Source organism: Lacerta agilis, chromosome 2, assembly GCF_009819535.1.
Source record: "Lacerta agilis isolate rLacAgi1 chromosome 2, rLacAgi1.pri, whole genome shotgun sequence".
NCBI lineage: Eukaryota > Metazoa > Chordata > Lepidosauria > Squamata > Lacertidae > Lacerta > Lacerta agilis.
In genome coordinates, this window is record NC_046313.1 from 39,672,999 (window position 1) to 39,799,388 (window position 126,390).

At 44.5% G+C, this 126,390-nt stretch overlaps 4 protein-coding genes across 8 annotated transcripts; 3 read left to right on the forward strand and 1 right to left on the reverse strand.

Annotated features, from left to right (window-relative positions):
- The first annotated feature begins 26,719 nt into the window (after positions 1 to 26,719).
- DNAJB1 (DnaJ heat shock protein family (Hsp40) member B1) lies at positions 26,720 to 31,264 on the forward strand. The gene is given in 11 exon segments (XM_033139674.1): positions 26,720 to 27,016; positions 28,986 to 29,020; positions 29,022 to 29,161; positions 29,163 to 29,240; positions 29,242 to 29,265; positions 29,267 to 29,312; positions 29,315 to 29,416; positions 29,418 to 29,499; positions 29,502 to 29,557; positions 30,201 to 30,361; positions 30,363 to 31,264. Coding segments are annotated over 11 exon segments (1,002 nt in total). The 5' UTR covers positions 26,720 to 26,805; the 3' UTR covers positions 30,430 to 31,264.
- Positions 31,265 to 36,652: 5,388 nt separating this feature from the next.
- On the forward strand, positions 36,653 to 66,047 carry GIPC1 (GIPC PDZ domain containing family member 1). Of its 3 annotated transcripts, XM_033139676.1 has the most exons (8): positions 36,823 to 36,991; positions 38,618 to 38,729; positions 44,469 to 44,804; positions 45,099 to 45,284; positions 49,108 to 49,288; positions 62,803 to 62,915; positions 64,833 to 64,914; positions 65,135 to 66,047. In XM_033139676.1, exons 3-8 carry the CDS (start codon positions 44,520 to 44,522, stop codon positions 65,284 to 65,286), a joined length of 999 nt encoding a protein of 332 aa, XP_032995567.1. In that variant the 5' UTR covers positions 36,823 to 36,991; positions 38,618 to 38,729; positions 44,469 to 44,519; the 3' UTR covers positions 65,287 to 66,047. The 3 variants fall into 3 exon arrangements, with proteins under 3 accessions (XP_032995568.1, XP_032995567.1, XP_032995566.1); XM_033139677.1 differs by lacking the exons at positions 36,823 to 36,991; positions 38,618 to 38,729 and adding an exon at positions 36,653 to 36,704; XM_033139675.1 differs by lacking the exon at positions 38,618 to 38,729 and having other exon boundaries at positions 36,824 to 36,991.
- A 35,568-nt stretch (positions 66,048 to 101,615) lies between these two features.
- Positions 101,616 to 112,066, forward strand: PTGER1 (prostaglandin E receptor 1). 3 transcript variants are annotated; one of them, XM_033139679.1, is made up of 3 exons: positions 101,616 to 101,903; positions 106,894 to 107,749; positions 108,575 to 112,066. In XM_033139679.1, exons 2-3 carry the CDS (start codon positions 106,922 to 106,924, stop codon positions 108,857 to 108,859), a joined length of 1,113 nt encoding a protein of 370 aa, XP_032995570.1. In that variant the 5' UTR covers positions 101,616 to 101,903; positions 106,894 to 106,921; the 3' UTR covers positions 108,860 to 112,066. The 3 variants fall into 3 exon arrangements, with proteins under 3 accessions (XP_032995570.1, XP_032995571.1, XP_032995573.1); XM_033139680.1 differs by having other exon boundaries at positions 101,616 to 101,862; XM_033139682.1 differs by lacking the exon at positions 101,616 to 101,903 and adding an exon at positions 106,371 to 106,829 and having other exon boundaries at positions 106,862 to 107,749.
- On the reverse strand, positions 110,870 to 125,696 carry LOC117041197 (transitional endoplasmic reticulum ATPase-like). The gene is given in 18 exon segments (XM_033139678.1): positions 110,870 to 111,641; positions 112,511 to 112,662; positions 112,898 to 113,056; positions 113,260 to 113,389; positions 114,947 to 115,125; positions 116,020 to 116,232; positions 116,397 to 116,519; positions 117,164 to 117,328; positions 118,174 to 118,286; positions 118,650 to 118,785; positions 120,203 to 120,336; positions 120,660 to 120,762; positions 121,608 to 121,739; positions 122,485 to 122,615; positions 123,519 to 123,545; positions 123,548 to 123,657; positions 124,116 to 124,288; positions 125,536 to 125,696. Coding segments are annotated over 17 exon segments (2,280 nt in total). The 5' UTR covers positions 124,283 to 124,288; positions 125,536 to 125,696; the 3' UTR covers positions 110,870 to 111,535.
- Positions 125,697 to 126,390: the final 694 nt, after the last annotated feature.

Here is a 126,390-nt window from a genome sequence, read left to right on the forward strand (position 1 = left end):
GGCTGAGCTGCGGAAAGCCTTGCATAGCCTTGCTGAACTAACTGGAACTCAGAGATCATAGAATTATAGAATTGTACAGTTGGAAGGGATCCTCAGGATTATCCAGTCCAGTCACTGCAATGCAAGACTCTCAACTGGCACTGCATAATACATGCGAGATGGACATCCAACCTCTGCTTTTAAAAACCCCAAGGAAGGAGAGTCCACCAGCTTCCAAAAGAGCCTGTTCCACTGTCCAACAGCTCTTACTGTCAGAAAGTTCTTCCTGATGTTTTGTCTTAATTTCCTTTCTGGTTACCTGAATACATTGGTTCAGATCCTTCCTCCAGAACAGGAGAGGAAGTTTTTGTTTGTTTTGTTTGTTTAGTCATTTATTCGTGTCCGACTCCTCGTGACCCCATGGACTAGAGCATGCCAGGCACTCCTGTCTTCCACTGCCTCCCGCAGTTTGGTCAGACTCATGTTGGTAGCTTCGAGAACACTGTCCAACCATCTTGTTCTCTGTTGTCCCCTTCTTGAGAGGAAAAGGGAGAAACAAACCACCATTCTGGCTGTTGCTCCCTCTGGGGGAAATGCAAGTGTTCATTAGAAATACCTTTACACAGCTGCTCCAAGTTTCCCTATTTTCCAGGGACAGTCCTGGATTTACAAAAGCCATCCCGGTTTCCGATTCAATCCCAGAATGTCCCATTTTTCCTTAGGATGTCCCTATTTTCATCAGAGAAATGTTGGAGGGTATGGAGTTATGTGACCCCTGAGCCAACAAGATAAGTAACTATACTATACAATCTTTAGAACACATTTGAAGGGAAAGTTTTTAAGTTTAATATTTTTTTTTTTTAAGATTTTATTATTTTCCAATAAAACACCAAAAAACAAAATTAAACAACAACACAAGGCATAAAAACAACAATAAAAACAATAACAATAACAATACCAATAAACATAAAAGGAAAAAAGAACATATACATACCTTAACCATTACCTATCTTTATACTTTCCTTGTTACTAACTTCTTAATTTGGGGACTTCCCCCGTTCCCTCCACTGTCTTCAAAGTCAAAACCATCTTAAAGGTAGCTTTATATCTTGTTCATTTAACAATTGCTCGAATTTTTGATGTACTTAACTTTACACAATCATGATCTTAATCAACTATAAATCTTATCTTAATGTCAAAACTTAACTCCTATTTAACAAATAAATCATTCATTCAAAAATTTTCTTTTGCCAGTTTTATCAAATATAACCCTATTAAAGCCTCTAATTTATCTCTGCTCAAATATTCAATTTTACTGATTTAACTAAATAGTCTTTAAATTTTTTCCACTCTCGTGACACCGTCTCCTCCCTCTGGTCCCGGATTCTGCCGGTCAGTTCTGCGAGTTCCATGTATTCCATCATCTTCATCTGCCATTCTTCCACCGTTGGTATCTCTTCTCCTTTCCATGTTATTGCCAATAATATTCTAGCTGCTGTTGTGGCATACATAAAAAACACTCTGTCCTGACTGGGTATCTCTTCGTTGGTCATGCTCAGAAGAAATGCCTCTGGTTTCTTACAAAAGGTAACTTTCATTACCTTCTTCAGCTCATTGTAAATCTTATCCCAGAAAGCATTTACCGCTGGGCACAGCCACCACATATGATAAAAGGTACCTTTCGCATGTTTACATTTCCAACATACATCTGACATTTTGGTATTCATCTTAGCTATCTTAACTGGTGTCAAGTACCATCTATAAACCATTTTCATTATGTTTTCTCTTAAACTATGACAAGCAGTAAATTTGATACCTTTTTGCCACAATCTCTCCCAATCATCCATCATGATATTATGTCCTATATCTTTCGCCCAATCTATCATTGATGATTTAACCAGTTCATCTTTCGTATGCCACTCTAGCAAAAGATTATACATTTTGGAAAGGTTCTTAAAGTTCGATTCTATCAGTTCTGTTTCCAGTTTTGATTTTTCTACTTGAAAACCAACTTTTTTGTCCATCTTAAATGTTTCAAATACCTGATGATAGTGCAGCCAGTCGGGGACCTGGCTTTTCACCTGATCATAGCTTTTTAGCTTAAAAGAGTCCCCTTCCTGCTGCAATATGTCCATATATCTTAACCAGTTTGCAGACATGTTCGGTCTCTTATAGGCCTTGGCCTCCACTGGAGAGATCCATCTAGGGGTCTTTCTCTCTAACAAGTCTTTATATCTAGTCCAGACCTGATACAAGGATTTTCTAACTATATGAGTCTTAAAAGTTCTGTGGATCTTAACCTTGTCGTACCAAAGGTATGCGTGCCACCCAAACATATTATCATGACCTTCCAAGTCCAACACATCGACATTCTCTAACTTAAACCAATCCTTTAGCCAGCAAAAGGCCGCTGCTTCAAAGTAAAGTCTTAAGTCCGGCAGGGCAAAGCCTCCTCTGTCTTTAGAGTCTGTTAAAATCTTAAATTTTATTCTTGGCTTTTTGCCCTGCCATATAAATTTCGATAGGTCCTTTTGCCATTTCTTAAAACAGTCTAGTTTATCCAAAATTGGTATGGCTTGGAATAAAAACAGCATCCTTGGTAGGACATTCATTTTGACCACTGCTATTCTTCCCATTAACGATAGTTTAAGTCTTGTCCAAATCTCCATGTCTTTTTTTATCTCCATCCACAATTTTTCATAGTTATCCTTATACAGGTTCAAGTTCTTATTTGTGAGATTGATACCTAGATATTTTACAGATTTGACAAAATTGAGGCCTGTGGCTTCTTGAATTCTTTGGATCTGTTCTGCACTCATATTTTTACCTAAAACTTTGGTTTTCTGCTTATTTAATTTGAAGCCAGCTACAAGTCCAAATTGTTCAATTAATTCCAAGGCTCTGGGGACACTGCTTTCTGGTTCTTGCAGGGATAGCATCAAATCGTCCGCGAAGGCGCGTAATTTGTATTCCTTCTCTCCCACTTTAATTCCTTTTGTCTGTTTGTCTTTCCGAATCATATTTAGAAGGACTTCCAGGACCGTAATGAAAAGTAAGGGGGAAATAGGGCACCCTTGTCTTGTTCCTTTCTCTACTTCAATCTCCTCCGATATCACACTGTTCACAATGACTTTTGCTCTTTGTTCTGTATAAATGGCCTTAATGCCATTTAAGAATTTTTCTCCAACTCCCATTTTTTCCAAATTCTTTTTCATAAATATCCAAGATACTTTATCAAAAGCTTTCTCTGCATCAACAAACAATAGTGCAGCATCTGTATTTATGTCTCTCTCCAGTTTTTCTAAAATGTCCACAATAATTCTCGTATTATTACTTATTTGTCTTCCTGGTAAGAAACCTGCTTGGTCTCTATGAATATGATCTTTCAGCACTCTTTTCAACCTTGTAGCCAGAACATTTGCAAAAATTTTGTAATCCACATTCAAGAGGGATATTGGACGGTAGTTTTTCATTAGAGTCTTATCCGTATCTGGTTTTAAAATCAGTGTGATAAAGGCTTCTTTCCACGTTTCTGGTGCCCTATTTCCTTCTAGTATTCCATTGCAAATTTCTCTTAACGGCTGTGATAGCCAGTCTTTCAATGTCTTATAATATTTTGCTGTTAATCCATCCGGTCCTGGAGCCTTCCCCAATTGCATGTTGTTTATTGCATCTTCTATTTCTTGTGTCGTTATTGGGTGGTTGAGAGTTGTTAATTTTTCCTCTGGGACCTTTTGCAATCCATTCTTTTCCAGAAATCGGTCTATCTCTGCTTCATCTATCTTCTCCTCCTTGTACAGTTGCTTATAGAATCTCTGAAAACACCATCTGATTTCCTCCGGTTTCTCTACATTTTTTCCATTTACTACCAATTTACTGATGACATTTGCCTTTTGTCTTTTCTTTAATTGCCAAGCTAGTAGTTTTCCACATTTATTTGCAGATTCAAATGTTCTTTGTTTCATCATTTTCACTTTCCATTCGATATCTTGATTCATAATATTCGCATATTGAGATTGCAAGTATTTAATTTCTTTTTGGATTTTGACACATCTGGGATGTCCTCTTAATTCTTTTTCCTTTCCTTTGATTAATTTCAACAATCTCTCCATTTCTACATTTTGTTGTTTCTTCTTTTTTGCCTTTTCACTAATGAGGAATCCTCTCATTACTGCTTTACTTGCATCCCAAGCAATCCTTTTCTCCACTTCTGAGTTCCAATTAATTTGAAAATATTCTTTCATCTTTTTCGCCGCTCTTTCTACTAGCTTGGTATCTCTCATCAATGCATCATCCATTCTCCACCTGAAAGAATCCTTGGAAATCATTTTTAGGTTTGCCTGCACCGGATTGTGGTCTGAAAGCGTTTTGGGACCGATTTCTGCTTTTTGTAGTTTTGGAGCCAATTCATTCGAGATCCAGATATAATCTATCCTCGACCATGACTGCTGCGATTCACTGAAGTACGTTGCCTCTGTTTCTGTGGGGTTTTTTAATCTCCAAGAATCCACCAAATTCAGATTGTCCACCATTTCAAAAAAAGTCTTTGGGAGTTTCCCATCATTTGTTAGTTTTGTTCTTTGAGATCTATCCATTAATGTGGAAACTGCCCCATTAAAGTCTCCTAGGCAAACTACCTTATAGTCCAAATAGTCCAGCAGCAAATCATGTATTTTTTTGTAAAAAATCGACTTTCCATCATTTGGTGCATAAAGTCCCAGAATCAAGAATTTTTCGCCTTGTACATTAATTTCAATTGCGATGTATCTCCCTTCTTCATCTTTAAATAGCTGTCTTGGGCTATATTTCTCCTTTGCATAAATCACTACTCCTCTCTTCTTGACCTTGTCCGATGATATGAACTCTTGGCCTAATTTTTTGTTCTGTAGTAGTCTTCTGTGGCGCCGGACTATGTGGGTTTCCTGTAAACATATTATGTCCAAATTCTTCTTTTCTATGCTGTAAAATACTCTGCGTCTCTTTGGTCTCTGGTTCAATCCCCGAACATTCCAAGTCATTAACTTGAGCGCCATTTCTTTGTTTATTCCTCTCCTCCAGTTGCCTCTCCTTTCTTTTCTTGTTCTGGGTCTTGGCTTGGTCCTGGTGATCCCGACGGTGGTGGGAATACCTCTGGAAACTTGTAGAGCTGTGCTGGGTCTAATGGGGTTCCTTTAAAGAATTCCAGATGCTTGTCCAAGAACTTTTGCTTTTCCGCCAGGGACCTTATTTTTATCTTTTTCCCTTCAAACGTAAATGCCAGGCCTTCTGGAAATTCCCAACTGAAGGAGATTTTTCTTCTTCTTAGCTCCGTCACCAGGTCGTTATAAGGAGCTCTTTTTTCCAAAAAAAATCTGGGGATATCCTTATAAAAAATTACTTTGTTCTGCTGTACCACCAGGTTGTTTCTGTAGTGTAAATCCAGAAAATAATCTCTGTCGTGTCTATCATGCAGCACAATCAAACAGTCACTGACTGTTTTAGTGCTTTTCTTTCCTCTGGAGCCTCTTGGTCCAAATCTGAAGGCCTTCACTATGCGTGCTGAGACGTTCACCTCTTCTAACTCCCAAAAAGTTGAAAATAGTTCCACAATATAGGCTTTTAGGTCTTCCCCCTCCAATTCTGGAAGACCCCTTATCCTTATGTTTCCTTCCCTCTGATGTAGTTGCAGAAAAGCGAGAGACTCTTCCACAGTTCTCTGCCGTGTTCCAATATTTTCTAGCTGCTCCAAATCTAAATTGTCCAATTTTTCCTCCACCTTTTTTATTTTTTCTCTGACCACTTTGATTTCCTCAGAGTCCTTTTTTAACGTAATCACCTCCTGCCCAATTTTATTAATTTCTTCTCTGTTCTTTCTTACATTTTCCTCAATTTGACCAATTGATTTTTCTAAAATCTGGGTAGAGGTTTTAATATCAGCCTTGATATCCACTTGGAGTTTTTCAATTGCAGAGTTGACTGTGGTATTCACTGATGCACCAATAGTGTTCACCGATTCTTGTGTTTGCTTCAACCCATCGGTGACACTTTTCAAACCTGCTGCAATTTCTGCAACACTTGCAACCAATTTCTCCATTTGTTCCTGCAGGGTTAAGGAAACAGAGCCTTTCCTTTTTTCAGAGCCAGTTCCTTTAGATCTAAGTTCCATTCCTTGTGGGCTCTGTAGCTGTAATCTCAAGGTCACTCCAGTTGCTGTAGTGACAATCTCAGACATTCACAGCAGAAGACCAACAGTCCCAAAAATAAACACCAGGTGGCCTGCAGCTAGCTTCTGAGAACAAAGAGGCTGCTGAGCCAGGAATCCACAACAGTCCAGTAATCCAACTTTTAGGCAAGAGTTCAGATTTTTCAAAAGTTATAAGTTCCTTAAAGCCAAGAAGAGTCTATTTTAAATAGCCCAAGTCAGTATCTGTTTCTCACTTGCAATGTAACCACCAAGTCTATAAAATAGCTTGTATCTGGCTGCAAAAGAGTCAAAGTATCTCCACTGGTAAACAGTCACTGTAACACTGGAACACCAACAAAGAAAAAATGGCAACAATATATCCCAGCCCGCTACTGACCCGGAATCCTAATCCAGAGGGTGAGGGGCTTCTTCTTTTGCCATATCAACTGTTTTTGGATCTTTAAACAAGCTTTAAACAACTTTTAAATCACTTTTAAAAAGTTTGGCAGAGTTCGCAAAACTTTCCCGTTAGCCGCGGCTTTGATCTTTTAGCGCTACCAAGCTCGCGCAAACAGTTCAAAGGGAACAGGCTTCCTTTTAAAGTTTCCTCTGCAAGCAGTGCTCTTTAAACTTGTAGAATAATCCAATATTTTAACTTACAGAGTTTCTTTGGAAGTTTCTATGTAGGAAGTGCCGGGTGCTCAAGTCTGGCGGGATCGCTGCTTTGATCCTCCGCAGGCAGTCGCTTCTTCAGTCCCGTGCTGGGGCTCCGCTCACCCGATTCTCCCCCTTACGAGGGTAAATCAGGAGCGGAGACAGCACGTCTGGGACCCACGAAGCCGTCGGTCCACGGGACGCTCTTCCCGTGGCTTTAAGGGACCCGTGGCGCAGGCACGGAAATCCCTATCGCCTAACGGAGGACGGAGCCATCGGACTCCCGTCCGCCATTGACTCGGCACCTAACCGGAAGTTTAAGTTTAATATTTTATTATCTTTTTATATATGTTGGAAGCTGCCTACAGTGGCTGGGGCAACCCAGTCAGATGGAAGGGGTATAATTATTATAACAATAATTAGTATTATTAAATAGGACGTCCCTATTTTAATTGGCAAAATGTTGGATGGCGTGCCTTTATGGCAGGCATAGGCAAACTCCGGCTTTCCAGATATTTTGAGACTACAATTCCCATCATCCCTGGCCACTGGTCCTGTTAGCTAGGGATGATGGGAATTGTAGTTCCAAAACATCTGGAGGGCCGGAGTTTGCCTATGCCTGCTTTATGGCCTACAAATTTATTGGCAGGCTAACATTATAGGCAGTATATTGTGAGAAGACCACTGAGCCAAAACTGACAATAAAAGTCTACTGGTGCAGTCTTTCTCTAGTCTCTAATAATAATAGGTTCTAAACTTAATCCCACAACAGTCAGATGGAATGTAAAAACAAAATCGAAAATTCTTTCTAGTAGCACCTTAGAGACCAACTGAGTTTGTTCCTGGTAGTTTCCTCTGGTTTAATGGCATAGCAAGGCCAAAAAAGAAGGGCCCTGCTACTGCCACCTAGTGGCTATAACATTACTACTTCTTAATTACAGTCCATCACAAATCCTGGTAAACCATAAAAGCTTCCACAATATTGCCAGCTCTGAACCTCAAAGAGTTCTGTTGCGAAGTACAATCCCTACAGCTGAAAACACAACACCCCATTCAACTTGCAAATAAATTCCTTCTCATCCCTGTACCACAGGCCGCAACATAATAACACATGATCAGCCGTCTCCTCCACTGCACATACTTCACAGGAATCAAGGCTGGTCTTCTCACTGTTAAACAAATTACGGTACTCTGAAGAATGCAGTGCCCTGTCAAACCATAAACAGACTAATCTGTCTCATCTGTTTGCTGACTAAAGATCCAGACGAAAAAAGTAAACCCTCCTACCAGCAGCATCTGTTTCAATGCCTTCAGCATTATGCTCCTGCTTAAACCAACACTTCTAGAAAAGACAAAGGTAATACATTATCCATTTATACATGTCCCCAAAGCATATTTGTCAGCCTGAACCTCAGTCTCATTATATATAATTCCCATGTGGACTGAAAGCCCAATAAAACCAGACCCACAGGCCTATTCATTGTAGTTAAAAATCATGGACAGCATGGCACATTTAACCTCCATACAAACAAACCAAAATGAATGCTCATTAAATAGCCAACTTCATCTAATTCCCCTGCAAAGAAACCAGAATGAAGGCTCAATAAGCAGATGTTCTGGAAGGGCCCTCTGTTTGCACAATGCAAGATGCAGTTATCTAGTACATTTTCATCATAAATACAACATGGTCGATAGTGTGGCAAGGAAGACAAATATGGGAAGGAAGCCTAATAGTCTCATAAAGTTGCTGAGACAAGACAACAGAAGTACAGCACAAGAAAAGAGAAGAAGAAAATTATTACAGATCTAAAGTCTCTGTGTAGTTAAGGAAGAGCCTCCCATTTATTTTAGCTCCTTCGCTTAATCCTCTTTCCTTAGCAAATGCCCTTCATATGTACTGTGCATACTGCAAGGCTATTTCAAGCACAGGTTCTATTAATATAGCCTCTGGAAAACAGTACAGGCAAATAAATAATTGGAGGAAATAACTTAAAAGGCCAACACTGTCTGAGGCTTCACTTTTCTATTTGTAATCTCCCCTCCCCTGAAAAAGTCATTATTTCCAGGACAGCATTTCAATTTAAAAGCAGTGCTTTTTTCTGGGGGTACGCAGAGGTACACACAGAGCCGTCTCATTCATAGGGGCAGGTGGCGCGGTGCACCAGGGCGCCAGGCCCCCCAGGGGCGCCCCCGCGAGCCCGCCGGCATACCGGGCGCCCCCTCACCAACCTGCCCCCGCCCCTATGGGGCGGGGGATGAGGGGCCTGGCACTGCAAGCCAGCCACCCTCCGGAGCCCCAGCTGGAGCGCTGGGAAGGGCGCGCAAAGCCCCGCGCTGCTCCAGCGCCACGTCCATCATCCCCCGAGGGGCGGCCAGCGCGGGAGGGAGGTGGGCGAGTGGGGGATGAGGGGCGTGGCGCTGCAAGCCGGCCACCCTCCGGAGCCCCAGCTGGAGTGCTGGGAAGGGCGCGCAAAGCTCCGCGCCACTCCAGCGCCACGCCCCTCATCCCCCGCTCGCCCGCCTCCCTCCCGCGCTGGCCGCCCCTCGGGGGATGATGGACGTGGCGCTGGAGCAGCGTGGGGCTTTGCGCGCCCTTCCCAGCGCTCCAGCTGGGGCGCCGGAGGGTGGCCGGCTTGCAGCGCCACGCCCCCATCCCCCGCTCGCCCACCCCCCCCCCGAGGGGCGGCCAGCACGGGAGGGAGGTGGGCGGAGAGGCGGCCCACCGGGGGCGCCGAGGGATCGTCGCGCCAGGGCGCACGATCCCTTTGAGACGGCCCTGGGTACACATACCCCTAAACATTTTGTGAATTTTGTACTTTTGTCCATTTATTGTATTTATTTTTCCCAATTTGAACTATAAAACGATGATTTTCTTAAATCAAAATGAGAGTACCCCTAAACATTTTTTTTTAGAAAAAAGCACTGATTAAATAATCTCCTTCAGATTAATAATTCAGCTAACATGTAGCAAACAGAGGTGCTTATGCCTAGATTTCCAGCATTGGGAGGGGATATGAAGAGCTATAGATCCTCAAATGGCTTTAAAAGGCTGCATTCACCCCCCGTATATCCTCCTGACGCTTTTAAATCACTATATTCCTCAGGCAGTGGAAACTTTACCTCACTCTGGCAGACAAATTCTGGAAGAAATGGTTGCAGTCCTAGATAGGCAGAGGGTAGCAGTGAAGAAGCATGCACATAGCTGCAGATATGTTGAAGGTTTCTTGTAACTGGTTGAACAGGCAAGCCGGATTTAAAATAGGAGAGCCCCTTTTGCCCCTTTCACCAAGTGACTAGCTGTCGCAAAGACTCCTGCGCTTGTTCTTCTCCCCTGCCCACCTGCATTATGGCTGTTTAAGACTGTGGCCTTGTCTGTGTTCAAGAAGACTCCTAAGGTTTTTTGAGCTTTGGGGGCAAAAGTCAACTGAAGTGGACAAAAGTGATGATCTTGCTCTGTAAATTAGAAAGAATTATATATCAGAAGATACAGGCATGCAGAAGGTCCCGGGGTGGAATTCAATGCAGCACTAAGTGGGATATACGTGTATGAAACAATATCTGATTATATGATGAGATCCCCCCCTGCACCCCAAAAACCTTTATTTGGGAACAAATTTGCGGGATGTGGGTGGAGGAGAGGAGAGAAAAGTTCCAGCCATTCCCAGTTAAAACGTTGTGCGATGGAACAGCGTCATTTTCACATCATTTACCGTATTTAAAGCACATGACTTCCCCCAAATAACCATGGGTACTGTAGTTTTCCCTTCACAGAACTACAGTTCCTATCATCTTTAACAAACTACAGTTCATAGGATTCTTTGCAGGAAGCCACATGCTTTAAATGTATGGTGTGGATGTGACATGTTGGAAACAATCTCTGCTGCAGACCTTGAAGAATTGCTGTTTATTACCGTAAGTAATAATGGGCTAGATGTTCTCCATGGTCTGATTCTGTAGCCCTTTTTCAGACCTTTCCATTAACCCATGTTTCCATGTTGCACCCAGGAGGTGAGGGAGGAAGGAGCCAATAAAGACATCGAGGTTTCAGAGAAAGAATTTATTCTGACTGCCTAGGACAGCAGAAGGCACCCGCGTGATAACTCACAGCGAACTGCGACTAATGAAAAGATACATACAGCTTTTATCCTCTTTCAGAGTCCTTCTCCCCAGGAATTCAGCCTCATGAGTTCATGCACATAATGTTCTACAACCTTGTTATTGGGAGATAATTAAAGCTTTTTACTCTTATCTCAAACTTTGGGTCAGCTAGCCCTTGGCTGGTTCTTGGTGCCTCTTGCCTTTCCCTCTAATTGGCAAGACCATCCAGCAAAGAATCTCCTTCACATCTCTTGCCAGCAATTCTTGTACCATCCACGGGAAGGGGCTCTCTGACCTGCTCTTCTTTCTTGATTAATGATATGCCAGTGGACAAAGGTATGCATCAACAGAACAAGTCTCACAAATAGAGCTTACAGAAAAAGCTAAACATTATATCAATAATAATATAAAAGGCTAGGAATGCTAAGCATCAAATAAAAGGACTTATAAAAGGGACTTGCATAGAGAAGAAGAAAGTCAATTAAAAGGACTTAAAAGGGACTTGCATAGAGAAGAAGGAAAGTCAATTAAAAGGACTTAAAAGGGACTTGCATAGAGAAGGAAAGTCAATTAGAAGGATTTAAAAGGGACTTGCATAGAGAAGAAGGAAAGTCAATTAAAAGGACTTAGTTGCATAGAGAAGAAGGTAAAAGGGGGGGACTTACATAGAAGAAGGTAAAAGGGGGGACTTACATAGAAGAAAGACGATCAAACTATCCAGGGGAGGCTTCCAGAACTCCAGTTATTCAGAGAAGGCTTTCAGTCTAAATACAGTGGTGCCCCGCTAGACGAAATAATTCGTTCTATGAGTTGTCTTCGTAGAGCGAATTTTTCGTCTAGCGAAGCGGCAATGCAGCGCGGAGGTTTTTGCGCCAAATTTTTTTTTTTTTCGTTTTGCGAGGCAGCCCCATTGACTTTTTCGTCTTGCGGGGCAGCCTTCCGCTAGCGAATGCCGTTCGTCTAGCGAGTTTTTCGTCTAGTGAGGCATTCGTCTAGCGGGGCACCACTGTATCAGTTAAAAAGACTGACTTTCAGCTCAGAAAACTGAGAACTCCAGAGAAAGTTGAAAAACTCTGGTTCAGAGAGGCTTTGAGTCACTATAAAAAAGACTGACTTTCAGTTCAGGAAACTGAAGGCTCCAGTACCACCCAGTGCAAGGGAGAGAAAGAGAGGCCCCCCTTAGCTGCTCATCTCTGGATTTACGATCCATCATTAAGGAATGAGGAATGCTGTTAACAGACCGAGAGACACACACAGTATATAAAGCTTAAGAAAGCTTGGTTACAAAAAGACTTAAAACTTATAAACTAGAGAATTAAAACTCTCCCTCTTCAATTCCATATAAAACAGCTTCATATTTTCACATGTGCTTCCGAGTAAACATGCATAGGATTGTGCTGTAAATCTGTTAGTGGTCATTTATCATGGCTGCTGAGTTTTCAACCCATATGTATATACAGCTATATTATCAGTCCACCTTAATTGTGGAGCAAATTATGCAAATTCATAGCTCAACAAATAAGTCTTCCACCTCACCTTAAGGTTTAGAGACATGAACACACCTGGGAGAATTTTCATTCCTTTTTCCTGCTGTGAAATATTTCCCCCTTTGCCAGTTTCAAGGCCTTGAGCTATGTGCAAAGTATGTTCTGGTGTCACTTTTGTCTGAACATGTTGAGTGACTAGAAGACACTTCTGTTGCACAATCTTTTGTAATACTATACTAACCTTAAACTGGTTTGTGCCTGATCAGCAGTTTGCCTGTAGAAGGGTGTTCACCCATGGAATTTAGCACTGTTGCCTAATACAAAATACATATTTTGTTGGCAAAATACAGGTGGATGTGATTAACTGTACACATTACATTACTTATACTTTCTCTTTGTTCGTCATATAGCTAAGAACTGGATTCACTCCTGCCTGAACTAAACACACACACAAACACACACACAAAATAATTTGAGAGGGAGAATAGGTTCATTTACATCCAAGGCCAGAGGCTTCTTTCACACAACGTATGGTACTGTTCAGACATTTAATAGCTTGAGAGGCTTGGTGCAGACTTATAGTTTTTTTGTGACCCCTTTAATCTTTTTAATGAATCATGCATTTAATTATTTGCCAAGGATGGTACCTTCTTACCACATTCTCCCACAAAATGAGGGTAAAAATATATTAATGAGTCATTGCCTAGGATCTCCTCCTGGCACAACCACACAGAAACTTGGCTCTAAACATGCCAGCACATTTGCTCATCAATGGAATCCACTGTGATTTTACACAATTCACTACTCAGCCGTTTCTTGTCTGTTACTAAATTGCAGAATTCTCTGCTAACAAAAGGCAGCGAAGACTATCATAGCTTCTGGCTGAGGTCAAAGCAGCAGAAATTCCATTACAGACACAAGCTACCCTATGAACTTCCATTTTGTATTAATCACATTTGCATCCCACCCTTCTCTGATGAAGTCAGGGAGGCATACATGGGAAGATATTCCACTTTTTCCTTACAAAAACCCTGTGAGCAACTTATGCTGGGAAATGTTGAGTGGCCCAGGATCACCATCCAATGAGGTTTTTTTTAGTTGTGCTCAAATTTGAACTCGGCTCTCCCAGTCCCAAGCAAGGATAACTTTGGGCCACCTTCCCTGCTCTGTTACTGTTGCCATCATACCTACTGCCTCCACAACCACTTCTCCACCCGGCCTGCTGCTTCCACCACTGGCAAAGAAGCAGTTTGGCATTGGCACCAACTTAAGGTGAGATATCACCAAAATTGCATGAGATCTTGCACGTGCCACAAGATATTGAGCCATTTTGGATACGATTTCAGCCAATACTGGTGCCACTTCTGCATTGGTGGTGGATGTGGAGTGCTGCTGCTTTGGGGGCTTCAGCTGCCTGAGGCAGCCGCCTCAGTCTACCTAATGGCTGAGTCGGCTCTGCTTTTGGCACTCCAGTAGTTGTTGGACTTCAGCTCTCATAAGTCCTAACCAGAATGGCCATTCATCAGGAAGGTGGGCATTCTAGTCCAGCAACATCTGGAGGACCAAGGTTCCCCATCCCAGCTCTGGCCACTGCATTACATCAGCTCCAGTGCTGCTGAGGTACCTAAATCTGTCTTCACACTGGAAGTGATGTCATTAAAGCTCCCTTATCTTGCAGACCATGATACCGAAGACAACCGCCATTCTATTCATTATACACTAGAAGCTTTCCTATAACTTCTTATCATCCCCCTAAAATGATGATTTCTCTGTAAATGCAGTACCAGTTAGTGGGTGGGGCTGTCCGAGATCTTGCGAGAGCCTCGTAGAGTCTAGCAAACAAGTCTGAGAACTTAAACACTCTTTCCACACCAGGAAAACCATGCACAAAAAGAACTCTCCATTTAATTGTGTAATTTGAACTGGCCAGCCTTCAACCGCACAAAGTTGAAACTGCACATATTAAACACTCTGTACTAAGTTGCTGGCCATTCATTGTTTGTAGTCGGGTTGCAAATGTATGCTCTCAGTTAACAATGTATACTAATAACGGGGGGGGCGGGGCTCTCAACCACAGGGGGGTCCTAATTCTGCACATGCCTATAACTCCACCATTGACACTTCTACCATACTTATAGCATAAGGAAGTCCTAGTTGCTGATGGTGATAAAAGATTCTACAAGACCTCCAAACTGAATAATCAGTGTTACTGCTACTAGTTGAAATGCTCCACCAGCTGTTCACATGACTGCCCTGGCTATTCAGGGCTCTACTGACATAAATTAAATATGTACAGTACAGTAATTTAGGTTGGAGACCTGCAACTAGTTGCCAGCACATGAATGCCAAAATATTAGCTGACACGGGCCACTAGGGCTTGTTGAATTTTTCAACATTCAAATTCCCAAAATGAGGGATGCTAAAAAGTTTGTAAGATGACTTGGGAATTCAAATTATATTTTGGTGAAATTAATATAATTTAGTTTTGCTTGGTAAGTAAAATGTGTGAAAAATTCATAGAAACAATGAAAAATGATTGCCAAGTATTCAGGAGTTATATGTTGTTGTTGTTGTTGTTGTTGTTATTTTATTATAGGAATTATAAGGTCTATATATATAATATAATAAATGTTCATAAATGTACAAGGCAAACACATAAATAAGTATATAAACACGTGGCTGAAATAGTACAGGAGAATAATCCTGAAGCCATTTGACTCTCCCAAATTGACCTCAAATATTTCTCTGCAAGGAGGAAGGAAATGGGAAAAGCTTTCCAATTGTCTTTGGACTGTAGGGCTTACACCTGCCTGTAAATACAGTCTGGCAATATCTGTTAAGCTGACGCACACTCAATAGTGCGTAATAGATTCAGGAACTAAGTACTTACCATCTCAAAGGAATGGCCAGGCTACCCAGAAAAGGCAAACAGATAAGGCATTATCAGGTATCCTGGCATACAGGAGTGAAGCAACACACTCCATCTTTCTGTGATGTATGTATAATGTTTTGAGGGGTTGTCTTGAGCTACAGGAGAGGCAATTTCAAATGTCTATACTGTATAAGAGCTTGGTCACCATTGTTCTGGGTTCCTCTCCTCCCTCCCTGCGTGGGGTGAGCTGGGGACCCTGTTGCAACAGTTTAATAAAGATCATGCTTACTAGCTGCTTTGCTTCTCAATATTCTCTGGTTGGCCTCTTTTATTTTCTCCTACTGGTAGAAAACCTACATAAGGACTCTATACGGGCTATTGGAGACCCCCTAAGGGACAAAGGAGCAGTTTTTTCTTATAACAGTATTATTATTATTATTTAGAATTACCTGCCATTTTCAGTAGGTAAAATTAAAATTATTTGAGTTACAGGTAGGTAGCCGTGTTGGTCTGCCATAGTCAAAACAAAATTAAAAATTAAAAAATCCTTCCAGTAGCACCTTAGAGACTAAAACTAAAGAGAACCCACCTTAGAGACCAACTAAGTTTGTTCTTGGTATGAGCTTTCGTGTGCATCTGAAGAAGTGTGTATCTGAAGAAGTGTGCATGCACACGAAAGCTCATACCAAAAACAAACTTAGTTGGTCTCTAAGGTGCTACTGGAAGGATTTTTTTATTTTTTTATTTTTTATTTTGTTAAAATTATTTGGTTTTCCAAAAGCAGTTTATGTGTATTTTCATCAAACATAGACTTACTAAGCCAGATGTAAATAATGACAGATTTGGATTCCTGACACGCAAAAAAACACTTTTTTAAGACCCCTCAGGGAAGAAATTTGCAAAAAAAAAAAAAAAAAAAAGTTTCACCCCCTAAAATGACACTCCCTAACGGATAGGTATGGCTAACAAGTCTGCATATTGCAAGTTTGTACATGCAATGCAGCCTTGGTTTTTAAATTAAATTACTAACCTAGTGAGCTGGACAATCCTTGTGTGCTTTCCCCTGCGTCACTCCCAGCACCACACCCAACTGACTCACTCCTAATAGGTTTTCAGTATTTAAACACTCCACTTTTAATCCTTCCTCTCAGCTCTCCGGCAGTCATCAACTCACGTATGAGGAAACCTGATTCACAAAGAGGCCAAGGGACTCCCCGAAGGTTAGATGGAGAGTAAAGAGCTCAGCACAAGCTTAGCAGTGCAATGACTCGAATTAAGACTCCAGCGCAGACACAACAAAGATTTCACGTTGACACACTTAACCTCCTTCCCTCCTAAAACTAAAGAGAACCCCCAAACCCTGTCCCATTAACTGAACACATTCCTAAAAATTAAATTTAAATCCAAAGCCAGAAGCAAAATCCTATTTAGAACAATCCAGACATCAACTCATGCCAGCAGTGCATGTCAGTACTGTGGGCTGGGAGCTACAGCTTGCCCAGTGCTCCTCCTCACTTCCTTTTTTGCTCCCTAGTTGTGCCATAGCCCTTGTTGGACCAATCCCAGCACCAGCAACCAGGGCTGGATTAACCATTAAAGAAAACAAGCATGTGCTTAGTGTATCAAGGGAAGGGGGGCATCACAGATATTTCCCATTGCTGGATTTTTAACATTAATGGTCACACATTGCTCAGCTGAGTGTTCATTCTCTCAGTTGAAGTATATTTTTAAAATCCCAACAGAACAACTATGCAACAAGGCAGGCCTGATGCCTTATCTCTATTAAGTATTGAAGCTGATGCGTTACGTAAGATTAGTTTTGAGGATCTGATCAAAGACTTTGCAATGAGAAAATGTAGGAGATTCCCCCCCCCAATATAAATACTGTAAAGTGGAAGGACAGTCATGCCTCGGAAGTAAATGCTCCAGTTTTCTAATGTTTTTCAGAAGCCGAACATCTGACATGGCTTCTGCTTGAGTGCAGGAAGCTCCTGTAACCAATCAGAACCCGTGCCCCGGTTGTCAAATATTTTGGAAGCCAAACGGGCTTCTGAAACAGATTGTGTTTGACAACCAAGGTTTGACTGTATTCTTAAAGTCCAAACAATAGCTTTCTAGTGTAATTTTTGTTGAAGGGCAGGTCTGGGGAACCTGCGGTCCTCAAAACGTTGTTGGATTCCAGCTGGCATCAGTTCCAGCAAGCATAGTCCATAGCTGTCAACTTTCCCCCTTTTTTAAGAGAAATTCCCTTATTCCGAATAGGATTCCTTGCAAGAAAAGGAAAAGTTGACATCTATGGCATAGTCAGGGATGTTGGGAGTTGTAATCCAGCAAGAACTTGATGGCCAAATGTTCCCCATCATCCCTGGCACAAGGTTTCCTAATGCAAGATTCCAACAAGGAATTGAGTAGCAAAAGTAACTCCCTTGAAGTTAGGATTGTAGCCACACTTAGTACCAGAACAATGTCCTTTGCCAGCTGTTTGAGCTACTGCTGTGTCAGATCTTCTGTGACATAAATAAAACCAGTCACACTTATAATAGGAGCTGCTTCAGACATACTGTACCTGAAAATCATGGTATTCTGCTAGTTAAGGAGTTTCCACAAGCCTTAAACCCATACACTGCCCCGCCTTTTTCCTGTAAAGAAAGTAGAGGGGGGGAAATCTACTTTAAATTTTAAACTAATCACAGTTCCTTGGTACATTTGAACTCAGGGAACTGTAGTATATTTAAACTACTGGAGAAGAAGCCAGAATCAAGATTGTTTTAGATCGTGGCTTATTCTCAAACCCTACTTAAAAATTTTAAAAAATGGACAAGTCTTTTTCTTCTTCCTCCTACCATATGCTAGTATGTGTGCCATCCTAACCATGGAACTGCAGGAACCAACAGTATTGGCTGAGGGAGACTCAAGGGTGGAGTTAACCACCTGTGGGTTACTAAACTCAGTCTCACCCTCTCGCACCTTGCTGAATGAGCTGGCAGCAGCTCCCTTCCTGTGACACATTTCATAAAGACTGAAATATCCTTCAGAAAGAGGCCAGCTAGTTCTACTTCTGCTAGGTAATATATGAGCACATCAAAGGCTGCTTTAGCAGGCCTCTTATCCATTAACACCCAGTAGCATCCAAACCAACTGTCTCAAAGTAGTAGAGGAAGAGATGAACTTGATTCCAATGGAGTCCAGAGTCCATTGGGACACTTGTCTTGTATTTTGCCCTTGCAAAGTTGATGTTTTTAAACAGAAATAGCCAGGGTGGGTGGGCCCAAGTCAGATCAGGCCCATGGCTTGGGGGGGGGAGCTATACTTCTATAGTCTCCTCTCCACCATGGTCCCAATTGGATTTCCATTCCATGTACACTACTCTGAATGGGAATGAAGCTCCTACTGATGCCAATGGTAGCTTTCAATAAGCATGATGGGCCATTTCAATCGGGAGCACAGCAGAGATGAAGGGTCCTGATTCAGCTCCGTTGCCACCCGCAGCACATTTATCTTTTTTAAGTCAACAACACAAGGAGAAAGAACACGACAAACACCACATGTAGTTTAGCCCTTATCTCTTCTTAATACTAGCTCCTTAGGACAATGTGAACAGGTCATAGCATGGAAATTAGTTACCGGTAGATCCCTGTCATTATTTATCATCATCCCTGTTATGAGTTGTGACTATTGTTACGACCATTTCCTTTAACTCCTGGCTGCTCTCTTAACTTCTCAGAGGACTCAGAGGTTGCAGAATCTCAGAGTCCTAGCAAAACTACTCTATCAGTTGTAGTGAAATCACTGTAATCACAAAATGTCTAGTTTGTTGCCGGATTTCACTGGTTTTTAAAAATAGCCTCCTTTTTTCTAGTCTAGTGATATTTTAAAAGCTTGTATTCCGTGAGCTGAAAGATCAGTTCAATTCTTTGTGCCTATGCCTACTCAGAACCCTTTTTCAAGTAAAATCTATACCCAAGGTTAGGTAATAAACGCTAGTTTTCATTTTTCATTGTTAATGGGAATTATGCAAATACTTTAATGAAAGTCTCAACAACTGATTCAGTGCTTCACTCAGAACAAAGGTTGCATAATTTGAATTGGCTAATGTTACACTGATCACAGGGTCAGAAATGTCACAAGTGAATGAACAGAAGATATGAAATGGAGAGATAAACTACAGTATTTAATTGTTCATCTCAAACCCTCTCCTGCTGCTTTTCTACCCCCACTCTGCAAATGCAAACACCCCCCCCCAAAGTGTTCCATGTTATTCAAAAAGATGATGCAGGGAAAGAAACCATGGAGTGTAATTCAACATTGAGGTTCACTAGGATATAAGGAAACAAAGAAGCTGCCTAGTGCAGCGCTCAGAAAAATAATACACTGTTTTTATAACAATAGGCGTTCCCAGACAACCTGATTATTGAGCATTCATTCTGATTTGTTTGCAGGTTGGCCGGGCAATGTTAGGTCAAAGCAAGTGTTGCTCCACAATTTCCACTGCATTTCCTCATAACTTTCATTATTGCAAGAACTTATAGTGAATTACAATTTTGCAACCTGAATTTGCAGGCATGTGATTAAATCCTACCCCAAAGTAGTGACCATCTGGAAGCACCTACTGCTTAGGGGATCACCACACTCGTTTGTATGCAGTATATTTAGGGGTGCAATAAAAACGAAGTAAAACAGAAATAACTCATTCATTCTTATGCAACAAACCAATTCCAATATTCAGCTGTGAGCTTACGCATTTTATATTTTGGACACCATGTGGTTTCTAACTAACTTATTGCATCAATGCAATGATTTACGCTTGGGCAACAGAACATTTCCCACTCCGCTCCCCTCTCTTCCCCCATGCATGCCACATGCCCTTCCCAAATCTTCTCTGAAGGGTTTGGAAAACCCCAAATAAGATTTGGGAGGGTGTTGGGAGGAGAGCAGGAGAACATTCCATTGCACATCAATCCTTGCTCCAACTGCACTTAGTTGGAGAAGCTTTTTAAGCAATTATGGGTGATATCCAAGAGAACATGGGAAGCAAACCAATGGAAGACTGGACAGACTCCAGAGTTCCCATAATCCAACTTAACATGTGAATCCTTACCTTTAATTGCTTAAAAGTAAAATGATGTATGTTGTGGTCCCTAGCGCTACTCTAAAAACACCTGTCATGTGCTTAATAAGAGAAAGGAGTTGCTCTGTGTTCCTTTTATCAGCCTTCTATCATGCTGAAGACCTTTTAGTTAGAAATTGTTTTTCCTTATACTGGCAGCAGCCAGAGTTGGTGACATAAACAGGGTACTTTTATGGTTGCCATGCCAAATAATGGCCAGTAAACCAAGCCAACCTACCACAACTATTATCTCTAAGCAATCCTAAACACTGGCAGTTTCCATTTAGCACACAAACGTGTACCTTCTGGATCCTACAGAGCAGTCATATTCCTCCTGAATGGACATCAAAATCATTTGCAAAGCTATTTTATGTCTAAATTTTATCTAATGAAATGCCGTAGAAATCTTAAGTGATGATGATTAGTCAAACTGTTTATACACTTGATTATCTTATCTTCTCTAGGTTCAAGTACCTGGGTTTAGAGTTAGCACATATTTCTTGAGGTGTCCATTCAAAGTGCCTTATGGAAACTCACAGGACTTCCTTGTTCTTTCTTCCTAACAATCAGTATTTAGTAATATACTGCCTCTGAACATGGAGGTCTGATTTAGCTATTATGTCTAAGCCCTGTGCTTAGAGATGTGAAGGCCCAGGGGGTCGGGAATGAAAAATTGTGTGTATGGTTGTTTTTATTGAATTCCGCCCCTCCCCCAGAACTTCAGATGTTGAGGGAGTCTCTGCAAATACAAGAGGCTCCCCACTTTATAAGTTAGTGCTCCCACTCAAGGAGGGGATCCAGAATGGCAATCGGGGGGGGGGTGTTCATTTTCACAGATCTCCTTGCGTGTTAACACTGTTGAAACACACCTGAAGTGGCTTCTGTGTTTAATCATTCTAGCTTTAATAACATTATCAACACTTTACCAAGACTACTGGATTTGTGACAACATGTCTCCCCTTATAATTCCTTTTTAAACAATAGGGAGTGTGCAAGTTTAAAAAAAAAAGAGGAAGAGAAAAAGATGGTGTGTACAGGGCAGCACATAACATCCAAAAAAGTATTAAAACATTATCAGCATCTGCAAGCATTAGCATATTCTAAGCAGATAATAAATGTTATCAGTGTAGTAAAGGTGTTAGCCTTTCTGTTGGTCTTAGACTGTAAGCCCACAGCCCACTTTGAAATATTGAAGGGGAGAACAGCAGATAAAATCTGCACTTTGATATTCTAAAATAATGAAATGATTAATATTTGATGTTTATATGATCTTACTCATTAACTACATATATACATTGTACAGGAGGCAGGACAACAGGGAAGCCTGGGAACAATCTAAGGTGATGATAAACAAGCATGATGTCAACCATACTCTGGGACCTCCTTGATGGGAAAAAGTAGAACTTAACACTTCCTACATCTTGTGGTCATGCCACCAAGGATGTATTTGGAGGAGGTTTAAGAGGAGACTCTGCTTTTTAAAACCCCATGGAGGTTCCCCACCCTGCTTTTGACAGATGTTCTTATCATTAAATTGAGTACTAAATGAGTTGTATATCTTGCATAACCTCCCATGCTTCAGGCGGGTTGTGAAGTGCGCTTGCAAATTCATCTGATTTTGTTCTGTGCCTGATTACGAAGATGGTTATGAACACAAATTTTTAAACAGTTGAAAAGCAGTTCCTAAGAAAATGGAGGAACACTTTTTTGATTCACACTCACACAGAAAAGAATGTTTTCTCCAAAATTCTGAGTTTTTCAGTACTGAAATTTTGATCACCCACTTCTTCTAGAGACACGTAGGTAGCCGTGTTGGTCTGCCATAGTCAAAACAAAATAAAAATTAAAAAAATTCCTTCCAGTAGCACCTTAGAGACCATGCGGATGATAACCGGCTCTACCTCTCTTTCAAATAAGAATCAGTGAAGGTCCTGTGTGAGTGCCTGGAGGCGGTTGGAGGATGGATGGCAGCTAACAGATTGAGGTTAAATCCTGACAAGACAGAAGTACTGTTTTGGGGGGACAGGGGGTGGGTGGGTGTGGGGAACTCCCTGGTCCTGAATGGGGTAACTGTGCCCCTGAAGGACCAGGTGCGCAGCCTGGGAGTCATTTTGGACTCACAGCTGTCCATGGAGGCGCAGGTTCATTCTGTGTCCAGGGCAGCTGTCTACCAGCTCCATCTGGTACGCAGGCTGAGACCCTACCTGCCCGCAGACTGTCTCGCCAGAGTGGTACATGCTCTAGTTATCTCCCGCTTGGACTACTGCAATGCGCTGTACATGGGGCTACCTTTGAAGGTGACCCGGAAACTGCAATTAATCCAGAATGCGGCAGCTAGACTGGTGACTGGGAGTGGCCCCGGGACCACATAACACATGAGAGATCTACATTGGCTCCCAGTACGTTTCCGAGCACAATTCAAAGTGCTGGTGCTGACCTTTAAAGCCCTAAACGGCCTCGGTCCTGTATACCTGAAGGAGCGTCTCCACCCCCATCATTCAGCCCGGACACTGAGATCCAGCGCCGAGGGCCTTCTGTTGGTTCCCTCACTGCGAGAAGCAAAGCTACAGGGAACCAGGCAGAGGGCCTTCTCGGTAGTGGCGCCCGCCCTGTGGAACGCCCTCCCATCAGAGTCAAGGGAATAAACAACTACCTGACATTCAGAAAATACCTGAAGGCAGCCCTGTTTAGGGAAGTTTTTAAACTGTGATATTTTAAATGTATTTTAATATTGATGGAAAGAGTGGCTGGGGAGACCCAGCCAGATGGGTGGGGTACAAATAATAAATTGTTGTGTTGTTGTTGTTGTTCTTGGTATGAGGTTTCATGTGCTTCTGAAGAAGTGTGCATGCACATGAAAGCTCATACCAAGAACAAACTTACTTGGTCTCTAAGGTGCTACTGGAAGGAATTTATTATTATTATTATTATTTCTTCTAGAGAGAATGCTTATCTGGAAGCAGAACATCCCAGAGGTAACATATGCTAATGCTTTCTTATCAGGCTTATGAGGGCTGTTACTCTCCAGTTAGAAGTTATTTCAATTTGCATTTATCTAACAACCACAAACCTGCAATTATCTCCTGAATTTCACATTGTAGGGAATTGCTAACACAACACTTTAAAATTACTGCATGCCTAACATAATGACCTACTGTCTGGTCTTTGTTGTAACTACCTTAATTCAGAATGAAGTCAGGGCGTGGGCCTGCATAAGAGTTCAAAGGGTTTCAGGAGCCGGCAAGTTCAAGACTAAGGTGCAATCCTATGCACTTACCTGGTAGTACCGGTAAGCCCCACTGAATATAGTGAGATTGACTTCTGAGGCAACACACAGGGGAGCAGTATTGTGGATTACATACCAGCTTCCTCTATTTTATGAACAAAAGTTATTCACTGAACCATAGAATGAAGAGCAGAAGCTGATAATCTGCCTCTTAAATTGATCATGCCTTTCCCTATCTACAAGTCTACTATATTTTGCTCTGGTCAGACCTCACCTGGAATACTGTGTCCAGTTCTGGGCACCACAGTTCAAGAAGGATACTGACAAGCTGGAACGTGTCCAAAAGAGGGCAACCAAAATGGTCAAAGGCCTGGAAACAATGCCTTATGAGGAACGGGTATGTTTAGCCTGGAGAAGAGAAGGTTAAGGGGTGATATGATAGCCATGTTCAAATATATACCGGTAAAAGGATGTCATATAGAGGAGGGTGAAAGGTTGTTTTCTGCTGCTCCAGAGAAGCGGACACGGGGCAATGGATTCAAACTACAAGAAAGAAGATTCCACCTAAACATTAGGAAGAACTTCCTGACAGTGAGAGCTGTTCGGCAGTGGAATTTGCTACCAAGGAGTGTGGTGAGTCTCCTTCTTTGGAGGTCTTTAAGCAGAGGCTTGACAGCCATCTGATGTGTTTCCTGCTTGGCAGGGGGTTGGACTGGAGGGCCCTTGTGGTCTCTTCCAACTCTATAATTCTATGATTCTGATTCTATAAGTCCAAATGGTATCAGTGTGCCATAGAATGCGCAGTGGTAGGAGAAAATGGATCTTATACATCTTTTAGAACAGAACAGGAAATCTTTTTAGAAGTTAACACTCACAATTCTGAAACTTATAACTGGGATTTTTTTAAAGACTAATGCACCATAGACTGAAGATTTGTTCTTTATAATCTAACAATAAAGAAAACTGTTCATGGGCCATCCAGTTATGTGTTCACAGCCTTTGTAGACCTAACTAATGCTTTTGATTCCATAAATAAGCTTCAACTTAGTATGCCTATTGATTGTTGTGGGTACTTCAAAGGTTCCACCAAAGAAAGCATTACATATCCCAACAAGTCAAAGTTACATTTTGGTCCCTTTATATTTGCTTATCAACAACATAATACAAGAGGTGCAATCTCCTGCCTTTTTCCTCTTGTTCAGATTCTGATACATACTAATGATTTAGATCTGTTGTCTGTTCACTGAACTGGTTTGAGGTCAATGCTAGTCAATTTCAACTCCTTTTGCAATAAGTAACACCACAGCACTATTTTAAAATGTGGTTTTTTGGGGGGGGGAATTCTAGGGAACGTAAGTGGACAATGGATACTGCTCCGCAAATAGCAGGAGATCCCTTTAAATGAAAAAATTCGTTGGAAACCCCATTTTGAAACTTTTACAACAAGCTATTTTTACAGTAGGGGATGAATTGGTGTAGCCTGCCCTTAATAATATTGAAAGGAAAGCAGTTTCCCTGAACTCTGGAGCAAGAGTAATACAACTCTGCTGGAATTACGCTGGAACAGGTTTTTAGAGAAGCTCTTAGCATTTCCTCAGGTACCTCAACAGCCCTACTGGCAGAAGAGACAGACATACGGTACCCTCTAATGAATCAAGGTTTAGTAGGAGTGTAATAATCTGGTATTGTTGTTGTTGTTGTTCAGTCGTGTCCGACTCTTCGTGACCCCATGGACCAGAGCACACCAGGCACACCTATCCTTCACTGCCTCTCGCAGTTTGGCCAAAGTCATGTTAGTAGCTTCGAGAACACTGTCCAACCATCTCATCCTCTGTCGTCCCCTTCTCCTTGTCTCCTTGTCAGGGTCTTTTCTAGGGAGTCTTCTCTTCTCATGAGGTGGCCAAAGTACTGGAGCCTCAACTTCAGGATCTGTCCTTCTAGTGAGCACTCAGGGCCGATTTCTTTAAGAATGGATAGGTTTGATGTTCTTGCAGTCCATGGGACTCTCAAGAGTCTCCTCCAGCACCATAATTCAAAAGCATCAATTCTTCGGCGATCAGCCTTCTTTATGGTCCGGCTCTCACTTCCGTACATTACTACTGGGAAAACCATAGCTTTAACTATACGGACCTTTGTCGGCAAGGTGATGTCTTTGCTTTTTAAGATGCTGTCTGGTATTAATGCAGCCTAAAAAACCACTAATTAAAAAAACGTTCGTATGAAACAGAAGAGACAAGGGAGTCGGGCACACATCCATCAGGGTAGAAGGAAGCAATATTCAGTTCTCATAGAATACAACAGCTGACCAGTGGTGTCCATTCTGGACTATGTGAGCAGATTACAAACTTCCACACATTAACAGACGGGAAGCCGCACAAGTTGCCTGCCCTGGAGTCTTTTAAAAAAGGCTAGAAAAATCTGTGAAATGGGAAGACGAACATTGCTGCCCCAGACACCTTAAGAAAGGGATCTGCAGGGCTGCATGTCCTAAACGGACCTTCACTTCAGTATCTAGGTGTGTTTAGATTACAGCCGCCCTCATTCCTGACCAATGGCCCCACGGTGACCGAGGGACGCATAATCCTGGCGTCCGACAATATGTTAAGGCCCACAGGTTCCCTCTCGCTCAATTAGTTATATGAGGGCCCTCTGCGGATTGGCTGGTTTAGATAACAACAAAACAGGGGCGTGGCTTGTGGGCGGAGTTTCTACTGGCAGGTGATGGCGCACCAGCGAGGGCGGGCCCTCGCCAGGATCGTTTTCATTGGACATCCTGTAGCTTCTCATCCCGATGCGGGAAACGCGTATCCCACAGCTTCGCCTGATTCGCCCGCGCCCGGCGAGCGGCCGCCGCCGCATCCAGAACACTGGAGAATGAGAGCCGTTGGTGTTGCAGAGAATGCTCTTCACCTCCGCAATTAAGGCCGGGAGCCGGGAGGGGGGTGAGATCTCAGCAACCGTTACTTTCCCCACCATGTGTGACGCAACCCCGTTGCCATTGGTGAAGCGTAAGGGGCTGTAGGCCGCGATTGGCGAGGGCAGAAGGGGTGGGCGGGTTTGGGGCGGAGAACGTTGTGGTAAGCTCTGGAAGATTCCTCCGCCCGCCATATAAATAGGGAGGGGGAAGCGGCTGCTGCCGAGCTATAGCCTGCGCAGCCGAGTGAGGAGAGGACTAATTGAGTAAGTGGCTGAGAGAGCGAGGGCATTCGGTGACTGGCGATGGGGAAGGACTATTACCGGATCTTGGGCCTGACCCGCGGGGCGAGTGAGGACGACATTAAGAAGGCGTATCGCAAGCAGGCGCTGCGCTATCACCCGGACAAGAACAAGGACCCGGGAGCCGAGGAGCGGTTCAAAGAGATCGCCGAGGCGTACGACGTGCTGAGCGACCCGAAGAAGCGCGAGATCTTCGACAAGTTCGGCGAGGAGGGTGCGTGCTTGGGGGAGCCGTGGAGGGAGAGGGTGCTTGGGAGGAAAGGGTAGAAGCGGGGCTCTCGGGACCGGAGCGAAATCTGCCCCCCCCCTGCACGTTCGCACGGCTCCGAAGTCCCGCAGTGAGATCGCAGCAGTTTGCTCTAGACCGGGGTTTCCGAGTGTCTTATGTATTGTATATACCGCCTCTTATCTGTTGTCTATTATTTTTATATGCGGGAAGAGAATGGGCGAGGAGGTGGAGGGGATCTGCTTGTATGTAAAGGACGAGATGCAAAATAAGCCCCGCTTTTTGAGGTGTCGTGGAGTCAGGATTAACGCAAACTGACAGTTTTTCATGTGTTGGAGCAAATGGAAAGTTGAAGTTGAAACAGTGTGGTATATAGTTTATACGGCATACAAAAAGCACAGGGTGGTCGAGCCAGAGTCCTCGAATGGGACCAGATAATTAGGATTATTTTTTTTTGCACTTACGTAAGCTAAGCGTTTTTTCCTCTCGCAGAAGTTGCTTTGACACGGAGAGTACAGTCAAATAGTGTCATTCCCCCCACCCACCCGGTCGTAACTTTCCTCCTCTCTCCCTCCTGCCCCACCCTTGAGCGATAACATCTTCTAAAAATCTCTGCTTTATAACTGATGATCAACTCTGCCATTTAGCGCTTAGGAAGTATTTCCCTTTGGAGTGGCTTTGGAAAGACTGTTCAGCAACTAATACTAGAACTGGTTTTCCAAGATAGGTGAAGGGAGGGAAAAGTAGTGACAAGAAGAACAAGTTATTTTACTGTCGTTGGAAACTAGCCAGATGAGTTGCCATCTTTGAATTGTTCATATATATTAAGGTCACTCCTTAAAATCCACCATTACCTTTCAGGTTCTTCTGTTTGAGAAACCTACTTTGAAATAAAGTTGAAATCATTTAGACAGGGAAGAAAGTGAAAAAATAACTTGATGTAGGCTTTATCTTGATTGCTTTTTTGAGGGTTTGTCAGTTTTTCAATAATAAACTTGTTCGAGTACATGCTTTCCAGCAACTTAGTATGCTTTGTTTGAATTGTTTAATTTTTTAAGAAGGAACTAAACATAATACTGTTACTTTTGTGATATTAAGGCATGTAGCACATAGGACTGAAGTATTTAAATATAGTTACAAATATATTAGGTTTGTGTAATTTTTCTGGTGTTCTGTTGCCTGCATTCATAGTAAAATGCGTAGCATTTTCCTGTAACATTGTTGGTAACATGTATTGACTGGATAAATTGGCTGCATGACAGGCTGTCTAAGATAGGTGGAGCCTTTGCTACAAAAAGTATTCTAGTACTTGCTAGAAGATTCTAGCATACTCTTCATGCTAACCTGTTCTTTACAATGATAGTTTTGATTTGTAGGTCTGTTCTCAATAATATTTTTTAATGTCATGTTAAAGGCCTATTTGTTTATACAGGCTAAGGTGAAATGCATTCTAAATGGTGCTGTGTTTGTGTAGCAGCATGGATTCAGTTATTGATAATCTCTACAAAATGTTTAGGTTAGCCAATGTAGGGCCTTCCAGGTATTGTTGGATTGCAGTACACATCAGCCCCAACCAGCATGACCAACGTTGAGAGGTGATGGGGTAATGGGAGTTACAATATGGTGGAGGACACGGCGTTAGCTACTCCTGAATGGTAGGGTTCTCAACACACTGCACTTGAGAAAATTGAGAGAAAGAAGGCTGCTACAGTTCTGATAAAATCTTTCCTTGGCATTTCTTTGCTAGCACGTGCTTGGCCTTTTGATACAGGACTTCCTAGAAGTATTTGATTAAATTCCAGTGGTGTTCTCAGAGTTAGTAAATTTTAATATCACAGTAAAAGCTACACTGAGGAAGAAGTTTTGAAGATTAGGAGTCCTAATATAAATCATGACAGAGCATAGGTCAGTAATTGCTGAAAAGAGATTAATCTGTGTGTCCTTGTATGTATTTCAGGACTAAAGGGAGGTGGTCCCAGCAGCAGTGGTGGAGGAGGTCCCAAATGGCACTTCATTCACTTACACCTTTCATGGAGATCCTCATGCCATGTTTGCAGAATTCTTTGGTGGGAGGAATCCTTTTGATACCTTTTTTGTCCAGAGGAATGGCGATGAAGACATGGATGTTGATGACCCCTTCACAAAGCTTTCAGAACTTTGGTAACATTGGGTTTTCCCGTGCTCGTGGGGGCCCTGAACATATACGCAAGAAACAAGAACCCACCCATCACTCATGAGTGAGAGTATCCTGGAGGAGATTTACTCTGGATGCACCAAGAAAATGAAAAATTTCTCATAAACGTCCTCAGTCCAGATGGGAAAAGCACACGCAATGAAGATAAGATTCTAACGATTGAAGTCAAACGTGGCTGGAAAGAAGGAACAAAGGATTACATTCCCCAAAGAAGGAGACCAGACACCAAACAACATTCCAGCTGATATTGTATGTGTTTTAAAAGACAAGCCACATAACATTTTAGAAGAGATGGGTCTGATATTGTATATCCAGCCAAAATCAGCCTCCGTGAGGTAAGTGGAAATTCCTGACTTGTTGCTGATTAATGAAGTGGGGAACAAAGGGTTGGATTCACCTAACATGCCCTGTCAGCAGAAGTTCTATGCAGGGATTTCTATTTGTACAGTGGGGCTTGCCTCTGAAATTGGCTCGGGGGGCATTTAGAGAACCCCAGAGCTTTGTGGGGAGGAAGTGGGGGGGGTGTCATTCCACAGACAAGCTGTAATTCTTGCACAGATGGATTGTTCTGATAGCACAACATGAAATCCATCTGAAGTTTCTAAATTACAGATTTTGAAATGAGTAAAAATTGAGAATGTTCCAATCTATTTCCTACACATGATTATAGTATGCAGTTATATTGTGGGCAAGCTATTAAGAGTATACTTCATCGGAGCCTCATGGGGAGCGCACTGAGGAAGCAGATCATGATATGGTAGCAGGCAGCATGATTTCAGGCACAGTGAAATGTTATGGGATGCTGACTGTATATGTAGCTTCAATGTTTAGCTCAAGAGTCGTCAGCATTTCCTCCTGTCTTTGTGAACTCTAGTCAGTTGTCATAGGCCCACTAAAAATACTTGGTTCAATGGGAATTACAAGAAGGAACTATTTACAGAAAAAGGTATTAACTCTCTGGCTTGTTTTTGTGTTTAGGCTCTATGTGGCTGCACTGTGAACACACCAACACTAGATGGTAGGAACATACCAATGGTATTCAAGGACATCATTAAACCTGGAATGAAGCGAAGAATTCCTGGAGAAGGTCTTCCATTCCCCAAGAATCCAAGCCAACGAGGGGATCTTATTATTGAGTTTGATAAGATTCCCAGACAGAATTCCACAGTCTTCAAAAAGTGTCCTAGAACAAATCTTGCCAATATAATAAGACAGGCAGAACTGGACTGCTGTGCCTCCAAAGCAGAGGAACTGGAACTGGAATCAGGATTTCAGAGTCGTTTTTGGCAGTGGGTAGGAAGTTAACTTCATGTTGCTAAAAGATTTCTGGGAAATCCATTCTTGCAAGATGAAAATTGCACTTCTCAGTGACTTTTGGCCCAGGTTGTCATTGCTCAAAACATTTATAGCAATGCTCAGTTACCCAAGAGAAGGAATTGGCAGAATATCTTTTAATTGAACGTGGACGACGACAAACAATCATAATTCATGCCTTCACTTAGTTGGCTAACCCTACTTGGAGCATGTCACATAGGTCCTCCCATTGGAAGGAGATTACAATCTAAACTGGACTTCAGAAGTAAACACCTCCAATCTCTTGTTTTGCTGTACTGTGTCTTATTGCATTCTGCACTATCTCATTCCCAGGAGTTACCTTTAATGTTCAGTTTTCTAACTTGCTTGTTGCATCATAAGGGTGCCCTCACTAAGCCATTCTAAAATGGTGCCATGTGTTGAAGCCCCTGGAAGGGAAGGCATCCTGAAACATGGTCATAAATTGCCCTTTTCCAGAAGGTAAATTGGTGGAGTATGGCTTCCCCTGTTAAGCAAGCAGGATGCTGCCTTATAACTTCTGGAAAGCGTGTAAGAAGTTTACAGGTTTTTCAGTGAAATCTTTGACTTCTTGCCATACATTGTTTATATGTCAGACTTGATCCTGGTTGATTGATTGGACTGGCAGAAAAGATGTAAAATGTTCAGTTGAAGACATTCTTTAATAAACAAGTATTTCAATAGGTGAATAACTATTGAAACTGAAAAGAGTAAAGCATTAGTCATTTTTCTTAAAGGTATTGTTTTAGTGAAGGAACATGTATAGCCTCCTGTAAACATTTAAAAAAAAAATTATAACTAGTGTAAACAAACCTAGATGTGAGTGTTTATTGGTTCATGGTCATGAAGTAAGAAACTTGTCATACTAAGCTTCTTTCTTCAATGTTCTGGGTTTGAAAAATACCAAATTAACATTAAATAGCTTAGTTTACCGGCTTAAAATGAAAATGGAATGCATTCCAATATATGAAGAAATGCTCTTTAGCTACAGCACAAATCCACAGCTTCTGCTGGAATCCTTGTCACTAAATTATCTGAACAGGCATTCCACTGTGCTATCTGATCCTAAAGAGGGATTAATGGAAGGAAAATAACTGATTACTGCAGGCAAAGCTACCCATTTCTTCTAGAAATGCAACCTGTTTAATTTCCTCAACAAGATTGCTTCTTCATTCCTCTGCGTGATCACTACTAGTCTAATGAATAGCAATTGTAAACCAAAGGCCTCTGTGCCTTGCCATATGGTCTTTACATGTTCACTAAAAAAATCTGTTACATCAGAAGTTCTGTACAGTACCCACCATGTGTCCTGATAGACATGGATTCCAAATAATGGGTCATATACTTTATCTCAAACTAAAATTATCTGTCTCTTGTACATAATGTGTATGTGCCAAAAATAGCTTGCGAGCACCTTGTTTCTTAATAGGCAAATATAAACGTTTCTACAGGAAAAAGCTAGAGAGTTCATTTTCAGGTGGTGGGTTGGGATCTTAGACATGCACCAGCAGCACTTCCATCATATGAGTATAAGATAAAAAGGGGGGCAGGTTTGAAAAGATTTAAGATTACTGGGCATATTATTTTAGTTTGGGTCTCCAGGGAACTGAAATTGGAGGAAACAAGCCAATTACAGAGCTATGTGTGGGAGTGTTCTCCAAGTGATGGGATTTTTTTCCTTTGGTGCCTGAGCTATATAACTATATTTATACCCTGCATTTTCCCCTGATGGGGCTCAAGGCAGCTTAGAGATAAAAACAATCGCTTAAAAACATAGAAAGAATTAAAAAACATTAATAGACATAAAACTATATACATATATAAAAATGGCTTAAAACATACAAATTAAAAACAGCACTGCACCAGTCCTTTTTTAAAAAAGTCAATTCCCAAAAGCCTGTTGGAACAAGACCTTCACCTGATGGCAAAGAACAAGAAGAAGCCAGTCTAGCTTCTCCAGGGAAGATAATACCTGGCATCATTTAGCTGCATCAAATGCAACACTTTTGAATATTCTATCAGTGCTCGAGAACTGCCACATTGGCTACAGCATCCTTTGATTCACATCAGAAAGGTGGGAACAAATATTTTTTATGATTTCTTTGTTTTGTTGCTCACGTAATACGGTTCAAGCAACAGCTTCATGTAACTCGTGTGAATGTGACAACTGATTGCATAGAATCGGTTTTCATTGTTGGAAGCGGTACGGGATGCACCCCTAACTGCTGCAGGTAGCAAACTGGAATTCAGGCTACACTACAGATTCTGCAGTTAATTAGACCTTTGTGAAACATCTATTCTTCAATTTGGCATAGGTAAGCTAAGGATATTGATCAGGCAGGGCCTGTCTCAACCTCTTCTGCGTTGGAGCTGCTTCAACTGTCCATTTGAAAAGAACCCATGTGTAGCAAATGGCTTGCAACCTGTGTGTTTATTACACAGGATGATTGTGTACATGTCTATCTCAATGGTTAAGCAGACGTTCACTATAGCTTCCTATGCATATATCCTAATGCAGGAGCAGTGAGTGTAACATATGTGCAATCATGAACTATACAGTTCATGATATTTCCAACACAAGTAGTTTGTAGGATTTTTGTCATGATGTCGCTGTCCAAAGACAGGCATCTTACACAGTTGTAATGTGCTTAAGTACAAGGGAAAAAATAACTTCAGATTTTTAAAGTATTGGTTTCCATGATTTTGAGATAGCTGGGTTTTGGAATCTAGGTTAACTTTATTACTAGGCAGACAAAATTAGTGAGGTATGAGGACCCAAGAAGCAAAATATGACGGATGAAAATGGATGACCTAAGCTTGGATCTTCCTTTATGGTAAATACGAGCAGAAAGCTGAGTAAAAAATTTTTTATTGTAAAATACATGTGTCATCTAAGGAGGTATATCTGTATTCTGGTTAAGACACAATATTGGTACTATATGCATCTAGTCCAATAGGATTCCTGCAAGAAGTTCAACAAGAAGATGAATATGCTGTTCAACACAATTTTAAGGTATCTGCTGCTGCCTTCATTTTGATGTTTTTTCCGTCTTCCTCTCCATACCATGGATATATTGGCAACAACTCTACCCTAATACACAACTGTTTATGGCCCTGCTTCCTATATTATGTCAATTCACACAGATTTTTTTTTTCTAGTGACGATTTAGGCTACAGGGAGTAAAGGCTAAGAGCAAAAGCCCTGAAAGCAAACCCTCTAAAGTATTGACTGCCAACTCGTATTTGCTATTGCACCGGCCTCATCCAAATAAGAATTCTTACCGTAAACTGTGCTTAAATTTTAAGGTTTTCTTCTGCATTCTAAGAGATCTCTTCATTTGCTTATACTGCAGTGGTGTCCAAACTTTTTTCAAAGAGGGCCAGATTTGATGAAGTGAAAGGCCGTGAGGGCCGACCAAAGTTGTTGTCCTTTTTTTAGGATTGAAGGTTTTTTTTTTATTTTATTTTACCCCAGGAAATAAACTGCCACAGGGGCCAGATTGAAGCGACCGGTGGGCCAGATTAGGCCCCTGAAATGGACTTTGGACAGTATTTAGCTCCCTGTTCCCAAAAGGAGCCTAGTCTATGTGTGCAGCAAGAAGGGGGGGGGGTAGATAAGTAGGTGCTGGATCACATTTCTGAATTCTTTCCTATGTGAAGAATTCTCAGTTCTCTACAAGTTGAAAACTAGCATAACAGAGAGCAACAAGCTGTGCTAGTTGTTAACTTGCTGAATATTTTACATGGGGGCAGGAAGCACATTCCAAAATGTGATCTGACAGCTGAAGCGATACAGTCTGCTGCCTGTGTGAGCCATATGAGCTTGAGCCAAGCAAATTCCAAGAGATTAATTTTAGGAAGCTCAACCAGATAGCAGCCAAGAAGAGTGACGGGGGCTTGATGCTACACATGCAGAATATGGAGGTAAAGTGAATTCTTACCAAAACAAATAAAATAAAAAATTCATTTCAGTAGCACCTTAGAGACCAACTAAGTTCGTTCTTGGTATGAGCTTTCGTGTGCATGCACACTTCTTCAAATACATGCAAACGAAAGCTCATACCAAGAACAAACTTAGTTGGTCTCTAAGGTGCTACTGGAAGGAATTTTTTATTTTATTTGACTATGGCAGACCAACACTGCTACCTACCTGTAACTGAATTTTTACCAGTTCAGATGTTAGGTCATGAATCACATTTTTTTTCTACCTGAAGAAAAGCAGTACAGTACAAGCAGAGCACAGGCTTGAGTTGAGCTTCTTTCCCTGGTATGTTAATTCTTAGTGCCTAGCTTATACGTGGCTCTCCAGATGTTGGTGTCCCACTCCATTGGTCCCAAACAGCACAGCCAAATGGGAGTGACGACGGGAGCTGCAGTCCAATACTATCTGCAGGGCCACAAGTTCTCCATTCCTGGCCTAGGCTGTTAATAAGCTGTGGTATATAGCCAGGGCTGGGCCTGTCCATGCAGGGTTCTGGGTTTTAGAAAGATGTTATTTGAACCTGGAAGTTGCATCTGCACAACCCCAGAAAGTGAGGCTTCAGTGGGAGTGGACAGTGCATGAAGCATGTGCAGGTTGGCAAAACGGGACAGGCCACACCTGGGTATGTCACAGAATAATGGCTAGGTAGCTCACAGCCAAACCTATCTGGTACAAATGTTAGGAGTCTACAGGAGTGGAGAAGATAACTATGGGTGCCATCTTCGGAGGCGGAGCAGGATAATCAGGGCTAGTCCAATACTTTTTTCTACGTGAAATTAACCAGCAAATCCCTCCCTTAATTTCAAGGTGCACAGCATCACTGAACATGCACAGAACTGAGATTAAATCAACACACACACCCCAGCAGTATGTAGGCGAAACATTATCAACACTACTATGCCGACTGTCTTCTCATATAACCAAAGATAGCCCCACCCTGCAAATTCAAAGTACTATGGCAGAGGCCAGGGCTGGCCAAAGGCATTTTGATGCCTGAGATTAACCACAAAATGGTGTGTCCCTGCTAGGGAAGATGGGGAGAGTGAAGATATATGCAGTATCAGGAACAAAGGCGAGAGGAGACCAGCAGTGCCTCCTATTCACAGAGAGGTGGATCCTGCCACCCAAGGCAGTTGCCTCACCTTGACTTGTGGGTGGGCTAGCCCTGGAAGAGCCACAGCTGTATATTATATGCAGTGCCTTTTTCTAAAAAAATGTTTAGGGTACTCTCATTTTCCTACTCTTATTGAAATACTGCCCCTCAATGAGGTCAAACTTAGATTCATTATTATATGACCTATGCGTGTGCGTGTGCTTTGCTGAGCTTCCCTGCTGCCTCGCTTTGCCTAAAGGTAGCGCTTGCCCTCAGGATACTTACTCAAAAGCAAGCATCATTATGTTCACAATGGGCCTACTTCTAGGCAAGCAGTCGCCCCAATTTTAATTCTGTCACACCCAATTGATTTCAATGGCATTTTAATCCAGATTTCGAAATCACCGAGAATTGGGAGATTCTCTTCGACGCAGTGAAGGGGAAAAAAGGGTGTGGGTGTGATGTGCGTCGTGGTGAGCGGATGTTGACACCCAGTTTCTGAAAGTGGGCAAGGCGCCCTCCCTCGGTCACTCTACGGCAGGGTAGAGTGTGACATGTGGGTCCTCCCCCCCCCCAGCCTTGGACGCCACCGCTGCCCTCCAAGAACCGCCTCTCCTACGGCCTAAAGTGGAGGGAGAGGCTTTTGCGGGACGAGGAGCGGGGCTGGTTTCGCGTGAGGGGCGAGGCCGAAGTGGTGGACTTGGGTCCGTCCCCTAACCTAGAGAAAAGGCGTGTTCGGAATAGCGTGCCTGCCTTCCCACACCGGCGCTCGGCAGCTAAGCGCCAGGCATCAACAAGCCTCCCCCCCTCCACCCAGGACAACTAATTCGCCTCCGGCTCAGGCCGCGCCCGGCCTCCCGCCTTCCTATTGGTTCCAAGCGCGCTGTAGTGACAGAATTGACCACTAGAAGGCAATGAGAACACGGACGCGAGCCGAACGCAATTTTCCGGGTGGGGGGGGGGAAGGAGGAGAGGGCGCTTAGGCAGGTTAAGGGCCGCGGGCAGTTGTAAGAGGCGATATCCCTAAAGCCCTCCTAGGTGGTTACTATCCACCTCTCCCCCCACTTCGAGGATGGTATGTTCCATCCGCTCTGCGTTTCTGCTTGGCAACCCCCATCCCACCCATCTCGAAGCTGGGGGTGGCAGCGGCGGGGGCGGTTATGTGGAACTTGATACGAAGGACCCGGAATGTTCTCCTTGCTTTGGGAGGGCAACCTGTGATTAGCCAAGGAAGGAGGCGAAGCGCGCTCCAATTGGCTAGTAGGCGCGGCTTATGAGTCCCGCCTCCTGCTGAGGGACAGGCCTGGCTGCGCGGGGTTGTAGTTTGGCTGAGGGACGGGCCCGGCGAGGAAAGGGACGCTGGTAAGGAGGAGGTGAAGGGAATGGACGTGCCTTGCCTAAGGAGAGGGGCTCCGGGGGGAGGAGTGTAGGCTGCGCTGCGAGGGAAGGGAGCTCGGGGGGGGGGGAAATGGGGGTGGCTCCTAAGAGGAAGCGAGATTCAGGGGTGAGGGGGAACCCAGGAGTCCTGGCACCCAGCGCTCTTCCCCCAACCCCCACCCGGCGGGAGGGAGCTTCCTGCCCGTTTGCAGATGCAAAAAGCCCCGCCGGGGTTGCCTGGATACAAAACACGTAGGGAAAGTAGTGCCGTTGCCCCTGAGATAGCCTGCTCTTGAGGGTAGTTGCCAGCTGGAGCGGCAGCCCGGACTCCTGGGTTCTCTGAATGGAGCCCCTGGGTGTGTTGTGACTTGAATTTCAGGGTTGTTTTTTTCTGCACATGCTGAGAGTTTCTCTTCCCTCACCCTCTGCTCCCCCTTCCATTAGTAAAAGGGGGTAGGCGATTAAATAAACGTCCATGTACGTCCGTTTTGAACTATCCTGCTACGTTCAGAGAATATAAAATAAGGTGGTTTAAAGACCCACCTGTTTCAAAGTGTGCCGAGTTCCATGGTTCCTGCTGTTCCTGATGCCAAGTGGGCTCAGGAGAGTGTGTGGGTCGGTTTCTCCGTGTTATCATTGATGGGAGGATTGAGTTTCACTACCGAAACTGACTTTTCTGTTTTCCTTTTATTGTAGTGTAGGAATTGAGGGAAACTTGGTAGCAACACCCAAATGCCTAGTAGCAGAGGAAACTGGCTTTCCTGTCCATTTAACATCTCTCCAGTGAGGTCAGCACCCCTGCTTTCTCAGGAGACTTGAGAAGCTGAAAAAAAAACATATCCAGTTTTGTCAGATCTTTCTTCTAAATTGTGTATGCCATTCTCCTGCATTATGGGCTTCCATCTTCCCTAACTGAAGGCTCTTTTGCTGAATTTAGAAGGTGTTCCTCTATGCTTTTAATGGGTCATGATTGGCTCAGTGGTATAAGGTGTTGGACTTTTATCCTTCTTTTGTTGCTATAGGTAATCTGTTGAGGGTGTTAATGTTTGAGGAAGTTGGAGAAAAATGATTTGTGCTCTGTAACCTAGGTGCTATTCAACAACTGGCAAAACTGGCAAGTGCTTCCATTTCACTCTTCAGAGGCATTCAAAGGCTTACTACTCCTTATCTAGGTCAAAAGGGATGCACACAGTCTGTTCCATTACTGTCCCTTACCATTTTAATAAGGAAGGGGTGGGTAGGTGCTTGGCAGGCATAACCTGTCACCAAAATTGTGCGAAATCTAACAATACAGCACCATACACAATTATTTCCCCCTGTGTCCACCACGTTCTGTTCCCCTCCTGCTGACCATTTAAGCCTATTCACTGATTCTCTTCTGGCTTTCTGCATTTTGCAAAATGCTCCAAATTCTTTGAAATCTTAAATCTTGAAAGTAGAATAATGATGAAAAAGGAGTAAATGTGAGTGAATGTGCATAATATTTTCCATTAACAGGATATTGGTGATTTTGTATATTGCAATCAGTATACAGTATATTTCTGTTACTGGTGAGATGTGAATTGGCCTATGCATGCAAATGTATGTAATGTAGCCCACCCTTTTCTTCAGGCCTGCCAGTTCACACTCTCTTCCCCACCTGATGTTGGGGACCTTCCTTCACTTACTTCCAAGAGGTCACTGGTCACTGGTTCCTGAAGCAGGAAACTGCGCCCACTGTAGGGTGAGGTGCCATTTGTTATCTTCTCTTGTTGAACCCAGGGAGCAGAAGCAGGGAGGAACCCTGATGACTCTGACCATCTTTCCTTTCCAAATACAGTATTCATCAGAAGAGTAAAACAAAATTGCTGAGAGGTCCCCCCACCCACCTCTGTGTTTATGTTGGTGAAGTAACACTATCGCTTACATGCTTTCCTGCTGTGGGATGTAGCAACTGTCTGGTATAATGTACTTATAGTATTAGAAAAAGTAGGCTAGCTAGATTCTAGCTCTGCTGATAAGGATTCAGTGGTAATTGTGGATAACAAATTGAATGTGGTCTGTTGCAAGAATAGCAAAGGATTTTCTGTGATGCACAAAGTATTCTGTCCAAGTCATTTGAAATAATACTGTGCCTTCATTTTGATCCTGTTAACATGCAGGAGTAATAGTAAGCACAACCCTCTCCCACCTGTCCTTACTTTCTTCCTGTTATCTCCCTTCATCTTTGTTCTCCCAGTCTTACATAGTAAGCCATCTGGGCAGGAGCAGCTTTTATAAGTGAGGTCAGTGCAGTGTCTCACACAGACAATAAAAAGGTTAAATAGTAGTGATGGTAATAGCAGCTGGTGAGGCTGCTGGTAATGGGACACACCTCAAAGGGAAATACTTCAACTGCAATCCTTACATGGGAGAAAGTCCTCTTGGACTCAAGGGGATAATGATCATGATGATGATGATGATGATGAAGAAGAAGAAGAAATTTGTACCCCACCCATCTGCCTGGGTTGCCCCAGCCACTCCAAGTAAACATACACACAGTACTGGAGAACCTGGGGGATAGGTGATGACAGAAATAAATATGTTTAAGTTATAGGGTGTGCAAGCACATGGGTTTTTATATTAAAACAAATAATTAAAAGGTGGAAGTCAACCAGTAATGCTTCTAACAGCAGGAAACGAAGGCTTTGTTAAAAATTTAGAAAGCAAATCCTTAGCTGTAAAAGCAGCGGAGATAGGAGGCTAGCTAGCTAGTGAATTCACGGCCATCTTCACTAGAGAGTTTAAGAGGAGGTTTGGCAAGCCTCCTCTTGATTGTTTAGGCCTAGGTGAAGTAATTCCTATCTTAATACAGAGGCATTACCACAAAAATCCATTTGAGACCTCCAGTTATTCATGGCTTAGCATTTTAACGCCTATCCTAGTCAGCTACAGAGAAATCTCTAGTTCAGTATGGAATGTCAACAAAACTTGAGTAGGATTTATGGAGCAGATCTCTGAAGTTATTTGGCCCTTCCCAAAACTGTACATTGTGCTTCAAATTTTGAAATCCTTAGGATGCTTCACACTAGTTTAAGTTTACATGTGTTAGTATTTCAAAATGATTTGTTTTATAGGTAAAGATTATAGCTTTAGGGCTTTCAGTCTTTTGCCTTCTGCATTTCTGCTATGATGGGGCCTTGTCAGCACTTTGTCTCCTGTATGTCTGCTGTCTAGACAAATTAAAATTCAGCACCTGTGAGGAGTCTTGTTTAGAGCTAATTCCATGACCTGTAAATGCCTATAGTCTTGGTGGGTTTACGCTCTGGAGTGTGTGATTATATTTTTCATAATTGCTTGAAATGGGAATATTGTGAAATCAGGAAGACTGGGGAGACCCACGTTCAAATCAATGTTGAGCTGCGAAGCTTACTGGGTCAACTTGGGCAAATCATCATTTTGCAGCCTGACATACCTCAAATGGATGCTGAGAATAAAAGAGGGAGGGAGGAGGACCAGGGCTTTTTTCAGGGGGAACTCAAAGAAACTCAGTTCCAACACCTCTCAGGTGGGTTCTGGGTTGGCACCTCTCAGGTTGGTGCCATTGCCATTCTAAGAATGAGGGAGGTTTTCATGGTGAATTCCACCACCCCTTTTTCTAGAAAAATAGCACAGAGGAACATGTTTATCTCAGTGAGCCCCTTGGAGGAAAGTTGGGGTATGAATGTAATATTGAAATAGGGATAAGATCTTGGTCTCTGGCAGACTTTGGGAGAGAAGTCAAGGGAGACATATGCAAGTGCAGAATAGTGTAATGATCGCTGGGAGCTGAAAATGATGGGACAAGACGGCCGCAGTGGAACATGCAGCATAAAAGGAGACAAAATATTGCTTTGAAAATAGCTACTTTTGGCAATGTTTGAAGGGGAAGTGTTGTTGGCAGTAGTGTTCTGACAATGCTGAAGGCTGTGCTTAGGATGTGGAATGCCTTGCCCTGTAGTTTGCTTTAGCTGTTCTTCAGTGTGGAGCACTCACAGGTTTGGCTGCGTTCCCTTGCTGTCCCACCCTCTAGGGAACACCCTGTAGCCTGTTTCTCTGCTCTGAATCAACTTGCAAAGGCCTGCTCCACCCTGATCCCAGAACAGAGGCGTCAGAGGCTCGCTCCTGCTGCGCCAGACCCAACACTTGCACGTTCCCACAGCCTGGTTTGGAGATGCACATAAATTAGCAGAAAGGCTAGGATCTAGTGTCTTGCTGTATTACTCAAGGGCCTTTTCCTTTAGGACAGAGTCATGTTGTTGGACCCAAAGGCTTTTAGGGTATCTTTTTTATGTGATTTGTCAGCATTATGCACAGTTTTTAACTTGGAGCAATAATTTGTCTCCTGTTAATGCATACAGACACTTCTAAATCAAAGTCTTGACAGACTTTTTCTTCCCAGTTATTTCTAATCTTTGGTTTATTTAAATCTTAATCTGATAGTGTTTACCTATTGGTTGTTCTTGTTTCAATTACTGTAGTTGTTAACTTCCTACAGAAAGGACTTGGGTACTTGTATTATTCATTATAAACCTTTGTAACCCAAACAAATGTGTACCTGTGTGTTATGGAGCGATGAGCAGTACTGAACATGAACCCAGACCTGAGATTTGACAGTGGCTTCTTGTACTGAATCCAGCTTTGAAATGCCCATTTCATAGCCGAAAGAAAGCAAAGCATGCTCACCTATCAAATCCTGTCACTTTTAGGGAAAGGTGCAAGAAAGGGCAACCAAAGGGGTCGGGGGCTGAAGCAACTCCACTACAGAGAAAGAATACAATGCTTGCTTCTTTTAATTTAGAAGAAAGATGTGGAAGGGGAGGAGACATCATAGAAGTTAATCAGTTTGATGGGGGGGAAGCATTTCCCCCCATCTCTACAACACACTTATTAGACAGATTCATGGAGAGCAGAGTTATCATTGACTATTAATTATGGTTGCTGTATATTACCCTCCAGGATCAGAGGCAATATACCTTTGAGCACAAGTTGTTGAGGATCAAGCATAGAAGAGGGCTAGTGCCCTCATACCCTCATATCCTGCTTGTGGGTTTCCCAAAGGCATCTAGCTGGCCACTGTGGAAAATGGTATGTTGGACTTGATCCGCCTTTGGTCTGATCCATCAGGGCTCTTCTTGTGGTCACAGCCATTGTAATTGCTGTGTGGAATATCATGTGAGCATTTCAGGTGCCTGTTGGATATAGCCTGTGGTGAGAAAGATGAGAGACAATACCCCTCTTCTTGCCCCACCTCTAAACAAACCTGGCCTGTACTGTTGTATGGCTTTGTTATTCAATTAAAAAAAACACATTTTAGTAGTGAACTGCTCCCTAGTGTACTACTTCAACATGGGAACATTGTATTGCCTTTTAAAAGTGGTAAATGTTAGGATGCTTAATCTCCCACTGTTTGCTTTTACTTCATTTTCCTTCATTCTGAGGATGTGCTCTTCCCCTCTTGAGTGCTGCAGTGTACCCTCAAGTGTGTTTTGCTGGGAGTCAGGGTTTAACAGCAGCAAATGGCTGTGCAACTAGACTGCTGTCCAGAGCCCGATCTCTACAACCTTAGTAGTTCATGGCAGATAATTAATATGTCCCAATGCCATTTCATAGATAAAAACCTCTTTTGGCTTATGGAAGCAGTTAAACAAGTACACATATACAAACAGCTAAAAGGAGTTTGGCCAGTATTCACCTCTGGACAATCATGGAGTGGTAAATCCAGGTGATGCAACATCAGTGTCATTTGTCTAAAATGGGATTTCTTTTCTACTCATTAACTCCTTCCCCTGGTTAATAGAAAATGTGCATCATCTCTGTGAGCATTTTCTGCAGTAAGCGACATATGCAATGGTTGACCAAGGCATCTTTAAATTACAGTTCCAATGTTAAAAAAAAAAAACCCCAGTTCGTATATAGCCTCAGTTCAGCCTATCACTGGTAACTTCGAACAACTGGAATGTTCTCTCTTCAGCAGGCAGCAAAATCTTGTCTCTGTGATGCAGCCTCCCAACTTGAATTCAACAATAGGCTTTCTGTGTTTCACAACATTTCAGGATCCTATAAGCCTTTCAGCAAGCAATATTAGAAACCTCTCGCTTCAGGTGAAACTCAGAAGTCAGGAGATAAAGTCAGATACAGTATAACATGGCAAAGGGATTAAAGTCTAGATCCATGCTCCTATATTCCCCATTTTGTTTCCTGTGTTTGTGTCCACTCACCAAATAAGAGTTTTTTGTAGTCAGACAACCACAAACAGATTAGGCATACGTATCTAGAGAGCTTGAGCTAACTGTCTTACTGAGATGTGGGGCAGAAAATCTTGCAAAATGGAAAACTTTCCTGTGATATGCTTCTCTCTGGAAAATTTTCCGTTTCATAAGTTCATTAGTGACAACTAATGGATGTCAGTTGCAAGTAAATATTAGGTAAGCTTGGCAATATCAGAGTTTGTAGCTTCATTTATTAAATACAGGTTAAGCAAACATGATAATTAGATCATTCTCTAGGGAAAATTTCCTAATGCAAACTGAAATTTCCCTATGCAAATTTGCATAGGAAAAACCACTGGACAATTTCCAATACAATTTTTCTTGAAAACTTGTATTGTTGACTCTTACATTTCCACAGGAACATAGGAAGCTACCTTCTACAAAGTCATGCCATTGGTCTAGCTCAGTAATTTCTACGCTGACTGGTAGCAGCACTATGGGGTTTCAAGCTGCGAGTCTTTCCCATCCCTGCCTTTAGACAGCAGTGATAGAACTAGGGTCCTTCCACAGATAGAGCAGATGCTCTGCCACTGGGCTACAGCCTTCCCTTTTTTCCAAGCAAAGCCCAGTGGGATACAGAACACCCACGGTAGTTGTTTGCCGTCTTGTGCCTTTGAGTTGGCACTTGTGGCGCTTCTGTGCAAAAGCCATGATGTGGTTGTGATCTGCGTACATAGATTGCCTGGATAAAACCCTAGTTTCCACAACAAGGCAAAATGTCCCCAAGAAACACATATCCCATAGCCATTTGCCAAACTGAGAAATCATAGAATCGTAGAGTTGGAAGGGAGGCAAAGGGTCCTCTAGTTCAACTCCTTGCTGCGCAGGAATATTAAAATGCTTATAAATGGGGGAAAGCTTTGTTTCCTTCCTTGCTCTTCACTCTTTTCAGGCTACCACAAGGGTTCTCCCATAGATATGAGTGAGCAGGCAATCCAGTAAGATTTTGTTGTGATCTTATTTGCAAGACTACTTTACTTACAAACTGAGTCCACCCAACCTGATGGCACAAATGGAGAACTGCTGTTGTCTAGTGATATTAAGTTCTGTACCTGTTTCTGGTCCAGCTTCCTTTCTTGTTGGAAAAGTGCTCGCTAGAATTCAAGATAATGCGTCTTTCCAGAGGCTTGCCTGTCCTTTTCCATTTCTTCCTTTTCACCCTGTGCTCTACTTTGTGCCCCCTCCATTTCTAGGTCCATACCTTGGGCGACTGACCCTCGCTGCTGACTGGCCACATCTCCCTCATGCCGCTTGGACTAGGCCGACGGAAGAAGGCCCCACCGCTGGTGGAGAATGAGGAAGCCGAGCCCATTCGCAGTGGCCTGGGTGGGCTGGGGGTAGGCAGCGTTGGTGTGGTTGGCGGGGCACTTCAGCCTGGCCTTCCCCCACCCCCTGCCAGTCTCCGCCCTCGACTTGTGTTCCACACCCAGCTGGCCCATGGAAGCCCCACTGGCCGGATTGAGGGCTTTACCAATGTCAAAGAACTGTACAGTAAAATTGCTGAGGCCTTTAAAATCTCACCAGCCGAGGTAGGCACAATCATCTTGTTTTCCTGGGAATGCCCGTTTAGTGTTGGGGATGGCATGGCTAACTCAGCTTGGGTGGGGCAGGTGCCAGGGTCAACCACAGTTTGGATTGGCATGAGACTGTGTTTAAGTAAATATATGGGAGCTTATGCTGGAGGTCTGTGGCCAAAAGCTTCCAGGTCTCTTACCTCTCGAACTGAAGGAGCAGACCCCACTGGTGCACTTTGAGTACTATCTCTAAAAGCAGTTAGGATGCCTGTAACGTCAAGTGCTCATGCCTCCTTTCCCATTATCTAGGTGATGTTCTGCACCTTAAATACCCACAAAGTGGACATGGAAAAACTGTTGGGTGGCCAGATTGGCCTAGAGGATTTCATCTTCGCCCACACAAAGGGCCAGAGGAAGGAGGTTGAGGTGTTCAAATCTGAGGAAGCCCTGGGCCTGACCATCACGGACAACGGAGCTGGCTATGCTTTTATCAAGGTATCTTTGGGTAGGCTCAGCTTGTGCTGCTCTCCTACTGAATTCTTGCTGCTGTTGAAGGAAGGTGTATGGGGCTTCCATTTTGTGGGTGTGTTTTGTTGTTTTTTGTTTGGTCCACTGTGTTGCTTGCATTGTTCTTTCTAATCTATCAGCTTCAGGGAGGCTATTTTATCTTTCAGAGGTTTCTTCCCAAGAGGGCACTAAGCCCAGTGCTTACCCTAATCCTCATACTGTGAGCTATGAATCTTCCCTGATCTGAACCTTTCTGGGAGCTAATGTGTCTTACAGGAGCTAAGGAGGCCAACCCACCCATTCCTAACAATTACCCTTTTTTCCTTCCCACTCTGGCTGAGAATGTATTCTCTTACCAAGTGTTTGTATAATGCACAAGGCTCCCTAACACACCTGCTGGCCTTTTCTACATGAAACATGATAATCAGGTTATTTTCTAGGGTCTGAACAGAAAAATCCTGATAAACCAAGTAGTCTAGAAATGCTAAGCATTTGGGGTGGGAGGGTTTTAAGGGAAAAAAGATGACCAAGGAGGATATGATACAGAGATTTTTTAGTTATATAAAAGTTTGAGGCAGCAGATAAGAATTTATTTATAGATACTTTGGGGCACCCAGTTAAATTAATTGGAAGTAGATTCAAGTGAGACAGAAGAAAATGATACAAATCATTCATTCAGTTCACTGTCACAAGATAGGCTGATGGCCACTGACTTAGATGGCTTTAAAATGAGATAGGACAACCCAAGTCTATTAGCTACAATAGCAAAATGGAACCTCCAGTTACTGAGGCTAGTGTATCGCTGAATACCAGTTGATGGAGCTAACAGAGGTTTATTACTATTATAGTTGGAAAAGAAGTTGCACTAGCTAAATCTTTGCTCTTGTCCAGCATTCATGTTCTTACTCTCTTTAAAGTCTGTGCTAAAATTATTTGAGTAATATGATAAGAAACCATAAATTCTGCTATGTGGAAATATATTCAATCTAACCGAATTAATGTACTTATTTACATAGTGGACAAGGTAGCACATAATGCGTATGGTTTATAAAAGCATGAATTAGTGTTATGCATGAATCCTGCTCAGTGGCTTAACAGTAGTTCATTTACTGCCAACATAACGTGAGCTAGGTGAAACTATAGTTGGTTTGGTTTGGTTTGCAAACCTTAGTTTGGTGTTACTTTTTTTTAAAAAAGATTTTTTAGTTTTCAGAAATTTACAAACAGACACACTACAAGCACATACATGCAATACAATTACATATTTGACACCCCTCACTTTTGTGGTTTCTTAATTTTAGTTTTTTACACTGCATTTTTCTACTTTACTCCATTTTTAAGATAATCTTCTGTTTCTCTCAATAATATTTTTAACTGCTTGTTTTAAGTTAACCCTACAAATGAAATTACTTGCATACCTAGATTTTTCAAATATTCCACAAATTTTCCCCTGTACTACTGAGTACAGAAGCTTGTCCACCTGACTACACTAACCCAACCCCACTCCATTTTCTAACTATCAGTAGAATAGTTATTCTGTTCTTCCTTCTTTAAAAGTGCATGTAGTGTTGTTGTTTTTGTGTGATTCCTCAGATTTTCAGGAATATTGGATTCCACTTTTCAGGTTATATGTTCCTAGATGCTTGGAACAGAGCTATACCTCTGATGGAAGAGCCTCAATGCTCTTAGTACCCTTGCTTATGTTCCCTTTGTATGGTTGGTTCATAAACCAAGGATTAGCTACCGGTAGTTACATTCTGGAAAATACTGGATCCTGCTCTACTTTCACAGTTCTGAGCATGTGCAAGAGCATGAGATTGCAACACTCATTCTCTCCTGGAGTAGATAAGTTTAGACCACCTGCCACATGGCCCTGTTCCAGCTTTCTTGCAGAAAATAAGTTGTGACTCTGCTTGGGATTGGTGTTTTCTGTTGGAGTGGTTGGAACTTCCTGGGAGCATCACAACCTGTGCTTTCTCATGGAGGTGTAAAGGAGCTGTAAGACTAGTGGCAGTTTGGTATATTTGGATAGAGAAGGAAATCTTCACGTGGCATTGGGCAGAGCTGCCGCAATACCTGCTATGTGGTTAATAAACAGTTGCTGTCTCCACCCAGGGTTCATCAGCTTCTCAGTCCTGGAGGAAGTGACTGTGTATTATCACAGGATGATCTGAGGGAGTCCCTGCCCTTTTAAAAACAGCACAACACTGCAGTGTTTGTTTTTAATGTGAAGGTTTGCTGTTGTAGTTCTTTAAGCAGCTTTAAAACAGAAATTTGTTCACCATTACCTAAATACCCTGTGAAACAATATTCCGAACCTCTCCAGGCCATTACTGGCCTGCTTCGGTTTCAGAAGCAGTCAAAGTCTGTTCTCCTTAGCAATACAGTACTCTCCCTTGTTCTGGTCTCCTCCCCCTTTTTTTACTTCTCTTCAGGAGGCTACACTTCCTGATAGGTTCCTTGTACAGTGGTGCCTCGCAAGACGAAATTAATTCGTTCTGCGAGTCGTTTCGTATTGCGAAAAATTCGTCTTGCGAAGCACGACCATAGGAATGCATAGGAATTCAATTCCCATAGGAATGCATTGAAATTTTCGTCTTGCGAAGCACGACCATAGAAAAATTCGTCTTGCGAGTCACCCTTTCGTTAGCGAATGCCTTTCGTCTAGTGAGTTTTTCGTTGTGCGAGGCATTCGTCTTGCGAGGTACCACTGTATCATAAATCACGTGTAACCCCTCTTCATGCTTAATCCAGAGTGATCCTGCTGCACACTTCCACATGCAGTACAAACATGCACAGGCAGTGTCTCACACTCGGTTTGTAGTTCTGGGCATTCTCCACTCTTGCAAAGCAAAACCTGCAAGGCAAGGAATGCTGCCACCCTGTTGCAGTGTAATACAGGCAGTCTGTTTAGGAATCATGGATCAGGGAAGAGATGGTCTCAGGGTTCTTATTACCTGCAGGTCTGTGTGAAGAAGGCTCTTATTCCTTGGACTTGATGTGTGGGTTATTTGGTGATCCAGAAGCACTATTCCTTTTTCTAAACTGCTTCCAGAAGTATAACTTTGCTTGGTGAAGTGGGGTTATACCTCCTTCCAAGGTATTTGACAATTGCTTCTGCTAGAAACAGGATGCCAGACTGGTTAGGCTGCTGTTTGCATCCACCATGAGTCAATTAAATATATAAGTGTAATTATGAGTCACAATCCTTAGAGGAAAAAGCTGCAGGCTCAGCACTGGAGCAGAATGGAGCAGGGTAAGCATTGTATGTACATAGTTTAGGGCTGTGGTGGATCCCAAGGCTGAAAGGTTGTGAGACGGGGGAGTTAAAACACGCTGAACTCAAAGCTGGGCTTCTTACTCCTCAGAGGTACATGGTCTTCTCTACTTGGAGGCCTGACAGTAGAGATTTCCCCACATGCTTAAAAGGTACGTGATGCATGTGGCAAAATACTCACCAAGGAATTGGTCTTGGCACACTAGTTGTCTGTTCATAACCAGGTATTAGAAAAACGTCAGTGAAAATGATTCTGCCATTCATTGACTTGCTTTATTATGAGCTTCACTCTTCCTCTCTCTCACTAACTTCCTTCTTTCCCTGTAGAAATGCTGACAGTTGTCCATCATAAAGGTATAGTTGTGAAGCTAGAATAGATGAGTGAGCCTAGGTCAGCTTAGAGTTAGAGCCTGACTCTATTGCCGTATAGTTTGTCACTTGATTTCTGGACACAATATCTTCTTGAGGTGGGAAGTGTCAGGAAATGGTTGGGTCTGTATTTGCATCATGACTGTTCCCATCTGTTGTTGGCAGAGAATCAAGGAAGGGAGTGTTATTGACCGGATCCAAGTCATCAATGTGGGGGACATGATCGAGTCTATCAATGGACAGAGTCTTATCGGCTGCCGGCATTATGAGGTCGCCAAAATGCTCAAGGACCTGCCCAAAGGCCGCACTTTCACACTGAAGCTTACTGAGCCCCGGAAGGCTTTTGGTAAGTGTATTCTGCACACTCTGAATTGCGGGGAAGTGTAGAAAAAATATATATAAATACATCATTCAAGAAATGGGGAGTTGGCAGCGTGCTGTTTCTCAAAGCAACCGTAGCCGAACTTTATTTTCACAAGACTAGAGGTAATTGAGGTGGTTTTTGCCCTCTTTTAGACTCTGCCCTTCTGGTCACTGATAGGAGATTCAGTTAGTACCGGGGGCATGTTTCCATTACAAGCCAATCCACTGGTTAAAGGGGAGGTAAAACTAGGAATTCTTTAATTGCTGGAGGAAAATCTGTGCCTTCCCTTGCTTGAGGACTGCAATTTCTTAGACTGCCTCTCAGTTATAATAACCTGGGGCAGGACATCTTTTTTCGCTCAAGGGCTGCAACATTCCCTCTTGACCAATCCTCTGTATGCCTGCCATGGACATCACCATCCCACAGACTGTTGCATGTAATCTTCCATGCATGCAGTGCTCAAGCAAAATGTCAACGGTACTTCAACTAACCTGTTGATGTCTAACTTAACAATAAGGTGGCAGGTGCAGATAAGGCATAGAAAATGAAGGTGGAAGCTAATATCTGGCTTTGCCCTCAGTATTGAATCAAGTTAGAAAGAATTTGATTACCATTGTACTGGAGCTTTTAAGCCAATTTCCATATCAGATTCCCAGTCAAAAGTAAGGGCATATCTGACTTCATTTTCAAGAGCACAGCATGAATAACATTTGTACACTTTGGCTAATGACACAGACTTGTCTTTCGGCTTTCCCTGTGGCAATCAAAGATTCTTTCAGTGGCATAGATTCCAAACGCTTTCTTCAGGAACTCACACATTGGAGTAGGAAACAGGATCTAAGTTTCTACGATGCACACTTCTAAGAGTACAAAATTCATCAAAGAGAACTTCTGGTTTCTTTGCACCTTTTATAGGCAGGTTTATAGACTCTTCCTCTAAGGAAGAAGTGTTTTAATACTTGGCAACCACCTGGTGTAATATGAGAAGGTTGACAAAGGGTGTGTTTGAATTCTCTACTTGCAGCAGGTTGGTTTCCTGTTAGCTTCTAAACTGAACTTTGAGCAAAACATGGTTCACATTTTGCTCATGACATGCAAGACAAAATTGTAAGTTTTGCACCCAATAGAGATGCACAAAGAAGTTTCCGTGGTGTGTATGAGCCCAGCTGAGGGAAACACAGAACCTTTCTTCTAATTCAACATGCAGTTTATTTGTGTCAAAGAATTAGCGGAGAAGAGGCTGGGCTCTGTTTCGGTTGGCAGCAGACTCACCTGAGCTTAGAGTTAAGGGAAGTTTGCCCTCTTGCAGTGTGTGCTATCTTTGAAGGTGTACTCTATGTCTGTCTTCAACTTCCTGAGGACCTTTTTTAAAAGAAAAAAGAAAAAAGCAGTTTCTATTTCTTATGGATGGGTGGCTATTCTCAATAATGTGTGGATAACACCTGCTGAAATCTAAATCCAGATACCGGTAAGTGGCAGAATAAGATTTTGAGTAGCTGGAGAGGACTTTGATGCCCTGCTTCCTCCTCCTTCTCTTCTCTCTTCCTCCCCTCCCCATCCCCTGCCACTCCAAATGACTATCAAATCCAGAATACATTGTGCAATATTGCATTATTTATACAGCCCATTTTTCTTGCCACAGAATTTAAATTGTGTGCATGCAGAATTGTTTTTCAAGTGCTGTGAGTGCATGCAGCCCAGAAAATAAGTTTATTTATTTAATATATTTTTATTAAATTTTCAAATTTTGCATTTCAGATTAAACATCTTTTATTATACCATACATTCATTAACTTCTCTCTCCTTACAAGGGTCATTTAACTTATGCACCATTCCTGCATATTTTGATCTATCCATCTAATTCTGTTTTCCTATCTTACATTATTTCAATGTATATTATACTGTTGAATTTACTTTAATACTGCCAGCGTTTTCAACTGTGCACAATTTTTTAAAATATACTCAACAAAAAAATTCCACTCCTCTTTAAATACCTGTTCTTCTTGCTCCCTTATTCTACTTATTAGCCCTGCTAACTACATATTCTATCATCATAAGTTGCTAGTCCTCCTTGCTAAGAACATCCCTCACTTTCCATTTTTGGGCTAGCAAAATCCGAGCCACTGTTGTTACATATATAAATATTTGTTTTTTTCTGACTCCTAGAAACCTCTGTCTGAACAATCCTAACAGAAATGCTTCTGTTTTTTTGGGGGGGGGGAGTTGTTTTGAACATTTTTTTCATCTCATTATATATCAATTCCCAATATACTTTTAACTTTTTTGCATGCCCACCACATGTGGAAAAAAGATTCCTTCTACTTCTTTACATTTCCAACACAAATCAGATTCTGCATTATACATCTTAGCCAATCTACTCAGAGTTAAATACCATCTATGGATCATTTTCACATAGTTCTCTTTCAGTGTGTAGCATGCAGTAAATTTCAAATCATTCTTCCAAAGTTTCTCCCAGAGGTTTAGTTTTATATTGTACTCTATATCCATTGCCCAATGGGTCATTGATGCTTTAACCACCTCGTCTTTTGTTTCCCATTCCAATAATAATTTATACAGTAGTTTTTCCTTATTCAGCAATAACTCTCTTTCAGATTGTGAGCTTTGGTCCAAAAAGCAATTTTTCTTATCTAATTTAAACATATTGTTTATTTGATGCTACTGTAACCCAGTCAGTAACTTGTCTCCTAATTCCATTGGTTTCAATCTGGGTGCTCTCCCTGAAAAGTCCAACAAGTCACAAAAGGACTCCCACCGTCTATCCATATTTATTGTCTTAATTGTAATTGCTTCGGTTGGCAATAACCATAAGGGTGTTTTTCTTTCCAACAAATTTTTATATTTCTCCCAGACTCTATACAAATTTCTCCTAATGACACAGTTCATGAAACTTTTATATAATTTGGCTTTCCCATACCAGAGACATGCATGCCAGCCAAATTTCATATCGTGAAATATGATAATGATAAGAAAATACCGGTAAGTTTATGGCACTGGTTGACAGTTGTGCTGTAACACAGCCACCAGATGTCGCTGGTGCTACAGCACCAGCCTTGCACGGTCTTCAGCAGACTGGACATATTATTTTTGTAGAAAGGACTCTTATTCAAATTAGCTGTGGCCTCATGCCCAGGCAGTTGTTTGTAATTGACCTAATTTGCACATTGGTTTCATGAGCATGGTGAAGGTTCAAGCCACAGCTGAGACATAAATTGCACTGATTCTGCGGTAAAGTAAAAGTAAATTGCACTGATTCTGTGGTATATCATGATACTGTTAATACAAAACATGGGATACTTTTCAGTAAAGTTCTTCAGAAAATGAGTAAGTTTGGGCTTCATATTACTTGCCTCCTTTCATCTTTACTTATCTTGAGCAACTACTGTTTTCAAATATCTTTTCCAACTATATTATTTTTTATTAGGCTTATATCTTCACCTCTCTCTCAAAGGAACCCAGGGTGGCAAATGTGTCAGTAGTGAAACAATACAGCTAAGAGTTTCTAAAAAATAGTTTAAAACAACCACCTACTCTCGCAGCTCATAATTTCAGGGTTGACACTATCTTTTAGTCATAACATGCCTGCATAAAAAGGAACATTTCTAAAATTCCTCCTGAAAATTAATAATGAAGGAGGCAAATGCACCTTCCTAGGGAGGGCATTCCACACATGAGGAACCACCACTGAGAAGGCCCCATTACGAGTCTGCCAATCCCCACTGGTGACACTGTCGATCGTAATCTTAATATGGTTGGTAATTGAAGGTGCTTTTTAAGGTACTTGGGTCCCAAGCTGTTTAGGGCTTTGAATGCTAGTATGTTAGACCTGGTAGTTCACACGCAGCCCCATGTTCCCATCAGACTACCCCACTTACCAGCCCAAGAGCCACATTCTGCATGAGTTGCAGCCTCCAGATCATCTTCAGGGGCTGCCCCACAGAGAGCTTATTGCAGTAGTCAAGCAGTTGGTCTCCAGAGCATAGCAGCTTCCTAATAATGGATATCTGCAGTTTTCAGGATTCTAACAAGCTTGCACAAATGTGGCACAGGAACTTCATTAAGCACCTGCACCATATAATTTACATTGTGGTTGAGGGAGTTTTCACATGTGCAGTTCTGGATATACATTTAATTTAAAATCTCTCCCACATGCATAAAACAAAATATATACTGCACACAAGTAACTTCGGTATTGAGAGAAAATCCCTGGAGAGGCAGCCCTCGTTTGAAATTGTGGTGCTGCAGTCTTCTCTCGCCAGCAGAGGTCAGGGTGGCACCAGCCCAATAGCATTCTCTACCCTGAGCCAAATCTCTGCTGGGTGGAAGAAACTCTTTTTACACATCCTCTTCGTAGGCAAGCAGAGAGGGTGGCCCTTGCCATGTGGTAAGGTGAAACAGCTAGCTTTGGGAGAGCAGAACTGGTGTCTGAATGGAGCAGCAATTTTTCTCAGTGTTGGTTCAAGTGAGCGCAGAGTGGGGTGGGTTTCCCTTCTCTATCCAGAAGCTTTGCTAGGTCTCTAGAGGAGGGATCCGGCACGTAGTCAGTATAAGATGGGAAGCTTATCCATGATGGGAAGGGAGAAGCAGGGTAGTCTTAAGTGACCCAGATGAGAACTGAGGAAGTGAGAGGTATGTGGAGCAGTGTTTTTCAACCTTTTTTGGGCAAAGGCACACTTGTTTCACGAAAAAAATCACGAGGCACACCACCATTAGAAAATGTGAAAAAAATTAACTCTGTGCCTATATTGACTATATATAAAGTAATTCTCTTGAATTTTTCAATTTTTCCCACGGCACACCAGGCAACATCTTGCGGCACACTAGTGTGCCGCGGAACAGTGGTTGAAAAACACTGATGTGGAGCAAAACTTGGGGCTGGACTTCCCTGAGCCTTGAGAGAAGATGGGCAGGAAGCTCCATGTTGAATACACAAAGCTCAGTTTTTCATTTTATCTCCTGCATGGTGAAGACTCCTGCTCTTAACAACTGTGTTATGGGTAGGATCCAGTTCCCTTTTGGTCAGAGCCTTGTGCTGTCATTATATTTCTCTGTGGCTGGTGCATTAGGCTGGTTGCCATACAGGATGTCTTTGAATCCTGGTACTAAGTAACCTCCCTGCGCCTGTAGTGGTCTACTTAGCAGAGAGAGCCTAAGATCACATTGTTGGGTAATAACCGCACCTTGGAGTTCTGTGTCTGCGGTGCATCCGCTATGCTTAATGCTTCTTCGTGTTACCCAGAATAAGTCACGAGCAGTTCCAGTTTCTAAATGCATTGCAATCCCTGCTGTGTTTGCAGCACAGCTTATCCATCATTTCAGTCTGCCTCTGCCACTGCAGATTTCTTCCTCCTTGAGTGACTCACCAGACAGTTCTGGGAAGGATGATTTTCCACTTTCCAAGTTATTCCTTCCTTGGCTGTTGTGTGTGTGTTTGTTCTTCACTTTCATCTCCTCTGCTGGATTAATATTTGTTAGTGCTTCAGGAATGGTTGCACTGATTCCCTCCTCCCCAGCATGCAATACTTGGATGTGAATGATGTTCTTTGCTAAGCTGGCTGGGGGTGAGGAGAAGAAACACAGAGAAAGAGAGAAACAGCACTTTTCCAGTAGAACAAAATTTCCTGTTGATTTTTGGAACCACCAAGTCATCCCAAAATGGGGCTCCATTTATTGCCTACACACTGGATCATTTTGCAAGCAACCAATGTCTCTCTTTAACCTGCACAGGTATTTCAGAGGTTAGGAGAGCTGAGCTGTGGAATGATTCATTAGTTCCAGAAACAGAGTTTTTGCTTTTGGGATTTGCAAGTGAGACAGCAACTTGGTTCCAACAACTTGGAACCATAGCAAACAAACCGGTTCTTCTTCCCAGTAAGCCTTGGTGCAAGCCAATACTTGCATAGTCCCTAAAAGAGCCTCATTTGAATGTCTGTTAGCCCCTCTCTCAGTCTGCCTTAGGACAGTGACATTTTATTTTCCTCTTCTTTCTTGCTTTGTTGACCATTTAGATGAAGTGTTCTGGAGAACTAGAAAATTTGACTGCTGTCTTGTGATATTTTGTGATATTTTGCTCGGCCTAATAAAGGTATTGCCTTAATAAGGATTTTGGGATTTCAGTACAGCATTGCTACCTATACTTCTTCGGAGAGAGATATCAGTTACCATTTGAACTCATTTTGTTGTCTGTCTTCACATAACTGCATGAGTTAGAGCATAAATTCTTTGACAGGCATAAGCAAACTCCGCCCTCCGGATGTTTTGGGACTACAACTCCCATCATCCCTAGCTAACAGGACCAGTGGTCAGGGATGATGGGAGTTGTAGTCCCAAAACATCTGGAGGGCCGAGTTTGCCTATGCTTGCTCTTTGCCAACCAGCCACATGTCCAGAGAATATATATTTTACAATAATAACACCAAAATTATTTTTGTTGCAGTTAATAAACCGACAGCAAAGTTACTGTCAAGATGGCCTAATAGTATGAATAAGCTCCAGCAAAATTTCACATCCTGACATCTTTATAACTTTCCCCCTAATACTTCTGGGATCTACTTGTTTTAAATTTAATGTTGTAAGAGAAATAAACTGGCCACTGACTAGCATTTTGATGTTAAAAAAAAATGCCAGTTTAAAAAGTATCCAGGTGCCAATTCTTGCTGCAGTCGAAAGTGTCAACTGGACCCTTGGTTATGGCTTGGTCTACTTTGTGGAGTTTTTCATATCTCTACCCATATGTGGGACTATACGGTCCTCATGGACCCACCCTGCAGCAGAGGTCTCTTTCCCAGAAATCCACAAGTGTTCTTTCCACTCATGCCGTAAACCAATTTGAGCTATTGCCTGCTAACTGCCAGGTTCCATCCTTAAACACTTTCATCAATCTCACATCACATATTTGTTTAGACATTGACCCTGTATGTTGGAGCAATGAAAGAGTCTCCTGGAGCAGCACTTCCCTTGCTTTTTATATTTCTAGTTGGTCTTTTTGGTAAAGGCCAATTACTGCAGCCCTGCTATAACAGACATATGATGGAGGGGGCACTGCTAGAATTGTCCCTAGGCGAATAAAATTGGCGTTCAGGGTGAACAGTCTTAGTCTTGGGAAGTCAATACTTTCTCTCCATGCCCTAGTTCTGTGTGTGCACTTTGGTCCTACTGCTTTTCTGTTCCTTTTCATTAATGCATGGTCTGCATTGATGGGCTCATCTGAATTGCTGTGTGTGTCCCCCCCACCCCACCCCTTGCAGATTAGCTATTTCACTGGCTCTCATTGCTCTTCATAATGAAGGTGATGAAAAAGTTGTTGACGTCTGGACACCCAGCCAAATCTAAAGGCAGGGGTGAGCCAAGATTACTATGAGGCTTTGTCGCCCAGTTAGGGTTATATCATTCCTTGAAATGTCCCCACCATGGAGCTGAAAGGGCAGAGGCAGGAAACCTACAAAGAACAGGGCCAGGAACATCTGGGTATAGTACCCAGCTTCTGGCCAAACAAACGTCCCTGCCAGACCAGATAGAACAACCAAGCATTTTATGTGTACTGCTTCTGTCTGTGCATTCCCAGCTCCGCCGTAGGGAGCTTTAAGCAGACTCTCAGCAGTTGAGGAGGCCCATGTAGGGTCTGTGTATAACCTCATGCTGGCTGCATGAAGCAGTGGAATTGGACCTGAGTGAATGTTGTTTTTCCCTATTTTGTGTGTGTATGTGTTAGAAACTGTTGCTTATAAATTATGGGTAGGAGAGCAATCTGTGTAAATCCTTTGTCCTTTCCTTCTTAACCGAGAGCACCTCTTCTCTGCGGCCAAGTGTACTCCTAAGGAAGGGAATGCAAAGCAAGAGCCGCTGCAGCAGAGGAAAACTCATTCTCGTGTCTGTCCCCATGTGAAAGCCAGTAGGGCAGTTTGGAGACCACAGCTCCTATGCAAATCTGCCCTAGCATCATATAACGCAGGGAGGCAGGATATAGAGAGGTCCCATTGGTAGGTCTGTATCCTGGTCTTTCCTACAGGCAGCATGTTGGTTCTCAAAGTTGGTGTGCAAGGTTAGCCTTGCAAGTTCTTGTCTGTCGCGTGGCTCTTTAATTGTGCCATATGTTTGAGCTCAGCCCAAACCCATCACAATGTCTAAGGGCAGTCGGCTGCCAAGATTACAGCCTTTTCTGATCTTAAACCTGGCACAGCCGCAGCCCATAATGTGCTAATTTGCACTTGGAGGATAGTGGAATGCTGGAGGGATCTGAGGGTGGCTGTGCTGGAGGCTTGGAGGAGCCAGGCAGCTGCTGCTGGGGATGGTGCCAGGATGTCGTGAGCAGGCAGTTGTTTTTCTCTGGATTACTGACCTCTGCAAACCCCAGCTTGCTGGACATGGGGCTCTTCTGTCCTTGTTAACTAGAGAGCGGTTGCCTAGATTGTACAATTTGTACCATGCCTCCTTGCAGCTCTGGCACTGGGATTATGTGATAAGGCAAAGGAGAAGGCTGACTTCACTGATGGCAGGGGCAGAATATTGGGTTCCTCTTCTTGCAGTTTGCCAATTGATCTGTAGAGCCTATTCCCAATGAACATGTCTGTGTCGATACAATCAAGAAGTATAGTTTCAGAAAAGCACTATTAATCTGTCTTGCCAGTGCCGCCGCCACCTTAGGGCGGCTGGGCTGATGCACCATGAGGAGCCAAGGTCACTGGAGATGAGGCACCTCAGGAAAAAACTTATCAGCCATCTAGCGTTACATGTCTTTAGCTGCCCCTGGAGAAAACTCTGGTTATAATTACAGACAACACCACAGCTGTGTGCACATAAACAAGGAAGGAGCACGTGTGTGTTGTAGAACAACCTGGCAGGTCCTTGGGAGCAGTGTATTGAAGCACTGGATGAATCACGTCAGTGTGACACGAGCACAAAGTGTGCTGATGTATGTGGCAAAAAGGGAGGAGTTACTTTCTGGAAGAGAAGAATACTGGCCTGTGCAATCTTCCTCTAGTTTTAGAGAAGGATCTCAGTTTGGTGGTAGACCACAAAATTTGCATGCTTGGGCATCTCCAATGCAGGCTGGGAAGGACCCTTGTTTGCAGCCTTGGAGAACCTCCTCTCAGTCAGCCTAGATCATGATGAAGAATCATCAGCCTGCAATGCAGATGTTTCCTGCAAAGTCTTTGTGACCACTTAGGGGTGTGTGATATTTGAGGAGTAGGTGAGAATGGCTAATTCTGCCTTGCCCATTTATGGCATTTGCCCCCTTGTGTGGCCATTGTGTTTGGCCAAACTGCGGGAGGCAGTGAAGGATAGGCGTGCCTGGCGTGCTCTGGTCCATGGGGTCACGAAGAGTCGGACACGACTGAACGACTGAACAACAACAAGTGGCCATTAGGAAGAAAAAGTCCCATTAACACAAATTGGATATTTTTATAAGCCAAATTCCTATACAAGGGAAGAGAGAGAAGCATGGAGTGGAGATAGCTAAGGAGGGAGATCTACATGACTGAGTATGTGGCTTTGGCTCTGCCAACATTTGGCTGAGGGATGCAGCCCCACAAGATTACCCAAAGGCTGGCTATACGGCCTTTGACCTTAAAAAGGCTCCTTGCTCATGGTGTGGAAAATTCTGAGCTAGGTGGACCAACCTGCTGCCATTTGTATGTTTTGAGCTGCAACTCCCATTGCATGAGCCCTGGCCCAGTGGTCAGGGATTATGGGAATTGTAGTCCAAAACATGGAGAGCACCAGTTTAGGGAAGGCTGCCATAGAGTGCTGGCCTGGCCTCTCATCCAAATCAGGAATTGCTCTACCTGTCTGGCTGATAGAAGAATGACTCTGCACAATCTCTCATTATGAATGCAGGCAATTATAGTGAACTATAGAAAACCTAAGTTGTTCCTTTATAAATGAAGAGCTAGGAGCATGTAGAAAAGGTGCTAAGCTTTTGCTCCAGAGTTGCCTCTCACTGCCTCTTTTGGGATCTCTGTTTCTTATTAAGTGTCTGAGTTACCCTGTTAACTGCATTGAAAGTATTGCAACGGCTTCTCATTCCGATAACAAAAGCATTTCTTTCTTCTCTGGCAATTAACTAAAAGTTTCTATAGAAGTGACTGTTGAAGCCTGTCCTCCAGTAGGAAAGACCCACTCTAGCCTGGATCATGAATGTAGTCCTCATTAAATTAATGGGAGACACTCACACCCCGCTGCCCAAAGCTTGGCCATTTCTTCTTGGTTATGCTTACGCAGAAGCACGTGACCACTTTCGTGCACGCATCTGCTTTATAAGCTGGCAGACTAATCGTCATGACAAAGGAAGTCAATGCCTCATCCCAGCGACATTCCTAGAATATTGTGTTCTTCCATTCCCAGCCAGGGCTTTAACCTGCCAGTTACTTTTCCAGGACCACACACTGGATTGGAGGCTGCCTCCCACCAATTAGTTGTGTTGGGCATCTGGCTTCAGAGAACAAAGCAAATTTGAAAGCCTCAGCACTTGTTTTAATTCCTTTCTCAAAGCTGCCCCCGTGTCATTGCACACTTATGTTATGACAGAGATTTTAGAACTAATATGAAGTGTTTTTTAGTTCCTTTGGACAGGAAATCTGTGTGGACTTTTGAGCTTATTCAACTAGGCCACTGTATATCACAGAATATACAGGGGGAAAATAGCTTGGCAGAAGTTTTCTATTTCTAAGCACTGCATTCCTGCTGATAGACTCAGATCATATGCTGGGTTTGGGAGGATATTGCTGCAGTTCTGTATTCTTTTGCACCATTCATCACCCTTCCATTAATTGGTTGTGAAAAAGAGTGGTACTTCCATTTCATGAAAGCCTTCCCCAACCTAGTGCCGTCCAGATATTTTAGACAAAATTCCCTATTGTCCCCAGCCAGTTTAGTTGCTTAATCCTCTTAAGTGCTTCATTAAAGAATTGATGCTTTCCATGTCCCTCCATAAAGTGCCCTGTGTTAATGTCATCAGATTGACACATCTCCCATAGACCCTCTGTTCATGTAGTTCAACACAATGTTCTGTGGGCAAAAATGCAAACTGTCTGAGATAAAATGTTATCTTGTGCATTTCCACTGTAAATTATACAGAAAGGGCCCGCTATATGCAGTGGCCTTCCTGTTACTGCTTTGGATAATGTTGCTGATTTAAGGAAAAGGCTCCTGCGGCTACAGCCTGCTTGGAGGTTAGAGAATAAGTTTTACAAGCGGTATGAACATAAGCTACAGGGAAGGAAGCATCCAGATCAGCAACAGGCCAGACAGTTGCAGCTGTGTAAAGAACTGCTCAGTCAAACAAACCTCCTTATCAGGTACTTGATGAACCACCACAAACCAGTGATGGCAACAGGGGCCCAAAGCAATTTTAGAAGTCGGGAAATGGCAAGGAGATTAGGACATTGTGGCTGATGGTTTCACCACCCCCATGCACTTTCAGAGGAAGTGAGCAAAGACTGCTTTCTCAAGCTTGCAGAATTTGTACAAAACCTTGGCAGAGGTAAAATACTGGCGGGGAAAGAAATGCCCATCCTGTTTGTACTGCGGTTGGATGCACAGGGTAGGAGCCACCTAGCAGGTCCCATCAAGCAGAAGCCCTGTGCTAGGACTTTGGCTTGCGCAGAGGGGCTTTCCCCTCTCTCCTCCTGGCATGGGCTCTTCAGTTGGCTTGAGGAGGAGGTCAGGAAAACCCACAGAACCATGTGTAGGGGGAGGAGAAGAGGAGGGACTCATTCCACTTGCCAGCTGTGATGCTTGTGCCAATGGAATGACCAGCTCAGTGCAGTGCTGAATTCTTCCACAGTGTCCACCGCAGGCTGTTGAGGGACTGGAGCTGAGGGTGTGTGAGAGAAAGATAGGTGACCGCCTTGCGGTTTTCCTTTCCATGTTTCCAGGTATAATGTGAAGAGAACAGTCTGTATTTTGGATTAGGAGCTCACAGATCTCCTCATAGGAACTTGTAGAACTTGTGCCCCTCCACCTGCTGCTGCCCTGCAGTCCCCATCAGCCACGGCCAGTGTGAGCAGGGGTCAGGGATAGGTGAGAGTTGTAATCCATCAACCTCTGGAAAGCTACAGGTCCCCTGCCCCTGCCATAGGCAATATGTTCAACAATAACCTGAAAGCATGGAAAGGTGCCACTTGACACACTGGTACAAACCCTGAATTAACTGCTCTTCTGTTACATGTGAAATGGCCCTCTGCATCTCCTCTGCCCAACACAGCTCTGTTATCACTGTCTTGTTTTTGATTATGCTTACCTTGTTGGGGTAGAGTTTTTGTAAATTTGCTCCCCTTGTTCCTGTTCTTGCCCCGCATCTCCCCCTTGGTGTTGACACAGCTGGCTTCTTCCAACATCACTCTTTCTATTCTTGCCTTTAGAAAGAATGTCTAATTCAGACTGTCCTGCAGTGCTAGACTTTACCTCCCCTCCACTTCCCCTTTCCTCTATCTGGGAACTTTGTGCTGCAGAGGCATTGACCCCTTGGCAGGCCATGGATCTAACATGAATAATTCCCTCTCCCTAGCAGCTTTAATTAATTCTTCGGCTGAAATTAACTGTGCCTCGAGAGGCACGTAGACTCAGAAGGTGCAGTTCTGGCAAGGGCTATGGAAATATGACATCTGCAGGCATGGGAGCTGCTGCTGAGAACATGTCTTTTTTTGTTTTATTTGAGCATTGGGATGTGAGAAGGAAATGGGCTAAACAATGCGTTGTTTTGGGGATATACATACATATATATGTCTTCAGCTACATAGAATGGCATTTCCCAAGCTTGCTTCACAGTGGTCTCCTTGCCATCAGTTCCCTGTTAGCTTCCACTGTGGAAAGATGGTCCTTACCATTGCTATTGCCTACACCATTTCTTGAATGCCTCTCTCAATCTCTGTCCTTTCTTTCTTTCTTTCTTTCTTTCTTTCTTTCTTTCTTTCTTTCTTTGGTTGGCGCATGCTGCCCCACACATCATATCCTCCCCAGTTCCACTGCCATCCCACTTACCTATCTGTGCACTTGGCATACTAAAATGTGTTTATTCCTGGTTCTTTTGGAATTATTGCTTTTTAAAGTCGTATCATTTTAAAGTTGCTTTTTAAAGTTGTATCATTCTTGTACTTTGACAAACAGTCAGTGATACTGGCTGGGTGCCACTTGCTTAGAATTGGACTTGAGTGAAATGGTCTTCTCTAGATATGCCAACGGCTTCATGACCGCTTCACAGTGTGTGGTAGTCCTGGAAAACATTTTTCCCTTTTGACTTTGAGCATGAACTTCCTGTACGTGCATGGACCTTCACCTCTGTGCTTTTGGCACATGACTGCAAACTGCCTTAAAATGTGGGTCTGTAGTAACATGCTGAAAACTGTGTGGTTATGCTTCTTTTTCATGCAGTCACTGCGTGTGGAAAATATTCTGTTGGGCATGTTTCTAAGCTGGGACCACCAGCATGCAGACTCTGCAAAAAAAGCTCACCAGGCTTTTCTCTTGCTCTGTTCCAGATATGATCAGTCAGCGGTCTGCAGGAGGCAAACACAGCGGGAGCGCTCAGCTTGGCACAGGAAGAGGCACCCTGCGGCTTCGGGCCAAAGGACCAGCCACTGTGGAGGAACAGGTGTGTGTTCAGCAAGCCCAGAATTGTAGAGCAGAAGGATCAGGGCCGGCCTATCCGGCGCCGTGGTTCAACAATCCCTCTGGCGCCCCCCACTCCTGCCAGCTTGGGACTTCCATTTTCACTCACAGACCCTGCACCGAGCTCCTGCATCTTCATCTGCTGCAAAGCAGGCAGCAGCTCATCAGGTGCAGCTCCCCCCCCCTTTCCCCCATTGGTAAACAGCCTTCTCGTAAGGCGCAGCAGGCAAGATCCCACACACACCCAAAAAGGGGGGCGACACCAGAAAACGACGAGCTGACCTCCCTGGCCAGCTGCTCAGGCAGCTGAAAGCTCAGCACGGCCGCCTTGCCTTGGCCAGGATCCGCCTCAAACCACCTTTTCCGCTCACCCTCAAAATGGCTTTGGTTTCGGGAAGGGGGGGAAACTACGGCCACCAGGGAGACCTTCTCAGTGACCCGCTCTCAATCAAGGGAAAAGAGAGAGGAGAGGGGGAAGCTCATAGGTGAAAGGAAGAGATCACCTAGCGGGGGAGAAGAGAGGGAGACACACACACACACACACACACAGAAAGGGAAGCAGACTTGGTCTGTGGGGTTAAGTCTCCTATTATTATGTTGTTGCTGCTGCTGCTATCGCCTCCGCCACCAGCCCCAATCCAAACTGCCTGGGGAGCGTCTCACCCCCACCACCACCACAAAAAACCACAAACACACACATACACGTTCTTCTTGGGTTGTTGGAAAACAGTCATGATCTCCCCCCCCCCCCGGTGTGATTCCCGTTTCACTCCCACCGCCAGCCTCCCCGCTCCTCTCCAGCGAAGACAAATAACCCTGGCACAACCTCATGCCTCTTCTCTTCTCTCGCCGCCGCCCCGCCACCATCACTCCTCCACCTCCTCTATCATCACCTCCATTTCCTTGGGCTCTCTTCTCTTTTTCTCTCTCTCCTCCTCTTCCCATGGCTGCTTCCATGTGTCCGTGAGGAGCCCCCGGGTCAAGCTAGCAGGAGGCAGAGAGGGTGGAGTGGGGCAAGGCGGGCGGCCCCTGCACTTTGTTAGCGCTTGTTGTGCTGCCAGGGCCGTGAGCGCTCAGTGTGGCCAGCAGGGCGGGAAGAGAGGGGGAGGGGAGGGAGGGAGAGGAGAGAGGTCAGGTGAGGGCGGCGTTGCCAGCGAGGCTGGAGGGCGGCTCCTCCGTCAGGGAAGAGGCTCCAGTCGCGGCACGGCATGGCGGAGGTGGACGAGGGCGGCGAGCTGATGCCGGGAGGTGTTGTGTCAAGCCTCCGCCTCTTCGCTGGCGCCCTCCAGAACGTGGCACCGTGGTTCCCCGCACCACTAGCCTGTATGGCTAAGACGGCCCTGAGAAGGATCGGCAGTTCTGCTCTGCTCCACATTTTTCCAAGAGTGGTTTACAGCAGGTGTCCACAAATCCATTCCCCTCTGGTGAGAGGGATGCCCAGCAGCATATTTCCCCCTGCCCCTGAGCTCTTCCTTGTGGCATTGTTTTAGAGGAAGAGGGGGAGAAGGAGCAGCCATCTCTCCTGCTGTTTCTCTCATCTCCTCCTCCCTGCTTCTCCTTCAAGTTATTGTGCAGACCAGAGATGTAAAGGGATGTTATGATGGTATCGGTGGCAAGCTGATACACGCAGCCCTGGGTTGGTACTCTTCCTCACAGCCTTCATGTGTCTTCTGAAGACACAGAGCCACACATGGTCCCCAGATAACCAGCTCTAGATTCTCCCGCCCTCCAATCTGTACCAAAATTCTTCAGCCACATTGCAGCCATTTTTTTCTGCAATGGTCCCATCGGCCCTGTCAGCTATTAGCAGTAGCAAAGTTGCAGCTGCCACCCCTCGAGTTAATAGAGGGGAAAACAGACATTGCTGCTGCTTCAGTCTTTGTTTTCTTCTTCTTCACAGCCATCTGCATTTGAGGAAAAGGCCATCGAGAAGGTTGATGATCTTTTGGAGAGTTACATGGGCATCCGTGACACAGAGCTAGGTGAGTTGCCGCTTCCTTTCCTCAAAGCAAACGAGTTAAGACTGGAGCCTCCCTGTAGATGCTGGCATCTCCCCTTAATTTGCACACCTTTCCAGTGCTGGAATGGGAACCAATGTGAAGCTCTCCCTGTGCCTCTGTCTCAGTTGTTATGTAGGCTTGTGAACTGTTTGGGGTGTGGAGCAGATGCTCACCTCTGGCTTTCTTTCCTTCCCCCACATAGCTGCTACCATGGTGGAGCTGGGAAAGGACAAACGGAATCCTGACGAATTTGCTGAGTCCCTGGACGAGCAGCTGGGGGACTTTGCCTTCCCCGACGAGTTTGTCTTCGACGTCTGGGGAGCGATTGGCGATGCCAAGGTTGGGCGCTACTAGGACTCTGTGCCCTCTGCTGGACCCTGCAGGCAGGACTACTAGGCAGGCCACTGGTGGGCCTGGCACACCACTGTGCCCTCACTTCGATGCTGGGCCACACCTGCCTCCTTTCCCTAGGGGCTGGAGAGGCCCTCAAGCAATAAGTCACCTGCATTAATGACTGGAGTGTAATGTGAATGGGGGCCAGAATCACTGCTGCTGACCACCTCTTTGTGCATGAGGCTCCCTCAGATCTGAACACAGTCTGCTAGGAGTCCCTTGCTGCCAGTTCTTGGCTTCTGCCACTCTGCTCATACAGTTTGCTGTTCTCAGGGAGATGCAGCTGCTCTTTGCTGGTTTCCAGGCCTAGCCTTGAACGAGGATATGCAGGCATCCTGATAGACAGTTAGTCTGGGGGGAATCTCACAGGCGCTCTCGGGCAACGGATGAGGCTGGGGTGAGCTCGGATGGGTTTGGACAGCCCTGACACAACCGTTTGGATGGGTGGCCAGGTGTGGCAAAAGCTCCTCACTGCATATCTGCTCTGGATAGGCTAAGGGTACACACACACATCCCCCTTAATCCAACATGAACATCCTCCGCTGGTCCAGCCCCAGCTTCCAGTACAATATGCACTGGGAAGCTGCTTCTCTTGCCGCGGGTGGACCTCATTTCATAGCTGCTCTCTCTTGCTTGATCCTCGTAGCTTGGCTTTGGGTAGTAAATGCAAAAGAGGCACTCAGAAATCAGAGAGCATCAGATTACAAGGTTAAAAAAAAAAACTAGTGGAGGAAATAAAGTCCCCGACCCCAATCCTGTTTCCTGGAGAGATCCTTTCCTTCCATGTGGCTAGGCAATCTTTTCAGCTGCTGGTCCTACCCTGCCTAACAAATCCTGCCTCTGCTTCCCAGCCTCATCATCAGCTGTGGAACTTGAATCCATTTTGAGCAGCAGTCTCAAGATGCCTTTTGGCTGGGCATGGCTGAGAAAAGCTGGCAGCAGAGACACAAGGCTGTATAGCCGGCTACTCCCCCTCCCCCTGAATGGATCTGGCTTGTCCTGCCACCAACCACTTCCCCAGAGCAAAGCGTAGTTTCAAGGCCCACCACCTCTTTAACCACCACCCCCCATCTGCAGCTGGGCTTCTTGCCCCCAGTCACTCACACTGTGTGGATAGTGCAAAGGATGTTGTCCCATGTGTCTCACTGGTGATGAGCCATTGCTGAGCCTGTCACACCAGTGGCATTTCCCCGTCCCAATTACTGCTGGGAATATTCCCTTACTGGACTGGTTCTGGGGAACTCCTCTGCTCAGGGTGCTGCTGCTTGGCACTGGGAATGTTCCCAGAGGGCAGAAAAACCACAAGCAGCAACAGCAGCAGGTTCTCCTTGCGGTCTAGGTTTGGGCATGTCCTTGTCGAGATCTGTCTTTGACTAATCTGTCCAACTTTGTCATACTGACCTACCTCCCAGGGTGGCCCAGTTAATAATGCCTGAAAAGCTGCCTCTGTTAAATTATTGATATTCTCTCACTGACACTACACACACACTCACCCACACCCACCCACCCAAATGTTGGGCCTCTTCCCTGTACTGTATCCCAATACTGTAGTTCAGGCACTGTCTGGTCACCCTAGGAGCCGTGAAGGCCCCCTCCCTCTTCAATTACACCTCACAGCCCCAATCCACCTACTGTATCTCTTTAAGACACTAACCCCAGGTAGGATGTGGAGCCTAGTTGCCCACACCTCATGCTCAGAGTGGGTGAGGTTTCTGCCAAGCCTTGCTGCCTTCCTGTGCCCTGGCACCGGAAGCCTTGTGGGTAGACCAGGCACCACGTTCTCCTTGGGCATATTTTTGTATTCTATGTGTAAAGCATCTTTAAGAAAAAAATATATTGACATTACTAAATTGCTTTTTGCTTGCATGTGTGCTTAAGGGGTGTGTTGTGGGGAGGGGAGGTACAGAGTGCCCACAAGTGGAGTTCTGGCTTATCCCATCTCTTGGCCGACAGACAAAAATGAAAACTTCCTCTGTGGAGGAAATGGTAGGATGCGGGAGTCGGGACCCAGGCCGGTTAGGGTGGTGTTGCAGATCTGGGTAACCAAGACGGTTCTCTGGTTGCTGCTAAGGGAGAAGTGAGCAGGTGCGTGTAGCAATTACCTCAAAAGAGAGGTTGCAGATGGCACATTGGGAAAAAGGAAACTACCCAGAGAAATACCCAGTAAAACAACTAATACCCTAACTTCATGGCCAGGTGCAACTTTTTTTTGGGGGGGGGGTCCTCTATGCTTGAGCCCTGTCAGAGCAGCAACATAAAAATAATGTGTCTCATGTGCTAGGGGTCTGCCTCTGGAGTGAGAGCAAATGACCTCAAAGTAGTCGTTCGATTTCTGCTCTGTGATATGTGTGTTTCCTTGGCTCAAATATTTCTAAATCTCCCTGCTTGGAGCAGTCAAAATATTAAACGGGTTGGTGAGGGCTGGGTTGGAAATGGCCCTGCATGTGAAGTGGAACCAGATGCTGCACTGTGTGCAGCCGGCAATTTCATTTTAATGGGCACTCTGGGATTCTACAGCTCCTAGTAAGCTGTGTAGGCCCTTGAATGCTCTGGTCATGTGGTACTGGAGTTGCTCCCCACTTCCCTGGTACATAACAACCTCCCCCCTTAGAATCAAATTAGCAGGGATGTGTCAGACACCCACTCTTTGAGGGACCGCAGTGATGCTTATGGCAGTCTTGTCTTCCAGTCTTCTTGCTGCAACCACTGTACCAGGCCATCCTTAGTCAGCAAGGTGGACCTTGAGCTTTCTGTCTCAGCTGCTGGAAGCAGCCATGGGTAGGACTATTGCGGCTGTGTTTCTGAGAAGCAACAAGCAGGAACAAACACGCCATCCTGCCGGCTGATTGGGGGCTGGGAAATGGGATGGCTTCCCCCCATGGGAGGCAAGGCACAAACAATGAGGGGAAAAAGGCCAACTTGTTCATCCCCTGTCAGGATGCACAAGACAATTAGCTGGGCCATACAGGTCTAAACAGAGATTCAGCAAGCCATTGTAGTAACTGGTTTGCATTTTCATACATCATGAAACTGGTTCAATACAGAATGTCTGGGTGCACTCTAGCTGTGATGGTGTTAAGGGTCCAAGTTTGCACCTAAAATACTGAGACCAAAGCTACTTGCCCATCCATTCCTTAGCTGCAGCCCTGCTGCCGACATTTTAGTGCAGTTGACCCCTGGGAGTGCCTGCATTGAGCTGAACGTGCCTGGCGAAAGAAATTGAGATGATGCTTGTTTTGAAGCCTGCATGACGTATATTGCCGTCTGTGTTTTATTTACCTTTTGGTAGTTGGACTTGGGCCTGTTCCATCCCCTAAAGTTGTTTTAAAGAGCACAATAAGAAATAATAGGATGTCTCCCAGAGAAAACCAAGACTCCACCCTTGTAAACAGCTGCTTCTCCATGTGGGATGATGATGCCCTGGAGAAGCTACTCTCCTCATTCCACTCCACCTCATCCCAGAAGCACTTGTAGTCTGCCCTCTCCTACACCCACACACTGTTCCCCTGGCGCACGTGCACACCCACCCACACACTGAGTCAGTCTATTTTTGGGGGGAAGCCTTGCTGTGCTAGTGGGAACCCTTGTGTGGGCTTCCATTAGTGGAACTCATTATCTGAATCCTGCTCTGTGTGTCGTTCTGGCTGGGGGGGGGGGGGCTTATTCAGATGTCCAACCTAGCAACTTTATTTCTTAGTATTAAAAACACACTACTCTGGACCGAGCACTCAGAAGTAATGCAGAATCCTATTCCCCATATAGCTTTGGGGGAGGTAGTTTTGTACATGCTGCAGGAGGGGAGAAGGGGAGAGAATTAGGTGGAAATGCCTTGCTAAATGGTGTGAGAGTCTTCAGGGACCACTACAACATTGCAGCTGTTAGAGGAGTTTTTTAAGACCAGCTTAGCACTCCTGTTGGAATGGTGCAGCAGGGACTACTTAGCCTTTGACTTGAATAAGGAAGGGAGAAAAGACACATGCTAAATTACAAAAAAAATGCCTTTCAAGAATATAAGAAAAAGATTTGTAGATGAGAACAAAGCTCCATCTGGTCTGGTCCCAGCTTGATTTCTTTGGAAATTCCAGCAGGACGTGGAGGCAACAGCCTTTCTTTGTGCGTTTTCAGCATGAGGTACTCAAAAGAATGCATCAGGGATAGGCAACCTGTGGCCCTCCAGATGTTGTTAGACTACATCTGTCATCATCCTTGGCCATTGGCTATGTTGGGCTGATGGAAGTTGGAGTCCAACAACTTCTGGGGGGTCACAGATTCCCCATCCCTGTAGGCTTGGCTTTCTTGGCACTCAGGTGGGGGAACTACCATGGCCTTTGTAAAGCAATCAAGAGATAGCAGTCAGCAGTGCTTTGTGGGAGAATGAATTCCACAGATTAATTCTGCAATGTGTGAAGAAGTTCATTTATCCTCGGAGGACTGCTTTTACCAATGGTACAAGCAAGGGTAAAAGGAGTATGTGAGGAAGTGTGCTGCATGTAATGAGTTGTCATAGTCATGCAGCCCTCAATCAAAATAGGACTTACAAGCATTGGTAGACCTGCTGGTGCAGGAGAGAAGGTGGCTGGGCAGATGGGATGGGGGAGTGTATGACTGGGGAGACAAGGACTCGCTTTTTGCCCACAGCTTGAATTTGATCTTAGAGCACTCGAGTGAAAATATTTCCTTGCAGTCAACATGCTAGCTTGGAAGGTGTTGCCTGGCATTTGAGTCACACTCTGCATTCCTGCTGCAAGCAAGCAAGCAAACAAACAAACAAACAAACAAACACCCTCTTATTTGGATAAATTTGATGAGGCAGCCAGATAGAGCATATAGTATTCAAACATTTATGAGAATCAATTTGACACTTCACTCAGCCATAAGAGTCAGCTTTTTCCAGTCTAATAATAATAATAATAATAATAATAATAATAATAATAATAATAATAATAATAATAAATTTATTGTTTGTACCCTGCCCATCTGGCTGGGTTTCCCCAGCCACTCTGGGCGGCTTCCAACAGAGATTAAAATACAGGAAAATATCACACATTAAAAAGTAGCACTAGGAAGCCGGCCCACAGATGCTCTTGGCTAGCAGCCTCCCTCTTTACCCAGAACTGGTTAATGGCCTGTCTAACTATGATCACCTGCTGTTCTGCTGAACAGGTTCCCATTTTCAACTTCTCCCTTGGCTCCTGCTGTCTGTAGGGCCCAGTATACATAAGTCCTAGGTATGCACTCAAGTGGAGAGATGATGTCTGTGGGCCTGAAGATCACTCAAACAGGCAGCAACCAAATGATGGTTCAAACTACTTGCCAAATGTGGGAAAGTGGCCCCGAGCCTTCATCCTTCATAGTAGCTGCCTCCTGCTTGATCTCTCTTTGTCAGGGTATTGTAAAGATAGCAGGAAGCTGGGTGTTGCCAAAGCGGGGAAACTTGCAACACAGGCAAGACATCCATTGCAGTAGGTGATACACAAAGAGGTATCCCAAAACACAGTGCTTGTGGCAGCACGCCAGCCTGTCATGCACTCAAAGGGCTGGTATAACTCACCTGCTCCACTTGTGTTCTTGCCTTATAAGCATAATCTGCAATGAACTAGAAAAACTTGTCTCCGTGTCAAAGCACCCAGTGTTCTGAGGAGCTGGTCAGCATCAACGTAATACCTTGGTAGGGCTTCAACCAGCAGCATGTCGAGAGCTCCAAGATCCTCAGCAGTGCTGGTGGGAGAACCAGCCTATACATCTGCTGTGAACTCACAGCCAGCTCTACAAAGAGCAAAGTGGCTTTGTGAATCCTTTCCTGCAGACAGAGACCAACACCATGCCTCAATCCGCCTCAGAAATGTGGGCAGTGATGTGCCAAATGGCAATCACTGCATAGGATTAATGGTTCAGGTGACCAGTTTGTCATGAGCAGGGTTCTATGCAAGGCTTAAGCGGTGTGTTGTGCATACATCATGACAGCCCTCGTCAGTTGGCCTGAGGATGGGTTGTGCCATTTGCTAAAAAGCAGCACTAGCATGTCCACCCCACCCCACCCATACCCCTACACACATTCCCAATAAGTTTGGGATATTTTGCGAGAGTCAATACACATGACTATTTATGAATATATGTTTCGGCTCCTAACCTTATGCCGGATAAATTCACCCCAGAGGAATAAAGAAATTATGTTTTATTATATGAAATAAAGGAGGCAGAATATATAGATCAGGGGTAGGCAACCTAAGGCTCGTGTGCTGGATGCGGCCCACTTGCCTTGTCGATCCGGCCTGCGGACGGTCTTGGAATCAGCGTGTTTTAATATGATTAGAATGCATCCTTTCATTTAAAATGCATCTCTGGGTTATTTGTGGGGCATAGAAATTCGTTCATATTTTTCCCCAAAATATAGTCCGGCCCACCACATGGTCTGAGGGACGGTGGACCAGCCCATGGCTGAAAAAGGTGGCTGACCCCTGATACATATGGTGCTTCAGGGAGCCAAGTTACATATATGTAATCAGAAAATCACACAGTACATACACACCTCGATGTTAAAGATAAACAGATCCCCAGCTACCCAAAAGCCATGACAAATTTGCCACAGTACACACATTAAAAGAAGAAATGGAGGAAGATATACAGGTTCCAGAGCAAGTGGTACCCAAGTCTGGGATCAGAGATTTGTGCCAATCGTTTGAGAGTTAAGCTCTCCCCATTGGCATCCTATACCTGACTTCCCATGGTAAGTATGAGCTTGTCCAGGGGAAGAGAAAGGAGGAGCAATGATTGTACTCGCTATGATTTGTGTTACAACACATTGTGTTATGCCTTGCCCCCATGGTAGCCATTTTGTGACTGGAGCCCACAGCATGGTCTCAAAAATTAAAACGTGCCCACTGGTCCAAAAAGGTTAATGACCCCTGCTCTAGGGTGTGAAGATCAGTGGCTAAGTTGGCTAGGGCTGATGGTAATTGGCGTCTGCCAACTGAAAGTCATCACAACAGTTCCCCCTGGGGTAGAACATTGATGGCTCAGAGAAGGGCCTTCACAGTTGTGGCCTCCAAGTAAAAGACAGTAGGTATGCAGTTGAATCACTTTTAGCAATATTTTTTTCTGAATGCAATCAGTTCCAGCCATAGCAAGATAAAACAGGACTCTAAAGAGGCCCTATTTTGTTAGAATTTCCTCTCTGTAGTCAAGCTCGTTGTGCAGTTCATGGCTAGTAAAACTACAGTATGTGTCAATGACGCAAGAAACAATTATCTACTTGAACCACTATCTGTGTCTCTGGCATAGACTGGCTTTTAAACCCACCCACCCTTTTCAGGATCTACCACATATATGTTATCTGATTCTCTACTTGAAAAGTAGCAGAATGATGCAATTGTGCCACTTTCATGCGTAGCCAGAAATAGCTGCATGTCGGGATCTCACACATAGAACACCACCTGCCTCTCCTGCCATGCTTTATGTACTCTGAGATGTGGCCTCTGGGTTTGTAACAAACAAATAAAAATAAAATATGATGGCTACATGGTTAACTGGAGCCCTACAGCATGACTTCTACTAGGAACAAAAAGAATATTCAACCCAATAAATCCTACCCTCCTCCAACTCTTCCCCTCTGGACTGCTGGCAAAGTAAGATTGCTGGCTTTCAAAACGCTCAATTTCTTAGGATATACAGCTTCTCATTCTCCCTTGCTGAAGCAGTAAGTAAAATGATGCATGGTGGTGCATTGTGATAAATTACAGCAAGTCAGGAATGCAAATCTGGAATGATTATAACAAACTTTGTTTACGTACCTCTTGACCTTCCCAAAGCCAAGACTCTGTTGGAATTTTCTTCAGTTCCCACTCGGTGTGGCTTTTGCTTGCCCACCACTTTCTTAGATCTCCTTGAAGGACACACACACACACACACACACACACCCCAACAGAGTGATGCAGCACCATTGCACAAACACAAGTGCTCTGCATCTATTGCTCTTGAGAGCAGAATAGAGTGTGGGGCAGATTTAGTAGCAGCTACCTGGTTTATCAAACACAAAAGAAAAATTGTAGCAAAGGCTAGCAAAGAGCAAAAGCTAAAGAACTTTTCTACATTGCCAAACTCTCCCTGGGGCTGCCATCTGTAAGCTGCAGCCAGTACAGAATGTGGCAGCCTGCCCGCCTCTCAAAGAAAAATATTTTATAGAGTTTATATTGGAATATGTTGGGACGTGAATGCTGAGAATCAATTCCCCCAGTCTCTTTGGATGCTATAAAAGAGAAAGAACTGACCTATGAGCTCAATACTTTGTGTTGCAATGAGATAGGGTGAGTGAAAAGGGTGTGTTGGGAGGGAATAAAGATCCCATTCCATTCGAGCCCATCCTTTTCATCCCATTCTATCTCTGCAATTCATGGACTCAAGAGTCCATTCTATAGCAGGCAAGCAAGCAGACATGCTTTGTGTTTGCATCTTCTGAATCAGGGGGTTTCTTGGAGGGGATCTAGGAGGCCTGAGCCCCAGATTGCCTGTCCCTTCCCCCCCCCTCCATGTTTTTGTATTATTAACAGTCTGTTAGAAATTTCCCATTACATAAAAATATACCACTCTTAGCCTTACACCTTCAATAAAACCCACCCACCCATCTTTGGCGTGGCTGGCGTGCTCTGGTCCATGGGGTAACGAAGAGTCGGACACGACTGAACGACTGAACAACAACAACCCATCTTTGCCCCTTCCCCCAAACATATAAGTTCCCCTGCCCATCAAAACATTAGAGGGATTTTGAAATCTTTACAGCATAAATAAACAGTCAAACAAAAGAGAGAGAAAGCATTAAGAAAAGAATGAATCAACAAGCATAATACCAATAATAATCATACAATAAGTACTAATCCTAAGGTCAACATGTGCATCTGGCACCTACATTGCACACGTTTTTGGTGACACGTCAAAGCACGCCTTTCCATACAGGCTTTTGGGAATGGTTGAACATGAGTTTTCCCTTCTGTATCGTAGAGTGCCTTTCCCTATGAAAAGCAGCCCAAAATTGTGTCCGCACATATAAATTTGCACCTGCAAATGGCATGCATTTTTGTTGTTGTTGTTGTCATTGGTCTGTGCCCTTTGTCTTTTAAAGATATAGCGGTGCCTCTGTGCTCCAAGCAACAGCCCAGCTCGTGTGTTCCTCTGTTGTGGGCTGATGCTGGCCCTGCTTAGATCTGGTTAGCATCATTACAGAGAAGCCACGAGAGGGAAACAGCCAGAGCAGTGAGGTGCTGCCTTCCATCAGCTGAGGCCTCAAGAGGATGAGCACCGTGCCAGGCAGAGCAGAAGCGGCAGGAGAATGATGCAGCGTATAGGTCACCTGCCAGGTTTTTAAAACTTTATTATGGTTGCATTGACTGTTTTGACTAATCTGATGGTTTGTATACTGCTTTGTGAGGCGGTTGTCCTGCAAAACAGCATGGGAGTCTTTAAAATGAATAAATAAATTTTAGAAATCGGGCATTTGGAGCAGCATGTTCTTTCTACCGGGAAGAGTAAAAGTTGAAAGATAAGGACACGCTCTGCCCACCCCTTCATACCTTTCTTAAAAGATTTGCTCCAGAGACAACCCAATGGCTTGGTTCAATGATTCTGAGACCTGTTCCTCATCAAGACTGACAGCTCTGGGCTCATTGAACCATTCGTCTGATTTATACAGCCTCTCCTATAGCCTCAATGAGGAACATTGCAACACCCTCCCACACTACTGCCTTGTACTAGAGTATATATATATATATATATATATATATATATATATATATATATATATATATATATATATGAATGAACACCTGTAGCTTGGTCCAGGGTCTGGGGTGGGGAATGACTACAGACCGAAGAGAGTAAGGTTTTGCTCACACCAGCAGCTTGTGAGGTTATTTCCCCCCCACACACTGCATTTCCATGTCACTTTCTTGCTTCTCACACCAGAGCGGGGGGGGGGTAGATGTCTTCACCAGATAATTCAATGCCCCCACCATGCCAAACTCCAGTTCAGTGAGGCTTCTGTTTGCACGTGTGCCCAGTGGCGGAGGAAGTCTCTTCACCACCTGGGGTGGCAAATGCCACGGAGGCACCCCCTGGGGGCGGGGGCGTCACAACGCATGGACTGCGCATGTGCGGAAATGCCGTGCACGCGCAATCCATCCGGGCCTGCGCTGCTGCTCCCACGGCGACCGAACAAGCCACCGAGCGAGCAGCAGGTCGTGGGGCTGCCCCGCCCATGCTGCTTTATGGATGGGGCAGCCCCACAAGCCACCACTTGCTTGGCAGCTCGCTCGGTTGCCACGGGAGCAGCACGGATGGGGTACCGGGCAGCGGGGGAGTGGTGGGAGGGGCTGCCAAGTGTCACCCCCCTCCCCTGGAACCTGTGGTGGCCCACCCCTATCGCCCCTCCCTTGCTACGCCACTGCGTGCGCCATCATCTGCACATGTGCAAAAGCTGCCCAAACTGTTCACACCACAATGGAACTGTGGTTTCCATTTTCAAATCTTATGGAAATTGGGTTGAGATAGACCGCATCAAGGAAGAGTATTTCTCTAAAAGCTTCAGAATACATACAGATTATGTCTAACGGCATATGAACCCACCTTTAAAAACCAGCAGTGGAGTACACTGGAGCTGCAGTAAATGGTAATGTGAGCACACCCTTAAGTTCCCGGCACAAAGGGGCAGCACCAGAAATAACAGCTTCCCTTAACAGCTGCTGACCCTTGCTCACTCCATAATTGCACAGGGAGATGTCTGTCTCCAGGGTGAATTCCTAGCGTATTCCCAGCTCCGCTTCAGTGACAGTCCCAGAGAGAAAAAGAACAACTTTTCCTTCCCAAGTAGGAAGAAAATCTGCACTATGGGTGCTGGAATGGGCTTGGCTCTTTTGACAGGCCTCAACCTTTGCCAGCTGTTTTTGTTCAGAGAGGGCCATGGTGTTAGGACTAGCCCAAGACATTTGATGGCCTCAGGCAAGCAAGAAGAGGGCAATTCCGCTCACCTTCCACAGAAACTGACTGGCCTGGCAGCTGAATCTTAGTTCAACACTGCTTCGACGTCATCCTCCAGTATTCCTTTGGGAGGAAGAGTGGGATATAATTTGCATTAAAATAAAAATAAACAAATACTGAAGCATGGCCTAAAGTGGTCTTGGTTGAGCTTAATATAAATTTAGGAATAAGATTCTCCCTGGTGAATTCCAGCAGTAGACATTGCAATTGTTTTTGAGCATAGAGTTTTCCTCCAAAGCGGTCAGAGATAATCTTGCTAATAGAGCTGCCAACTTTTTACCATCCACAGCTCCTGTGCCTCAACAATAACTTCATCTGCAGAAATTAGGAGCTGGGGTTGTTGCTGTGGGTGTCTCTACCTACTTGATTTTGCAAATGAAGCTTCTCTTGTAGGTACAGGAAGAAGCCAGGCTGTTTGCTTGGTATTTTTTTGCTGTCCTCCCCATGATTCCCAGGAACCTTGAATTAGCTGGAAATCATCTGGATTTTCCAGTTTGTTCTAAATCAATGGTAAGAACAGACGTGACACTCTTTCCTGAAAAAAGCGTTATTTTCTTAGCTCGGCATTAGCATTAGGCATCTTATCACAAGTGAGCCACAGGCCTCTGCTCAATTCCAGGTAATGGCAGTGAATGCCACTGAGGCTATGGTTTATGAAGTGTCTAAGAAGGTAAGCAAAGCAAAACCTAATCTTCAGTGACAATTGTGTCAGATTTTCTTGGTGGAATTTCTGCATGTACAAACAGCTATTTTCAGTCATCAGTTAAGAGCTGGTTCCTACATTCATTTTAAAATAAGATATCGGTTGAGTTCATGTAGTGTGAGAGATTTTTATTTTATGGCTAGAAAAGTGATCACATATATGTACATATGTATACATTCTGCATTTTGCTACCTTGTTCAACTTATTTTCCATATCCTGGTGATGGTACAGGGCACAAAATTCATTTATTCATGGCATGTGCAGAAGCAATCATACACCCACCAGTTATATTTCCAGCCATCATCCTGGATCCTGATCCATAAAAGGCTGCTAAGGACACCAGTGGCTGGGCTGTTGATCATCATACAGCAGGAATTATTGGCAACAGGCCCAAATGTATTTCCTTTCTGGCTATGAGGTCCAGCAGCATATTGTGTGTGGCAGCCCTTAAGAATGCTGGAGAAGCTCTGCAGGATCCAGCCAACATTCCACTGGATCCAGCCATGTCACCCCAGAAGCATCTGGGATCTTCAAGAGCAGAATCATTAGAGGCCATAGTGCAATGTGCTGTAAATGCCACAGAGGATGGCCAATTTACTAGCTTGGCACCTATGCTTTCAAACAGCGGCACAACATGCTGGTGCCTAGTAGGTAGAGTATTCGTCGGCAAGGAGATGAATTGACAGGTAAAGGGTAGCTGCTTCATCTCTGCATATCAAGTTAAAGGTATAAAGACAGCAACAAAAATTATTATTTATTAAATTTGTATACTGCCCTTCATTGCTGCTCTGTTCTTGAATAGAGCTGTCTTAAAAATTGGTATTGATTTATTCATGTTATTTCTTAGTCACTTTTCAGGGCCAAGCCCTCACAACTCAAAAGAGAGAGGAGACATTTAGAACATCCAAATGTGAAGAAGCGGTGAGTGAATATCGATGAAAAGATGTGTGAATTAGGGCACCATGCTAAACTCTCTTAAGGAACGGCAACAGTGAAAACATAAGTTTTAAAGGCTTTCTTGAATGCAAGGACTGCAGGGGCCAAGGAAATGCTTATCCGGAAGAGAGTTCTGCAGCTATGAAGCCACCAGCAAAAAATCCCTGTTACGTATTGTCTCACCTGGTTCACACAAGCAGGAACTCAGATGAAGACCTCAAATTATGGGCATGGTCATATGGGTGCAAGCAGTCCTTTAGGTAGCCAGATTTAGGACCTAAGAGGCCCAAATAAAAAAGACTGCTGGCCCAGGGCCTGCTGTGCCACTAGGCAGTGGGACAGCCATCGCAGGCAGGAGGTGCTGGGGCAGTGAAGAGCAGCAATGAGGTACTGAAGGACAGATCTGTGTGTGCCCTATAGCCTGCCCTCTATTATGCTGGCCTGTTGCTCTTAGGTGCAGTGCGGAGATGCTGTCCTATCACCATACTGAAAGAAAAAGTTAGGGTCTGCACATGGAATAGGGCTGGGGTGCCATCTTGTCCTTAACATCAAGCAGCAAAATGTCTTGAGCCAGCACTGTGATAGCCAGTGCAATTCATGCGGAGTCTCTCTGTGAGCAGCTGGGGTGTCACGTGTTCAGATCTCCTGGCCCCCATTAGCTGCATTTTGCACCAGTTGGAGTTTCTGAACCATCTTCAAAGGTAGCAGCACATGAAGCATATTTCAGTAATCCAGTCTCGTAGTTCCACCTTGCCCACCTTTGACAGAGGTTCTGCGTCTTTAATATCTATACAGAAAGCCAACAGAGGTAGATTGTTCTGACATGCTATGCTAATGAAGGGGAAACCACATGGTTAATTGTTTTATTGTGTTTTATTTTCATAGGAGCTGCTAAAGGCACTGAGGCGTAACACCTAAGGCAGAGAAAGAGTTGCCTACTTTTGCAGCAGCAGCCAGAGAGATGTCTACATTCAAGTGCGTGTCCACCTCTGTACATACCAAACATGCAACTGTTGTGAGGTATTTAGCAGGCTCCTTATGTGTGTCAGTAACAGAACAGGCCCATTTTATCATTGCCCTGTGAATGTCTGGTTCTGTGCTGATTCTCAGGCAGAGAAGGGAGTTCTCCGGAAGAGGGAGGCACTGTTTCTTCAGAAAGAGCAACGTGATTGAAAACAACCCAAAAAAGGCTTGCGGGGCCAGTACAAAGCATATTTTCCTAGTAAAGGAATCCACTTTGTGTTATTTGCTGGAAGAGCTTAGAACATATGCCCTGCACGGTCCTTCCACCCACGTACAAGCACACGCGACATCCACATACATATGAAGTCTCTCAGTGCCTGGTTTTGTTTGTAGAGACAATCATTGCTCCTGCATATTAGCAGACATCAGGTCCTGATATGCCAAATATGGTTTGGCACAAGCATTTACTGTTTACAGTTGAAACCACGTTGGATGTTCTTGTGTAGCTGCAGAATTCACACTTGCTGTCTCTGTAGTGGTTTGGTTGTCAGGTCAATCATGCACCCTTGTCAGTAGCAGTTCTGACAGTACAGTGGTACCTCAGGTTACGTACACTTTGGGTTGCATACTTTTTGGGTTACGAACTCCGCTAACCCGGAAGTGCAACCCAACGTGTGCGTGATTTGCACATGCGCCGAGCGTTTTTCGCAGTGTTTTCCGTTTTTTTCAGTCTGCGCACGAATTGTTCGGATTATGTTCTTTTTGGGTTATGTACTGTAACCCGGAACGAATTAAGTACGTAACCCGGGCTACCACTGTAATTTCTTTTTCTTTTTCTAATTTTTTTTAAATGCACTTTTAAAATATCCATTATGAATACATTTTTCCATCCTAACAAATCCTATACAGACTTCCCAAACTATCTATCATTGACATGCTATTACACATTCTTTAGTTTGCTACATCTCCATTATCAATTCTTTTCTCCTTCCATTCATGATCCGTTCTTTTGTCTGCAGAAAAATTTGTTCTGCCAGCAATTTCAAGCGTTATTCTGGAATTTTGACTTAGGACTTCTATTTTTCCATGCTGAAATACTTGGCTAGATTCCAAAGCATCCTTGTCAAACATACATATGTATGCATACCTACACCAACTTCAAGGACGTACCACGGCACCCCCTACAAATTAAGGATGTAAATCCAAACAAAAGTAAGCATGTTAAAATCTGAATGAGCCCAGTAGAAGAGATTTAAGCACGTGATTAAATCAATGGAACTTAAGTGCTTTAACTTCAGCTAGATCAGGCATAGGCAAACTCTGCCCTGCAGATGTTTTTGGACTACAACTCCCATCATCTCATCCCTAGCTAACGGGAGCAGCGGTCAGGGATGATGGGAGTTGTAGTCCCAAAACATCTGGAGGGCCGAGTTTGCCTATGCCTGAGCTAGATTGGGCCTAAATGGGGGTTCCCCGAACAATAAATAGAAGACCAAATGAATAGAAGGTAGGAATCTGTATTGAATAAATATATAGAAAAACAGATTATTGTTATCAAATACAGAGGGTGATAGCCAATGTAACTCTTTAAAAGTCTATTAATTCTGAGTATGCCTTAGCTGGAACTCCCCCAGATAATCTCTCTCTCTCTTGCTGTATTTTTCCACAGTTTATCACTCCTCTCACAATTATGGCTGCAGCCAGCCTAGATCCATTTTATGTACTACGTACATTATTTTCAATTAACTCTTTTTCTTGAATTCTATAGCTACAATTTTATTCAAACAAGCCGCACTGAACACAGTGGGATTTACTTCTGAATTAACACACCCAGGAAACTGATGTGGCATGCCAGGAGGTTAAGGTGAGGCAGTGGTCTCCAAATGGTGAATTTGGGACTCTCTTAATGGCAGGAGATAGCAACCCAGACGTTCTCTCAGACTGAAAGAACCACTGAAATCGGTGGGAGCTAACCAAAAAGTTCTAGCATAGATCCTGCTCATTTCAACAAAGCTTGCACAAGAGAGCTCCCTAGTGGATTATGTTCCGTGTGTGTGTGTGTGTGTGTGTGTGTGTGTTGTTTGGATTTCCTGCTTCCTAGCTCTACCCAGAGAGGAAAACATGCTGGCAATCCAACAGCCTGCATTTATATGGATTTACCTGATGGTGTGAAATTGAATGTAAACAAAGAAGAAAGCAAGGAAGGAGTCAGAGAAGGGTGGTACCCCAGAATCTAATCTGGCACATGACCACCTTTTGCCTACTTCTTGCTAGTGGGGTTTCTATAAACCAACCATACAAACCGAGTTACTGTCTTTTGTTACTGATTCTGCTCAGTTCTCAAACCTTTGAACTTGCTCAGCGTAACACAGAAGCCCTATCTATAGCTGACCTTTTGCTTATTGGCGAACCACCATTTCCTTGCATTGCAAAAGATTCTGACTTGTGCTGAGGTATCTCTGGAGGTCGCAAGAGACTCCTTGCCAGAAAGAATCATTCTAATGATTATCTCAGGGGTTACTAACATAGTGTCCTCCAAATGGTGTGGACTACAACTCCCTTCGTCCTTGACCACTGGCCATGTTGGGTGGGACTGATGGGAGTTGTAGTCTACAACATCTGGAGGGTACCACATTGGCTGCCTGTGCATTAGGACATTATTCACAAACAAAACACCTGGACGATATTGGTAATGCTGTTATTCAAAGAGCTTTATTTCAGTGGCCCAAAATTCTTCCAAAATATTTAGAGCTCATATAAGCTTAAGCGCATATGATAGAAGGAGGTAATTTGGACAGAGCGGGGGAAACGCAAGCTTGTATTAGTTATTAAAAATCTTTGTGGCCATTTTAACTACATAGTCTTCATCAGTCACAGGAATAAAAATGCAATAAAATTACATCTTGGGATACATTCATGCATAAACTTTTATGATAGAAGGAGGTAATTTGGAGAGAACGAGGGAAACAGGAACATTTATTTGACTAATTAGTAATTAAAATCTTTGTGGGTATCTGAACCGCATAGTCTTCACCAATCACAGAAGTAAAAATACAATAAAATGGAATAAAGTCTTGGAATATAGCCACACTTTAGAAATCTTACTGTGTTCAATGAGATTCTTAAGTAAGCATGCACTAGAGTGCAGCTGTAGAATAGCACAGGTCTGGGCCAGGCCAGCATTTTCAAGCCCACCGGGCAAAGATGAAAATGTTAAATATGCAGTGTGGAAATATAATAAGCAGGGGAATGAACATAAGCCATTTCACTCTCGCTCCATTTGGCTCTCACTAAACCCCTGTGTAAGGCAGAGATTGGACAGGGGCAAAGCCATATTGTTATAGCTGCTATGTATCTGGGTGTGTGTGGAGAAACAACATATACCACACCAGATCTTGCATTGAAACATCTGTCCCAGAGAGGCAATCTGCTTTTAAGCAACTGAACAGTAGCAAACTTCTTCAGCAGCGGTAGCTGTTGTGGTGTTTGCCAGATTCCATGTCTACATTACATCTCACTTCTGGTGTGTGCATTCTGCAGACAATGGACCAATGATCAGCAGTTCTGCCATAATTCATGCAGATGATGAGTTCTGTTGTGAAGCTGGAAGGAAGCAGCTGGATAGTCTTACATTACATCGGTCCTCACCCTGCGTAGTTTGTTCTGTTTACCGTCAAATTACAGAATTTGGGTTTCTAGGGTATGGGATTTTTGATATGGAGCAGACATCACTGTACGATCAGTGTATTCAAGCAAATAGTGTAATGTGGTCAGAGAGGAGTCTTGAAAGACCGTAGCTCCTCCTCCAGGGTTGGAAAACCAGCATCTTGTGAGCCGACTAGACCACTTGCACTAACAATTCTTGTAGCAGGCAAGCTAGCTGTACTGACAGCTTCTCTAGCTCTTGGTTTCTTGGTTCACTGAGAGCAAGTGCCTCTGCTCATAAGCAATATAGCCTGGTTCTCTAATCTCCAGAGGACACCACACAGCATAAACCTTAGGTTTAGAGAATGCATTTCTGTTTATTTTCCTTTGATGTACTATATATACAACTACTGCAATAAAGCCAGTTTTGTTTAAGCCAGTAGAAAGCCTGACTTGTGAGGGTTCACAAGGGTGGCAGTATTCTATGCCGAAGCCTTTCCAAGTGAAAGATGAACATATTTTCCCATTCCCTTACCACAGCTCTTGTGCTCCACAGTTTTCCCAGTAAAATTCCCTACTGGTGTTTCCATACACTTCCAAGGAATCATGATTCCAAGGTTTGTGGTGCATTTCCTTCAAATCAACCCTTTATCGTACACGTTTCCTAGGTTTATTTTTAGCATGAATCCTGTCTGTGTTTTTCCCAAGAATATCATGTTAAATTAAAAACAGCCTCTGTTTGCCCCCAAGCTTAGCTCTTGCATTTGGAGGGGCGAGGATCGCTTGGAGTATAGAATGTTAAGGTTAGTGGAAGTTGAAGTGGGTGTGGGATGACCATTGGGGGGGGTGGGCTTTTTGAAGGTGACAACTGAGGATTAGCTGAGCGGGGAAAGCCTGATGCCGGCATTTGTCAGGATGTTGTTGTTTAGTCGTTTCGTCATGTCCAACTCTTTGTGACCCCATGGACCAGAGCACACCAGTTTACATGCAGGTAAAAAATGGGGTGGGGGCACACCCCAACATCTCCACACAAGCTGGCTTATTATCAGGAACCCTGTCTTATCAAGAGTTCCTGATTGCAAAAGGAACTAGGCACACGCACATCCTGATGTGCTTAGAATCCCCCTTCAGAACTTCATTCTTAGCATGGAAAGATCTGAAGTGGAATTGGCGCATGCAGGCTAATGCATTTAGGAGATCACGCATGAGTTTGGCACCCATTCATTTCAGTTTATTGCAAATTTGTTTTCACTGTTGCTCAAATAAATTTTCAGTTTTATCCAGCAGTTATCCTGATATTGCAAGTATCTCCATCTGTTTGATAGGACTCCCTTTCCTCTCTCCTTGTTCCCCCCCCCACCACCAAATCTGCTCCAGAGGGTTGGGGAAGCCCAGAACATATGTGAGGGGTGCTTGGGGAGCATGCAGGAAGAGGAGAAGAAGTCTCATTGTGCAGGCAGGTCTCCTTGTGCTTGTCGGGCAACTTTGTTGGATATTGAGTTAATAACATTGGGTAAATTCCAATCCAACCAAATCTCCACAGATTTGGAGAATCTGCAATGGAACTTTTCACCCTGAAGAGTGGGGGTACATCCAGACAACCTCTTTACTTAGCATTCTTAATTTGTTTGAGGGAGAGGCTAGATGACTCTGTCAAGGCAAGTGCTAGCTCACTTGTCCTGTCACTTTCTTTATCGTCAAAAAGTTGGATCTCTGGTGGAAGTGGGTTTGTTGTGCCTCCCAATCCACTATAATTATGAGACCTGAATATCCATGCATAAGTGATTGAATCCCACCTTAAAACAGTGATGGTCTGGAAGCTCCCTGGGTACATCTGCCCAAGGCTGTTGATAGCCTGGGAAGGGAATGTTTTGGACCAGACGTCTGGCAAACAGCCTTGAAGTGGTCTGTTTCTCAGTCAGTCATGAGTGGCTTTTACACAGTTAAAGCCTAGCTAACTTGAACTAGGTTTTTGTTTTGCATAAATAAACAGCTAATCTTGGAGAGTTTCAAAGATGTTCTTGTTTCAAGGTTTTTCAGGCAAGGCTACCTCAGCCACTTTCCCTGCCCCATAATCTGCATTCCCCAATGCAGTGCTGGCATCCCTTTAAAATCAACAACGCCCCTTTATATATAAAAAAAACTAATGTGCCCCTGCATTTATTGTTGGGGTGTGGGTGGGTGGGATGAGTGGAAGAGTGGATGAATCCTACATTATGTACCTTGGTGTTTTTAATCTGTAAAACACTCTGTGATCCTCAGATGGAGGGTGGTATTAAAAATGATTAAATAAACAAACAAGGAAACCATCATGTTCTAAGGGCATATCTATACTACAAACTTAAAACAGATAAAACTGTAATTTCTTCCTCCAGTTTGGGGGGTAGTAATAGGGATCTCTTAACAGAATTATCAGCTCTCTACCAAAGTACCATTCCCAGGATTCTTTGGGGGAAACCATGTCAGACAATTTAAAGCAGCATAAGACTGATATAAACTACAATACTTATATGTCCTAAGTGTGGTCTACCTTCTTTGCTTCTCACATCCTGTCTCTGCCCTCCATCAGAATCAAGCCTATTTTGACAACCAGCTGAGGTGCTAGGTACTTATTGCTGAGTGGTAAGTAACCAAAGTGTGACATGTATTTCATACAACCCATAATAGAATCATGTGAGGTGGTAAACATGACCATTGGAACTGAATGGCCCAATTGTCCTCATAATTTTGTCAATATCAAAAGGACAGACAAAGAGTAGTAATGTGAAGGAGCACGTTCGTTTTAAACAAATGGTATCTGGAGTTAGATAGCAACCATATAGCACAACCCTAATCATGTATTCTCAGAAGCCAGTCCTATTGAATTCAACAAGGCTTACTCCCAGGTATGTTGGGTTAGGATTTTAGCTATCATGCTGGTGCTTCGGAAATCCACACATTTCTGGCCAAAATATCATGAAATGCACCTATGAGGTATTACTACTGAAGATTCATACCCCAACCCCACCAGTCATTTATAGACACCGTTTTTTGTGCCAGTCTTACTGCTTCAAGGATGACTCATAACCCTTGCCAATAATGTGCACATTGGTCCCATATCTGACAGAGGATTTTGTGTGGTCCAGCCTGGGCTTTTTTTAGCTAGAACTTGCCCGACTCAGTTCTGGAACCTCTCAGGTGGGGCCATTGCCATTCTAAGAGAACGAGGGAGGTGTTCATGCTGAATTCCGGCTCCTCTTTTTCTAGAAAAATAGCACTGGGCTCAGGTATTCAGCCATTGTTTGTAAATGCTGTCCCTTTCTTTTTGTTGAAGAGAGACCACCTTTTTCTGGTCTTATGGAGCTCTGGACTAGACAAGAGAGTGGCTGCTCCAGAGCAAGGTGCTTGGACACTGTGGTGGCTGCCAGCCTTTTATGTTGAGATCCATAAACCTTCACTGCCCTGGTGATAGATCCCATGCCTCAGGGGTTGGCTGTTGCCCAGGCAGACACGTCTGGCATCTGTTATGTTTGAGGGAGGGAAGGAAGGAAGAACCCTGGATCCATTCCAAAGGAAAAACCCTGTACTGTACACTGCTTCCTTTCCCTGTCATTCAGGCTGCAAGCAGGCTACTTCACTCATATGAAAGAAACAGTGCCTACTGCACCACATTGGTCTCCTTGTGATGGAGTTATAACAATTCTGAATGTGTTCCTTTCTTCTTCCTGTCCAAAAGGCAATGAACAGGAGGTTCGTCCTGTGGCTGCACAACTCCCAGGATTATCACTCTGTTTCCATAAATCCACACTGGCTTCTTGTTCTTGGAGTCTGTATTGTTTCCCCTTCTCTACATATCTGAGTATCCCTGCTTCGGACACTTTACCCTGAGCTCCTATAGAAAATGACAAAATTTGTTGGCAGGAAAAGGACCTAAGACTGGCCCCATGGTGTGGATTATTTCGTTATTCCTTGTAATGAGTGAGAGAGAAAAAGATGCATTGAAAGAAACACACCTAAACTCACACTGGAGGTCTGTGACTGAGCCTGATAAGACCTCAGGAATCTTCTTCACCATGCAATGAACCACACTCCATGCAATCTTGATGATTAAAATGGCCTGGAACATAGCCAAAACTGTAGAGGGACCATAGCTCAGTGGCAGAACACATGGCTTTCATGAAGAAAGTTCCAGGTTCAATCCCTGGCAACTTCAGCTAGAAGCAGCAGACAGCATGTGATGTGGAGTCCCTTTGCTGGAGTCCCTGCAAGCTGTTACCAGTCAAAGTGGCCAATAGTGAGAATTTGAGAATTACTAGGGAATAACAACAAAGTAAGTTCCAGAATGTATACATTGTTATTAGAATGGGAAACAAAAGACGAGCAGGTGAAGTCGGTGATGATTCACTGGGCAGCTCCTCATTCCTGATGTAGAAGGTTAGCTATAGCATGGATATATAAAGCTGTTGCCTTACACAGAGTCCTGCTATTACTCCTAGTGCTAGCTCGCCGGGATCTTGGGAGAGATCTTTCATTGTCTGTTTAACAGGGAATACTGGGGCTTGATCCAGAGGTCTTCAACATGCAACACATGGGCTCTGTTGCTGAGCTACAGCTCCTGCCCTTGCGACAACTGACAAATCTGTCTTTAAAATATATTAGTTAGATGAGCCACTTAGGACAGAGCAGCACAAGGAATCAGGTAGATCTGGCAGTGACATACTGAATGAAGACAAACTACAGCCAGTACAGCCCTTTGTAAGACATTTAAGAAATGATTACATGGAACCACATGACTTACCAAGAGTGTCCTGACATGTTTACACTCTCTCTCATGCTAGGCATTGCTTTATTCTCTACTCTACACAAATGTGATAAGGAAGTCTGTCTGGGGTGTCTCAAACCCTTCTGTGATTTTCACTCTTCCAAACAGTATATAATTCACCTGCTGTCTATCAAGCTGCTTACACAGCCGGAAAAGACATTAACTATGTATTAATTCTTGAAATCCACAGGGAAACACCAACATTTCTAGTATGTACTAAAGGAAGCTGTGAGGATTAAGCTGTGGAGTTGGGAAGGAAACAGAGGAAGGGCTGTTTATGGGGAAATGAAAGTTTGAGCAAAGATTTGCACTGTTGAGCATCACGTCTGTTCAGTATTAGTTTTCAGAACTAATATATAAATTAAGAATAAGGAGCTGGTGGTCTTCTCAGGTGGAGCTGATGGCAGTTGGGGTCCAGCAATATCTGGAAGGCCACAGGTTCCCACTCCTGGTATAAAACTGTATATATGCTAAGCAGATAGAACAAAAAACAACTCAACAGTGGTATGTTTGATAAGGCTCTGGATCCTTAGTAACTATGTATAGCTCAGTCCAAAAATCCTGTGTGCGCATTCACATCTGCCTCAGGATGGAGCTATGCATTTGCCCTGACTATTATTTGGAGAGCTGGTCTTGGAGGACAGACCAAACAATGATAATGGATTATGGGAGTTGTAGTCAGTCCAGCAATATTTGGAAGGCCAGAGGTTCTCCTTTCCTTAGGGAGCTACATACAACAAGGCTATGGACAGGCCCATGCAGAGGTGGGAGGCAGCTGGGTACACTTGCCGTGGGCCTTGGAGGGCTAAGCTGGCTAATGGGCCCTGCCAGGGGCCTGCTGGATTTATACTGTCATGCCAAGAAGGCTCCAAGCCTCCCAGGCTACAGATATTCTCCTTTAAGGCAATTGGCTACTTTGCAACAGCATAAAGAAAGTTCAGTTTCTTCCTCTCTCTCTCTCTCTCTCTTTTTTAATGTGCACCCTTCAGCGGCTGATTGTGTGCAATCAAATATAGCTCTACTCAGAAACTCAAGGAACAACCCAATAACCTTGAGAGGAGGAAGTACCTACGTAAGCAAATCTCTGAAAGCATGCTCCACCACAGGTCAACAATGTGCAAAGAAATAGATAGTTAAAGATTGTAACAGGGACTGCTGCTGCTGCTGCTGCTGCTGCTGCTGCTGCTGCTGCTGCTGCTGTTGCGAACAGAACTTTACTCTGGAATGTAATGGATGGAACGAACTTTCCTAACCACCGTTTGTCCGAGTTTCCATGAAGATCAATATCTTATAATGGGGGTGGCTGCGATTTTCTGCTGCCTCCAATTCCATTTCACCATTAGCTGCCCATCCTTCTTCCCTTTGCTGTTCTCACTTTCTCTCAGTTTTTAAGGTCTTGATTAATCTTGACATACTCATTCTTTTTTTAAAAAGTTGTAATTGATTACCATATAACTTCATCAAGCCTTGCTGCAGCAACCCTACTCATTCCCGCTTTCGGGTGCTGCATGAGGGGTGGCCATTTAGAAATCACCAAAAAACAAGACAAAAGAGGTGGTGATTTGCATAAAATTTGTATCGATGAAAATTTAGAAATAATTGCTATAAATTAAATATAACACAATATATCTGACCATAGTGGGGAAGGCTGTGAGGAAGACCCATGTGCCTGATTAGTCTGCTGTCTGAGGGGCTTGATGGGCAATTTCAAGTCCCCTGGTGCTTTCCCTTCCTAGGGTTCTTGGACTGGACAGCACTTCAAATAGAGGACACTATTCCACAGAGGACTGCCCTCTGTCTGTCCTTCAAATAGTGGACTGTCCTTTGTAAAGGAGGACACATGGCCACCCTAGGCTATAATAGTGCTATAGTGAGTAGACACCAATAGCAATCAAGAAATCAAAGCAAACATCCACAGAGATCAAGAGGTTAAAAGTCTCTAGTCTAGAGGATTCCCAGAGGCATCTGGTTAGCTACTGTGAGAACAGGATGTTGGACTTAGATGGGCCATTGGCCTGATCCAGCAGGCTCTTTTCTATGTCCTTATGTTATTTTAGTTGGGGGCTGGATGAAGGATTGCTGCATCAGTGGTAAAAAACTTATCTTAGCAAATGATTCCTGTAAAAAAAATAAAAAAAATAAAATAAAATAAAATAAAATAAAATAAAATAAAATAAAATAAAATAAAATAAAATAAAATAAAATAAAATAAAATAAAATAAATAATAAAATAAAATAAAATAAAATAAAATAAAATAAAATAAAATAAAAGTGCCTGGCCTTTACTCTAATTCCTTCCTCTCTTCCATATTTCATGATGGGGCTGGGGATTGGCCACAGCACAATGTTTATGTGGCATCAGCTCTGAAGTGCCCTTGACAGAAGCAAATAAAGCTTGCATTAATGGACCCCTGGAATACATTCAGAGCTGGCACTCTTGGCACGAAAGTAAATTACAGAATAATTTTGCCTCATTCCTGGATGGGATTCAAGTACTGCACGGAAGAGAAAACAGCATGAAGTCTGCTCAGGAAAACCTATAATGTAGAAGAAGGATTTTTATTCTGTTGTGCTGGGAATCCTATCCTACTTCCCCAGCCTCCCAAATAATCACTGTCCTCAATTGCCAGAGGGACTGAGGAGTTTTGTTGGAATGAAACACAATACAAATCACTGCCAAGATGCAGTAGCAGAATGGCAGATTTTGCCCTATGCCGGGTCCTGAGAGAAATGGAATTCCTGCCTAGGCAAGGTGAAGAGGCAAGGTGAGGTATCTGCCTCGAACAGCAGAAACCCAAGAAGCAGCACCCACATTGCCTCTGCTGCCCCTTCCTGCTCCCCGCTGCATCTGCTGCCAGTGGAAAAGTGGCACTGGTTTCCAATGAGATCTTGCCAGAAGCTGCCACCGCTGCTAGTGCTTTGTGGGCGCTGCTGCATCATGCAGGTAAGAGAGCTGTGGTGCCAGCAGCAGGGGAGCAGGAGCAGCAAAATGGGGTGTGCTTCTTCCTGTTCCTGCCCTTAGTTATTCTCACAGTATTGGAAGGCCATGATGAATTTGCGAATATTCCCTTTATCTAATCCTTTTCAAACCTCCCCACCACACTGTCTGGCCTGCTGCTGTATGAACACAGCAACAACCCTCTTCAGAATTGCTGGCTGGTGGTAGCAAAGGCTGTGTGAAATCAGGAAAGGGGCTCATGTTTTCCCCTGCTTATTACATGCTCTCTGTTCCCTGTGTTTGTTCCACATGCCAACACAATTCCTCAGCCCCAGGAAGAGGTACGCTGTCTCTAGCAGGATTTTAGCTGCTTCGCTCCCTTGGGAGAAGGATGATGCTTTCTCACTGTCCTGTCAACACAACAGGGGCACAGGAGAAAGTGTTTGCACAAGCCTCTTGTTAAGCAATGTATAAGCCTCTTTTGTTGCAAATTGTCTCACCGGGCCCAACAGAAACAAAACAGTCCTTGGTTAGCTCCTCTGAGTGGACATTGAAGGAAGGGAAGGATTGAGATAGCTGGTGGTGCCCAGGCTATCACTTTACTGTAATATTAGAAGACAATACCAAATATTAACTAGCATTAACCAGTCCTCTGCAGAATGGATGTCGAAGGGGGGGGGACGTTTTTGTGGCTGTGCATGATATTGGCCTAGCAATATCCTTGAGCTCAGGTAGTAGTGCTTTGGGTTTCAAGATAGGCAAGTGAACTGGCAGAACTTATCAGCTCTGTGCTACATAAATACTGTTGTGTCGTGGGTTCTGGTAGCAATAAGTCCAGTAACACTTCTTAGTGAACAGCTCTTTATTATAAGGATTGGACAAGACTGGGGAATAGGGGGTAGGGAAAGCTCTATTTATAGACACAGTGGGACAGAGGGAACAGATACATTTTAGCGGGAACCAATAATATTCAAACTTTCCGGCGGGACCCAATCAGGCTGTGGATTGTGATTGTACTCTTCAAATTGACCAATAACATTACTTTACCCGGCTGACAGAATATCTTATTTAATACACAACAAATACCTAGACCTTTTTTAAAAAAAAAATACACAAAGATCCTCTGGGACAAAGCAGTAATGAATAATATCTAACACAAAGGGCGTCAAGAGGAGTCAGGCCCAGTCCTACCATTAGGAAGAGTGAGGTGGATGCCTCAGGCAGCTATTTTGGTTGTCATGAAAGGGCAGCAAAATGTGAGGTGTTTAAATGATTAATACTGTATTTTTACTCCCGGGGAGAAGTGCTTGTTGGGGTTTCTACTTCAGGTGCCAAAATAACTTGGCCAGCCTTGTATACTATGCCCTTTGCCTTAGGGGAGGGAAGCCCCATTTGTTAATCTACCTCAGGCAGCAAAGTTTCTTGAGTCTTTTCAGAGAGGAACCAGTTCCACATTGAGGTCCCTGGGATGGCTGGGGAGGAGAGCATTTGAAAAGTGCTGAAGATCAGTATTATTGCTAATCCAATAAAGCAGGGGCCAGCAATGTGGCACATGCAGGTGTACGTGTGTCCAACGGTACCTGCTGTGGTGCCTGTGAAAGTCTTAGTAACTATTCCATGAAAAATTCACAGTGTATGAGAAACTGTTTTCTCTTCCTACTCAGGTCCTGTTTGCACTGGCTCAGTTTCTCCTACATTAAACATGCCCTCTTCAACATGCCCACATTTGACTGGATGCCAGTGTACTGAATACCCACCCATGCATCTGTTCTGAACCAAGAGGTGAAAAGAGCTTCTCTCTGTGAGTGAACATGGCGATGGCTGGTGTAGGTGCCTTCCCCCACTTATGTCTGCATTTAGGGTTGCCATATCTCCTCAAGAAGTGAAAATCTGGGCACAAAAGTTGAGCTTTTCTTTGCAAAATCTTGAGCGGGGAATTTAGTTTGTAAGCTTTTTTTGGGGGAAATTCGCCAAAATCTACACTTCCAACATGGGCTACCATAGATCTAGATTTACCCACACATTTTAAAACCAATTCTGCCCTGTTTCTGATGGCCGAATCCTGGCTGTGTCTGACATATGGCAGCCCTACATTCACTAGTTAGTGTTCCTGCCTCTTTTTCTGCTCTTTTATAAGTGGCAGCCATTTTGTGTCATGCCATGGCAGCCATTTTGTGACTGCCACCCAACATTCCAAATGTGCCCACTGGCCCCAAACAGTTGGCAAACCCTGTGCTAGAAGGAAGCATTAGGTCTTCTCTGCTAGCAAACAATAAAACTGTGCAATAGAGAGCTTGTTTTATCTGCATGTAGTGAAAAGAGGGTTAGGTTAATATTATTTTATCCATGTTGTGAGAAGCAGAACAGGCAAAACTGAGAGCTCCCAATTTGTAACCCACCTCTTTCCCCTGATTCTCCTTCACATTAATGAACAAAACGCACAAAATATTTTATTGGCATGACAAGATTATCCCTGAACAGCCGCCAAAATATAAAGGGTATAAAGGAATGAGCTGCTCTGGTTTCTTTCAAATCTTGACCTACTGCTGTTGGGATACAACTATATGAGGTTTCAAGTTACATCAAACCCTTCATTTTTCAGGTGTCACAGTAAATAATTATACACTGTGCTGCAGCTATGTAACCATACACATTTAATCATCCGTGCATCCACACATTTAGCAAAAATTCACTGCAGCCTATATACAAAACCGCAGTGCTTGATTACTAGGGAAGATACAAAATACATGCAAATATTTTCACACATAAGTACATCCTTAGAGCAAACAGTTCGGGAAAAGTTAAACATCGGGTGCTTGCCATTGTTTTAATGATTCATGAAGCTAAGAATTTCTTGTTAATCCACTGTTGTTTAAATGTGGTCCTGAATTTCAGTTCTTAGGACTTGTGTTGAATATAGCTGCAAATGTTTGCATATACTGATACCTTTAGCTGAAACATCCGGAATATATTGCAGTATCTTATCCTCTCTCTCACTTTCTAGTCTGTACTCCGTAAGGAAATTGGCGGGTTGTTCCTAATCATGTAGAAACACAGGTAGGGAGGCAACTCTAACTGCTGAAGGGGTCCATGGGTGAGGAGTGCAGAACTCTCCCCCCACTTGCCACTTTCCTCCTGTCAGCACTGGATGTCAACTAAGGATAAAAGTGCTGTGTGTGTGCACACGTGCGTGCTAAGATTGCCATATTCCTAAAAAGGGGGTGAGGATTCCCAAAGTTGTCAAACTTTTTTTTGCAAAATCTCAAAAAAACAAACAAACCAAAAACCTCAATTTCTGCCCGGATGCTGTTGACGAGGGCTGAATACCAGCTATGTCTGGAAAATTGGCAACCCTAGTTTGTGCAAATTCTGAATCTATAAACTGTGGACTGATTGTTGCTAACAATGGACTCCTCTTAATATAAACATGCAAATTTGCTATCATCAGGCCTAGTTTATCTACTACTATAGAACTTGGAATATAGGGACAAAATTTGTGTGTGTTGGCTCAAGTTCCCCAAACTTCTGAGTTTATTTAAAGTCGTCATTGACCCCAACCCAAATTCTTAGGAATGTAAATGAAATAAAGTCAAGAAACAGTAATATATAATCTACATTTATTAATTAACAACCACCATTCCTAGGAACCATAACATGTAAAAAGAAAGGAAGTAAACCAAAAGAATATAAATAATGATACCATATGCATCTGTACATGTCCATGCCTTTTATTTCTAAGGTTCCTAGTTCCTAGTTGTTGGTGTGTGTTTTTGCACTATATCTGTAAAAAAAAAATCCACTCAAGGCCTGCTTTGATTCCCAAGTCTTTATTCACTCTGTGCACAGTCCCATTAATCCCAATGGTTTCTGCATGCATGGTCACCTCTGGAGGATTGCAACATCAAGTGGTGACTTGCCTAATACCACAGATAGAACTTTATTTTCACCTTATATTCACACTTTACCTTTCAGCAGAGTAACTTCATACAAGCAGCTGTGTTATCTAATCTTGAGTAATTAAGTTAAATACATGTAAGCAGTATGTGTGTATGAGCCCTGTGTAAGAGATGTCTTAAGAGGGAGTGGGTAATACAGTTTTCCCCACTTTGGTTTGTTGTGCCTGCTCTATTTCACTTGCTTTCGATATCAGAGAAGTCACCATGTTTGCTGAACAGTGAAAAGAGACAATAATATCTGCCTCTGGACATCGTGAGAAAGGCATGGTAATAGAAGTCACCTGTGATTAGCAGGAATTTCTTCAAGGGTACCTAGCCTGTGGTGGGTGGTGCTGTGGGTTAAACCACAGAGCCTAGGGCTTGCCAATCAGAAGGTCAGCGGTTCGAATCCCCACGACGGGGTGAGCTCCCGTTGCTCGGTCCCTGCTCCTACCCACCTAGCAGTTTCGAAAGCACGTCAAAGTGCAAGTAGGTAAATAAGTACTGCTCCAGTGGGAAGGTAAACGGCATTTCCGTGCGCTGCTCTGGTTCACCAGAAACAGCTTAGTCATGCTGGCCACATGACCCAGAAGCTGTACGCCGGCTCCCTCAGCCAGTAACACAAGATGAGTGCCGCATCCCCAGAATCGGACATGACTGGACCTACCAGTAATGGTCAGGGGTCCCTTCACCTTTACCTAGCCCAAAACATTTTGCTGCCAGTAGTAAAGGAGGGCACCCCTCAATCCATGGATGGAATTGAACTGGACTAGTATTTGAATCTTAATTCAACACTGGTAATGGAACAGCATCTTCCACAGGATCTGATGGGCTAGCTTGGGGTGGTATACACACCAATCTACCTCCCTGCATTTCACTGCTGCTGCCTGCCTCTCAGCATCTGCTGCCTGACCTCACTCTGCCTAACAATAGGGCCAGTCTTGCAACCTAGCAGGGAAGTTCTGTAAACTGCGTCTTTGTTTTGGTCTTACCTCTTGGGACACCTGTATGCCAAGAATTTGTGTGGGTTGTAAATAATCTCGTACACGGCAAGTCTTTAGCACAAGCAGTTTTGAGAGAAATGGTTAAACATCAGGAATGTAAAGATTTAATGATTCATGAAGCAAAGTATCACTGCCTGCCTGCCCCGCTGCATTTGCTTTCCACTTTGATTCTTTAGTGATAGAGGTCTGGCCTGGAACCCAATACCATTATTATGTTGTTTGGTTTGTGTCTGAGGCAGTTTATTATTAATAATATAAACAAACCAATTCTGCCTGCAACCTTAGTTGCTAAGCAGAGGAGTGTTTTGTCTGGAGATGAATGAAAGGCCAGTGAGGGGGGAAACAAGAGGGTGAGGGCCAAGAGGAGAGTGGGCCTTAAGGAGTGCTTAGCTGGTGTACTTAGCTGGAGGCCAAGGCCTTGGAAAAAGGAACCATTTTCAAACTGGTGTTCCGGACCAGGAAAATGGCACTCTCTTTGGGTCATGAAGAAATGGTACTCAAGAGCACTAGACTGGAGACAGCAACTCCTCACTGCTCCCGCCTTCCCCAAGAGATAGGCCAGCCAGGAGTGGGGAATTTGCCACCCCCCCACCCCCCATGTTGCCAGATTACAAGTCACATCACCTCTGACCATTGGCCATGCTGGCAGGAGCTGATGGAAGTTGGAATCCAGTGGCATCAAGAGGGCCACAGGTTCCCCACTCCTGCAGTGGGAAGAGCCATAGGCACTCCTATGAGGGACAATTCCTTGTTAGAAGAAAGTACTGGAGTATTATGCTGCTTTTGTATTAAATGTGTAAGTTTAGAATGAAGGCAAGCCCTCGTCCAAATAGACATGACTAGTCTTTTGTTTTGTTTCTATTTTGCCGATAATAGTTATTTTCGATAGTTACAGATTGTGAAATACAGTAACAATGCAAAAAATACAAAAATGTACAGCATTTATAAACACATATACCATTGCAAGGGATTTATATGGTTTGAAGTATGTGTCATATTGCATCTTCATAAAATGGATGTAAAGAGAAAAGGCTCCCAAATAAAATGGCACATTTTTTTCTATCTTGCTTTAAGGCAGGAATGAACGGGATCAGCTTTGACAGATGGTCAGGACCACCCACTTCTTAATCACCAGAGATCAGGTTAGTGACACCTGTCAAAGTTCAAAGGAGGTCACTGTAACTGCTGAGCAGCTGACTGGAGGTTACAACCGCCTTTGAAGATGCACTTTCAGCATTAGCTGGCTGGAGGCATTCATCTTTAAGAGGCTTGCTGTAACTGATCCATGGCTACAGAGAATCCCTTGGAAGTATCTGCAGAAGGAGAAATGCTTCATTTTCCATGGGATGCTGCACTTTGAATCCAAACCGCTTCATCTGGAGAGGGAAAATACTCTATTTAATTTTTTTAAAATTCAAATTCAGAATGAGGCACGTTTTGTTTTTATAGTCTTTTTTTTTTTTTTTTTGCTTCTTCATCCCAGAATCCTAGATGTAACCTAATACCTACAAGCACCTAGAAGACTAAATTCAGTCTACAACCTCCATCTATAGACTAGGGCTTGTGCTATGAGTGGAGAAAGTGGGAGACATGTCCTCTTGCCTTATCGTGTTTCCCTTCCTCAATGGCCATAGGGAATCCCTGTGCCTCTTGAAGGAAGGCAGGAGTCATTTAAAGAAAGGGCTTGCCCACTTTCTGTCACTCTGAGTTCCAGGAAAGCCTTTAACAACTCCTGGGAAGTTTGCCATTGCTCTCCTGCTGCTAGGGGGAACAAGGCCAGAGAGTTGCACTCCCCAAAACCCTGTCATGTTCTTGATGGAGAACTATCAATGGAGAGACTTCATTGCCAAAGCACAAAAATAACACAACCACAAGTATATTAAACCACAAGTGTAATATAACTTCTTAAATTGTATGTTATTTGTGTATTTATTTTCTTTATGTATGTATTTATTTTTAAATATTTGTACATGGAATTTTTAAATTGATCTATAAGGGAGATTTTTTTGTATGGCTCAGGCTGCAATATATGTGGAGTTAGAGGCAGGGCTGAGGGGCACTGGAAGAGCTGGCAAATTTTATCCTTGTTCTGCTTCCTCTTCAGAGAGTGGAGAGGTGGGTGCTGGGAACACACCCTAGAGGCCTTCCACAGTCAACCACAATCCCATTATTAAAGCATTCAGCAGCTATAGAGCCATTATCGCTAATGATGCCACGAAGGACTGGGTTCTGTTGGTAAAGTGGGGGGTGGGAAGAGCTGGAGTTAATTCTCAACTGAACAAGAGAGGTAGTTGCATATTCTGAGCAGTTCAAGCAGCCAAGTGTTCCTTCACCAGAGAGTAGCTGAGTTTCCCTTCCTGCAATGACCTTTGGCAGGGTAGGGGCAGGACTTTTGTTGGGGGGAGGCAGAACCAATGTGATTGGTCAGTTAAGTATTTCTATTGTTTTACAGCCATGGACAGGTAGTGGGAAAGGGCAGGAGGTCCATCAGCTGTCTGAGTATTCTTTTTCTGTCTTCAAAAAAAAGGTCCTGCTTCCGGGTTGGCACACCTTTCATGTAATACTAATAATGGTTATTGTATATAAAGTCCTTCAACAAGCTAGGTCCTGCCCAGTATGAAAGAAATGGGCTCTGCCTGCTATCAAACTTATTATCTACATGTCAACACTTTGAGGACAGGTGAAAGAACAGAAAAGGAATGGCGGGGGAGAGGAAAGAAGAGGCAGGGACTGAAGGGCAAAGGCTCAAGGGAAGAGGTGCATTTTCATATGCAGTGTAAACAAGGACAAGAAAGGAAAAGTGCAGATGTGAGGGAGGTAGTGAGTGTCAGAGAAAAGGGGCAGCCAGAAAGAAAGAACAAGAAGAGTGTGACATAGAGGAAGCAAACTGGGGCAGAGGTGATGGAGAGGGTAAATAGAGAGAAAGGGGAGAAGATGTAGATAAAGGGAAGGACAAAGAGATTTGTAAACAAAAACTATAGTAGCTTAAACTAGGCCCCACAAGGAAACAAAAGCCAAAGCAAGAAGTGCAGCAAAGAAGAAAAGTAGGCAAAGGAAGATTTACTGTACAGTGATATAAATTCACGTGTTGTTTTAATCCTTACAGCAACTCTGTAGAATAAGTCATGAGACTGAGAGAGATTTTCCAAGGGCCAGGCAGTGACTTCATGGCAAGGTGAGATTTGAATCCGGGTGTCACTCTACTTATTTTTATTATTACAATTTTATATTTCATTTATGGCTGCAAAGTCATCATCCCCCTGACCCTGCACAAAGCTAGAATTCACAAAACACATTTATTTATTTATTTAAAACTGATCAGCAGCATAGCTATCTCCACCCACGCCCAAGCAGGAAGGCTACCCCGCATCAATTACACCCTCCACCAGGAGTGTGGCTTAGAGCTAGCTGGAGCATTGTGTTCCATCTATAATGTGGTTTGAACATACGTATTTCATGACTTGTTTTGTTTGTGCTGAATGCTCCTAAGTAGAGGAAGCTAGCAAGGAGCCGTCTTGTCCTGACCACCCTGACAACGTGTTCCCATTGCCTTTCTTCTCTGGATTCCAACTGAATCTCCCGCCCGTCCCTAAAACCTTGTCACCAGCTTTGCTTTGAGCTTGGAAAGGAGACCCACAAGGTGGATTTTGTTCTAAGAGCATGACTGTATGAACATAAGAAGAGCCCTGCTGGATCAGGCCAAAGACCCCTCTAGTCCAACATCCCCTTTCCCACAGCGGCCAACCAGATGCCTTGGGAACCCCCTAAGTTGGACGTGAGTGCCCATAACCCTCTCCTGCTGTTGCTTCCCAGAAGCTGGCATCCGAAGACATACAACCTCTGATACTGGAGGAGGGAGTACAGAGCCATCGCAACTACGGTAGTTGCCATTAATAACTTTACTCTTCATGAATTTGTCTAGTAGCTACGCTGTGCAGATGGGAGGAAATGTTTTCTCTTCCGTTCCCTGTCGTATCTCTTCACTCTCCTCAACAGTCCTGCTGCTTTTCTGGGATATGAAATTCTGGGATATGTAAACACTTGAAGCTGCACTTCAAAGAAAGGTCATGGAGTTTCAGCCAGTAGATGAGAGAGCCATATGCCAACACCAGCGCCGTCTTGGAGGATGCCAGGTTAGCGGTCGCCAAGTTCCTCCGGTGAGCACTGAGCATTGCCAGAGCAGGAAACTTGTTCTAGGCCCTTCCTGTCCTGCTCATGCTCATGTTTTTATTTACCCTAACCTTGCCTCCTTATCAGATCTCTCTCCCTCCTTGCGCAATCCTCTTAACTACTCAATAGGAACAAGACAAAACAGAAAACACTGGGGTATCGTGGCTGCTAGAGACTTCCTCTCCTGCTCCACATGTAACTCATAGTTGGGCAGCTAGCCAGGCGATGTCACATGGAAAAAGAAGGTCCACATCACCACCTACCTTTCTCCCTTACGAGTGTGTGGTATCTGCTTGTTGTCTTGCTGTACCACTTCCCACTGGTGGGCAAAGGGCTGGATAGAGTCTATTCCTGGCTGTGACATTCAGCTCATTCCTTCACTGTCTGCATCTCAATTCCTATGAGGAACTCTGGATGTTAAATCTGTTATTTTTGCTGGGTGGCGCAGATTAACTGTGTCCCTGCCACACACAATATGCTGGATGGAACGAAGAGATTCCCTCTGCCCATTCTCACAGCCTGAGTCCAGCTTTCTGTGCACAAGCTGAAATGAGATAACAGGCTCTTCTGTGGTTCTTGCTTTCTTGGGGGTCCTAGAAAGTAGAACCCCCCGCCTCAGAAAGCAAAGGGTAAACTTGTAGGTGTGTGCTTTTTAAACCCACTCACCCTTTTTCAACCCTCTTCCCATACAGCATGTTAGAGGCTGCTGAGCCATTGGGTAACCTTCTCAGAAGTGCTGCATGGAACACAATGTCCCCTTTCAACACTCTGAGGGTTTCATAATTTCTTGGTGAAGAAAAAGTGGCAATGAAGCCTCAGCAGGGGCCCTCTCAGGTGGCAGACTCCATGGGGGCAGCAGATCCTGGTGTAGATATTCATTATTCCTTTGTTCCTGGTGTAGATCTTCATTCACCCCTTCTTCCCTGGTGGGGAAGAGGAGCACCCTTTGGTGGCTTGCCTCAGGTGCCAAATTGTCTTGCGCCAGCTGTGGGCCCTCTTATGGCCTCTGTGCATGAACTAGATTTCCTACATGGAAGTTGGACCTTCCAGGAATCCAGCATCTAGTTCACTCAGGGACAAACACATATATGTCTGTGAATATATCTGTGAATGTTTGCTGCATGTAAGATGTATATCGCAGGAGACGTCCATAACTTCTCTGTAGAAAACATCCCCTAGGCTCCAAACAATGTGACACTTTGCTAGGTCAAGGCAAGATAGTCCTTCAGCCATAGCTGTCTTCAGGTTCCAGGACAGGGTTCCCAGACAGGCAGCTTTGTTCTGTCATTGCCCACACAACCACCTTCCATCTGAATCTAAGGAAGTGCTCAGACTGCCTGGTTTGAAGCTGGCCATCATAGAGTCAAGATGGGTGTTGCTGTGATTTGGCTGACAGCAGGCCCACAAGGCTAATTGATTGGAAGAGTAGATGGTCAGCTATGGAAGAGTCGGAGAGGAGGGGAAGGGGAGCTGAGTTTCGTCACAATGGTCCCATATTGGGGCCCTTCCAGACTGGTGGTGCTTTTTGTGAGTGTATCCAGCAGCATGTCACCACTACAGTAATAGTGGCGGATTTATACTGGACTTGCCCACACATCTATTCTGCTTTATTAGTTCTGAGGTGCTTCCCCAAACCACATCTTTGCCATCTGGGAGGACAAGCAGCACAAACCCCATCTCACTCACCTCAAAAAGTTGCAGAATTTCAGCAGAAAGTTACGGTACAGGCACCCATTAGAAATGAAGCAGTATGTCTGCCTTGAAACTTTCATAGGTGCAAGTGGTATTAAAATTGCAACCACATCTAACAGGCCCAATGACATCATGGCCACAAATCAGGATGAATGTCCCAGGTGAGTGTGGTCAGCAGCAGGGTAAATATGGCAGAAAGTTTTTGGTACCCCACCCCACAGGTGCTGGAAGGGTGATGTGTGCATGTAAGAATACTTAAGAGGAATCATGACTCCCTGTGCGAGTAAATTCTATTCACAATGATGATGATTAAAGAGTATTTAAACAGCGGATTCCCTCCTCTCCTCCGAACTTTTCCATGCACGTTGAGCAGTAGGAGAGTCTCATACTGCATCAGCAATAGAGGATTTGTCAGTTTCTTATGATCGTGAACTTGTGTATGGAGCTACAAAACATAACTTTTTTTTTTTTCATGCAGGAGAGGAGTTTTGCCGCGGCGACTCGTGCGGAACAAATCCTTCTTTGGAAGGCGACCGAGGAGGAGGAGGAGCAGCAGAAGTAGTTCATAGCGTCTCCTAGTGGCAGAAGAGGGCGGTGCCCGTCCTATAAACTCGCACATGAGCGGAGAAGGGCGAGGCAAAAGCGAGCCAAATGAAGTGTACTTCGGACTGAAGTCGGGGCAGCATCGGCGCGGGGCTCTTACGTGTCGCCGGACGCAACCGAAGGTGAGACTCGGACGCGTCGGAAGCGCGCAGCCCTGAAGAAGGTGAGTCTCCTGCGAAACTTACTTAATCCCGCCAACTTCGACGGGACGGGAAGAGGGCGCAGAGCTGATGAGGGAAGAGAGCAGCACGAATCGGGGCAAGGGGAAGGTGTGCAGGCTGAAGACCATCGGGGCTGCTGGGGAGAAATATGGGACTGCACGTGTCCCCTCCCGACTTGAGATAAGTCTGGAGGACTTGAGATAAGTCTGGAGGTAGCACTCCCAACATCTATAAACACAGATTTGCTGCGCAGCTATGCAACCACTCTGGTGCACTGACAGCCAGAACGGCTACGGAAAGCACCAGGATGTGTTGGAGTATTATCGACTTCTTCTGTGTGTAAATTTAGACGTAAGGAGTAGTGCTATTAATATGGGAGTAACAACCAGCAGCTGGCAAATTATTCGAGGTAAGGAAAATAGCGTGATCGTGAATAAGGATCTTGCACCAGAGGCAAATACAGCTTGGCGCGCCTACACAAAATAACTGAGCGCCTGTTATTTCCCGGTAAACACAGCTTAAACTGCTCTGTTATAGTCACACTTGGGATGGGATTTTCACCCCTGTTTGGCGTGCTTGCTGATGGGAGCTTGGAGTGGGGATCCAAACCCTTGTAGACAGTTGTGAATGCTGGTAGTTAGTATTCAATAATTACTGGTAATTGATTTCGGAGCAAAAGGGTGTGGTGAGGTGGTCTTACTCTCCTGCGTCTGACAATAGCGCCTTGGGAGGCAGCTCGCTCTGAAGAGGGCCTGTCTAAATGCTGAAGAGGTCTTCATCCTCCACCATGGAAGGGATGAAAATGAATGGACTATTGGATTCTCTTCTGTGTTCCAAAGCGGTGTGTTTGCATTAGATAAAGGGTACCAGGATCCTGGTACCACATATTGACTACTGTATATGATCATAGATGATTATTTATATGGCTCTTAGTTGATTGATTAAATTTGCATAAGTTGCAGGTAGCTAAAAGCGATATTTCTGAAGCAAGATGCATCCTCAGTTTTCAGATAATGTGCACACTTTGGATGACAGTCATCAATTTAGAAGGGGCATTCCTTTCTCTACCAGCCATCTGTAAGAAAAGGTTGAATGCCTCTTTTACAGAGACGCTTATCTACTTATTTTAGATATCGTGGGATGGAGTCAAACTCAGTCATGTTCAGAATTGACCTATTGAAAACAGTGGAACTTTTTAGTCATGGCTAATATGAGTACCCTTGATTCCAAGGGGTCTACTCTAAGCATGACTAAAATATGGACCCATCAGTATCTGCTGTCGGATTAATCCAGGACAGCTTTTTAGTCAATGAAATAGTCTTCTGATTAACCAATTAATCAAACTTTACAGCCCTAATATTTGAAACAAACAAAAAAAAAAAATTCCTTCCAGTAGCACCTTAGAGACCAACTAAGTTTGTTATTGGTATGAGCTTTCGTGTGCATGCACACTTCTTCAGATACCTAATATTATATACCCCACATTAATTAACTACTTCTAATGTAGTAAACAAATAGAACTCATTTTCCCCCTGATTGTGATTGTGCCCCTCAAATGTTTATTGAAAGAATTAATAAATTACCTCCGTTTTACTAACATTACCCTCCTGTTAATACTACCGGGCAGTTAAAGGATGTTAAGGGAGGGGTAGGCAAGACAATCGCTCAGTAAGTGTACCTCTCTGGATGCTGTTTCTCATTCACAGAGACAAATGGGAGCTATAGTATATTAGAAGTTATGAGTCACTCAATCATCCGGTTCTGAATATAGCCCTAGGTTAGTTGAGCCAGACAATAGGAATAAAACAAAAACAAAGCAGAGTGATTCAGTTATGCTACATATGATTACTACAGAGAGCTCTTGATTTATACACACACACACACACACACACACACACCTCTGCTGTAAGTGGCAATGATGGTTATAGCTTAATAATAAAACTTGCTTCTGGTACTAGTATATTATTTTAAAACGCTACACCCCATCCATCATAAGAAAAGCATGTTTCTCTTTCAGACTGTATGCAAATGTTAGGTACCGTAAATGGTGAGAAGGGAGTCAGAGAGAAAGCGCTTCTGTTGAAGACTTGAAGTCTGCAGTTGGTGTGCAATCCTAAACATACTTACTTATGAGTAAGTTCAACTGAATGCTGTGCTAGGTGATAAATTTATTTTCAGTTACATACACACAGAGAGAGACACCCCATTTTAAGACTGTTATATAACATCAGAAGAGCCCTGCTGTATGAGGCCAATCTGGTCCACCTTATCCATCATCCTGTTCTCACAGTGACCAATCAGATGCCTGTGAGAAATCAGCAAACAGCATCTGAGCACAAAACACTCTCCCCTCCTGTGGTTTCCAGCAACCAGTATTCAGAAGCATAATGCCTCGACCGTCCTCTGTATCTATGGTACATGAAGGCAGAGCATAGCCTCCATTGCGGCTAGTAGCCATTTATAGACTTCTCCCCCATTAAATAGTTTAATGCTCCGAGTTGGTGACCATCACTGCCTCCTGCAGGAATCAGCACTTTCTTTTACCTGTCCTGAATCTTCCAATGTTCAACTTTATTGAATGTCGATGAGTTCTTATGAGAGAAGAATAAATTATGCATCCATGCCATGCATACTGTAATGTTATAAAATGTCTATCATGTCACCTCTTACTTGTTTTCCCCCTAAACTAGTCAAAACAAAATAGAAAATTCTTTCCAGTAGCACCTTAGAGACCAGCTGAGTTTGTTCTTGGTATGAGCTTTCGTGTGCATGCACACTTCTTCAGATACACCATGCACACGAAAGCTCATACCAAGAACAAACTCAGCTGGTCTCTAAGGTGCTACTGGAAAGAATTTTCTATTTTGTTTCGACTATGGCAGACCAGCACGGCTACCCACCTGTAACCCTAAACTAGGAAATCCCAAATACCACAACCTTTCCTCATAGGGGAGTTTGATTACTTTGGTTGCCTTTCTGTTAACCTTTTCCAACTCTACAATATCCTTTTTGAGGTGAAGTGATCAGAACTGTACACAGCATTCCAAATGCTGTTGCACCATAGATTTGTATAACGACATTATGATGTCAGCAGTTTTATTTTCCTTTCCTATTGATCCCTAATATTTTCCCTTTCCTTTCCTATTGATTCCTAACATGGAATTTGCCATTTTCACTGCTGCTACACACTGGGTTGACATCTTAATTGAGTTATATACTTATGAGACCAAGGTGTCATTCCTGGACAGTCACTAATGCTGCAAACCCCATGAACGTATACAAGAAATGAAGTTTTTTTGTGTCCCAACATTCATCACTTTATGCTTGTTTCCACTGAATTGCATCTACTATTTTACCACCCATTCACTGCATTTGTATAGGTCTTTTGGGAAGTCTTCATGATCTCTTTTTGTTTTTAATTACTCTGGACAATTTAATATAATCAGCCACCTCACTGTTCACCCCTACCTCTAGATCGTTTATGACCAGGTTAAAAAACACAGGTCCTTGGGGGACTCCACTTTCTACATTCCTCCAGTGGGAGAGCTGTCTGTTTATTCCTACTATCTGCTTTATGCTACTTAACTAATTCCTGTTCAAGAAGTGGAACTCTCTTCTGATGTCATGACTGCTAAACTTACTCAGGAGTCTTTGATGATAGCTTTTTGAAAGTCCAAGCACACTATGTCATCCAGATCACCTTTATTTATATGCTTGCTGAAACTCTCAAAGAATTCTAATAGGTTTATGAGACAGGACTTGTGTTTGCAGAAGCCATGCTGGCTCTGCTTCAACAAGGCTTGTTCTTCTATGTGCTTGGTTATTTTAATAATACTTTCTATCAGTTTTCCCAGGGCAGACATTAAATTAATTAGCCTGCAGTCCCCAGGTTTCCACCCCGATTCCTTATTACAAATTACAGGCTTTTCTGTTTTGTTTTCAGAAAGATTGAGACCTGATGACCATTGAGAGAGTAGATGCCAGTTCCCAGGAACAGACCCAACTTGTTCTCATCATGTTTTGCTTTTTTGTTTAATTTTGTGATGACGTACAATCCAAAAACTTGATAAAGAATGTGTCACAGGCTTTGTGTTTGTTATATTAAGCTAAACATGTTTACATGTAAAATGATAATGTAACAAACTAACCAGCACTCCATTTATATTTCTTAACTGGCAAAAATATGGTGGGAGAAACAGTAACTTTAAGTGGCATTTCTAAAAATGTTGCTGTTAAAATGAGATACAGTATTATAATTCTCCCAAGTAGTATTCCCCAATTTTTCTCTCATGTGTGGGTCTCCATTCTGTACAATCCCTGATCCCAAACTGCTGGGGGAAGGACCAACCAAGTGTATTCCTTTACAAAAAGGCCAAGAGTACTCTAGTTCCTCAGCATTGTAGGAGGAGCACCTTGACTTTCAGTTGCTGAGGTCTTTCAAGGTCTCTCCCTCCCTCTCTAAAGCTCCTTCCTTATCACCACCATCACCATTTAATTAAAGTATCCAAAATGCACAAAGTTCTGTCCAGCATTTCCTTGCAAATTTGAGGACATGAAACACAAGGAATGGGAAAGTGGAAAGTCAGGGAAAATCCATCAGATTATATGGCAAGATGAAATAGGATTTAAGGAGAACCAGTTTGATAGTCAGATAAGTAATTACTGAAGGGACAGGATAAAAACTGGCTTCTTCTTGCTTTGGATTCCGCGGGAGCTGGGAAGGAACAGCAGTTCTCATCTGCTGGATTTGTAGCTCCCAACGGAAGATTCTGGTGGGCAGGAAGTGCACTTTCAACCTCCTCAGGCACGCTTCTTTCCTCTGCTCCAGAGCAGAATCCAGGGCAAAGGAGAATTTTTTAGGGAGATGTGCTGGGTTCCCTAAACAAATGTTTTTAGGGAGACTTCTTACCTTTTAAGGACCTCCTCAGGTTATTTTCTGACAACTCTTTTTCTGACTCAGGTTATTTTCTGACACCTCTTTTCCCCCTGCAGATGCCTGCACCTGGAGGTAGCCATTGACATGATGTCCGGCATCCACTCTCCCAATGCTTCACAGGCTTCACCTATGAACCACTCCTCATGCTGCACAGAGCCCACAAAGATCCAGAGCTCTGCAAGGGCATCTTCACCTGCTGCCCCCATTTTCTCTATGACCTTGGGTGCTGTCTCCAATGTAGTGGCTTTGGCTATCCTGGTGCAGTCTTACACCCGCTTCCGGCGCCGCTCCAAGGCCACCTTTCTGCTGTACGCTAGCAGCCTGGTTATCACTGACCTCGCAGGCCACGTCATTCCAGGCTCCTTCGTGCTGCGTCTCTATGCCACACAGAGCAATTGGGAAATGATGGACCCTTCCAAATCGCTCTGCCAGTTCTTTGGAGCCTCAATGGTATTCTTCGGACTGTGCCCACTCTTCCTGGGCTGCATCATGGCAGTGGAGCGCTGTGTGGGCATCACTCGTCCTTTGTTGCATGCTTCCTTGGTGACGCCGGGCCGGACTAAACTTTCCTTGCTGGGACTGTGGGGCACTGCCCTCGCCATTGCTCTGCTGCCTCTTTGCAGCTTCGGGAGCTATGTCGTCCAGGCCCAAGGCACCTGGTGTTTCATCAAGGTGCGAGAGGCAGAAGCTTGGCCTGATGTGGGCTTTGCCCTGCTCTTCTCCACTCTGGGCTTGGCCTCGCTGGTTGCCTCCCTCTTCTGCAACACCTTCAGTGGACTCAACCTGGTGCGGGCCCGGCTCCGCAGTCAGCGCAAGTGTGGACACCGGCGGGCCAAAGCCCATGACATTGAGATGGTTGTGCAGCTGGTGGGGATCATGGTGGTTTCCTGCATCTGCTGGAGCCCCTTACTGGTGAGTGGGGTGGGGTGGGAGGGAAGATTAGTGAAAATCATAGTCCTGCTTTTGCATCTGACTTGTTGTCGTGAGAACAGGATGCTGGTCTAGGTGGACCATTAGGTTCTTAAATGCTGGGATGTCTAAGAGGCAGCTGATAGGGAGTAATAGCAGCAGTAGAATGAAAGCAGGACATTCATGTGCTGGTGAGCACCAGTGAAGTCTCCAGCATGGGTGGACAGAATCTTGCGGGGAGCGTGCAGCGCCTTGATGAGGAACGGGATTCAATTCGCCCAAACTGCATGGCTGTGGCATTTTGGACAGGGGACTTTTCTAGCCCTATTTGAAGATAGCAGAGGTTGAGCTTGGAACCTTTCACATCTAAAGCTATGGCCCTACACCAAAGTTCTAACGGCACTGATGTTTGCAGTGAAGTAATGTGACTCTGATCCACAGAGGTGCCTTCCTGGAGAAAATTATAATTGGAAGATTTATGGAGGTCAATACCACCAGGAGGCCAAAGCATGAGCTAATCAAACTATTATGGTGAATGGGCCTCCATGAAGCAGATTTGGTAGGTCCTTTCTTCTCTTAAAGTCCAGGCAGCAAACTAAGCACCGTCCCCTTAATGAGTCCATGGAGACTGGGAAGTTCTTATCAGGGAACAAATGTAGGCATGTTGAGTGAGGATGGTGCAATGACTATACTGACAGTTTGGTGTGTGCATAGTTCCTATTTCTTTGTTTCCAATTTTCATTAGGATCACTGAGGTCAAAGAGTAAGATAAAAGGCCGCAGCAGAACTACTGTCCTCTTAACTGTTCTTGCCTCTTTCTGTTCCCAGGTCTTTGTCATCTTGTCAGTGACCAACTCCCATGGAGACCTTAATTATAAGGAGCTGCTTTTCCTGGGTGTGCGACTAGCCTCCTGGAACCAGATCCTAGACCCCTGGGTATATATCCTGCTTCGGCGTGCTGTGCTACGTAAGCTCCTTGCTCTAGTTATTCGGCGCCCTTATTTCAAGGGAGTCCGCTTTGACCGCTGGGAAGCCAGCTCCTTCCAAAGCTCTGAGCGCAGTATAGGGCTGGCGGGAGCAAGCAGGAGAACCTCTACTCTGAAGACCCCCTAAGGAGCACGTTTTGCACATTCTCCGTTGTTTGCAGAATTATCTCCCCTGGGATTCAGCCAGCATCCAGGGACCTTGGATGGTAGCGCTGTATGCAAGGAGCCGATATGGCATTCTCAGTTTACCTCCTCGGGCAAAAGAGCGATGGGATTCAAGATTGTGGAGAAGAGCATGCTGCTGCGCCCAGTTCCCTACTTAGTTGGGACTTTACGGTGGACAATAGACACAGGATCTTTTTTTGGAGATTTGTTAAGGAATTGTGATCCATCTTTTCTTGGCGGAGTGTGTGTTTGTGTGTGTGCCCCACAACAGTGTTTACAAAGTGTCCTGGGTTCAATTCCTGGCACCACCCGTTCTGCAGGGCTGAAGAACTGTGGCTCAGATCCAGGAGTTTCCAGTACTCAAGGCTAGATGAACCAATGGTCTGACTCAGTATAAAACAGCTTCATATGTTCTGGTAATTTTGTTGATGACAGGGAGGAAAGCCATGATTAAGTGCATTCTGAGTGTACCCAACACTTTCTTGGTACAAGCTATGTGGTATGAATGAAAACCTTGACTTATTAGTGTTATAGTCCAAAGTGGTGAGTTGTCAGTGCTTCAGAGCACAATGGCATCCATGAATGCCACCCCCCTTCCATATTTCAATGATAAACTCTCGGGGCATAAAGCTTGCTTGTGGATTCATTACTAGGCAAGGAGACAACTTCTATGGTGATAAAAATAGAGGGGGAGACCTTTGGCATCCTTTCTTGGATAATTTGGTTTAGGCATTTTACTATCCAGCTGCAGATGATATACAGCATTATGTTTAATCTGCGGTGACCTGGACACTCTGGGCCCACAATGTTCTTTCCACATCCCACTCCAGAGGCTGCTGCAGTTGAGTGCCGTGCAAAGGAACACATACATAAATCGGCGCCCTTCCTCAGAGGCAGCAGCATATCTGTCCAAGACAAAAAATATCCTTGCATAATGTCCTTTCCTAAAACAGGAGAGCAGAGCTAGGGCACAGGGCTCATGATGACTCAGGACATCATTTAATTTAGATATAAACTTGGTCATTCCAGGGAACCCCTGCATGCAAATGGGGTTGCTCAATGTGGTGAGAGGGCTGGAAATGTGATAACCAAAAGCTTTTCCACACGGCTCCCACCCTCAATGGGAAACAAGGAAGCTCCTTCTGGAACTGAGCACTTATAAGTGAGCTACTTCCATAGACAGGAAAGAGTTGGTGGAGCACCAGGTAGATCTGCAACAGGAAGCCTATCTGGCTTACCATGAATTCCAATTAGGTGCGAGGCTGCCAAGGGCCCTGCAGTGTAGTCTACTGGACTGGAGAGGTGGGTGGGACTAGCCAACAGACCCTAAGTGGGTTGCCTCCAGCTGCTGTTATGCTCTGGACTTAGGATAATGGTCCTCCGGGGACTTTCAGGGGACAGTGGGAAAATCCTGAGAAGCTTGTTCTTCAGGGATCATGCAGGCAGGGGATCTAGGCTACTGCATGCTGGTGCTCTGGCCTGAGAGAGCTGTTGATTGGCGCTGACCATTCTACAATAAAGTATTTTTGTGGAGCATTCTGTCCTATTGCACTTTATTGTCTTCATGCCACTGAGTAAACCCCAGCATTCCTGCTATGAGCTGCCTCTGTCAGCCCTACTAATCTGGTAGGCAGAGTTCTCCATTTATCTCAGTGTGTTTACTCTTTTCCCGCTCTGCGATTTCTCTGCTCTGCCTGTTGCTGCCTCCTCCTAGAACTAGTTGATGACTATGGGGCATGTGTGATTGGGCCTCTGGAAACCTGGCTGAAATCTGGCAAATGTGCACAACAGGAGAAGGGAAAGTTTAACATTTCCCCAGCATAGATGGGAATTAGTAGTAGAATCATAGGTCTCTCTCTCTCTCTCTCCAACATGCCCTGCCAGTTCAAATCTGGAGCTTGCTGCCCCAAGCCATCCCAGCCCCTGCAGATGTGAAGTCTGCACACACAAGACATTACACTTCAGGCTTTTATAAAATTCCTCCCAGTATAAGGGGCATGCACTTTCAGTTTATTAAGACATCCAGAAATCTTTGTCAACTGGTATCACAAACTGGAGTTCATGCATAACTGCAGGCTTCAAAAGCTGTCTTTGCTGTGGAGTAAGAAAGGACTAACGGGAGCAGGCTGGGTCAGCTTGCAAAAGGGTCCTCCTGTTCCCTGATTTCTAAAAAAAGTGGGAGCCATCAATACATATGCTACAAGGAGCAGGCACCAGCTTGGGACAGTTTAAGATGAGATCAAGGGATAAGTGGGCAGCTTTACACCCTGTGAGGCATCTGGCTGGTTGGTGGAAACAGAATGCCAGACTAGATGGACCTTTGCCTCTGATCCAGCAGCTGCTTAGGCTTTTGCTGCCCCCTGGTGACTTCCATGGGTATTGCCTTTGACACCCAACAAATGCAAGGGCTGTTGGTGCCATGAGGTTCCTGGTAGTGGCCGAGACAGGCACAAACATTGAAATAGGCACCTGGCCCCCAAATCAGGGACGAGGACTTTGCCTCTGGTAGCTCAGATTCCACATACAAGGATGAGGGTAGGAGTTGGGGCTCAAGCACCAGCCCTTACATTAAAGAGCACAATAACTATGAGAATACAGGGCAAATGATGCCAGCAAAAAGGAGGCATTTCCTGCACAATCAGTTGTAAAGATCATCATCGCCCTCCTCTTGGAAGAGGTTTCCTTGGCCACTGCTGCTTCCACTGTTTCCCTCTCCACTGGTGCTCTGCTTTCCAGATGGAAATCTGTGGAGATAAAGAATGGCCTTGGTTTCATGCAAGAGAAAGCTGGGTTATTCTGTTTTATGAATGTGGGCACTGATCTGGTTGTACTCTACATAAACAAGGTGTTAAAATAATGTGGATGTGATGCACTTCCCAATGCACATAAAAACCCGTCCTGTTTAAAGTAATGCTAATTCTAATGTGCATCTGAATGCACATCTAATTTATACCTGCAATTCAGAGTCTGCAGGTGCCACCTGCACACAAGCCTGTGGATCTCCATAGCTGCGTCAGGGCAATGCTATTTTTGAATGGTCTTTTGTTTATTTTAGCTAGTGTGTGTGTGTTTAATTCTATTGCACTTATTTTGAATGGCACCCTTCATTTTGTATATGGAATTTAACATCCTAAACTAACTTGAGAGCCCTCACTGGGTCATACATTTATTATTATTATTAATAGTAAAACTGTTATTATCAGTTGCTTGGGATGATGGAATGCAACCCTCGGAAATCTTGATAGTACTGTTATTATTTAATTTATTAGTCACTTTATCCTGCCCAAGGCAACCCAAAGCAACTTACAAAAGTTAGCAGAGAGTCAAGCTAGAAAGTAGAGAGTCAAGCTACATAGTAGAGTCAAGCTGAGGTTCCTGTATCTTGTTTAAAAAAAAGAACAAATTTCCCCCTATCCTAGGAAAGGGGAACCTAGGGATGTTGTTGGACTTCAGCCTCCACTAATCCCAGCCAAAATGGCCGATGACAAGGGATGATGGGAGTTCTGGTCAAACAACATCTGTGGGGCCAATTTCCTCACCCAGGCCCTGTCCATTGCACTGAAGTGAAACTATAGCTTTGGGGCAGAGGAAGCAAAAGGTTCTCCAACATTACCTGAAGTTGCCAAAGCCACGGCTTTGCTGTAACGTTTGGGCAAACATCTCATACTTGCGTATGTCATTATCACTGACAGAGCGGCGTGCAAAGCGCATTGCTTCCTCAAAGTGATCGCGTCGGATCTCTGGCACGGGGTCATAATCGTCATCCTATCACAAAAGGGCAAGGGGGGGGAATGTTGTCAAGCTGCATCCTTACAAGCTCCAAAGCCCTGTGAGATCAATACAATCGAGGACAATGTGGCCCCACGATGGGGAGGGGGTGGCCATAAAGTTCCCAGAATACTATGCAGAACATGTTACTGAGGGGGAAGAGCAGGGCATGAGGCAATGGAAGGAATCCTGCCTGGCCCTGTTGGGATGTGGGGAAGTCTCGCTACCATACCATGGCGGCACATTTATGAAGCTGACGCTCCCGTTCTGCCTTGATCTCCATCTCGATGGCCTCACGGATGGCCAGTTTGCAGGCACGCTGGCATATTTCAGTGAGGTCAGCACCTGAGAAGCCATGTGTGATCTTGGCCAAGTAATTCAAGTCCACATCCTGTTGGAGAAAGATAACATGGGCTTACTGGAAAGCTCCTGCTAACACGAGAAACATATATTTCGTGCAATACACCCTCCTCTGTTGGAAGACAGTGGTGGTGGAGACCAGGATGTGGTCTCGGAATCTTATCCCCATTTGTACTCTCTACTTCCCATGCTGTTTCACCTTCCCTCCTGTGTTCAGTCCTGGCTTTCACTGACCTTGGCGATAGGTGACTTTCGCAAGTTGGCTTGAAGAATAGCTATGCGAGACTTGTCATCAGGCAAGGGGATGTAGATGAGCTGATCCAGGCGTCCTGGACGAAGGATGGCTGGGTCAATGATGTCTGGTCTGGAGGCCAAAGAGACAGAGAATATATTCAAGGTATATTGGCTGCTTCACCCTAGATAAGGCACTCCACATCTCAGCTCAGCAATAGCACAGACTGGGGAATCCATTCACAGGTGTCAAGGCAAGGAAAGGGAATATTTTTCACCCAGAGATACACATTCCTTTGGAGTAAAGCAGTCAGGGTCTGCATACCAACAATGGTTTCCTTGCTTAGCTTCCCTGCTGTGTGCTGAAAAAGGAATATAGATTCACTATGGTGAACGGGAATAGAGAGCCACCCCCCTTAAGAGAACTGTGTTTCTTGATTCCCCCAAGGCAGTGACACATGACTCTCCTAACTCAAGCTCTTAGTTTCATTGGTGACCAAGCTTAAAGCAAAGAGCAGATTCTATAGTAGTGACGGATAAGAAGAATTAGCAAGTAAGGAGGTGCAACTTTGCATGAAGGGAAGCTGTGAGGAAGAACATTCTGAAGAACCCTCCTTCCAAAGGCTGCTTCCACGGATGCATGGAGCTCTAACTTTCCATGCCTGGCAAATGTACACATAAAGGATGTAACATTGCTAGCGTTAGTGAAAAGGGCTGCTGATTGATGGCCTATTGGAATGTGCCACGATCTGTAAATGAGTGGGGGAAAGTTGAGTTTCATAAGCTACAACTATGTAGGCTTTGATCTACTGGGCACTGGTGGGATCCATTCTCCTCACCTAGTGAAGTTGGATGGAACAAGACAAAAGACTGTTGGGTTTTCTACAGGTCTCCATCCTCTGAATTTACATTTTCCATGCCTTTCTAACATCCAGTTTATGCCAGGTACACTCTCTGGGGTGTTGAGGGTGAGGGTAAAAGGAGTGTAGGATGAGGGTAAAAGGAGTGTAGGATTAACTCTTGCAGCCTGTGTGGAAGGGTGAACTGACATAAGGGCAGGCAAAATACTAAAAATAAACCTGAGCACAAAGGCAGAAAAACGGAAGAGATAAGGAAAACGATAAGAGGAAGTAATAAAGAAAATATGTCTGACTTGGGTGAAAACTAAAATGAAGCTTGAGTGAGTAGAGGCTATACAAAACTTCAAGCCACATGTCCCTGCCATCAGCGAATCAAGAAACAACAGTTTAAGTGAATACCTCCCATGCCAACCTGAGAAGAGGGTTCCCTTTCTCAGCATGAAGCAGGGAAATGAAGCCTCCCTCTCATTCCTTAGTGAGAGACAGAGACACTACTTGGAGTGTCATCAGGTAGTGACATGGCCTGAGGAAGGCTGTGTGCCCAGAGATATAACTGCAGTCTGCATTTGGAAGCCTTGAGATTGAGATCCGGTCAAGAGGTCCCTCCCCACTGCCCTAAGGACTCACCTCTAAAGGCCTCCTTGCATTTCACCCCAATGAAGGTAAAATGGAATAGAATCTGGGGGCCAAGTGGCTGAGTTTGCACTGGGACAAACAGTCTGGTGTTGATCATAGTCAACAGAGCAGCTTTCTTTGAGAGGAGACCCCCGCACAGTTCTTATGCACAACTTGGCCACCTAACTGTACCCTCTCTTCCCCACCCTCTTTACCTGTTGGTGGCACCTATGATGAAAACTGTCTTCTTGTTGGTCATGCCATCCATCTCTGTGAGGATCTGGTTGATGACGCGGTCAGCTGCACCTCCGCCGTCTCCTGCACTGCCACCACGGGACTTGGCGATGGAGTCCAGCTCATCGAAGAAGAGGATGCAGGGAGCAGCCTGCCTGGCCTGGGGGATGCAAGGTACCAGTGTGAGCTGGATGATGGAGAAGAGATGAGACTGGCCAGGATCACATCTGGAGCTCAAAGGCTCTGCATCTACCCTGTGTAGTGCATCCCCAGCAGTGGGTACACCAGCTGCTGTCCCTATTTATAGGGTGAAGAAGGTGAACTGAGTGCTGGGTGGTAGCTACCCACACCTAATGGCAATGAAGAACTGGAGGCTCTTAGCTCAGTGGTTCCCAAGTAATATGTTAGGAAGGACCAAGTTAACGCTGGGTCCTTAGTGGGCAGATCTTCAGGCTGCCAATAAGAATGCAGCACAGAAACAGTACTCCACAAAGACTATATAGAAACTATATAGATATCTGCTCCCTGTGGAAGACTAATAGGCAAATCTTTATTGAACACACCACCAGGGGCCTCCCTTAACAACAACAACAAAGACTCTGGAATCCGTGCCGATAATTTCCTCTGCCATTTTAAAAAATGATAATAAAGTCTGGAGGTTTGCTACAATCTCCTTTGCTTTTGGTTCTTCATATGGGCTACTGGAAAGTAGTTGGAACCTCCAGTTCCTGCCCTCTCATTACTTATTTGCTTATTCATTCAGCCATAAAATGTATATCCTGCACTTTGTTACATGGCCTCAGGACCAGTTGCAACTAAGATACATAAAACAATCCAAAAACTACTTACAGAGCTATAGAATACTGCATTTAGAATTCAGTATACATCCCCATTCATTTGACAACACTAAAAAATGGCTTGCTGTTGTTTCTCAAAGGCCTGGTAAGAGAGAAATGCCTTTATCTGAAGCTGAAAGCTATCCAGTGTCAGAGCCCACCTGCTTTCAAGTGAGGAGGAGAGTGTTCATCTGCCCCACCCTGCATCCACTTTGTACCTTGTCAAAAACATCACGGACGTTGGCCTCACTTTCTCCGAACCACATGGTGAGCAGCTCAGGCCCCTTGATGGAGATAAAATTGGCCTGGCACTCATTCGCAATGGCCTTGGCCAGGAGGGTCTTGCCACAGCCAGGAGGTCCATAGAAGAGCACACCTCGTGATGGCGTCATTCCAAATTTCAGGAACTTGTCGGGATACTCCACTGGGAACTGTTGAGGGTGAGAGGGTGTGGGGTGTGTGTTAAGAGAACTAGGACTGTTCCCCCTTACTGACCATGTAGTCAGGACACTCTTCTGCTGTACCAGTTTTGAAGCAGCACATTAATGCTTCTCTTTCCTATCTAGGGGCCGAACCACACCATGCTGCTACTGACCTGCACCAGCTCTTGTAGTTCACGCTTGACTTCCTGCAGGCCTCCAATATCTTCCCAGCAGACCTGTGGAACCTCCACTACAGTCTCGCGAAGTGCTGATGGGTTGCTCTGTCCAAGGGCCCACTACAAAGCAGAAGAGAGCATGAAGCATTGAAGTTCTGTGCCTCCCTGGACAACGGCAGCAGCTTCCTTCCTTGCTTCCCATAGAATCCTCCAGGGCACTTTGGCCAAGCAGGCAGGCAAGTGAGCAAGTATGTGGGCGAACAAAGCCAGTGAGGAGGAGGGAACAAGAGGTGCACAAAGGCAGGAAGGCACAGTGGAAAAAGGAAGGTCTAAGTCACTCTGCATTGTGGAAGAAATGAGAAAAAAGCCTGCATTTTGAAGTGCCATCTTCCTTTTCTGGCTTCCCATCACACCAGCAGTGATGGAGGGAAGTGGGGGAGAGGACAAAGTGGAGAAAGAAGCTTTGCTCTGACACTCACTCACTCTCTCACACACAAACATACACAAAACCTGCTGCAACTGAAGAAAGCACAAGAAAGAAGCCCACATTTTCAACACCGGCTTTTTCCTCCTGTCTCAAGCAGCAGCAGCAACAGTGGGATCAACAGGGAAACTGGGGGGTGTAAAGGGAGGGGGGTTAGCAAGGCGGCAGTGGGTTTGGTAGGGCCACTGGGGTTGGCGAACAAAGTGAACAGGGGTAACAGCTGTATTATATATATTCAGCTTAAGAGCTCTTGCTATTGGGTTGCCAAGAGCTGGCCCACCTGGAAGTCATCCATAGTGACAGCCATGGAATTGAGGATGTCAGCATCGATCGTGTCGTCCTCCAGGTCAATGACGCTCATCTTCTTGCGGATGGCTTGGAGTGCTGCCTCAGAACACAGAGCTGCCAGGTCAGCACCCACATGCCCATGCGTTTCGTTGGCCACCTGTAACCACAAACTGTGTGTTGGAGGGGACTTTCCATGGGGTGTCATTCCCTAGGACAGTTCCTTAATGGACATGCGCCCAGGGTTCCTGAAGCAGCTTCTAAGGAAAGTGAGTCTCTCCTAAGGATGCAAAGAGCCTGTCCTCGTAGCTAGAGGTCTGTCCCAAACAATATACTGCTGGCAAACCTGCTCTTTTAGCACTGAACAAATGGTAACCTGCAGAAAACACGATTGCCGTTTGCTCCATTTCAGTGCTAAACTGCAGGTTTCCCCAAGGGGAAAGCAGTGGGGCAAATGGAAATGTGGATGAGTCCTCAGTTGACCTCAGGCAAATGTAGAGCACCCTGCAATGCATTCTATACAGGGTACTTTCTGGAACTTTCATTCTACTCTTCATACCTCTGAGCAAGGATAAGCATGCCCTGACAAGCACACACAGACAATTCTCAAAGCATGCTGCTGTCTCCTTAGGTTTCCTGCATACCCTGTTATCCACTAGTACCTATGTACTTCAGAACCTGAGAGCTACTATAATTCATGTGCATCATATCTTTGCACCTAGGGCCATGGCTCTTAACCCCGTCCTCCCACCCAACCTGGGTCACATATGAGGTGCATCACTTGATGTGGGAAGCGGCACCCTTGAAAGGCATGGCTTGAGATGAGATGGAGTCTTCACCTATTGTGTGTGACCTGTGACAGCTCATTAAGACATGTAGCAGAAATCAAGAGATAAGTGTTCCTGCCTAATGCAGCCCCTACCAAGCTCTAAAGAGCCCATGCATCTATGTGTGTCCCTTGGATCCACCCTGCCTCCCCATAGGCCTCCATTGCCTGCTCCTCACCTTCTCCAGGTCCACGTCATCGGCCAGTTTCATGTTCTTGGTGTGTATCTGCAGGATTTCCAGCCTTCCCACGGAATCTGGGATCCCAATGTCAATTTCTCGGTCAAAGCGCCCCTGCATGGGGTAAAGGAGCACTGAGCCAGAACTACCAAAAACGACACTCCTTAGCCTTGAGTGTGCTGTTTTCATCCTCATAACTATCATATCTTGCAAATGAGGGAACAATGAATGCGAAGTGTGTCTAAGTAGTTAGGATGTGTCCCTGGTGATGGGTTGGTATCTGGGAAGGTTAAGGACCCCATGAATTAAACAAGAGAACTAGAAACTTGTCTCTTCTTACAGCCAGCATCTTTAGGAGCAACTTGTGACAATGGGACTCTGGTATTTTCCTCAATGGATTTAAGGCTCACAACCAAGGGAGGAGAAGGAGGAGAGTCCCTAGGACAGATGGATGAGAATGCAGGACAGTCTCCTACCAAACCGGCGCAGTGCAGGATCAATGCTGTTGGGCCGATTTGTAGCCGCCATGACTATCACATGTGAGCGCTGCTTCAGGCCATCCATGAGTGTGAGCAGCTGGGACACAATGCGGCGTTCCACTTCTCCATGTGTCTGAAACGGGAGCCCAAAGTTAAAAGAAATGCTGGAACAACAACTGGCTCTCATACCTTAGCTTAGAAGTCAAACAAATCCATCCTAGGCCTAAATTTTGGACACAGCTACCCCTAGTGGTGGTAAGATGTGCACAAAAGGAAACTTGGGAGATACAGTGGAACCTCGACTTACATACACCTCGTCTCGTGGACGTTCCAAGTTGAGTCCGTGGCAAACCCGGAAGTAAACACTGGGTTTGCTGCGATTCAAGGAAGCGGCTTCTGCCACCTGAGCATGTGCAGAAGTGCACTACCGCCAAAAGCGCATGCGCACAAGAAGCCTCTTCTAGCGTACCATTTTGACCAGCGGACGGACCTCCGGAACGGATTATGTCCGTAAGTAGAGGTTCCACTGTACAGCAATGTATGGCTGCTTCCAGATGGTCAGGATTTTGTGGAAAGATTCAAGACCTCGCAGGAATTTCAAGTTTGCGCAGTTAGAGTGGATTAGAGCACTGCAATTTATTGCCCTAGCCCAACAAAATCCACTTTATTTTTGAAAGGGGCTTTTTGCAGTTTGGAAAGTAACATGCACTGAAAAGTATGGGATGAATGATTAAAGGGAAGACATGTAAACGCCCCATAAGCAAACATCTGGAGGAGGGGCCCAAGGGTGAGCACCATAACAGGGCAAAAGCTTGGGGTGCATCCCTTGCAGCATCGCCTCTCTTGTACTTGGATCCACAGGATAGGATTTTGCAGCATTCTGAGAAGCAAGAGGAAGGGGGAAGGTATTTGGCAGCACCTTTTCCTCACCAGCTGTATAATGCCAAGAAAGGATTACTGTATTCTGCATTACACAGACTTACCGCCAAGCTGAGGATAAATATGATGGGAATGGAACTAGGCTCTCCAGCATGGCTTCTGCTAGTGTCAGGCTGGGAGAGAGTCACTGTTCCTGGTACAAAACTTAATGATTTCTGTTCCATCACAGCATTAAGCACATCCAGAACTGGGTTATTCCATTCTGCCATCTCCTCTCTCATTCATGCTGAACAGCTTTACAGAATGTGCCAGTGCTATCAACAGTCCCAAAGAATATCACACACCAGCATTTCCCAAATAATATAACTGAGGAAAGACCAGCATACCTCTGGCTAAATTCAGCCTCTCTCTCTCTCTCTCTCTCTCTCCTGTGTGTGTGTGTGTGTGTGTGGAGGGAAACACACAGGCTTCGTTTAAACTAATATTTCACCTAATGGTGAGATATAGTTGCTTTTGACATTTCTGGAGGCAGTTTATTGCATTGAGGATACCTTCCCAACACATCTGAGATGGGAGCAGCCAATCAAGAAGGATCCCAGTTTGAACAGATAGCTGTCTTTGGGCAAAGTAGGATAACTTTACTCTCTGCTCCCAGTAATGCCATCTCTCACCTTCTCCCTCTTAGGGGCAATGGCATCCAGCTCATCAATAAAGATAATGGCTGGAGCATTCTTCTCTGCCTCTTCAAAGGCTTTGCGTAAGTTGCTCTCCGATTCCCCAGCCAGTTTGCTCATGATCTCTGGGCCTAAGAAGAATAGAAGACAATACTTAGTCTTAGATTGTGAAACAGCCTCTTCTATACTTCAGAGAAGCAGTTGGAGAATGAAATGGCATGGCACCAAAAATACTATTGCCAGTTCTGCTGTGCTTGCTTTGGTCACAGCCCAGAGTTTAGACGTCTCCTGTACACTGGCTTCACTTTAATCATAACCACCATCTATTTCTGAGTGGCAAGAAGGATTAGAGTGGTTGTCCTCAATGGATGAAGAATGGGTGGATAGGTTTTGCTAAGATCCACCACCCACCCACTACAACTTCCCTTTTTCCATTTCACACAGTATTTCTCACCATTGATAAGGAAGAAGAAGGCTCCAGTTTCATTTGCAACAGCACGGGCAACAAGTGTTTTCCCAGTGCCAGGGGGACCATAAAGAAGAATCCCTCGTGGAGGCTAGGTAAAGAAAGGAGGGAAGGCAGAGGAGTCCTATAAGAGAGTCTGTGAAAAATAATTAGGTCCTCCAACAGTGACAGGGGCAGAGCTGGCCCACCCATGAGGCGGGGTGAAGCAGTCGCCTTAGGCGATGGAAGCAGTGAGGGTGGTGTCCTCACAGACATCCTGCCTTGCCACACTGCTCCCACCACAAACCATGTAAAGGAGGCTTCTGCGGCAGGAGAGCGGCTGTGTGTTGCTTGCTGGTCTCCCCTGCCCCTAGGGGCGGAAACAGACCAGCAGCAAAGCCTTGTGGAACGTGCCGAGAGGGAGGCGTTCCAGTGCACAGTGCTGCACCTCAGCTAAGCACTTGCAGAGTTTGCACACCCCTGCCTCCTTCCTTGAAGGTAAGCCCTTGCAGAGCCTCATGAGCCACACACCCCTCAATGGTGTCAAAATGTCTCAGGCCATCCCTGGTGAAAGGTCAATGGGCCAGAAAAGATGCTTTGGCCAATGAAGCCAAGAGAGCCTACAATGTAGGAGGCAGGAAAAGTGTTCTTCCTTATTTTAGGAGCGGAAGTATAAATGACACAGAAAATTCTGCTTAGAGAGAAAGGTGGTGGGAACAAAGCAGAAGGAATACTCATCCACGCAACCTATGGAAGAATGTTGCAACACAGGAATAGCTAGTATGGTGTTGTGAACTACAACTCCCACCAGTCCCAGCTAGCATGGCAATGATCAGGGAGTTGAAGTCTCCAGTTCCAACATCCGCTTCCCCTGTTGTAATACGTTTCCTGAACAACAGTGAAGAATGGTCCTCTGGAAGCTATAACGCCCTGGCCTTCCCACTTCCCCTGCTGTACCTTCACACCAATAGCTTTGAAGAGCCCTGGGTGTCTCAGGGGCAGCTCCACCATCTCCTTGATCTGAGCCAACTGTTTACGGCAGCCTCCAATGTCATCGTAGCCGACATCATTGAGGCTTTCCTCTTCGTCCTGACAAAGTGGAGGGGTGAGCAGGAAAGTATCTCAACAACAGAGCACCCTGTCCCACAAAGCTTATATGGCATAGTTAACATGCTGAGTAAACTGAGGAGGCAGGATCTGTGCCTCAACTCTTCTGTGGGCTCTGCCAGATGTTGCTGGACTACAAACTCTCATCACCCTCAACCATTGGCCATGCTTGTTGGAGGTGATAGGAGGTAGGAGACCAACAACACAGAGCGGTCAGAAGGCTTCCCTTATGCCTCTCTTCAACTTTGTTGAGGTGCATCTTCCACAGATTATTATTTTTAAAATTAATTTTACTGAGCACCACAGTTATTTGCATGTACCAAACAAACTGGACAGTGCCAATTTTGTACAGCAGATCCCACCCTCAAAATCCTGTGCCTCTACACCAGGGGTCACCAAACTTTTTCAGCAGGGGGCCGGTCCACTGTCCCTCAGACCTTGTGGGGACTGTATTTTGAAAAAAAAAAGAATGAATTCCTATCCCCCACAAATAACCCAGACATGCATTTTAAATAAAAGCACACATTCTACTCGTGTAAAAACACTGATTCCCGGACCGTCCGTGGGCCGCATTTAGAAGGCGATTGGGCCGCATCTGGCCTTAGTTTGGGGACCCCTGCTCTACACTATCCAGACGGCTTGAATGGCTTCTGGTAATTATCACCCAACCATAACCCAGCTGCCTGTTCTCCCATCCCTGAGGTGTATCTCTTCAGACCTTACACACCTCTCGCTTGATGGGCTCCCCCTCGCAGTGGATGATGGTGTCAGGAGCAACAATGCAGTGGGGGCTGGGGTCAACCTCAACAACCTTGAACTCCACAGCCCTCATCCCGCCTCGCACAAGGAAAATGTCACCTGGGAAGACAAGAGGAAGCACCTTGCTAGCTCCAAAGGTTCCGAATTTGGTATGCTAACCACAATAAAGGCTGGGACGTGACAGTTCTGGGGCAAAATAGGAAAAGGCAACACCTGCAAGTAAACTAGAGAACTGGGAATATAAATCCCAGTGGGATTGCCAAACCCAGCCCCAAACTGTGCTCAGACTGAGAAAACAATCTCCCCAGTGCTTAGAAGCAGAACCAGTGCCAAGTTAGAGCCCTTGGCATGGTGCCCTCCAGCACCTCCCTGTCAGCCCTCCCCAAAGTTTTCCAGGGGCAGAAGGGATGGGTAGTGGCACTAGTCCAGCTGGCCAGGTCTCCCTCAGCTCCGTGCTGTAAAGATAAGCTTTCGGTGAGGCAGCTGCAGCAGCCACCATCTTTATTATCTCTAATGCCTCTAGGCTCCAGTCCTGAAGTAGCATGTGCCAAGGGTGCGGCCCAGAAGTGTTGAGGAGTGTGGTGCAGCAGCTAAAGTCCTAGACCTGGGAGACCGGGGTTCAAATCCCCACTCAGCCATGAAGCTCACTGTGAGACATTGGGACACTCACTTTCTCTCAGCCTACCCTACCCTATAGGGTTGTTTTGAGGATAAAATGAGGAGGGAGAAAACCATGGATGCCACCTAGAGCTGCATGGAGGAAAAGTGGGATATAAAATAAAACACAATAAGTCACCAAGGTAACATTGGCTTCGGCTACTTAGCCCAGCGCTTTATCTTACAGCTATAATGAAATTATTGGCATTTACCCCCATGCTGGGTGCTGATGCTGTCTTCGCTGCAGCACCCTTCTCCTCCAGGTCTAAGGCCCCTCTCTCCAGCACTGCCTCCCTCCCATTTTGCCTTGTTCCTTATGGCAGGCCTAGTGTTGCCCCTCCTCACCTTTGTGCACAGGTCGATAGGCCTCGAGTAGGGTTTGAGGTAAACTTCAAAGAGGTTCCCAGTCAAGCCTGCAATGGTGTCGTCAATGGGCAGGACGTGGATCCGCTTTCCGTACTTCACATCCGGACAAGCCTGCACACTACACAAGGGAAGGCTCAGCTAGCTTCCATAATGTAGCAGAGCGCGTGCACACATGAGCATGCACACAAAGTCTTCAGGAACTAGCTGAATATACTGGGCATGCAACATACTGGGTGTGCAACACAGCAGCCATTCCCAAGCTCTAGCATTGTCCCCAATTTTAATAGATTCCAATTTAACAGATTCCATGCTGGACAACTTCAAATACGTATATATATATATATATATATAGATGAATGTGCACACATGCAAATTAACAATAACAAGGGCTGTTTCCCTCCAAAAGCTTAAAATAGCCCACTATGAGCCTTGCTGACTGTGTGGCACAGTTTGCCCTCTGTTGCTCCCTGTGGCAGTGCACACCTGCGCCTCTCCAGATATACCCTAGCACACTCACAGCACAACCCCCTTTCCTATGCTTTTCCCTACCACTAGTTCCATTCGGACAGGCCTCACCTGACCACGTCACCGAGGCGCACACGGAGGTTGTTGCGGGTGACGCGGTTCATGCGGATCTTCTCGTTCTGGCAGGAGTCATCCGTGAGGACGATGCAGACTGTCTCCCGGCGCTTCTTCCCCTTCAGCAGCACCGTGTCCCCCCGGAACAAGTGCAGCTCTTCCATCTTGGCCTGCAGTGAACCAAATGGGACTGAGAAAGGTCACTTCCCACTAGATGACATGGAGCTGTGTGTGTTCTCGCAGGGTCAAATGTCGCGCATCTGTTTGTGCAGGTGAGATGCCTGTGGTGTATTTGCAATGTGTGTTTGTAAGGCAATGTGAGAATGGAAATTGTACACTTTTGCATATCCATTGGTGTGTTATTGCCTGTCTTTCTGGAGAAAATCAAGTCTATGGATGTGTTGTTGCTGCTGTTAATTTTACTCTGCCCATCTGGCTGGGTTTCCCCAGCCACTCTGGGCAGCTCCTAACAGATTAAAATATAACAAAACATCAAACAGAATACGTTGCATACTGGCAAATCTAAGATATGTTTGAATCCAAATCATGTGCTCACATCCCTTGGCACAATTCTGCACACATGGGTTTCTTATGTATATTTCTCAACCGTCTCTGTGTGCTCTTTATGTTAATATTCAAATCACATCATGTTTGTGACACAAAATGTGTGTGCAGTTCTCAGCTATAGATTAGGAGAGGCAGACGAGCAATCATTTTTTAGTCTAATGGACATAAGCAACATTCCTTTGTCTTATAGGTTAAAATCAGTTAACACAACCAAATAATTAACAGTTATAACAAAAAAATAAATACACACACATGACCCAGCCCCAAACTACCGCTGGTTATTTGGCATTTTATATCTTGCCTTTCTTCCCAAAGAGTTAGAAAAACAGAGTGGCTTGACATATTTAGAAGTTTCCCCATAAATTCAGTTTGTGAGCTAAAAAGAAAGTGGAGGGATGGCCCAACACAGACTGAGTGCACTCACTGCCTTCCAAGAGCCATGGGACACGGGGGAGGGAGGTGAATGTGGCAGGGGCTGAGGGATTGACCTGCTTGAGCCCCTAACAGCTAAGATTATATTCAAGAAAGGATTATGATCAGGGGATGTGCACCATGAGACATGCACCCCTTGACCCCACCTCCTCCCCTTGATTCCACTTCCCCTCCCCACCACTATATGGTGGAACTATCTTCCTCTCCATGCTGTACTGCACTGGTTCTTGGCGTTCAGTGAGATGGAGCCATTATATTCACTGGGTGCAGGATTTGAGAAAACAGACTGGCCAGACTAGCTAAGGAGCAGAGGGCAATGGTCTAGAATGAAGCAGCAGTCACAACGGCTAAATTGACTGTGGAATGTGGGGCAAAGGACACTATGGGCAGGAAAGGTGAGCAGTAGATTTCTAGTTACCTGAGACAGGCTCACAATGCTGTTGTCTTCATTGGCCGCTTCATCTACAATGAGGCGGTTGGGACGATGCTTCTGGCGTAGGATGGCTGTGGAATAATCCTCTCCCTTGGGGCTACAGGACAGAACATCAAAGAGGTATCTCAGGTGTGTGGATGCTCACGTAGAGGTAAGTTTCAGAGAAGAGAGGACTACAATGTGTAGGGGTTTCATCATAGACATTGCAGGAAAATACAGTAATGTCACTTTACACCAGCCTTTGGTGCAATCCATGTTTTGGGATGCAGCTCCCATCAGCCCCTGTTGGGTTGATAGGAGTTGTAGTCCAAAACATGTGCAGGGCACCAGGTTCAGGAATGCAGCTCCACATCCACTGAGAACCATGACCATTTGCAGGTATCCATTTCTACCAGAAGCCCAGGCTGTGTGCTGCGAGCTTTTTCCTAGCAACAGGGCTGCAGTTCTCCCTCTCTCCTGATAAGTCATTCATCAAGGTGACCAAGGTTGTTTTCACTCTGAAGACCAGGCCTTCAGTCAGACTCAAATGGATCTACAAGTTGTTGGGACTTCAACTGCCATCAACCCCAAGCAGTACGGCCAATAATCAGGGATGGTGGGAGATGCAGTTTCACAACAGCTAGAGAGCCACACGTTCCCCATCCCTCATTTAAAATGAAATGGGAACTGGTGGAAGAAGGTGTGCTCTTTCAAGTCACAAGTCACAGCAAACTTCAAAGGCCTGGCCAGATGGGATTATTAAAATAAATATAAAAACATCAAAACAATATTATTTTAAGAGCATTTATTCTGGATACTTTTATATCTCATAATAATAATATATAGTTGTTCCTGAAGAAT

Coding starts and splice junctions, on each gene's coding strand:
- GIPC1 (XM_033139677.1), top strand. CDS start 44,520: ATGCCGCTTGGACTAGGCCGACGGAAGAAGGCCCCACCGCTGGTGGAG. Junction 44,805..45,098: donor TTAAAATCTCACCAGCCGAG/GTAGGCACAATC, acceptor CCCATTATCTAG/GTGATGTTCTGCACCTTAAA. Junction 45,285..49,107: donor CTGGCTATGCTTTTATCAAG/GTATCTTTGGGT, acceptor TGTTGTTGGCAG/AGAATCAAGGAAGGGAGTGT.
- PTGER1 (XM_033139679.1), top strand. CDS start 106,922: ATGATGTCCGGCATCCACTCTCCCAATGCTTCACAGGCTTCACCTATG. Junction 107,750..108,574: donor TCTGCTGGAGCCCCTTACTG/GTGAGTGGGGTG, acceptor TTCTGTTCCCAG/GTCTTTGTCATCTTGTCAGT.